This window comes from Acomys russatus, chromosome 32 (assembly GCF_903995435.1).
Source record: "Acomys russatus chromosome 32, mAcoRus1.1, whole genome shotgun sequence".
NCBI classification, from domain to species: domain Eukaryota; kingdom Metazoa; phylum Chordata; class Mammalia; order Rodentia; family Muridae; genus Acomys; species Acomys russatus.
In genome coordinates this window covers 44,383,988-44,512,429 of record NC_067168.1, presented here as the reverse complement: position 1 = coordinate 44,512,429, position 128,442 = coordinate 44,383,988, and the positions used below count along the sequence as shown (strand labels likewise).

The 128,442-nt window shown below is 49.2% G+C and overlaps 1 protein-coding gene across 2 annotated transcripts; it reads right to left on the bottom strand.

Annotated features, from left to right (window-relative positions):
• Positions 1–6,997: 6,997 nt before the first annotated feature.
• Ctdspl (CTD small phosphatase like) lies at positions 6,998–117,094 on the bottom strand. Of its 2 annotated transcripts, XM_051140817.1 has the most exons (8): positions 116,959–117,094; positions 35,903–36,057; positions 27,398–27,430; positions 20,909–21,010; positions 17,875–17,931; positions 14,365–14,457; positions 10,276–10,461; positions 6,998–7,389 (listed from the first exon to the last, which is right to left on the bottom strand). In XM_051140817.1, the coding sequence occupies exons 1-8, from the start codon at positions 117,035–117,037 to the stop codon at positions 7,264–7,266; spliced, it is 831 nt and encodes a 276-aa protein (XP_050996774.1). In that variant the 5' UTR covers positions 117,038–117,094; the 3' UTR covers positions 6,998–7,263. The 2 variants fall into 2 exon arrangements, with proteins under 2 accessions (XP_050996774.1, XP_050996775.1); XM_051140818.1 differs by lacking the exon at positions 27,398–27,430 and having other exon boundaries at positions 116,959–117,058.
• Positions 117,095–128,442: the final 11,348 nt, after the last annotated feature.

The following is a 128,442-nucleotide window of genomic DNA, read 5'->3' as shown; positions in this document are numbered from 1 at the left end:
AGAGAGAGAGAGAGAGAGAGAGTAGAGGCATGTGCTCTGTATAGAGGCAGCCATGGAATTTTCTCCACAGTTGGTCTCTGCCTCTACTCTGGCGCCCCCTGGTGAACGATCTTAGGGACATTTCTCAGGCTCTCTTTAAAAAGGAGCTGACATTTCTTTCCCAGGGGGTGATACTCCTCCAGCCCCCCCAGTTTGGGAAGTACACTCTACCTAATACAACCCAGTCCCAACATCTTGTTGTTGTTGGTTTTTTTTTTTTTTTTTTTTGAGACAGGTTTCTCTGTGTAGCCTTGGCTGTCCTAGACTCACTTTGTGGGCCAGGCTGGCCTCAAACTCACAGCGATCCGCCTGCCTCTGCCCCCTGAGTGCTGGGATTAAAGGCGTGGGCCACCTCACCTGGCTTCAGCCCCAACATCTTAATAGTAGCCACAAGGCTCCTCCAAAAGGCCTTTCCTCAAAATGCTGTGTCCCTAGGACCCAGATGACATGGCTTTGGCAAAACCATCCTACCCCAGACCTCCCACCTCATTCCAACCTGTGGTTACAGAGCCTGCAGAGATGGCAGGGCAGGCTAGGGACTGACTCTTATACGTCTGGCTTGGAGCATCCTTGTTGTAGCAGAGGCAGGAAACTGAGACCCAGAGTAGGCTCACAGATACTTCAGTATTGTGAATACAGGGTGCCCACTTTCTCTCTCCTTCCCTTGAGCAAGAAAGGGGTTCCAGTCCATGCCCTCTGCTTGGCTACCTTCCCCTGTGGGCATACTCACCCTAGTCCTTGGTCCTTAGTTTGGACTGAGCTGGGCTTGCCTGGTTGGCACTGTCTGGTGAGTTCCTTGTCCCATTACTTTTTGCAGCCCAGGCAGCCCTATAATCCTAACCTGTAGGCTCCCAAGGATTTGGGGCTGCTATGTTGTTGCCAGCTTATCTCCCAGGACCCTACTTTTCCATGTCAATATTGACCTGGGGACAGGGAGTAGCTCCAAGTAGGCCCCACCCCTCCAGGCTCTGCCCCCAGGTGAGCTCAGCCTCTCTTTGTGTCTGCCTTTTCCCTCTCTCTGCCTGGCATTTCCCAGGCTGATGTGTCCCTGGGAGTCCCTCCTGTTGCAAAGGGAGGATGGAGGCACGGGGCCATCTGACTCTGGTCCTGCTGACAACTTGGATCCCGTCCCTTCCACTCTGATCCCTGGCTCTGCTGTGGGCCAGCTGTAGGATGCTGGGTCCCCACATCTAGGCACAGGACAAGGAAGTGAAAGTGGCTCGGTCCCCAAGAGGGGTAGTACCTGGGAGTGATGTCCTGTGGGTTTTAGGGAATTGCCCCTTGAATGAAGGCTCTTCCTCGCCACTACTCTGCTCACAGTGGTGAGGGGAGTAGGTCCATTAGGACAAAGCTAGGGGAAAACCACTGTCCCACCCTTGACGTGGGAGAGTGGACAGCTGAGTTCTGCTCTGGCAGGTGACCTGGGTTCCCACTCACTTGGCCCAGCCAAGGTTTACAAAAAAAGCACTTATTTTTATTTTGTCTGTATGTGCGGATATATGTCTGTGCATCGTGGATGTGCTTAGGCCCAGTGTGTATGTGCCAGAAGAGGGCACTGGATTCCCCTGGAGCTGGTTGTAAGTCACCTGATAAGGGGCTTGGAATTCAGTCACACCTCTGCAAGAGCAACAATACTCTCAACTGCTGAGCCATAGGATTCCCACCCGCACTCCCATTGCTCTGGTCTTGGAGAGGCCATGCCTAGGAAGGGCCCATCCTGTACTCTTCTAGGCCCCCTTTCCAGCAACGAGCACACATGAAACATTGTCCAAAGAAAGCTATACCTCAGCTCTCAAAGCCTTGCTCATGGCAGCCGTGCTGTGTGCGCACAGGCCTGATACGGTTCAGGGGCAAATCACCCAGTTCCCTTCAGCTAGCCAGCAGCTCCAGCCCTGGCAGGTGACTGGAGTCAGTCACCTGCAGCGTTTGAAGGAAGGCTCTCATCCTTAGAGGTTTGAGTCGAAGTAGCCAGGGTGGACGTGGGCTTTATCCTTCTGTGCATGTGTTGGTGTGTATGTGCACATTTGTGTTTTGTGTGTGTGTGTGTACACACACATGTTGGATGCCTGAGTGTCATCCTCAGGAGGCTGGCCACATTCCTTTGGACAAGCTCTCTCGTTCGCCTAGAGTTTACCAACTAGATAGGTTAGGATGGATGGCCAGTGAGGCCCAGGAACCCAGCAGGCTCTGCTGCCCTAGATCTAGACTGCAAGGGCATGCCACCATGCCTGATACTTGTCATGTACTCTAGGAATCAACCCCAGGCCCTTGTGGGTGCTGGAGGTTCAAACCGAGGCCCTTGTGATTCAGCAAGTGCTCTCATCCACTGAGTTGTCACCCATCAGGATGTGGTACCTTTAAGAGCCCCCAGGTGTAGCTCACCTTTAAACCCAGCACTTGGGAGGCAGAGGTGGCCAGATCTCTGTGAGTTCGAGGCCAGCCTGGTCTACAAAGGGAGAAGGACAGCCAAGGCTACACAGAGAAACCCCGTCTTGAAACACACACACACACACCACACATACCACACACGAGAGAGAGAGAGAGAGAGAGAGAAGAAAAGAGAAGAGGAGAGAGAGGAGGAGGAAGAGAGGGGGGGAGAGAGAGAGAGAGAGAGAAGAGAGAGAGAGAGAGAGAGAGAGAGAGAGAGAGAGAGAGAGAGAGAATGGCAGTGCTGAGGAACACACTGACCCTCAAGTGATACTCAGTGTAGCCACAGCTAGAGCTATGATGGGGTTTTGGTTGGAAAACTTGGGAGGCCTGCTTGCCTTTCTCACAGCTTGAGGGTCCAGCCTGTTCTGGGATTAGCCTGGTGCCTCACTAGTTAGAGGGTCTGGGCTTAGAGCATCCTGTTGATGTGTAGCTATCTCCAGTAAAGAGAAAGGAACACACAAGGATGCCTGGATACCCCAGAAACCCTGCCAAACAGCCCACAGGCACTCCATGTTCCTAAGATCACCCAACTGCTATAGCCTGTGGTTGTTCCCAGGCTATCCCTTCCTACCTTCCCATTCTTTGGTCATGTGACAGACAGATTCACATCAGTGAGCCCAAATCCCAGTTAAGTGTCCTCTTGATGACTGTCTCCTTCCCACCTTGCTAGACACTCACAAGGCTACCTCAACCCCAGGACCGCCACAAGCCTGTGTGTGTGGGGAAGGTGCATGGTGTCAGAAGGCTGGAGCTGATAGCAGAGGCGAGGGAAGGACTAGGTAGTAAGCGGAAGCAAAGGCAGGGCAGGGGACGTCTGGAAGCCAGAACCAGGTTACCTCAGTGATTTCTCTGTCCGGGTAGCAGCTCAGCTGTGAGGGGCAGGTGCCCAGGACACACCACAGACCAGTGATGGAGTGTTTAGGGCTTATCTCTGAGGAAATTCTAGGAATATATATATATGGTGTGTGTTTGTCTCCTGGCCTAGTGGTCTTGAATGTGTAGTATCTGCTAGTATCCGAAGGAGACTGGTCCTGGGACAAAGCCCACGTGGTAGCCGTTGGTAGGACTGGAGTCCTTATGGGTGGATGGAGTCGCACTGCTCATCTGGGGGAAGGGGCCAGAGGGCCTAGCTGCCACTTTTCAAGTTACAAGCAATTTGGGTTGGATGGTTTTCTAGCTTTTCCCCGGGGGCAAAGACTGTGGCCACGAATGCTGAGCCCTTGTTCCCAACCCCATTCTGTAGAAGTGGGACCATCATCAGGGCCCAAGGTGTCAACAAGAGGGTATTCTGGGAGGTGGGGGCGGGGCGAGGAGAATCGGGAGGAGGGGCCAAACCTCCGCAGAAGCAGGTCAACCACGAGACAGTGCAGTTTGCTGAGTTTATTTTTGGCAGGAGGGAAATCACTGACAATACTCGCTCCTAGAATCGTGCACATTACACACGTAGTGTTTCCCAAGCAACACTGGACTGTCGCATTCAAACGTCCAGCAGAAAACTGTAACTCTCCAGGCACCAGCATCACCGCCGCTGGGGGCGTCCATCCTGAGGCCGCTCCAGGGACAGACAGGGTTTACAGTAAGGTAGGAACAGAGGCAGCCAGCAGGTTTGCACCGGGAATGGCGGGCATAGAAGACCATCTGCTCTTCTCAACCCCTGGCATGCCAGCTGTCCAGCACAGCACCACTAGAAGCAGAGGCACAAACGTCACGAGTGTTTGACCAACAGGGCTGTGTGTTTCTGGATTTTATTAGGAAGCCATCTTTTAAGATACAGGGTTGTAAAACACTGCCAGGCTATACACACTTACAGGGCTCACTTTTGTACCCCAACTCCAAATACTGTAACCACCGACAAGCTGGTGTCCTGTGGACATCCTCATGTCCCCATTGCACCGTGTCAGAGGGATCCCTGCCACCTGTGACAGGTGGTGTGTGACTAGGATGCAAATGCATTGTTTACAGACAGCTAGAGTGCATGGAGCCACAGACCAACACGGAGGATTCCGGAACAAATGGAAGACAGAGCGCTAACATCAGGGGTCAGAGGTGCTCAGGAAGCCCCCAGTTGAGGTCAAGCAAAAGGTGTGGGCTGGAGTCCACGAACCCCAGCCACCCTGTCCCAGACCTTCACGTCAAAAGCACTTGTCTGGGGGAGCGGTCCTAACCTGGAGCTGAGAGGACCAGGGAACTCGGACATCAGGCATTTCTCCTGCCTAAGGGGACGGAGTGTTTTGGTAATGTGGGAAGGATATGGCACAGAGAAGTGGCTGATAAGTCTTCAAGCCCACATCTTAATAAACTAACAATTACAAGCAATACCCGTATTTACCTTAAGAAAATAAACCTCACACATTCATCTCCTTTCTTGGCCTTGTTAGAATTCTATTGCTTCATTTACATGTAACTGATTAAAAATATATACTTTTTTCAATTATGTACATAAAGAGGATTTTTTTTTAAAGAAAGAAAAATTGGCATTTTGGAGCTTGGTCAAATAAGGTGCAGATTTCAGAACCCTCAGAGGCTCTGCCGCCCACCCAAGACTTCCATGTTTGGGGTGGCAAGAAGAGGCTCCCCACTCGGAAGCTCTGCCGGGAGTGCACGTGCATGCGCAGCTCCAGAACTTTAAGGCCAAGGGTCGGCCCCGAACCTGTCGGAAGTAGAGTACCATGTCTAGGCTTGCTTCCCCTGAAATAGCCTGCAATTTCAGTCCATTCTGCGCCCTTTTCCAAATAAGGCCCCGTGACACCAACACACATAGAGGCATACGTGAAGATCTGGGGTCCCACCCAGTCCTCGTTCTGCGTGGGAACACACGGCAGACACCGAAACACCCAACACACTTAAGGCAGCGGGATCGGTAAATGACTGGTTTTCCATGAGGGTTTATGGCGTGTGTGGATCTGCCGCGTGACGGCTGTGACCTGTGGTAACACTTAGAAAAGGGACAGGTTCTATTTTAATTGGCACAGGAATTACTGGGTTCAGAATCCGCGCTGAGGAGACCTGATGGCCCCCTACACATTTTTATTTTGAATGCACAGTGGTTCTCCAGACCAAGCACTGTGGGAAGACAGGCCTAGTATCTGGCTTCATTATTTTGTGAGTCAAAGGAAAAAAAAAATTTTTTTTGACCCCTGATTTTGAGTCTTGTTAGTGCCAGCAACTCCCAGCAGAACTCTGGCTGAGGCCCAACCCACAGAGGACTAAGGCAACGGTGCCAACACAAAAGGGCTCTTTTCCTTCTTCAGAAGAGCGATGTAACACAGCACTGTTAAACATCAGACTAGGGAACGGCTGGGAAGAGACACTCCCCCCCCCCCCCCCCCCCCCCCCACCCCCTGGCTCCAGGGGAAAGCCCTTCTCCCTGGTTCGGAGCGATGAGTGTCCCATCCAGACAGGCTTCTCCAACCCTTGGCTCAAAGAGGCTGAGAGATGGATTTGAGCCACATGAGCGTGGCAGCTGGCTGAGGCCACAGGCTCTCCAGCGAGATTGGCAAGCTCCAGCTTAGGCTCTGATGTTGACTGCAGTGTAGAGCGAATGCCACACCTGAGCGGTGCATGGCCCTTCGGGGTTTGAAAACCTTTGTGCCCTTGAGCACTCTTGGTGGCCAGGACCAAGGAAGGGAGCCTGCCGTGTGGCGCTTGACGGGGCAGGATACCTGCTTCTGACCCTGGTTGAACCTGCAGCTTAGCCGTGAGCATATTCGGAGCATAGGCACAGTGGCAAGAACAGTGTAACAGCCGCTGGTCAGTTCCATTTGGTGGCAGCGCAGTAGCAGCAAAGTCCCAAGCAGCCCCACGTGTACCCAGCTTTTGAAAGGAAAGACTTAAAGGATCCCGGGGTTTTAGGGTTTTCTGTAACTATTCCCCTCAACCAGTAACAACAGAACAAGGGACAGAAGACGTGTGACAGTTGTGGGAAAGCAGACATGATGACATAATGTCACTTTTCAAGGGTAAAAATGCAACCTCAAGACACATTTTTCTCAACATCAGAAATTGCAATAAAAGGAGTTGGCTGTCTCACTAAAGCATCGCGCCCTTGGCAGGTACATTCCAGGCTGGTAAGAAACGAGTGGGACAGTCACAGTCGTGGGGGAAACGTCTGTCAGAGGAAGCCAGCCCCTGCTCATCCCACAGGCTGACAGTCGTACCTGTTGGGAGGCAGGCTCCTGTGACCCACTGTCTCTCTGGTCACGCCCTCACCCCACCACACACAGGCTACCAGCTTCCATAAAATTGTCCCATTTGTCTTCTTAGAGTATTTAAGACAGTAAAAGACTAGAAGGTGTTTGGAAATAGGGCTGTATATAAAAATTAACTTTCAGCTTAAAACAACATTCAAAAAGGCACTTCATCCTGTAGGAAAGAGATTCTGAGTTGGGCCAGCTGCTCCAAACTGGGACAAAAAGGGGACAGGTTGTCTGCATGGAAGGGGAGGTCAGGTGAAAGGAAGTCAGTTGAAAGATATCAAGGTTTTTTTTTTTTTCCTTTTCCTTTTTTTTTTCTTTTTCTTTTTTTTTTTTTTTCTTTTTTCTTTTTGGTATGTTTTAAGAAAATCGAATCTGGTAAAATGCAAGTCCCTTTATGAAATCTATTAAAAGAGTTTTTTTTTTTCCTTTAAAATAGTTGTTTCTGTTCTTTAAAAAAGAAAACAGGTAGGCATGGCGACATTCACCCTGTGGCCCAGAGCACGGAGTCTTCTCAGGCTCCACTGAGGGAGCTGAGGCCAGGCGGGGTCCCCTGAGCCAGGGGTTCTAGAGTGCACAGGAGGGATGGGCTGAGCCAGGGCTACCTACTGCAGAGTCTATGCAGCATGTTGTACACGTCGTCCTCCCGGCTCAGGCCCTCGAAGAAGGGGATGAGGTCCAGCAGCTCTGTGTCCGTCATGTCATCGAACCAGGACTGCACAGGCACCTGAAAGACAGCGCGTGAGGAGGCAGCAGGATGGAGCGCGAGGTGACACTGGTAAACCCACTATCTTTTGGCTTGCAACCACAGTTAGTCCACAGTTAGTGCTAACGCTGAAGCAGGCTGACCCTCAGTGAGGCAAAGGGTCCCCAGTGTGTGCGCATTTGCCCCTGTTAGCTCTCCCGCTGCACACACACACACACACACACACACACACACACACACACACACACACACACAAAACAAACAACAAAAACAAAAACAAAACAAAGCAAAAAGCCAGCCACTCCCCACCCTTTCCCAAAGCTCTTTTTACTGCAATGGATTGACACACTGTCTGTCAGAACCCTGGACATCGCTCAGAGGTTGCCTGCCAACCACAGGCACACCGGGCCTCTACTTGAGGCCACTGCTCTAAGCTGTGTGTAGAAAGAAGCAGCAACCAGGCAAACGTGGAAATGTTGAATTTCGGGGCATTCAGAAGCTAGGGCAAAGAGAGGTTTCCCTTTAACTTTAGGTAGAGGAAGGAGGGGTGGTAGTGGAGAGCACCTAGGAGTCCAAAGAAGAGAGGCAAAAAGAAACTCAAGGAAACCAAAAGGAAGGCCTCACTCGTACCAGGCAATGCTCTATCAATTGACCCACATCAACAGCCCTACCTATGACATATTCTCGTTAGAAAAGAAAAAAGAAGGGTCTGGAGAGACAGCTCAACCGTTAAGACATTTTGTGCTTCCAAAGGACCCAAGTTTGGTTCCCAGCACCTACATTAGATGACTCCAGCCCCAGGGGATCCATTGCCCTCTTCTGGCCTCTCTGGGTACTGCATGTGTGTGGCACACTCAAGTATATGCATAATGAAAAGAAAATACAGGATCTAGAGAGATGGCCTGGTGGCTAAGAGCACATGTGCTGCTCTTGTAGGGGACCTGCGTTCAGTTCCCAGCACCCCCAGCAGGAAGCTCACATCCACCTGTGACTCCAGCTCCAGGGGAATTCAACGCCCTCTTCTGGCCTCCTCAAGTACTGCACCCATGTGCGGATTCTCTTTTATATGCCCTAACAGGTAATTAAAAAAAAAAAAAAAAAACCACAACAAAGAAAAATTTAAGAAGCCTGAGTCTAATCAAATAGTAGAGAGGAAGTCTAGCTGGTTGCCTGAAGGAGGAAGTGTGGCTGGAAAACATCAACCACTACAACAACTAGACAAATAAATCTAGAATGTAGAAAACTCCCATAGGGCAAGTTAGTAAACTTTCAACAAATAAGCCAGGTGGTAGTGGCACACACCTTTAATCCCAGTACTCAGGAGGCAGAGGCAGGCGGATCGCTGTGAGTTCAAGGCTAGCCTGGTCTACAAAGCGAGTCCAGGACGGCCAAGGCTACAGAGAAACCCTGTCTCAAAACAAAAACAAAAACAAAAACAACCCAAAACTTTCAACAAATAAATGATAGAGAAGAAAAAATTGTCAAGATCAAAGAAAAACATATGTTAATTGAAGTAATGCATGGACTTTTCCAGATCCTGACTTAAGCAATTCAAATGCAAGAAAACATGTCAAGACGGCGGGACTATACGAACACAGTGTGCACAGCAGGCAACAGAAGAAATGGTTGTGAGGTGTGTGGGAAGGGAGCTACAACTGTGGTGAACATATGCTGTATCTAGTAGAGACAACTGCCAGGCCCATTAGGTGGGCTTCCATTGACTTGTTAACATGAACCTATTTACTTATTTCAAGGGTCTCACTGTGTAGCCCAGGCTGGCCTTGAACTCATGGAGATCACTTGCTGGGTTTAAAGTCGTGCACCACACCACACCTGACAATGCAGACATATTTAGCTTTAATGCAGTTAGGCTATTTTTACCTTTTAACTGAATATAGTCCCTCCTCCCCTTATTTTAAGGGGAGCTATAGGATTCTAGACTTTAAAAAGGGATGTTTGCATTGCAGGCTTGGGATGAGCCTGAGAAACACGTGTCTTTCCCAGAGAATGATCTGGACCTAGGGCTTGGTGAGGTGACCATGCAGCAGTCACCAGTGGGCCTGGCCGATCTCTTCTTCCTGGAAGTCCCTGGCAAGTAGCAGAGGTCACCACCCTCCTGCTCTGTGAGCCATGCTGTCCTGGTTAGCAGGTACCAAGGGTGGCTTATGCTCCATGGAGCTGTACAAGGGGAGGCTTCCTGTGTGGGCCTCCACAACAGCACTCTGAGGTGGCAGAGCCGACAGTCTGATGGGAAGGCATTTCTGAAGTGCTATAGAGGGTATACTTCTGTTGAGGGGTTACCCCTGAGCCTGAGAGGTCATTCAGCCCTTGGCAGCACCAGCTCCATGAGGTTAAGGCCAGAAAGAGCCCACTCCATAACAGTATTCAAATGCTAAGGAGAGGCATTGTACCGAGCATTCTGCCAGGTCCCAGCACTGTTCACCCACCACACACTGAGTCCTCCAACAATCCCAGGAGAGCACCGTCCCTGTCCTCTCACCAATGTCATGACATGACTAAGTAGCTGAGTCAAGAGCTGGTTTAAAAAAAAAAAAGGCCAGGGCCTGGTGGTTCATGCCTTTAATCCCAGCACTCGAGAGAGGCAGAGGCAGGTGGATCACTATGAGTTCGAGGCCAGCAGGGTCTATGAAGCAAGTCCAGGACAGCCAAGGCTACACAGAAAAACCCTATCTCAAAACAAAAAACCAACCAAACAAACAACTCCCCCAAAAGAACCCCAAAACAAAAACAACCCCCCCAAAATAAAACAACAACAACAACAACAAAAAACCCCGAAAGGACAAAAAACAACCCAGAGCCCCCTCAAGCAGTTGTTTCAGAAGTGGTGGTGCCAGCCAGGCCGGAGTTCAGTCAGAGCTTCTAGCTCACCCCCCGGGGACTACTTACTGCGTTCTCAGGATGGAAGATGTAGGAGGCAGGAGAATTGTCCACAATGATCACTTTGCTCAGCTCCCGTCCCAGGCGACTCAGGTCCTTCACGTAGTTCCCACGGTGGAAAACACAGGATTCTCTGAAGAGTCGGGCCCGGAACACACCCCATCGGTCCAGGAGGTCAGCTACAGGGTCTGCATACTGGGAAGACAATGTCTCCGTGAAGGCTAGCCAACTGGAGGAGCCAGAAACTGTGACCTCTGACACCAAGACACACATTTCTTTTTTGGGGGGTGGTGGTGCTTAGGATATGGTCTCATGTAGCAGTCCAGGATGGAGCCTGCCGGTGCCGGTGCTGTGGTCTCCTGCGTGCTGAGACTACAAGCTCGAGTGCCACATCAGGCTTATACTTTTTTGTTTTGGTGCATTTCATTAGATTTGAAAGAAAAACCAGAGGTCGGGCAAGCTATAAATTCTGGTAGCTTCCCAGGAGACTGGAGAAAAGAAGGCAAAAAACAAAACAAAACAAAACAAAAACAACAAAAAACCCCCACCAGAACAAAAAACAACAACAAAAAAACAAAGCCACATGTCAAGCAGGGGAGCTTCAGAGAAAAGGCAGGCAGAATGATGTGTTAGGGAAAGCACAAGAAAAGGAAGGAAGGAAGACATGCTCTTCTGAGCGACTCAGAAAGGTAGAGAGTTACAAAGCTGCACAACTGTGGGCCTGTAAGGAACTGCCTAGGATCCCTCCTTGTTCTGCAGGGACATGTGTGTGGAGGTCAGAGGTCACAGTCAGATGTCTTTCTCCACCTTGTATTTTGAGACAGAGTCTCTTCCTGCTCCTGCAGCTCAGGAGTCAGCTAGGCTGGCTGGCCAGCAAGCTCCAGGGCCCCCTGATGGCTCTCTCTCCCGTGCTGGATCTACAGGGGTGCAGGCTGCCACACCTGGCTCTCTGCGTGGGTGCTGGTGATGCTTGGGTGACATGTTACCCAGATTTGCTTTCCTTTTTTTTTTTTTTTTTTTAACTTAAAAATCATTGTTATTGTGTATGCACACATGAGCCATGATATGCACTGGTCACAGGAGAACTTTACGGAATTGTTTTCAGCCCCTGCCTCCCCCACCTTTATGTGGGTCCCCAGGGGTTGACCTCAGACTGCCAGGCTTGCATGGCAGGTGCCTTGAGCAACTGAGCCATCTCACCAACCTCCTGGACCACATTTTAGAAAGGCGCAGCAGTGACTGGAAGCGCTTTAGGACTGTGGTGTTTTCTTCTCCGTGTACGTTAGAGAGCACTCCATTGTTAGTTCTCTCCCACTGAATCCATCAGAAGTTCCTGCGTGTCTCATCTCAAAAACATCCTGACTCCCACATTTATTTCTTTAGTTCTAACGCGTCTTCCTGGACCAGGCCTCCCAGCTTAGGAGGCTCCTGTTTCCTGCTGAGTCTCCCCTCCCAGCTCACTGATCTCGCAGCTGTCAGACAGGCCACTGGAGGACATCCAGCGCCCCATCCCATCGCTGGCCCGCTCCAAACTCCCCAGTGTTCACTTGCTGTCTGAGGAGAAAGCAGACAGCACAGCCAATCACTGCCTTGTTCTGCAAGCTTCACTCGAGGCTTGGACTCAGCAGCAAGGCTAACACGAGGCTCACAGCCAGGAATGCGCAGGGTTGGCAACCCCTTCATGAGGGGAGAGAACACCTGAGGCTGAGTCATGAAGGTCACAGTAGGCTGCACTGCAGCTGGGTCCGTGGGAAAGTCCTTTCCACTCTAAGGACATCCTGAGGAAGGCAGAGCCCAGGAACAGCTGCATCTCCTAGTGACCCAGCGGCTTAGAGCACTATTTGAGGGAGGCTGCTAAGGGGCACGAAAGCGGTCTATGAAGGGTTGACCTGGATGGAAACAGATGGTTCATCTTCTCTTTGCTACCACCAGTAGAGGCAACCATCCTTTTATTTTTATAATTTTATTTATTTATTTATTTAATATACTCACTTTACATATTTTATTTTTATAATTTTAAATGATTGATTTGTTTTTATTTATGGGTATGAGTGTTTTGCTTTATATCTATCTATATCTCACGTGTGTGCAATATATATATATATATATGTCTGTATCATGTGTGTGCAGTGTCTACAGAGGCCAGGAGAGGCCACTGGACTCCCTGGAACTGGAGTTATAGACAGTTGTGAGCTGCCATGTGGGTGCAGGGAACTGACTCTGGGTCCTCTGCAAGAGCAGCCAGTGCCAGGCCATCTCTGCAGTCCTGGCAATTCATCTTTTAAGGAAGTGTCTGGAGTTCCTGGGCCTGCAAGATCAGGGTGAAGACCACAGGCACCTGAGGTAGGGGCTCGTCTCTTCTGCTGGGAGTCCTACCATGCAGGAAGGGCGAAATGAATGAAAGGGTATATGACAAAGCAGCACATACCACAGGAGTCTGGGAGTCCGTGGGCTGTCCCTGCAGGCCCGACCAGGAGGCAGGGAGGCCCAGTGTACACATGCTGCTAGCTGAGTGCTGAGCTCATCCTCCAGAGCCATCGCGGTTGAAAAGGCTATGAGGCTGCACGGGGGAACTAGGCCTGGCTCTGCAGGGCAAGAGTAACGCTGAAGTAGGGCCAGAGAAACAGATGGCGTGGCAGGTGGGAACAGCCCAGGAAGAGCCTCCCGAACAAGGATGTTTAAGCGAACATTGGGGACACTGCCAAGGAAGAGTGTTTTCAGTCTTGCCAAGGTAAAAAAACAAAACAAAACAAAACAAGCCTCAGCCCGGCGCTCTGGTGCAATCCGCCTGCCTGCTATTGGGCTGGTTATTACTTCAGGTTCCTTAGTGTCCCAGAGCAGCGTCACAAGCACCATTGAAGCTGCACACGCAATTAGTCTTGGCACCACTGGGGCAGACTATGTTTTCCTCGAGGCCATGCTCCGTTTATCTCTCCTTAGCAGCTCCCACTGAGGCCAGCTGAGCAGGCAAATGGACTGCTATGTAGGCGGCTCTTGCCTTGGTCAGCAGAGAGAACGGGCCCAGCCAGGAATGCCCCAGCTGGCAGAGCAGTGTTGAGGACTTGAAGTCCATAGGTCTACCATGTAGAGGAATGTGGGTGCTTTCCCAGGCAAGCCCCGGAGGAGGAAGCTGCTGGTGGCTCCCGAGTTCTGCATAGATAGAGGGTGAGGCTGCACACCACAGAACTCATGCTTGAGGCCACTCAGAGGTGCCCACGGACACGCTGGTGGTGCTACCATGTGGATGGCATGACTCTGTGAGAGTCACAGTGGGCAGACGGACAGAGTAATGGCCTGGGAGGATAAGCTACGGCTTGCTTTGCCTTCCACACAGCAGGGCACCTATGAACACGGTCTGGGTGGTACCAGGGCTGATGACACTACACACTGAACATCGGGAGTGTTTACCCTCTGGCACTGTCCAGAAGAGTGCACAGCCGACAGTGAAGGCGCAATGAACGTCTGCCCACTAAGAGTCGGGGGCTGTGCTGAGCCGCTCAAATGGGCCACTTCATCTAATCTACTTCATCTGGTAGATGGAGGTATCCCTAATTACACAAGTGAAAACCAAGGCGCCAGAAGTAAAGAGACTTACAGAAATCACACGGCCCCCTAAGCCAGTCAGAACTTCCGCCAGTCCATGCCTGCCAGTGACACCTGACACCGGCCTATTACTTTTTCCTCCCAGGAACCTGTTACCACTAAACCCAAGGGCACAGAGACCTTCAGCATCTGGGTGCCAGTCGGTGGTGACGGAGGCTCCACCATGCCCGTGTCCGTGTTATGCAGCCATCTTCCTACGGTCACAACAGACAGGTCTTGTGATCTCGCCTGTGGGTAACTGGTTTCAGGTGGCTGCGTACAGCAACTTCATGGAGCATTTGTTCCAAATGCTCCCTGTCACTATGGTAACCAGAAGCCTTTCAGCCTGGCAGTGTGCGCATGGCCTGCATCCATCCCATCTGGGGTGGGAACCTGTCACCATAAAAATAGCTTCCTCCACCTTAACAAAGGGCTCTTGGCAGCTTGGGGGGTGGTGGTGGAGGGTGGAGGGGTTGGGATGACGGCTGGGAGTCTGCAGCAGGGAGCAGGACGCACCTTGGCCAAGCTGGCAGTGAAGAGGACACACTCAAAGAGCTGCCCCATCCTCTGGAGGAACTCGTCCACATGCGGCCGCTTTAGCACGTACACCTGCAACGGTAGGAGACAACAGCTGTCAGTCACAACAACCAGAGACAGCCTGGGCCTCGGAGAAGATGCCAAGGGGGCCCTCCTCCTGTTGCCAGGCCTATGCTTGATCTGCTGAGCTCAGACCAGGTTCCATGTGTCACAGACAACCCTCACGAAGACAAGGGGAAGCTGACCATGTAGTCAAGGGCTGGGGAATCTTGAGAGCCAGGAAGTGGGGCATAGCTGTGTCATGTTCAGGTGAAGCCATGCATGCATGCATCCCCCATGTGATTTGGCACCTGCTGTGATTCGGCTCCTATGAGGACACAGGGCACAGCCCAGGTGCTGTCCTTTTGGAGGTCTAGGACTGGCTGCTGCCTTCAGGCCTGAATGTCCCCACCCCTACACATCTGGTAAGAAGGCCTGGGGTTAAAGTGCTTGAAAACTTTCCACTTGGACACCATGGTGGCCACACTGTGTGAGAGTGCGAAAGCGCTTCAGAGCGGCCTGGGGTTTCTCTGTCCCGCAGTGGGGCTCTGTGCATCCTTTTGGTCAGGCTAGGCAGGGCTACAAGGCTTTACCTAACACATAGGCTTCGGCCCCTGGAAGCCACATTAATCTGAGGGAACAGAGAGATGAGAGAGAAAGCAAAGCCAGGGAGGAGAAATGGGAAGAGAGAGGAAACAATTAAAACTTGGGCTGGAGAGATGGCTCAGAGGCTAAGAGCACTGGCTGCTCTTCCAGAGGTCCTGAGTTCAATTCCCAGCAACCACATGGTGGCTCACAACCATCTATAATGAGATCTGGCACCCTTTTCCAATATGCAGGTGTACATGCAGGCAGAACGTTATATACCTAATAAATAAATCTTAAAAAACAACAACAACAACAACAACAAAAAAAACAAAACCAAACTTGAATAAACCCACTCGGCGTTTATAGCCACCTCTTTAGAAACACAATTACTAGGCCCCAGCGCTGTGCTCAGTGCAGCTACCAGGCTGAATTGGCTGCAGGTGTACGTTGCTGAGCTCTCCGTCTTGAGCACACGTTTACAGAAATTAATGAACAGGACAAAACCCACTGTAGGGGGGCGGGGAGTACACATTAAAGGCAACTCTCCTTCCAGAGGAGGGAGACACAGAAAGCAACATCTAGCCTTGACCTTGAAGGGTGACTAGGAGTTCACACGCTAAGCAAGAGAATTAACCTTCCTGGTTGAGCAAACTAACGATCTGAGACCTGGAGGTTTGACAACACGGGTGGTACTGGGCCAACGCCTGTGTGCCCAGCCAATCATAGGTGTGAGAGAACACTGGGAGGCTTTGCAAGTGGAGCAAGCGGTTGAAGGTGAAGGGCTAGGTGGTGGTAAGCACACAAGACTTCTAATGGCAGACAGAGCAGGGGTGGGGGCGGAGGCTGCAGAAGGGGAGACCAAAGATAAGACTGGACCACACGCAAGGAAAACAAACTGCAGGTGACAAAAGTCCCACGTGGAAACGACTGCTTTGCAGCATGCCAGAAAAAAGGTGCTTCATAGGGCGAAGACTTGGTGGGAAACCGCCCGGCTAGCTGAAAAGAGCGGATCTGAAGGCCTAGCTCTGCGGGACCCTGCTGAGCAGGGATGCTGGGCTACACTGAGGGCTCTGCTTTCCTCACAACACACCTTGGTGCCAGTGACCGGGTGTGGCCTCCGGTCCTGTGTCCATGGGAGGATTGCTTGGACAGCAAACCTGGCTACATGCAAAGGGCTGGAGGCTGACAGGGAACTCTGACGTTGGCGCCTTTGGCAGAAAGGAGGGTCCTGAGCCCGGATGCCGGCGTCCAGGCCCGCGTCCCCGTGCAAGTAACCAAGAATAGGCCCCTTGGGACCTGCACAGCCTATCCTGGATTACTTGAACGAGGCCACGGCCTTCGCCAGGGCCTTTGGTCCTCCTGCTTTTGCGCCTTCCTTTCCTCAGGAAGTTCTGGTCTCTACCCGGGTGCCCTGAGGGTGTCTACTGCTAAAGAGAAGGGGCTGGGGGAGGAGGTGGTTCTGCACATGCTCGCGGTCACGTGGCGTGGAGGACTCTTTTTCTCTCCACATCACTGGGCAACCCTCCTGTGCCTCATCTCAAGAACTCTCCAACTCTAGCCACAGTGATCAGTGCAGAGGTCCTAACTGCTTGTCAGAGGTTGAGTTAATTCAGCCGATGCGCTGTGAATGTTAAATGCCTGGGTGCCTGCGGTTTTGACTTTACCGTGGCTTTTAACAATGCGAAGTATGAAGCCGCCACCTTCCCAGGTCCTGCTTCCTGCAGAAACAGGCCAGAAAGCTGGGGGTGGGGGTGGGGGACCAACTGTAAGGAATAGAGCCCTGGTTTAGGAGCTGGGGATTCTTGTTTGGATACTTTTCATGTATAATCTTGAGCCAACCCATTCCTTAAGTCTCAGTTTCTCCGTCAGGACAACGAGGTAGCTACAACAGCTGATTTCACAACCTGGATTGTCCTAACATTGCACTCAAGAGTCAAGGTGCCTTATCATTAATCAATGACATCCTGTGTAGCCCAGGAACCAAGAAATGCTCCTTCCTAGGATATGAGGCCAGATACTCTCCCCCTAAGGCCTTGAATTTGACAGGGGTCCCATCACTCCTAAGGAAAATCTGACACCGTTACCACGGTGAGTTTTTCTACCACGCTTCTAACGTATTCATAAATTAAGTCATTTCCAGAAGAGTTTGCAAATGACAAAACAAAACAAACTCGGAAGAAGGTTCATGCCATCTGACTCTGACATCTTCATGCATAGCAGCTGGCTGATCGTAACACACCCTCCCCCTTTGCTTTAGAGTTGACCACTTGCTAGAGAGCCACTGGTGAAAGCCACAGGGGACAGGAAGATCAAACTGGAGCAGCTGGCATCAAAGTGGACATCTTTCCCCAAGAACCGGTAAGTGGGTGACTGGTGGCACTTTTCTGTTGCATGCTGGGAGAGAAGCCCAAAGCAGCCATAGGAGGAAGTTAGCCAGGCGTCAAGCCTGGCCAGAGGAGGGGCGGTATGGAAACTCTTGGAAATCTAAATCAAACCAGAGAACAACCACACCTCATCTTTATGAACAGAAAAGGCTCCTCATAAACCTGGCAAAAAACAAAAACAAACAAAAAACCCCAAATATGTGTGTGAGGCAGAAAATCATTCCCTGTGTTTGTTTGTTTGTTTATTTATGGTTGTTGAGACAGGGTTTCCCTGTGGAGCCCTGGCTGGCTTCAAACTCGAAAGATCCGCCTGCCTCTGCCTCCATGCCCGGCTTACTGTATTTATTATACCATGTTTGTTTCCTGTGGCTGGAATAAAATTACCACTGAAATGAGGATTTAGCAATGACATTCACAGGGGATGTGGTGATGAGAGGAGAGCGCTCGCTGGACCGCGGGGTTGGCTCTGATCTCTTACCTGATGTACAGTTCCATCGATTTCAACAGGAACAATGAAATCGGCATTACTAATGGGCTAGAGAGAAAAGAAACCGTGATTACTACATATGAAAGGAAAAGAGAAAACTGGGTATTTTAGCAAGAAAAAGGCTTGCCTGGACCAATGTTTTGATAATTGGGGAAAACAGTTCAGGAGGAGCGCTGGTGCATGCTTTGAAATAAACAAGCAGGAAGGCGCATTTCTCTCTGTTTTGAGTGTCTTGGCGTCTCAGCAGCCGGTCCAGTCTCTTGGTCCACCTGCCTGCTTCAACCACAGAAGGTGGCATAGCCTGGCAGGAGTATGGGTGTCCTCAGGGACTCCGGCTCTTGCCCTGGAACCCAGACAGAAGGAGGGGAGCCATTGATGGCCACCAGGGGGCAGAGACGAAAGCCTGCCAGCCAGTTGTCACTGCCACTGGAAAAGCAATTTGTCCTTGGACTCACAGTGTGGGCAGCTTGGCAAGGGATGCTGAGCAGGGACCCACAGCAGGCGTAAAGCCAGCCATGGCAGGCCAGGACCCTGGGCAGACTTTCCCCTCTGGACTTGAGCATGTGCTTTCTTCAATTGCTATGGTGGTAGGTCTGATGGTCCCAGTGGCTCCATCAGCGGCCTCAGGCCTTGCTTGGTGGTCTGGCCTGGTGGCCTGGCCTGGTGGTTTCCTGCTCTGGGACTGGAGGACAGCCAGCCCTTTCCGCTGCCCTGTTCTAGGAAACACAAAACTCAGCTTTCCCACAACTCCACAGGCATCTAACGTAACGCTTGGGTGGCATTAAACACATGTGAAAAAATAAAAGTACAACTCCAACAGTCACCATAACTCAATGGCAGGCTCGCAGGCAGTTCTAAATGGAATTCCACAAGTTAGAAAGATTAACAGAGGTCCCAGCCTTCAGACCCTAGGGGCAAGAGAGACTCAGAGGAAGAGAGAGGCCACCGTGGAGAAGGCGTGTAGAACCTCTGGTCAGACTGTCAGCGGGGTCCACCTTTTAGGCCACCAGTATACCATCTTCCTGACACATGAACTGAAAAATGTGGAATGCGCTAGACTATGACCCCATGACTAAGCCCTCAGATGTGGGAGCGCTGCTTAAGACCCATAGTTTATTTGTTCCCAGCACAGGAAGGCAACTTGAAATTTCATAATTTTACCACTGAAATATGGAACTATGAAGAGCAGAGAGAATGATGGGAGAAGAAACTGTCACAAGGCTTTTGGGTTATGAAACCACACTCCGCAGGGTGAAGAAAGAGAGGAAAACCAGTCCCAGCTTCCAAGTGTGGTTCGTGAGCTCTCATGCGCTGGGGTGACGGGAGGCCAGCCTGGAGCAGGGCTTTTCGCATGAGCCCACGAACTCGTGTGTTAACACAGAAGAAAGGTTCATAGCATTCACATTCCCAAAAGACCTTGAAACGCCAAGAACTTTAAAAACCATAAGGAATAATCAATTTGCAAAGGTAGCCTGGCCCTTCAGATGGCTCCGCGAGGAGACATAGCTCAGCACTGTGTAGGCCCAAGGATGAACTTTTGATCCCTGGAACCCACAGAGCAAGGAGGGACCAATCCCAACAGTTGTCCTCTGACCTTGCACAGACACCGTGGCACCCATGCACCCATACTCGACACAGAAACAGAGGAACAAAACAAAGTGAAAAACCATTTTAAAAAGTAGTCAGGCCAGGGAAGAAATGAGGAAATTTTGTTTACAGCTTGTGACCCACCATGCCCTCTGAGCAGGCCCCAGAGACACTGGGGCTGCCAAGGCCCTGCCTTGGAGCCGGGAACTCTTGGTAATCTTCGGCAGTTTGCCCCGAGCTGCTTGGGAAGATGCACTCTATGCCGACAGCAACTGACCCCTGCTCTGAAGGGCTTTAAGCTCCCAGCTGCTTGCTTCACAGAAGAGGAAATGTTGCAATGCCATTCGAATGCCACTTTGGATGCAGGACCAATCCGGAAAGAGCTGAGCCCTTGGAATGCTGGGTGAGGTGGTTCCACAAGCCCCAACAGCTAGAGGGGTGCTCCCTTCTCACTGCGGGGCTACCCACTTTCCAAAGCCTTCTGAGATAGCCTCCTGGCCTTGTCCTGTCCCTTCAGGGAGAAGGCACAAAATAGGATGGTTTTTCCTTTAGGAAGGTAAATCTAGCCAGGAATGACAAGGGCTCAGGTGGGACTCTGGCCATTGGTGGAGCCAGTCACATCTCTCTGTGAAGCAAGAGATGTGCAAGGTGGGGAGGGTGGGGGGGGGTGATGAGGAGGAATGTAGTGACACTGGCCAGGGTTTCATTGACAAGAGTAGTCCACCCAGATGTGACCAGGCTCTTACAAACACCTACCATGTGTCTGCAAGACACCAACCACTTATCCCAAATGTGTCAGCATTTGCCTCTTGCAAACACCAACTACTTTGAGGAGTAAATGAACTCATCATCTTAAGAATGCAGCCTTGCTGTCCCGGTGTGGAGGTCCTCTCCGTTGCTCTAGCTGTTTCTTGCCGTGAGAAGGAGCAGGGAAAGTGATCAGAAAGCCTCCGACATTCACTTTGACTTAGTTTAGCCGCAGCTCAGCACCCACTGAGAGGGGCTGTGAAGACAGGCACTGAGCTGTGGTGGTACAAGAAACCCCCAGCGCGAAAACAATCGGGATGAATGGCCCCGCCCATTCGTAGGCTTAACTCTGAGAGACTGTTCAAAAATTGACCTGGGAACATCCCAGGACAGCAGGGATGCATGACAGTTCTCAGTATTTCCCACCCCACCCCAATAAAAGCACAGCATTCCAGTCACATCCTTGGGGGCACTGACTGGCTGTACCGCCCCTAAAAAGCATTTCTACAAGGTCTCAGAGTGGGGAAGGCCAGACCTCAAGGAAGGGATGAGATCTCAGAGACACTGACAGCCCAGCGATTTCTTCCTCAAACCAAAGTGTTAATAAGCAACCATCACAGCTCATGTCCTCATGTCCACCTGGGTTAAAGGGGATAAGGTCTAACGGCAACCCAAGTGATGTGGGATTTACCTTAAATGAACTGTGCACCAGGGTTTCATCTAGGTCAATGACCACACATTTCTTTCCATAGTCGAGCACCGTCACCTCTGGAAGGAGGTATTTAGCAGGTGGCTAAAGGAAGAGGAAAATAAAATCAATATTATAAACTCAATGCAAGAGTGGGATCTCCCCCTGCCCCGCCCCCAACCTCTGCTACAGCAGAGACTGCATTAATGAGGGTGTGAATGAAAGCAAACATTTAAAGGCCTGGCCAAGCTTACTATGCTCCTTTACCAAAAGCAGTAACCACCAGGATTCTGCAGCGGAAGGTGGAAGTGCCACCCCACTAACTGCCTTTCTGTGACTGGCTGCCGTGAGGGTCTGTTGTGGCATCAAGCCTGGCCTTCGATGTTATCACCTAAGATACTTATTTCTTTGCTATTAGTTGAGATGGTCAAGCCCTCATGTAAGGTAGATGTTTACCACTCATATCAGCAGTAAACCGCCCAGCATTTCCCCTGGCACGCCCAGGGTGGCCATTACTATTAAAATGGACTACATTCTTATGAATGTTTGCTTGTAATAAGTTCTGGCTTCACGGGCCTATTTCCTGGGGTCATAGTTTCACCAAAAATTCACTGTAACATGTCAGGAGACTTTGGAGCTATGCTGGACCTGCATACAGTATTTTTTCTTTTCCCTTCACAGACTGACATTTTATTTACACATATGTATGCTTGCTCGCTTGTGTGTATGTGCATTTGTGCATGCAGGTGCCGGTAAAGTCCAGAAGAGGGCGTCGGGTCCCTTGAAACTGCAGTTACAGGGGGTGATTGTGGGCTACAATGTGGGTGCTGGAAGCTGAACCTGGGTCCTCAGCAAGGGCAGCACAAACATTTAAGTGCTGAGCTGCGGCTTTAGCCGCCATGACGGGTGCCCTTCAAGCTCAGCACCTACACTGCTGTGTCGTGAAACCGAATGGGCAGGGCATCTGTACCTCTTATATCAAGTTAGATTTTATTCCGTGTGCTGTGTTAACCAAAGTATCTGTTGTCACAGCAGCTGATTCCTGTCTTGTGATGGGTCACAAAGAGCTAATACATTGCTTTGCAATTTCAGCCAGCCTCTTGTTTTGAGTATTTATTTCTTTGGGCTCGCCTCACTCCAGAGATAATGTGAAGTATTTTAATTGACTGTGGTATGTTCAATGTCCAGTGTTAACTAGCTAATTTCTTTTCTGCAAACTGTTTAATATTTGATGCAAAACAAAACCTAATTAAATATCTAGACCCAGCCATGGAAGAACGAATAGTGGTGTTTTTAAAGTAAGCTTGAAATCAGGAGTATTTCCTTTAAAGTGGCTTGCTCCTTTTTCCCTTTGAACATCAGCTAAGGAAAAGAATAAATTTTGAAGCTGGGCTAGGTGGTGCAGGCCTGTGATCCCAGCTACTCAGGGGGCCAAAGCAGAAGGACCAACAGCTCAAGGCTTGTCCGGGCTACAGAGTGGGCTTAGGGACTCCCTTGGCCAACTTCATGCGACCCTATCTCAAAAAGTAGGGCTGGGGACCAGGCTGGTAGAAGGATGGCATGCATGAGGCATTAGGCTTAGTCCCTGCACTGAAAAAACAAACAAACAAACAAAAGCCCTAAAAACCTGAGCTAGTCCACGGCGAATGCACAGCAGTCGGCAGGCTAGCTAAAGAGGCAGGTGCCACGATCACCTGGCCAAGAGGTTGATCGAGAAGAGCTGGCATGTGCATCCACAAGCTGCCCTAGCTCTAGGGTGCTCCCTGCATTGATGCCTTCTTCCAAGTCACAGAGAAGAAAAGGCCCAGAAGGCTCCATGTCTCATGAGCTCTAACTAAAGCTGGCTCCTAGTCTTCCATGGCCTCCCAGCACCAGCAAGGGAGGTGGGCCTGTGGGAAGTGGGTTGTGCCCTGATGGCTGGTGGGGCATTCAGGGACTGAGAAGGAACAGTTTCCAGCATTATAAACGACTGCGCCAGCAGGTTATTAAAAACAAAAACAAAAAAACTAAACTTGCAAGATGTTTTGTACAAAAACAGGTTTTTAAAAAAAAGCAAGGATAGTTGGGTATATTGGTGCACGCACACCTTTAATCCCAGCACTCAGTAGGCAGAGGCAGGCGGATCACTGTGAGTTCGAGGCCAGCCTAGTCTACAAAGTGAGTCCAGGATAGCCAGGACTGTTACACAGAAAAACCTTGTCTCGAAAAACCTAAAGAAGAAGAAGAAGAAGAAGAAGAAGAAGGAGAAGGAGAAGGAGAAGGAGAAGGAGAAGGAGAAGGAGAAGGAGAAGGAGAAGGAGGAGAAGGAGAAGGAGAAGAAGAAGAAGAAAAAGAAGCAGAAGCAGAAGCAGCAGCAGCAAGGTTGCAATTTGGTGGGGGTGGGGGTGGGGGTGGGGGCCAATTCCAAGAGTGAACATAACCAAGAGATGGTGAATTCTTTCTTTGGGCCATAGCAGACAGTATGCATGTGACCAGGATAAAAATTTGCTTTGATTTTATCGCACACTTATGTAAGACCATGGACAGGTGAGAGCCTTTCCCCTCCCCCAGGTTAAGCCTGTGTCTCCAGTTCTTCCTTTTGTTTTACACACCACTAGAGCAAAGCTTATAACTTAAGTCACTTAAATTGCTAAGCCTGGAAAACAAGGCTCCAGCAACTCAACCCTCACAGATCTGAAAACATCAAAGATCTGCCAGAAGCGGCTCAGTGATTTTCCAAGCCCAAGACTAAAAATTACCTTCTTAGCCTACGTAACCCACACTTTATTCTCTGAGTTAAAGTAATTGGAAAAGTAGATGTCCCTGAGCGAATGGTGCAAGAAAGACTCCTGCTAAGCAAGCCACTGACTTTACAGCAGAGCAAGGCCAGGTGGGAGGAGGGTCGGGGGTGGGGGTGGGGAGTGGGGGTGAGGACAAGGAGAGAGGGCTCCACTGATCTCCAGCCCTTTTCCTAAATGCACACAGCTCCCCTGGGACCCTCCTCTGGAGGAACACCAATTCCTCAGTCCACCTCGAGGACCGCTGGACAGCTGTGCTCTTGCCGACACACAGACACTGCAAAACCACCACAGAGCTTGTTACTTAGCTGGTCTTGAATCGGCTGAAGCTTTAACCAAATCTTTGAGACAAAACATCCGTTCATCATGAAGGGCTCTCCTTATTTACGGTACAACAGTAAGCTGAACCTGGGGCGTCTGTCCCCCAGGCTAGCTAAGCACTCTGTCACCGAGCCACCCTCATCCTCTTTTTACTTTTTAAAGTGTAAGGCAAGGTCTCACACTAAGGTACCCAGGCTGGCCTTGAACTCACTCTCCCTCAGCCTCCTGAATAGCTGGAATTAGAAGCCTGTGCTATCAGGCCAATCATTTAAAAGAATATCATCATCATCATTATTACTTGTGAGGGTTATGTGTAGGCACCTGTAAGCCATGCATGTGTGTGTGAAGGTTCAGAGGACAAGTCTATGGGGTCTGTTGTGTTCTCCCACGTTTGTGTGGGTTCCAGGAGCTGGATCACTGATTATGATGGGAATGGCCTTGTTTATACAAAGTCACTCACACACATGCGCTTATGGGCCTTGCCGGGTGGGGCAGGAGCACAGAAGCTGGGGAGGGGGAAGGCGTCACGGCTTGCCATGTCAAGTCTGGGGACAACACTCCAGTTTTATTAGTTGTCGGTCCACGACAGAGGCTACTTGTTAAGTCGCTCCCTTCCTCCCCTTCCGATGCGTTAACATTTCTGCCATATCGCCAGGCCTCCGTGTGTGCATGTGTGTGCGCACGCGCGCATCAGCGAGACATGTGACTTCAGCCAGAGTGTGGGGCAGCAGGACTTGGGGCGCAGACCCTCCCTGTGGCATCTTTCACTGAGGATGCCATCCTCACAAGCTTGTCTCAAGCCACCACCCGTGTGAAGGTCCGGTCCCGGCATTTCTTCCCTACCCTTCAACGTCAGACTGTAACTAAAAGCCCGGGAGGCTTCCCGATGAGGAAGGCCCTAATGGCCAGCCCGGGGCTGGGAGACAAAAGCTGCGGACTGATACTGTCAGCAGTCCCTGTACAGGTGTCATTCCGATAAAGGGTCAAGGAGGCGGAGTGGCCACTGGAGCACCGTGCCATGCCTTCTAGATGGACGAAGAACATCAGAGATTCAGAAGAGAACATGGGTACCGGGTCATGGTTGCAGACTGGGTAAATCTTATTGGATCAATACATTTACCTATAGAAGATCAAAGTTTCTTCGTGGCCAAAATGATTGTAAGCTTTGGTAACTAACACTATGGGAATGCTGTTGGACCTAGTGTTTCCAGTTAGGACTGGATCACAGAGGTCTACATACACGGATATTCCTATGACCAAAGCTTGTGAACATACACAAACGGCAGCCAAGTGAACGCCATCAGTGCTGGGACAAGTGCACACACTGGTGCATGGAGGGATGCTCACGGACCGACAAGCTGCTGGCAGAGCATCTGTCTGGAGACATTACCGGAGCCGCCGGAGAGGTTTCCCCTCTTACGTTAAGTTTTCAGCATTTAAAGTTTAACTACTGGCTTGAGTTGCTGAATAAAAAGTTCAAAGTCTGAAACTTTTGCGCAGGAGAACAGGCCAGCGTGTGAATGGGAGAAGCAGCGGGGAGGCCAGAAGCAGAGATGGGGGTGGGAGGGCGGGAGGGGGGGGACGCGACACACAGGATGGGGGGGAGCGGGGAGGACAGGACAATGGACTCTGCAGGCTGAGTACCCACTTAGGTATCCTCTGATGCAGTGTGCCTAGTTTCAACCACTCTTAGTACTGCCAAGCACCCCGTCTGCTCCAGGAAGAACAGGGTCACTACCTAACAGACCCAGGGCCTTGGGAAGTCTCTACAGATTTTTACCAGGGATGCCACGACTTAAATCTCAGCACCGAATGGAGCCCAGATGACCTTGTTCTCAGTGATGCAGGCTGAATAGGCGGTGGAGGTGACAGTGAGCCATTGCTGGGACTATTTTCCTTCATATCATTTTAAGATGCAAGTTGGGGCTGGGGATGTAGCCTCGTGGTACAGTGCTTGCTTAACCTGCACAAGGGAATTCCCAGTGCTGAGGGGGGAAAAAAAACGGCAGCAACACAAAGACACAAAGTACTTCAGCCTTTGTGGCAGCCAGCCCCGTGAGTCATGTGGCCTGACCCGCTGCTGCAGGTGTAGGACACAGGCTGCAGTTTATTGATCTGAGGCTGAGATAAATTACCCGAGGAACCTTCCTGGCCCTGTTTACTTTATGCTGGACCGCTGCACATGGATGAGCCTGGATCTGGGGGAGAAGGGCCAGTGTCCTCAGCAGTGTTTGCACAGGCTCAGACGCTTTCATTTGGCACCTAGATTTACAGATGGCCATTAATTACTTTGGGGGGGGTGTGGCACTGGAGGGGAGGGGGCAATAGATGCTGCCACCTATTTAACACAGACACTTGTGCAAGAAAAATGTATGGAGGTTAGAGGAAGGCCCTTGCTATCGAGCCTGCTGAATGTCACCATCAACCATTGGCTAGTGTGCTGAATTGCCTGGCCAGTCTTTGCCCTCAATGAAGCCCAACCCCGTAGGCATGGCCAATGGAGAATCAAAGGTCTTTAGGAAAAATAAAGTGGTTGACCTTTTGGGGCCAGCTGCAAATCACACGTGTTACCAAAGCCTTCTTGGGTATCCCAAACTCACCAAACCCACTCTATTCAATGGAGGACAGCTGTATTTTTCTGGAGGTTCCAAGAAATATGTCAAAGATACACAAACAGATTGGACTCGCATAATCGAAATCAGATACTCTGCCCAGACTGGAAGACCAATTCACAAGCTGACCCCCTGGCTGAGGACACGGGGCTATGCCCAGCGGTAAAGCTCCTCAGGGGAATCGCTTGTTTCATGGTCTGAAGACAGGGGTGCAGTAGGCTGAGCTAGGGGTGGCTGTGAGGGCAAATGGTAGCCAGGCTGGAGCAGAGCTGCAGAGCGGCTGGCCTGAGGGGCGGGTCGGCTGAGTCCTGCAAGTTCAAGGAGTCTAGGCAGGATGGTTCCTCTCAGCCCAGAGAAGCAGCCAAGCAGCCTGGGACAGCTCAACCAGCCAGAATCTGCTGTGAAGAAGCAAGTCTGGGCAACGTCTGTTATGGCCTGTTCAGCGGGCTGGGCCAATGCAGCATGGTTGATGGGGCTGGGTTTAGGCCACCTCCATTTACTGAAACAGGGAGGTCCTTCCTGGGAGGAAGGGAGTGAGGCTCCCAGGGGGAAAGACAGGAGAAGTGGGCGAACACTGCTGTCTGTTCTCCTACGTACAGCAGACCTTTCACAGCTCAACCTAGCTTCGTTTCTGTTTGTTTGTTTTTAAAGCAGATTACAGTTGTTTATACCACATGATAAAACTCAACAGAAGCAAGAACATTGGAAAACCTTTCCCCCTGAGTAGACCCAAAGGCACAGATTTTACGCATGTTTTAACAAAACTAGATAAAGATACCTACACTTGGTACGGGAATGACCTGCCTCTGGTCACCCTGAGGAAAAAGAAAAGAAAATCACTGTCAGGTTGGAAGAGAAAAGGATTACATTCCCAACAGAAACACCGGAGCTCTCTCTGCACACACAGAGCGATGGCCATCCCACCGCTGTACCCTGGTGGCAGTCAGCAAGCTGAGGGAGGGAGCAGGCCCTGGCTTCCTCCAGACTCCGCCCGGGCTGGAAGGCTTCTGAGGCCTACAAACTCTCTGTTTATTTAAACAGTGTCTGCCCTGCTCCCAGGAATCTGACTATAACAAAACCAAAACCGAACACTCATATTTTGATTGCCACCCTTCTGGTGGCCAGCTTGTTTCTTGTTTTTAAGCACCCCCCCCCCTGAAAGTTTAACATGCAGGGAAAAAGAAGTCAGGGTTATCAGATTACAAGGACCACCTGACCCCTCCATGTCCTCTGTGGGGAGTACAGGAAAGAGGGGACAGGGCAAGGTACAAGAAGTCCCCTTTCAGGCCACAGATAGATACAACTCTCCCCTTTATGAGAAAAACAGAACCTGTATTCACTGAGGGTGTTAAGAATATTCATGCCCCAAGGACAGGCCTCAACCAGCCTCAGTGCAGAATGCCAGCCATTTCCAACCCAGCTGGCAGAAACAGTTCATCCTACCACTGATAATTGTTGATACAAGGAAACACTGTTTTATTTATTTTCTTGTGTTTTTTTCTTTTTCATATGGCCCAATAGGGAGATGTATTGCTTCATGTCTCCAATCGGAGGATTTACGAAAAGAGGTGTCCATGGTTACCAAGGTGCGAGGTCACCAGTGCCATGGTCTCCTGTGAAGGCCAAACCTGACAGGTAGGTGGCTGGCACCTTCCTGTAGCTCTGCCGAGACCCACGTGGCGACTCCTGAGTAGATCTGGCCCCAGACATCACCTCTGTGGTATAACTGCAATTCCTCTTTTCTCTGAAGCTGACCTCTTGGGGCCTCTCTCTAGGACTCCAACAGGCACTGTCAGAAGAGAGCTTTGTGGTTCTTCCTCACAATAGCACATGCTAATCAAATCCTAGCATTCAACAACCTGTGCAGGGAACTTCATTCCAGAAGCCTCTAAATAATATCATTCCTAACATTAGGACTCAGGAACAGACCGCTGCCATCTGTCGGGGAGATATAACCAGATGCCCTTATGTGCCAGCCAGATGACTGGGTGAGGGTGTCCTCCAACTGCCCATGGACCAACTGCATCTCTGGGCTATCATCATTTTACCAGGACATCTCCCAGAGCAGGGGCAAGTGTCTCTGAAATTGCTCCTGAAGGCTAAGCCATGTAGGAAGTGTAGGAAGCCCTGATCCAGCCAGAGAACACAGACCCTCCCACTGCCCCCAGTCAGTCAGCCTCAGAAACACCTGTCAAGAGGTGAGCATGTGTGTGGTGAGACCACGGGAGCACAGCTGAGGGATATCAAACATGGATGATGAACATACCAAAGTGCCAAGTCACAGGTATGTGGGAATGAGGACTGCGTGTATGTGTACATGTACATGCGTGAGTGGTGTGTGCGTGTGCGTATGGACATGTGGGGTGTGTGTGTGTGTGTGTGTGTGTGTGTAGGGGGTGGGGATAGGTGTAGGAATGGGATATATGCACTTATGTATATAGGGTTTGTGTGTATATGGTATTGTGTATGGAGGGTATGTATATATGGGCATGTGAGTTTCTGGCAATCCTTTTATGAGGTTCTTACTTCTGGGGGTTCTCCATGGTCACTACCATAGGGGTCTTCCAAGCACTGGCCGCGCCCAGTCCCTCGATGCTGTTGGCCTGAAGTCCAGGGTATATAGCTGAGATGACCCCAGTGACTGTCAGTTTAAACCACTGCTGCAGAAGCAGCTTGAAACAGGTTCCAAACCTTCCTTTTTCCAGGGTGGATGGTGGTGGCTCAGCAGTTGCCTGCCCCACTCACTGTGTCTGAGGTCTTCTATCTTCTCTGCTGGGCAGGGAGCTCTAGAGACTCCAGGAGAGTCAGGCATGAAAACTACAGGGCTTGGCCTTGTGTTTTGTGGTACTGGTGGAATTCAGTGCAGGGGGCAGAGTCCCACTGGGAGTCAGTTTCCCCCATCACCATGGACCCACAGACCATGCACTTGTCATGCAGACAATACTCCCCTCCTTAGATTTAACTAAGTTAAAGTAACTAAATTCTTTTTTCTTTCTTTTTTTTTGACAGGCTTTCTCTGTGTTATCTTGGCTGTCCTTGACTCGCTTTGTAGACCAGGCTGGCCTTGAACTCAACAGCGATCCGCCTGCCTCTGCCTCCCCGAGTGCTGGGATCAAAGGTGTGCGCCACCACACCAGGCGGTAACTGAATTCTTTTAAACAGAACTCTGTCCTCTGGAACAGCAGGCACAGACTCTCCACAAACGAAATCGTTCAAAAAGTCACTTTGGTGAGTGAAAAGAGAAGGAACAGGAGTTCTGGGTGAGCCTCACACTAGCTCCCAAGGGATGCCTTTGAAAGGTGTTCATCTCCGCAGACAGCCCAGGACTCTGTGTCCCTTCACTAAGGGCACGTCTCCACAGTGACAATGTTTTATTTTATTTTTAATTTTTAAAAAAAATTTTTAATTTTTAATTTTTTTTTTGTTTTGTTTTGTTTTTCGAGACAGGGTTTCTCTGGGTAGCCTTGACTGTCCTGGACTCACTTTGTAGACCAGGCTGGCCTCAAACTCACAGAGACCCGCCTGCCTCTGCCTCCTCAGTGCTTGGGATTAAAGGCGTGTGCCACCACTGCCTGGCCTAAGTCTATCTTATTTTTTAAAATGTTTTTATTTCATTCATTCATTCATTCATTCACTCACTCACTCATGAATGTTTATTCATTCATTTATTCACTCACTCACTCATTCATTCATTCATGCAGTGTGTGCTTGTAGTAGTGTGTGCGACCCTGCTTGTGTGGAGGTTGAAAGACAACTAGCAGAAGTTGGTACTCTCCCTTCAGCAAGTGGGTCCAGGGATGGAATTCAGGCTGTCAGGCTTGGCAGCCAAAGCTTTTTCCTGTGGTGTCCCCTCACTGGCCACCACCCACAGCAATAGCTTTTGAGCAGGGAGAGCGGGAGGTGCATGGAGAGAGCTGCTTGGAATTGGGGCCAGGATAGGAAACACAGTGGACTCTCATTTTACATATGTTACTGATAGTTCTGCACACACAGAGGGCAAACACCTGCTAGGGTGGGCTGGCTTTCAGTGTGCTCTTCCTTAAGCTTTTTGGCTGCTCTTTATATTTTTTCCTTCACATGAATGGCAAACAGAAGCACACAGGAGCTAGCATACAAGAATCTTTCAACCATTCGAGGCAGCTTTATACTCTTTTGGGTATCTATGTAAACAGTGACGTCATCTACAAGCAAGGCTAATTTTACAGCTTTTCCATATTTATAACAACTGCCTCATTTTCCTGTTTTATCCCACCAGCCAGAACCTACTGATGATTCCCCAGTGATGTCTGCTGTTCATTTTCAGAAGATAACACAGCTTTATGTTTTTATTTTATCATAGTTTTCTTTTTTGTATTTGGCTACATTTTTGGTCATATGGAAGGATGGCTGGGCTATTACATACCTTATATATTAGATCTTTTATCACTGTAAATGTCTTTACTGTGTTTAATGCTTTTAAAACAGAGGCCAGACGAGTGTATCAGACCCCCTAGATGGGCAGTTACCGTGGTTGGGAAACCAAACCCAGGTCCTCTGCAAAGCCAGCAAGTGCTCCTACCCGCTGTGCCTCTCCAGTGCCTGACCCGACTGCCTGCTGACACTGCTGTTGCCTTAACAGTCTTTGTTCTTTCAGTTTGGTCTGTCGTTGTACACTGCACTGCTCTCTCTACTTTAACCTCCTTTACCTTGGAGGGTTCACAGTTATTTGGAAAAGACCACCTGCTGGCTGCTGTAGGCACTAGCCAATCTTTATCCAGCCATCCTGGTTCTCTCCCGGGAACATGGCAGTTAGTTAGGGATAGGCCTTGGCTGGCTCTGGTCACTAGAGTCAAACCCTACAGGGACCCTGACGGTCAAGGAAGCCAAGATGCCGGCCATTGTCACTGTAGGCCCATGAATGAGATAAGGTAAGCTGTCACCCATAGCAGCTCACAGGCAACTACGGAGCTGTGGAGATGTGGCACGCCCAAACTAAGATGTGAGCTAAGTATACAATACATACATTAGCTCTTGAACTGGTAAGATAAAAAAGAAATTATCTCAGTAAAGTCATTCTACTGGTCCTATGTTCAAATACTTTGGATATGTTGGGTTAAGTAAAATATTATTAAAATTATTTTCATTTGTTTAAAAATATTTTTTGAAATGTGACTAGAATGATTTAAATTAGATTTGTGACTCACTGTATTTCCACAGACGACTAAGCCAACCTATGACAAATAATGGGTGAAGGGAAAATAAATTGAATAACATTCCGAACTATTTTTTTAAAATTAACTTTAAAATTAAAAAATATTTTATTTTTTTTCATGTGTATGAGTTATTCTGTCTGCATGTACGCATGCAGAATCTGCAGAGGCCCGGAACTGGATGTAATTACAGATGGCTGTAAGGCAACACATGGGTGGTAGGGACTGAACCTGGGTCCTCTGCGTAAACTCTTAACCACTGATCCATCTCTCTAGCCTGATTAAGTTAGCTTTCGTTTATTTTGTTTGGGGGTAAATGCGTGCCATTGCTTGTACATGTGTGATAGTCAGAGGGCAACTTGCAGGAGCCAGTTCTCCCCTTCTGCCCTAGGAGGCAGACCTTAGGCCCTCAAGCTGAGTAGCAGGCACCTTTAACCCGCTGAGCCATCCTTCTGGCCCAGCTTGTATTGCTGTCAGCCTATCGGTTTTGAGGTTGTCACTGGGCTCATGATGAATAGCCGGCCTACCCACTGGTCGTTCCTCATTTTGGCTAAGCATACAAACACACCCAGCTGAATTTCTCTATGTATGTCCTCCTTGCTGCAGCTGGGCAGCCCTGGGACAAAGTTCTGGATTTCCCATAAAAGCAAAGATGTAAGAAAAAGGTGGCTAGTGCCACCCATCTCCCTCTTCCTCCCATGAATGTAGACCTTGTGTCTGAGGCGTGGAACTTAAAATGCATAACAGGGGGGCACAGAGACGGGGGACAGCCAAGAAGAAAGATGTCCAAGTGGAAGACCACACAGTCTGGGGGTCCCATGTCACCACCAACCTACCAGCTGGCTGACTCAGCCTTTACACACTAGAAAAATGATCAGTTTAAGCTACTGGTTGTCAGTTTTCTTTTTCCCATCTGGTGGCAGGTATGTCCTTGGTAATGGTGTGCAGCTGAATCTGCCAAACCATCTAATGTCACCTTTGTCACCTGTCAGCAGAGTCTGGTTCACTCTGGTTTTATGTTCTCTCTCTATCCAACGCTTCTGTTTTTCCTCAGCAGCCATGGAAAGTCAGGATCTAAACTCAGACATTCGTGCTTAAAAAGCATCTCCCCGGGCCATGGGGGCTCACAGACTGAACCACCAACCAAAGAGCATGCATGGGCTGGATCTAATAAATTAATGGAAAAAAAAAAAAAAAAAAAAAAAAAAAAGAAAGAAAGAAAGAAAAGAAAAGTATCTCCAAGCCTAGGGCTAGTTTTCTGACATACACAATTTCTGCTCTGTAATCGTCTTTACCCTTTGAGTAATCTGTACACGTGTATCACATAGTCTTCTGTCCTTTATTGTCACTGATGAGAATTCTGCAATTAGTATAATTGCTTTCTCTGGAAACAACATGTTCTGGTAGCCCATAGGACATGCTACCTTAAGGCAGAGAGCTTCATCAGCACATACATGGGGACGTGCTCTCCTGCCTCCCAATCCTGTGGGGGACCAATGAGCTTTTCAGTGGTGACCACAATCTATCTTTTTCAGCTCAAGATTAAAAAAAAAAAAAAAGAAATCTGCCTCTACGTTTGCTTCTGGAACATCTGTTGGCCAGCCGTTCTCCTAAATGGCTTCTTTTCCTCCAGTGGTTTCTGTCTCTAAGTTTCTGGTCCGAGTTCTACGATATTTTTCCCATTTTCTTTTTCAGAATTCGTTTTCAGCTCTCGGAAGTGGCTGTTTCTCCCATTTTCTTGAGTTTTATGTTTAGTGCCGTGAGCATTTGAGTCCCACAAGCCTCTTCTGATCCAGAATGGCTTTCCTGCGTCATCTGTAGAGGCAGGCAGTCCTGAGTGGCCATAGAGGCTGTGTCTATCTCTTCTACTGTTCCCGGCAAGGGGTCTCAAGTGCTAGTTTTTCAACATGGACCTCTCAGCTGAGGCTTCCTTTTTCTTTGGTTATGTAAGGCCGTGTGTTCTGACTGTGGCTGGCCGCTCTGTCCATTAGGATCTGTGGGGGATGAGGAAGCACCAGGAGGCCCAGAGGAGCCCTGTTTCCATGGACCAGCAGAGGCAAAGAAGATCCACATGATCAGATGCCAGGGTACAGGAAACCAAGCCTCTCAATTTACCACACAGGGTCCCCACACAGCAGTCCTTCCCCAGCACGTCCATGGGCCTCCTAGTGGCTGACATTTCATGTCTGTCTTAGGATTCTACAGAAAACAAATGTTTGCCTTGTCTCTCTCCAGCCCTGCTTGCTGTCCCTGTGGCCCATGCCAGGCTGGCTGGCCCACAAGCTTCTGTGCACTGGCCCCCCTCCCAACGATGCATCTCCCAGGACTGCATTAAGGTGGGCTCTGGATCTCTGAACCCAGGCCATCAGCTTGTGCATAGGCGTTTTACTTTCTGTGAATTCTACAGTGAATATTTCTTTATGTTAATAATCATGACATATGGTTCTTTGGGACATGTCACCTTTAACCAAGCTACTATATAGCTAGGTTGTAGCTCTTTTAACCAACTACTTCTTTTTTAAACCCCTTCTTGGAATCATTACGTGTCTGAAAATATACCTCCCTTGCCTCCGGAAGGCTAGCTTTGTGTGTGTGTGTGTGTGTGTGTGTGTGTGTGTGTGTGTGTGTGTGTGTGTGTGTACACGTATGTGTGAATATGCGTATATGGAGGTCAGAGGTTTGCATCAGGTACCTTCCTGGGCCATTATGAGCTATGCCGGATAGCATCTTATAGTTCAGTCTTTGTACATTCCACAATGACATTTTTTTGTGTGTGAAATACTCTAAGATGCTACTTCCTTCTACATTGGCAAGTGTCTCCTCAGAAATATAAACGTGTCAGCACCCTCTTAATACCACTCAGTGCTATGTTGCGGCCTCCATTTCCCACACCAAACTCAAGCATCACCTGTAAAACCTCCATAGACAGGAAAAGGATTGCTGCACATTTGGCAACATCAAATATTATTCGTGTTTTTAGCTACATGTCAAAACAATCAGATGTTTGGGTATATCCCACATTTGGCTAGTTGTTTCTCACTTAAATATATTTTTCTCACTTAAATATGTAGAGTGTGTGTGTGTGTGTGTGTGTGTGTGTGTGTGTGTAAAAATATGAAAGCCAGAAGAGGGCACCACACCCTCTGGACATCTCACAATCTTAACATGGGTGCTGGGGACCAGACTCCAGTCCTATAGGAGGGCAGCAAGTGCTCTGAACCACCGCTGAGGCACTGAGCCATCTCTCCAGCCCAAAGGTCTACTTCTTACTGTCCGTTTATATTCTTTGGAGCATAATGTTTTGTGACTTGTGCGTCTGCAAGCTCTAACCACGTTTCCCGTCGGCAATCTCCTTTGTCTTTTTCGACGCCTGTTTTGTTTTCCCTAACCTGGAATCTGATGTTGACAGAGCTCATTGGAATCTGGTCTCTTTGCTTGTTCCTGGATGCTGTCTCTTTGTTCATCCTCATATTCTTATCTGTTCTGAGACATTTTGTTTCAGATGTGTCTGTCAGACAGGCCGTGGGTGGTTTTGGGTTTTGACCTATTAGGAGGATCTAACACACACACCCCAGCAAACACTCTACACTGAGCTGTGTCCCCAGCCCTTCCGCTCGGCTAAACACACACGTGTTAAACACATGTTGTTATTACACAAAGTAGCAAAACTCAGTCACACTCACTGCTCGTCTGCTCTGTATCTTATTTTGCCTATTCTTATGTCTGCTAATGGCTCCTTTTAAAACAATTATAGTGTGCATGTATGTGTGTGTGTGTGTGTGTGTGCGCGTGTGTGCGCGTGTGTTTGTGCATGTGTGTGCCCATGTCTCAGTGTACATGAAGAGGCCAGGGACACCTTGTGGGAATCATTTCTATCATGTGGGTTTTGGGGCTTGAACTCGAGTCATCAAGCTTGACAGCAAGCCCCTTTACCAGCTGAGCCACCTCCCTGGCCTCAAATTTCCATCCTACGTGCTTGTTGCCTAAAAAGATTGAGCCCGAGTCTCAAGTGGCTGCGTGCACAATTTACGTCTTCTCGTGAGGGAGTCTGTCAAGGGTGTGGCACACACGTGACTGCGGTTTCCCACACACACTGACCTTCTGAAGGCTGCCGTTCTCCTCCACCAGTGGTGGAAGCACACTGGGGCTGCTGGGTGGAGGGGCTTCCACATTGTAGTCTCGGAAGCAGCAGAAGAAGGAGCTGAGGATGCTACGGCCTCTCTGCTTCTTCAGGCTGACGCTGCGCTGGGAAGCTGGGGAGAGAGAGAGAGAGGGCACGCGTGAGTGACTGAGGCAACTGTGCTGTGCAGTACTGCAGTGTGCAGCCGCCTCCTCGACCCTTCAGCTCGGTGGGCGTTGCTTTACTCCTTCACTGCACAGTCCTCAGTGTCATTGTCACCTGCGTTCTGGAGCACTTAGCAGCATTCCTACCCTGCACGGAGCACTACCTCAAAAACAATTCCTTTTCACGAACACACCGGACCTGACCCTCTCAGAAGTACCCTCCTACGGGGCAGCAGGCAAGAGCCTCTTTGAACCTCAGTTCTCGGATACTTCCTGTGCATTGTGGAGATGGTTGGTTGGCTTTATGGGTTAAAAGACAAAACATTTAGATGTACAAAGGAACCCCTCTTATTAAAGTAAGTTGTTTGTCAAAGGTTAATGGGTGGATCTGCTCCCCCCCCTCAAGAACAAAGCTGAGGCGTCAACTACAGGAGCTGTGATTTGGAGAGGATGTGTGCTTTGGAGCTTCAGGAACCGGCCTGGAGGTCCAGGGTGACACAGTGCGCTAGCCTGTCCTGGATGGAGGATGGAGGCGTGAGAGGGAGGGATGGGTCCTTCTGTTTATCCAGGCTCAGGACAAGCTGCCACAAGTCAGAAAGAAGAGGTAAAACTTGGCATGATGAAAACACACCTCAGGGCAGAAGGCTGACAACTGGATGGATCGAGAATGTGGCTGGGGCAGTCCTACCACATACCAGGGCTGGGCGGGTCTGCTCTGAGCAGGAGCCACAGGGAAGGGACCCTGCTGAGGCTTGGTGGCAAATGGTTTAAATGGGAAGCAACTGTGAAGACACGTCTCTCCACGCAGGCCACCTGGCACTGCTCACTGTGTGAAGTTAGGAGTCTTCAATGCCTTCCCTCCCAAATGCGTTCAGGAGGCTCCGAGAATGTGATTTCTGAGCAACTGCTCAAAAGCGGTTGGCCTGTGGGGAAGTGGCTCAGTGGCTAGGATCTTCTGTTACACAGTAATGAAGGCCAGGGTCCTCTAACACCCATGCAACAGGCCAGGTGTTCTACACACACCTGTAATCCTGGCTCTGAGGGGAAGCAGCAGGAAGACACAAGATAGCTGAGACTAGCCCGGCATGGTGGTGCACGCCTTTAATCCCAGCACAGAGGCAGGCAGGTCGCCGCTGTGAGTTCGAGGCCAGCCTGGTCTACAAAGGGAGTCCAGGACAGCCAAGGCTACACAGAGAAACCCTGTCTTGAAAAACAAAAATAAAAACAAAAATAAAGCAAAACAACCCCCGCCCCCAAAATCCAAAAATCAAAATAAAACAAAAGATATTTGGGACTCACTGTCTTCCAGCCTAACTGGGAAAACTCAAGCCCCTGATTCAGAGATTCCATGCCTCAAAGCAATAAAGAGAGGCTGATACAGGAAGAAATATGATGCACACTTTTAGCCTCTATGTATGTGTACAAACACATACATGCTCGCACACGTGCTCACACGCACATGTATTTACACATGCTCACACACTCGCACAAGCACACATGCACACACACGTATAGGCACACCTTAAGAAAAAGATGAACTTTAGAATCCCAAGTCCTGGGCAAGCTGGCTGCTTCCATTTTCTTCATGTATATCACAGAGCCCTAGTGTTCTCATTTCAGGATTCAAACGGCTGGGTTAGAGCATTTGGCCAGGAGGCAGGTGGCCCTCCAACCATCTGGACAATAGCTGCTGTCAAGTTCAGGGCCAACGCCACACAGACCATGACATCACAAACCTCATCTCATGGACTCCTCACAGCTCCCAGGAGCTGGGTATAGGGTGTGTGTGTGTGTGTGTGTGTGTGTGTGTGTCACTGCTTCCATCTTTGCTTAGAGGGAACAGCTAGTACTTGCTGGTGCCAGGAGTGGAGCCCAAGTGGGCCTGTTTCCAAATGTGTGATTTTTCTAGTGCCCCAGTGAAGGTAAATCTTGAAACAATTGAGGTCTGATTAAGGAGCAGGGAGCAATCCCAGCACTTGGGAGGCAGAGGCAGGTGGATCGCTGTGAGTTTGAGGCCAGCCTGGTCTACAAAGTGAGTCTAGAACAGCCAAGGCTACACAAAGAAACCCTGTCTTGAAAAACCAAAAATAAATAAATAAATAAATAAATAAATAAGAAAAGAAAGGAGCAGGGAGCCTGCCAAACGGTCAGGAAGGCACTGTAATAAACTTGCCTTACTGTTACTTTGGGCGTTTAAATTTTTATGTTACACTCAAATAATTTAACTATGGGCCGGGAGACAACCAACCAAGTAACCCAACAACATGGGGGTTTCCAGGCTGAGGACACATCTCTGAGTCCATCACTTGCTTGCCTCTTAGAGACAGTGAGCAGCCTGGGAGAAAGTCCCTCCCAGTGGGCTGTTTCCATCTTTGGCTCATACAACTCTTGCTCGCCACTATTAAGAAACTACTTATATAATAAATCAACAAACCTAGCTTGGAACCAGAAAGCCACTTGTGATTTTGTACCATTGGATCACTCGCAGTCTAGACAGTCAGCACAATTAATGCAAGCAGCATGGGGTGCCGATGGCAGTGGGTCGGCTTCCTCACCTCCCTTCGGCTTTGGTGGGCTCCCTTTCTGTCAAGTAAGGGAAGCTGTGGGTCCTTCTAAGTTCCCAAGCCCTCTGGGGCTGAGAGTGGGCCACTCTCAGCGTCAGGCTAGGTGGGAAACAGAAATGTTTCCTCAGTATGGGTATATGACTAAGAGGCTGAAGCCTTGGATGCAGACCTCTCTCCAACATTTCGGCTTGTTTATCCAACCTATGTGATGGACATCTCTGTCTCAAGACAAACAAACAAACAAAGAAACAAGAAAGCAACAAAATTGCAAGGAGGGCTGGAGAGAAGGCTCAGTGGATTGTGTGCTTGCTGGGCGAGAACAGGGCTTCAAGCTGGGATCCCTGGAGCCCACATATGCACGGAGCTGGCACAGTGGTCTGCCTGCAGTTCCAGCTTCAGAAGGATCAGGCAGCTGATGCTCTGGGCTTGAGAGACTCTGCTTCAGGGAGTAAATAAGATGGAAGAGTGATGGCAGATAATTCCCAACATCAACTTCAGGCCTCCACACATCCAAACATGCATGTACACATACGCACACCACACACACGCAAACATGGAGAAGAGGAAGGAAAAAGGAGTAGAATATGGGCAGTGGCCGTGCATGTCTTTTACTCACAACATTCTGAGGGCAGAAGCAGGCAGATCTCTGTAAGTTCAAGGCCAGGCTGGTCTACAGAGTGAGCTCAAGGACAGCCAGGAATACACAGAGAAACCCTTTCTTGAAAAACAAAACAAAACAAACAGACAAATGGAAGTGGCACAGAGTGTGAGATGGGCATGAGGGCAGCGAGGGTCTGGACCAGCCTGATGAGCTGATGAGTCTGATCCAAGCGGTCAGCAATGACAGGGGCACATCCTTCCTGCATGCCTTTGTTTTGTCTCTGTAATTGGAGTGACGAAGGTTACATTTTAAGTTGTTATCAATTTGCAGCCAAGAACCAAGATATTTGTAAACCAGATCCATGGGCTACTTAAGAGCCTAGAGCGAAATTTACTCCTTAGAAGGTGACTTTAAAAGTGTGGGTAAGGGATGGTGAGATGGCTCAGCAGGTAAAAAGCACTTTCTGTACAAGCAGGCCAACCTGCGCTCAGTCCCTGAAACCCGAACGCTCTGTACCTCTGTAATCCTAGCACGCCTACTGAGAGATGGGAGGTGGGGATGGGAGAACTGTTGGCTAGCTTGGAGAAGTCCCCTGCCTCAACTCCCTGAGCTATTCTCTAACTTTTACAAGTGCTGCATGGCACACACCCATCCTATCCCCAGAAGTTTAAAGAAGTATTTGTGGGCTGAGGAGATGGCTAAGTTGGTAGCATGGTTGCTTCGAAGCAACGGGTTTGTGACTGTGGATCCCCAGTACCTATGTAAAATGCCAGGTGTGGTGGTGCATGCGGCGCATGCGTGGACTCCCAAGAAGGCAGTAGCAAGAGGAGCTGTGGATCCAGGCAAACTGGTGAGTTCTAGATTCAGTGAGAGACTCTTTGAAAAACGAAATAGGATGGAATATTGATTGAGGAGGCCATTTGATGTTGACCTCTGACCTGTACACACAGACATACCCGTGACTGTATAAATCCACATATGCACAATAAACCTCCTGCACACAGAAGGCACTTATACTTGGAGGGAGGGCTCTGAAGGTGCATGCCTCTGAACTCAAGCCTCAGAGTCCTCACTTGTTAGCTGGGTGGCTTCATCTACCTAAACAGCAACACCATGCAAAGAACAACAGCTCCCAACAGCACAGTGCCTGCAGCAAAGATATGTATGTTTGTGTAAGAGAAAAAAAAAAAACAAAAAAAACACCCCACTGGTAGCTTAAAACAGAATAAAAATGACATCTGACTTGGGCTCTGTGCAGCGTCTCGCTGTGCACAGTGAGAATTTAGCCTGTACCCAGACAACCGCGCTCACACAGACAGCCTGGCTTTATGAGACAACATGTAGGCAGACCCATTTTGGTGTTGGTGATGTGAATGCCAAACTTAGAACGTTAAGTGGCCCCTTCGAGCTTTACCTCCAATGCAGAGAACATTTCTGTATACACAGACACCAGTATAACAAAGGCGACGGGCAAAGCCCACCTCCCTGCAAGGCTTAGTGTCAGATCTTGGCCTGAGGCCCTTTCTAGGAAGGTGCATACGAAATGTGGTTAGAAAGTGCTATGATCAAAGACACTGAAGAGTGCAGGAGGCCGACCATGGGCTTTGGTTCTCTCCAGTGGCCCAAGGAGAACAGTCTAAAGAGCATGTGGCTAGAGTCCTGGCTGTGTTTATGCCAACAGGGGAGGCTATGGTAGAGTGACATCTATGCAGGGAGAGGGCATTTTGGTCCTCATTTTGTTCCCTGATGCTCTGGCTTCCTTGTAATTTCTAGAAATGTTGAAATGTCCCCAGACCAGCCACATGCCACATAATCACTGACCTTTCTTTTTCTGTTGACTGGGTCTGGTTTAGAGTACTGATGTGAGAAGTTTTGGGGCCACCCACCGTGTTGGCTTCAGGACCTAAGCCTCTGGGGTCTGTACAGATGCAGGCTTTGCATGCTCAGGGTCCTAGGCATAGCCCCACATACGCTTTGTCCCCTCCCCTCCGCTCTGAGTCACACTCCTTAGGCTGCCACACCTCTGCAACACTAAGGAATAGTTCCAGGGGCACAGCTGGTGGCTAACAGATCCGGGGGGGAAAAGGACCCACTGTCTTCAGTTGTGCTGCAAGCCAGGGCCATACCAAGGACACTGGCCTGTCTCCCTGGATCACACAACCAGATGAACAGGCATGAACATGAGAGAGACTTGTGGGGTGAACACGGGGTGGGTAGGGATGGTGGGGAGACAGGAGCAAAAGAGTCCAAGAACAAATATAATGAAACCTAGGGCGTTCAAGATAAACAGCAGCGGTCGACTTTGCTAAAACTCCAACACCCCCCGCCGCAGTAAAGACATCTTAGCATCAGTGAACACGAAGGTCTGCCTTTAGTTCCCATGACGTGAGGCTTGCCTCTCCCTGGCACAGGGGCCATGTCACCCTTGACGCAGAGTCAGAAGAAAACTAGTGCATCAGTGACAAGGCACCTTTGCTCAACCCAACAGCAGAGTTTCCCAAGTCCATCGTGCACTTCTCTGTAAAGCCCGAATTTAGCAAGGAGCTGCAAGGTGACCTCAACAAGAGTCCCTGCGCCTTCACAGAGGAGCACTTCCAATATCCACCTTTCCTCACACGATGACTCGGAGCTGTGGCCTGTCTTCGTCAAGAACCCTGATAGGGTGGGCCTCGGGATGGATCAGCCGGTAATGGTGACCTGAGTTCATTCCCCAGACACTACAGAAGGAGAGAGCTGACTCCTACAAGCTGTCCTCTGACCTCCACACCTGTGCTATGGCACCACCCCACCCACACATACAAAGACAGTTAGTTAGGGCAGAACCCCCTAACTCCTGATGACTTCTCATTGACCTCCACTCTGCTTGGCCATAACCACTGCTTGTCCATGTTGCATCCAAACCCTACCGAGGGTCTGGACTGAGGGCTCTTCCCCCCATTGCAATAGTTGGGAATACAATCCCGTTGCTATCACCCAGTTCCGGTTTCCTACAACAAGGTACAGATTCAGCTGGTGACGTGACACAGCACCCAAAACTGCCCCACGAGATGCTTTTTCTTATCAAACTCAAGTAATCCAGGGGCCCAGAGGGGCTGGCATGGTGAGTAAGGGAACCCACTGGGCAAGCATTAAGGCGTGAGTTTATATGCCTGACACCTGTTCCAAAAGGGACCATAACCCCGCACTATGAGGGATGGAGACAGGGTGCTTGTTGGCTGCTAGCTCAGCTCCGGGTTCAGAGGCTACCTCAAGCGGATGAGCAGGAGCACCAATGTTCTCCTCAGGGAGGTGTCTATACCTGTATGCCCCCACCACGCCCACGAGAGCGCTGCACAGCAGACATATGTCAGCAAGCCCTGTGTCCTGCTGGATGGTTCTTGCTGCTGAAACGTCAATGCCACTCACAGGCGTGTGAGAGCACCGCACACGAGTTACTCTCCTAAAGAGACCATACTACTGAATTCACAGCTACGTCATGCGCCCTCTAAAAAGGAGGGTGAGGGCGAGGGCCTTCGCGGAGGCCAACACAGAATGAATGCTTCTTTCTTCCTTCCTAGAACGGGCTCCTATCTCTGGCTGCCTCCCAGGCCGTGGTCTGGAATGGGTGTCTAACAGGAAATTCTGGGCAGCAAACGCATACATTGCATTCCTTTCCTGGCCCCCCGACAGAGCCACCCACAAACACAGCTTCCCCTCTGTTGGAATAAAGTGGGAGTGTCCAGAGTGGAGAGAGAGAGGCAGGGCCGCAGCCCACACAGAGTTCAAAAGATTTGTCAAGAGAAGAGTCACCTTCTGAGATATCCAACCAGCCTCTGTTTTATCAGTGGATTTTAGGGGGGGGGGGCTGAAAGGGTGCTTCTGGGAACTCAAAGCTGGCAGTGAGCTGACCGCTTCCTTCTGAGGTAACATTTGTTGACTGTATTTGTGTGAGGTCCTTTATATAAGCCCCCTCTGCTCTTCATAGTGTATAGTACAGTTATAACCGGCCCATTTCCCTGGTGAGAAACACACTGAGATTCCCAGCACCAACCTTTGTCTAGTGCTCTTTCCCCCAGCCCCTCGCCCCAGCCCCGTATGTTGGGGGTCATTTCCAGGGACGTCTGCCGTATCTGAGCCCTCAGTTCCTTATCTTCACCTCAGAGGCAGCACATGTGAACTACAAGGGGAGCCAGGTCTCGCTAGGAAACCACATGGTGGGCAGAACCGTGCCCTCACTGTATCCAGGGCAAGCCTCTCAGCGATGATGCTTGGGAGCCCCCACTCTACCTGGAACACCCTTCCTTGCCTCAGCACTTTTCTGGGTCCCCATGAGCAGGGACACTCATGGAGCTCCTAAGCAGCAGGGCTGGTTAAACGAGCCAGGTTTATGTGAGCCACCACTGCAGGCAGCGTTGTTTTACACCGAGAGCCATGGTAACTAACAGCACAAAGGATTTAAGCAGCTGAATAGAAACACAGGTTAAAATTTAACAGTAATCAAATAAACGGCGTTCCTTATTAACTGAACAAAAATGAGCAATCCAGCAAACAGACATGAAGCGTGGGATGCACTGCCCCTTCTATGGCTGGCCACAACTTGTTTGAAACGCAGGAGGAGGAACATGTCGCAGGAAGTGTTTGTGACAATTAACTGTCAGCTTGACACAGTTGGGTGGGAAGAGGCACGGAAGGGCTCTCTAGGTCAGGCTGGCCTGTGGGCATGTGTGTCTGGGTGGGGCGTGTGCTGGGTTGTCTTGATTGGGTGGGGGAAGACCCAGCGAGTGGCACGGCTCTCTGTGGAGCAAGCTGGCTGAGCAGCAAGCGTGTGTGCACCATTCTCTCTGCCCACGACGGTGGATGTGACCAGTTTGTTCTAATTCCCTGCACTTTGACCTCTCTGCTATGACGGAATAGGGCCTGGCACAAAAATAAGCCCTTTCTCCCATAAGTTGCTTTCTGTTGTGGTATTTTTTACCATGGCAACAGAGATGAAGGTAGAGGAGTGAAAATGCAGGAGAGGCAGATGCAGTGGCTACACACATCAAGCCCTGTGTGTACAGGAGTGAGCCTTCTCCATGGGATGTGTATAGTCAGCCCAGACCACCTCAGGCCTGGGTCCAGCTTGTATCGGCAGTACAGGCTGGATAAACTCTTGAAGGTGGGCTATGGGTGTTTTGGGGACCTTGCAGTCTTGTTCACAGTCCTGTGCTTAAATATGCTAGTGTACCACAGGCCTGCCAGACTAGACGCTGAATTAATTACTTTCATCACTGGATAAAACACCCTGACCAAGGCAACTTGATTTGGGCTCCAGTTTTCAGTGGGAAAAAGAGTTCATGAAGGTGGAGTAACGACATGGCAGCCGGAGCAGGAAGTGGACAGTTCACATCTCCTAACCATAAACACGAAGCACAGAGAGTGAGCGTCAAGTGTCATGAGGATTTTAGCTGTGAACCCTCCCCTCCGCCCTCATACACACCCAGTTCCCTGACAGTGATATTACCCCAGCAAGGCTACACCTTCTAATACCCCCCCGCCACCCCCACCCCCTGCCAAACAGCGTCATCAACAGGGGACCAAGTGTTCAAATACCCGAGACTATGGGGGACTGAATGTTAATGACTGGATCAATGAACCAAGGTGCAGAACGATGGAAGCAACCAGAACACTGAACAGGAGGAACTGCATCCTGCCATGGGAGAGCTGGGTCCAACAGTGCCACTCTGTTGAAGTCCTTCTGGCCCACGGTAAGCCACTCCTCTAAGCGGTTGCCATCCATGCCACCCACACTGGATCAGTTCTCCATTCCGGGCACCCAACTCATAGTTCCCTGCTACTTTTTTTGACATGTGCATTTGTGGTGTGTGTGTACGTGTGCGTGTGTATTGAGCATGCGTGTGGAGGCTAAAGGTTGACAATGGGTGTTTTTCTTGGTCTTTCTCCACTTTATTCGTTGAGGCAGATTCTCTCACCGACCCCTGGAGCTTGCTCTAGGGCATCACTGTCTTCACCTCTTGAGCACTAGGAGCCACCATGCCCTCTTGGCTCTGCATGGGTTCTAGAGGTCCTAAGCGAGCCTCGTAACTGAATGACAAGTGCTTGGCCTGCCAAGCTATCTCCCTCCCCACACTACACACACACACACACACACACACACACACACACACACACACACACACACAATCTTTCTCTCTCTCTCCCTCTTCTTCCCTCTCTCTCTCTCTCTCTCTCCTACCCTCCCCCCCCCCCCCACCCCTGGCCCTGTCTGTCTTCCTCTTTTGGTCCTCCTCTCTTGCTCTCCATGCCCCTCTCCTCCCAAAGCCTGGTCTCATCTACTGGCCATGTTTACTTCCTCTTCCTGATCCGGACCCTTCTTCCAGATGCCCCTGCTTGCGCTCTTCCTCATAGCCACAATAAAAACCTTCCCATCAACCACAACAAAAAACAATGAATCCAAGCTTAGGTAAAGTGCACCAACGTGCTATGGGTGACTATTTCTGGCTCACAGGACTGGAGTGAGTATTACTTTTTTGGGGGGAGCGGGGGGAGGGGCAGTACTCTGCTATGATTAATGACCACAATCTATATAATACTTCCTATGGAAAATGTGGTAAATATTACCTAAAATGTTAGTTTCTAGCTCATGAAACGGATCCTTTCACACCCTCATTTTGATGGGCTGGCTGCTGTATCCTAAAGAAGTTCAGGAATTTTACCCAAGACGATGACAAAGGTGGTAAAGAGCACTTTGTTCATACCCCAGTGGTCTGTGTTCACAACCTTGTCCTATATTGCCTGCCAATGACGCGCGTGGAGGTGCCTCAAATGAGAAAGGCAGTCTGCATATGTTGCATGTGACACACTACCGGAAGCTTTAAAAAATGACATCATTACATTTGCGCGCATGCGCGCGCACGTGTGTGTGTGTGTGTGTGTGTGTGTGTGTGTGTGTGTGTGTGTGTGTTCCTGTGGAGGCCTGAGGACAACCTCTGGGAGCCGATTCTCCTGTTCCACCATGTCGGTCCCCTACATTATATTCTGGTTGCTATGCATGGCAGCAAATGCTTTACCCACTGAGCCATCTCTCCATCCTACGCTCATAAACTTCAAAGCTCAAAAGTAAAATAAAATGCACATACATGCTCATGTTCTATGTGCTGAGAGCATCCCTGGAAGGTATGACAAAGGACCAAATGTTCCTGAAAGAGAAATCAGGAGAATGAAGGACAGTGGGAGGGAGGGTTTTCACTGTTCCTGGCATTGTAGGGTTTTGTATTGTGTATTAAAATAACAGTTGCATATTGTATATTCATGAAAGCAATAATGCAAAAATAGTGCTGTGGAGACAATGCAGCACTCAGTGTTTTTTGTGTTGCGTATTATACCTTTAAGATAATTTGGGCTGGAAAAATGGCCAGTCGGTTAGAGCCTTTGCCCAATGAGCCCAAAGACCTGAGTTCAATTCCCAGAGTCCCACCATGGAAGGAGAGAACTGACTAGAAAATTGTCCTTGATGCTTGTGGATAATCTGCTAGTGGGGCAGTCAGAGTGATGTGCATTTTCATGCACAGGAGGTCCACTCTGGTGTGCCAGCAGGAGCCCTGGTGCTGGTGTGGCCTGCACACTGCCTCTGCCTGCCTGAAAGGCGACAGGTGCAACTTGCTGTGAGTCTAATTTGTACCCCTCTGACTGTCCTCTAAGCTTTCAGCCTCCTGGATGCTTTTTGGGCATTTTTATTTCTTTTGAGAATCATCGGGGTAAAGCTACTCTTTGAGGGATCCTGTTTTTCTATGTAATTTCCCTTTGTCATGCTGACAGTGCTGTGTGTAGGAAATAGCATCTGTCTGAGGCCAGCTAAAATATCCGAGAGTAGCTATGGATAGGCAGAAATGTGAAGTTTCCAGAGAGTCAACTCTAACAAATTTTCCTCTCTTTGTTTTTTGAGGTGCTAGGGACCAAACCCAGGGCCCCACATGTGAGTGTGTTACCACTGTCGCACTGAACTGCATGCCTAGCCCTACGTCTAGCAATCTTTCAGAGACAGTTCTTTTCCACCTCGTATGGCACACTAATTATTTATATATTTCTGCTAGTATTATTTTAAGTGAACATTTCTTTGCCTGGGGTTTCCTCTGGTTTTCAGAATACACTAATGTCCATTTTCCCCAAACACTAACCCAATATCCTATTATTTATTGAGCAGGCCATCCTGCGAACCTATTCAGCCTGCTGCTCTGTTCTATATGTTAGTCTGATCCGCTCCCCTTTGTGTGCCAGGAAACCGCACCTTTTGAGTATAGATTTATTGTCCTATATTTAATAGCAGTAGCCCCTCTTTACATTTGTACTTGAAAATGTCATGGCTGGCCTAACCTTTTATGCTTCTAGACAAATATCACAGTTAGTTACTTACCAAATTCTAAAACAAAATAGCACTGGGAATGAGTTTCCTTAGATTCATAAAATATATATCCACCACGTCTAGTTAATTCTATTTGAAGTTATAAATGAAGGCTGAAGTGAAAGGGTTTTAAAAACCAATTTTGTTGTATTATGCCTAAAGCCGATGCCAAGGTTGAGTGGCCTCGTCTACTGGCCTAAAATAGACTGAGTGAGTACTGAATATGTTTTGTGTAATCTCCATGGCAACTACAAAGACAATACTTATAGGAGAGAAACTAAAGAAACAGAAAGGAATGGAATCATCTCACCACACAAAAAGACCAATGAGACACACAGACAGACGGAAACGAACTTATGTAAAATAGAAAACAGCAATATGACAATAATTCTCTTTCTACCAATGGTTACTTTCAGTGTAAATAGATTAAGCTCCAATCACAATACGTAAAGCGACTGAACGAAATGTCAAGATCCAACTGCACGAGGCTCGCTCAGAGCCCTAGGAGAGTAAGCACAGGCTAAGGACAAACGGATGGGAGAAGGTGTTCCGTGCAAACAGGATGAGACCAGAGTGGAGCTGACAATGCAGACTTAAGTCAGGAGCTGCCACAAGAGACAGAAGGCGTCACATGATAGAGCTGGGAAGGTGGCTCAGTTCTAAGAATGTTTACTGTGCAAGCATAAGACCTGAGTTTGCTGTCCCAGCACCCATGTAAAAAGCTGGGCATGGCTGGGCCTACCAGAGACTCCAGCACTTAGGGGTTAGAGACGGGAGGAAGCTGGAGCCTATTGGCCAGCTAGCCTGGCCCTAAGGATCAGTGAGAGATTCTGTTACAAGGCAATGGGGGAGGGAGGGAGGGAGAGGAGCCAATGCCTTCCCAAATTTGGTCTCTGCATGCATTTGTACGGGTGTGCCCCCCTACACACACACACTCGATACATTCAGTGGGAAGATTTATAACAGTTACATAAGTTCCCAACATCAGAGGGCTGGAGACAGCTAAGGCTGACAAGACTGAGAAGCAGACAACATCACAATGATATTTCAAAATCCCGTTCTGAATAATAGAACACCAATAAAGAAAACAAAGGACTGAGCAACGAGACCAAATGGACCTAGGAGATGCGGACAGAACATTCCAGACACCGCCGGACACACATTCGAGGACGTCCTTCGGAGCAGATCAGGTGTTGTCACAGAACAAGTCGTAAGAATGTGAGGAAGGAGGGACTCACTCCTGGATCTTCCCTGGATCCAGGGATCCTTCCCACAGCCGAATGAACCTAAGTCTGTGCAGCAGGAGAAAAGCTGGAGACCCACAGGGGGTGGAAATCAAGCACTGCACCCGTAAACACCCGCCAAAGAAACAACCAGCGGAATTGGATCTTGAAATAAACAAAACCACAACATGCCAAGACACAGGGAGTGGTAGTGGACTGAGAGGAGCAGATAGCTATGGCTACCACATGAAAATGGGAGGGAGACAGATGGGCCGGGGAGGTGGGGAGGTGGCTCAGCTGTTCTCCAGAGGACCCGGGGTCGATTCCCAGTATCCGTGTGGCAGCTCACAGCTCACAATTACTTGTAACTCCAGTTTCAGGGGACCTGAAGCACTCTCCTGGCTTTTGCAGGTATCAGGCATACACATGGTACACAGACTGACAAGCAAGGAAAACACCCATACACATAAAATAAATTTTACAGAAAGAGGGCAAGCAAACAACCTATCTTTATGTGTCAAGGAAATAGAAAAAAAGAACAAACAGCCTGTAATCCCAGCACTGGGGGAGGCCACTGAGCCTGCTGGCAGGGCCTGCCTTTCCCAGGTCAAGGACAACTTTGGGAGTGGGAAACAGAAACAACATCTGCAACTTCCTTTGTGCTAGGTATGGAGAGAGAGAGAGAGAGAGAGAGAGAGAGAGAGAGAGAGAGAGAGAGAGAGAGAGAGAGAGGAGAGAGGAGAGAGGAGAGAGGAGAGAGGAGAGAGGAGAGAGGAGAGAGAGAAGAGGAGAGAGAGGAGAGAGGAGAGAGGAGCGAGAGAGGAGAGAGGAGAGAGGAGAGAGGAGAGAGAAGAGAGAAGAGAGAAGAGAGAGAAGAGATGGCACTGCTAATTCTTAGGAGTGGTCAGCCAAGGCTTCCCCTGGGCTCAGTGGCCCGCCCATGGAAGTGGAGTGCAGCAGAGCCGGAAGAGTGGAGAGGGGAGGATAAGAAGGGACATTTATATGGGAGAGACGAAAAGTTACAATTTATTTAGGAGAAAGTGAAGACCCTAAATTGTCAAGTTGCCAAGTGCATACCACCAGGAGAAGCAGTGGGGCAGTGGCCAATGAATGCTTTCCGGAGGGACAGGAGGAAGGCTGTGCTCTTAGAAGGCCAGTGTCTGAGGGAAGGACAGACAGCAAGGGGCTCAACTCCACATCAGTTGGGGGAAGCCTACTAAAACTAGCTAGTTAGAGCCTTCCTGCCATCAGCCTTGGGTCTACACAGAAGGGCAGCCTCAGGGAACGTTCAGATGCATTTTTGTTTTTTGTTTTTTCAAGCTAGCAACAATAAGGAAGAGAACCAAACAGCTCTGAGACAACTTCTCCGGCAGGATGCCCCAAACCACATGCATCCCACAGATCCCCTAATTTTAGAAATCACACTGGAATCTGTCTGACCAAAATAGGCCTGGTCCCAAATATTTACTTTTGGAGTTATTTTCAAGTTGTGCAGATAGGAAGGTCAACATTAGCTGGGGACATTTTACATGCTGCCCATCGAGGTCATTTCTTTTTTGGGGGGGGTCTTTCTTGGACATCCTCTGCACAAAAGCTGGCAACGGCAAAACAAAGCTGAGGCAAAGGCTGCTGGCACCCATCTTCAGTCTCTCAGAGATCCACTACTTCTGGAGCTCACAATCCTGTTTCCTTTCCTTTTTTTAAAAAAACATGGGTAAACAATTCCAATCACCGGGCAGAGACCAAAATGGACAAAGGAGCACATGGTGGGCCTAAGAGGAATTTATTTTTATCATACGAACAGGACACATGTACTCTCCTCTCCACAGGCCAAATAATAAAACAGTCCTATTTTGTTTGTATTTTATCAAATTCTTACCTCAAGACTTTAAAACAAACAACAACAAAATCAAAACCAACCAACCAAATAAAAACAGTTTGACTGTCAAAAGGAACTTTCTCTGAGGGCAAGGTGCCTGCTGTACAAGCACCAAGCTCTGAGCTAAGAGACCCAGGACCCATTAAGGGCAGGGTACACTGGCTGGCGGGTATTGGGTATCTGTAACACCCCGCCCCGTCCCGCCCCCCCCAACCCCCCCCCACCCCCGCCCTCTCCTCCGCTGACCAGCTCTGTGGCCTGGCAGTCTACTTAAAATGCTGAGCTCCAGATCCAGTGAGAGACCCTGCCTCAACAGATGAGCCTCGGAGGACTCCATTGGACACTGACCTCTGGCCTCCACCCCCATGCCAGTCAGCTGTCTGTTTTCCTAGTTTTGAAACATGATAAAAACAAAAACAAAAACAAAAACAAAACCCTCTCCCCTTTTTAGTTTTAGAGAAAATTGGAACAGGAGAATTTCTTTATTACCTATTAACATTTATTTATTTATTGTGCACAAATGCATGTGTGTGTGTGTGTGTGCGCGCGTGCGCGCATGTGTGTGTGTGGGCACATGTGCGTGTGTCTGCATATGCCACAGCATGAGTGAAGAGGTCAGAGAACACCCTATGATAGCCGCAGGAGCAGCTTTTCTCCTATAGCCATGGAGCCCTGGGGATAGAACTCAGGTTAGCAGTCTTGCCTGGAAGTGCCTTTACTTTCTCAGGGGCCTCTCTGTCCCTGGAACAGAGGAGTTGCTGCTTGTAACCTTTTGTTCCATGCGGGATGTCACCCTTCCGTTTTCAGACTGGCTCTGCAGATGCCATCATATGGGGGTGCCTGTGTTTTCCCTTCCTGACACCAGAGTTTTCGGATAGCCTGATCTAATGCTGTTGGTTGGATACTGTATTGGCTAACAAGTGTGTGGTGTTTTATTTTCACCTCGCTGACAGTTTATGTCAGAATGTCACCTTTGATGGCTTACAGTTTTCAATTATCCAGTTTGAGTTTCCAGGACTTTTAAAGAAATAATTTAAAGAACTTTTATAAAGGTATTTTTTTCCTTAATGTAGATTTTCTATAAGACACAGTACTTTCATAAATGGGGAAAAAAAAATAACAAATGACCCTGCGGAACCTCTCTAGATGAAATCACATAAAGCTCATATTTCAAAATAGATTACACATTGGGGACTGAACACAGAGTAAGAAATAGCTCGCAGTTGCTCCTCCACAGAGCTCCACTCTGCCAGGGAGATCAGGTACGTTCAGAACACACTTGAACTATTGGTTGGGATGGCAGCTCTCAGGGACTTCTCGAGAAGAACTCAAAGCTCTGCTAGCTGACAACTTCCATGTCGCTCCCAAGACACTAGAAACGTGAGCAGCCATGATTTCTATTTTTGTGCGCACCCCCCCCCCCCGGCCGCTCCCCCACCCCACCCCCACGCCCCGCCGTCAGCTGCCAGCTCCCAGCCTGCACCAGGGTTCCTGCATCCCTGAGACTTCTGCATGAGTCTGATGATACTTTTCTGAATTCCGGGTATGGTTGGGCCCCTTCCTTGGGGCGGCTTTCCACGGCCCTGAGCTGTTGTAATGTTGTGTAAAATAAGGCAACAGAGGTTTGGAAGGATGCTGGAGACATCACCCAATTGCTGCCTGGCCTGCCAGCTGAGTGTGGTACCAGAAGGAGAGCCTCACCATGCTCACTTCAAGCCCGAGCGGGCAGGTCTCTGCTGCTGCACACACCTCTCCTTTGGAACCTGGAATGCTCTTTTCCATCAACATCATGTGATAAAGAGTGACAGCTGCTCACGTTGGACCCTAAGGCCGAGTAGCATCTAACTCATCAAAGCCATGTGCAAGGAGGAGGAGCAGCCATCTATTTAAAGGTTCGTCTGGCAAGGCTATGAGGAGGCCAGCTAGTTCCTTTAATGAAATCACATCATCTTCCTACCCAAGAGGGGAGGAAGGAGCAGCCAGAGCTCTCAGCCAATTACCTTCCCTTAGGGAATCTCAGCCGCCGCCGCTGCTGCTGCTGCTGCTGCTGCTGCTGCTTCAGCTTCCGGAGCCCCAGGGAACTGCTTCCCTGACCAGCAGAGTTCCGCTTGGAGGCCCAGCCCACCTTTACATCCTATTCCACGGGGCTTCGTCTGGAGTACGGCACTTGGGAATCAAAACTAGAGAGCAGCTTCCAGGGCTGTTAGATACGCTGGCCTCCGCTAGTGCCTCTCTCAAGCTGAGGTCCTCATCCCCAGGTCCTGGCATGGAATCTTCAGTTACACGGGACCCTTCAGAAGCTAGGACTAACACAACAGGGCCAGAGAGGATCTTGTTGCGGGGTGTGGGAAGGTGTAAGGACCACTCTCCAATAGGTCAGCTGCTCCCTTACCAGAGGGGTGAGAACATCAAGACCTCAAATAAAGAAACGTCCTCATCCTCAGGAGGGTACCACAACAGGTGGAGGACAGTTGCCTTGTAATTTCTTCTGGCTCTCTTCTCCACCATGTCCCAAAGGCACTGGCTTGGTGAGGCTTACAGGGCCTCATAGCAGGCGCACAGGCCTCAGGGTAGGCTAGACTCTGGCCCTTAAGACAGAGCGAGTGCAGCGCAAGGCAGGTTTGAAGGTGGTTCAAGGGAGGGAGCAGGACCAGAAAGGGGTGGAGCTACTAGATCCTTGTAATATCCCAGAGTGCTCACCAGACCAGAGCATCTGCCCCACTCTGTAATTCTGTGTGGAATGCACCACACCAACTCTCCCACAGCTGTGAAGAGCTCGCAGTTAAGGGATGACAGTGAAGGAGTGAAGGGGTGACAGAGAGGGGGAAATCATGACGGGGTGATGGTGAGGGGGTGAAGGGGTGACTGGAGGATGGTATGGAGATGCTGTGGAGCACCATCTAGAACCAGGTGCTTTTCTTCCTTAATAAAAGGTCTTCTTCCTCTTCCTCCTGCTCCTCTGCTTTTTGAGGCAGGGTTTCACAGTGTAGCAACAGGCTAGCCTGGCCTCACAAACTTGAACCATTATATCTGGATTTTCCCTTCTTTCTCCCTCCTCCTTATCTCTTCCTTTGCCTCTTCTTCCTCTGTCTTCTCTCTGTCTCTTTTTTTCCTGCTCTTACTTGCTCATTCTTCTTTCTTTTGCTCCCTCCCTCCCTCCCAAGACAGGCTGGCCTCAAACTCTCCTGTTTCAGTTTACTCTGTGCCTCTGTGTGTACCACCATGCCCGGCTCCAAGTCCTACCCTTGAAGAGGATGCGTCCAGACTGAAAAGTCCTCAGTGCCTGGCTGCCCACCTTCCACAGGCCCGGCGGGAGAGGGCCAGAGGCTCTCTCATGCTTTCTACGTGGCACCAGGGACAGGAGCCAGTCCGGCAGGTGCTGTGCAGCCTGGGTCAGAAAGGAAGCTGCAGCAGGAAGCGACTGACAGAAGAAATCAATATGCCAATTAGCTGAGGGTGGGGGCCAGGGAGGGTCTGCTTCCATCGTGACTGGCCACAGCAGTCATGTACAGCCCTTTCCAGAGAGATAAGAACGAGAACACAACTCACACAGGTTCTTATAGGAGGAAGTAAAGGTCAAAGGAGAGAGAAAGTAGAATGAAGGGGGAAGACCAGAAGCCAAAGCCTGCTGCAGGCCTCGGAAACCAAGACAGGTGGCACAGGCGCTGCCCTGGAGGTTTGCAGAGAGAATCAAGCAGCCCATAAGTAGCCCCATGTCCTTAACCAGTGATATTATTTGAATTTTGACCTCCAAAACCGGAGCAGAATGCATCTGTGTTGCCTTGAGCACTGAGTGTGTGTGGGGTTTTTTTGTTTTTGTTTTGCAGTAGCCAGGGGAAATATAAGCTCCCATCAAGACAGGAGGAGTTTGTGTATCTGTAACTTCCACCCTCAAATTAGCGTGAGCACGCTCTCTCTCTGGGACCTGACTGCTCTCCCACTGTGCCGTGGGCACTTGGCTCGCAGAAGCCAGGCCTCCGTCTTTGTCTTCCACTGGGCCCTGCAAAACATCACTCTTAAGCCAAGAGAGCTCCAGAAACACACTGCACCATCCTGCAACCAGGAATCCTCTTCCTGTCCCATCCCTGCAAAGTCCCCCTCAGCTGCAGGCTCCCCCTGGGTAACCTACCCCTCAGCTTTCCAAAGCTCAGCCTCCCAACCAACCCCTCTGCGCCTGGGTCAGAAAACATGCTGTCCTGAAATACCCCCTCCTGGAAGTGGCCCTCAGCACTTGCCTCGCCGACTTCCTGATCTACTCTCTAACTTCACACGTCACCTTTAAAATAAAGATGGAGGTGAGAATATATTCAGAGACTCTGTCCTGTCATGTGCTATCAACCTGAGGCAAAACCTCAATGCTGTTTTCCCAGAGAGGGAAAGCATTTGTTTCTCTGTTGGAGGAAGTACTCTGTAGACACTTGAAGACTGGGTACCCAAAGTCCCTAAATACTTCCAGTATGATGTGTCTGCTATGGAGAAGACCAGATTTCAGATGTTTAAAATACCACCGGGTAATCTTTTAAAAAGAGTAACCTACAAGGACACTTGAAGTCAAACACTAACTGCTGAGAAGGCTGCTGTACGTGTTGTTGGGGGAGGGCAGTGGGGACCGACCCAGTTAAGCCGTGAGGGCTTTTCAGAGCTGTGTGAGTCTATTGCTACAGTACAAATCATTATTTTAATGATGAATAACACACCACCACCACCACCACCACCCCAAGTTCTATTACAGTTTGTTTGTTTGTTTTTTCCAAGACAGGGTTGGCTGTCCTGGACTTTGTAGACCAGGCCGGTCTCAAATGCACAGTGCACAGCCATCCTCCTGCCTCTGCCTCCCCAGTGCTGGGATTAAAGGCGTGCACCACCATGCCTGGCTGGGTGGGTCCCTTACAGGAAAACAGGGTGGCCTATGTGGCATCAGACTTGGTTAGCGCCAGACAGAAGACGATGAATTAAACCCAGGGGCAAGCATGAATGCCGAGGCGGCCTGCTAGCGAGCTCCCCCCGGAGCACCATACTGTGTGTTTCTGTCTTCCCTGGTTCCGCACTCCTCCCTTCAGCAGCTCCCCTGCATCAGCACCTCCCGAGCCCTTCTATTCTCTACTCCTTCTTAGAGTGTTTGAGTCAGTGCTACAAAACCTGGAGCCCTTTCCCTAAAACCCTCAGCCAATAAACATTGTTGTCAGTTCCTGATCGCCCTGTGCTCCCCTAGCTCTTTTCTGGGTATCTACTGTCAAGCATTTCCCTCAGTCATGCATTATTCAACACCACACCCCCCCATCCCACCCCACCCCTGGCCACTTCAATTAAGGCTGAATGGGTTAGAGAAAGGAGGCTTTGTAGCTTACAGTTGCCTCTGACTGAGGGTGAGAGCTGCCTTTAGACCCCTCTGAAGGCTCTAAACAAGAATCTGATGACTCAGCACACTGGGTACTAAATGGATTTATTAGGAAAGCTGCTTAAGGTGGGGCTACGTTTCAATTTAGATGGCATCAACTTCCTAAGGCCTAAATTTATTCATCTACGTTGGGATATAATTTAGGACAACTGATCAGTAGTTAATTCTCTAAATAATTACAGTGAAAGTGTCTGGCACTTTAGGGAAAATGATGTACCATAATTATTAAACAGTACATACCAGTGCTTTCTTACTTTTACAGACCCAGGGGAAAATTCACTCTGAATTAATGACATTACTTGTATCTTGCTAAGCTCTACTTTTAAAGGTTAAAGAAACTTGGAGCTGGGCTGGAGAGGTGCCTTATGGTGCACAGGAGTGTGGACTGGGGTGTTGGTCCCCAGCACCCACATGAGTGTTGGGCTGGCATGGCAGCTTGTGATTCCATCCTTTGGGAAGAAGAGAGTTGGGATCCTGGAGCAAGCTGGCTGGCTAGTCTTGCTGTGGCAGGAGCTCCTGGCTCAAGTGAGAGACCCTGCCTCAGCATGCAAGGTGGTGAGCCACTGAGGTCAGTCTATGGTCTCTACACATACGCATGCACATCTGCACACAGGACACACAGGCATGCACACACACACAGTGCAGCTACACACGTGTGCCCCCCCCCCACGGTTTGAGTATGAAGACACCTCGGTGTCACCCAAATTGAGGCAGGGCACACAGTCCTGAGGCTTCCTCTCAGGGACCAGGTCTCTAACACGGATTCTCTCTGGCCCAGCCTGCCCCTCCCACCTTCCCATGACGAGATCTGTGCCTAATGAGGCGGTTTGCCAGATGTGCTCAGTACCCTGGCAGGTCTGTGTTCATTTTCTTTTTTTTTTTTTTTTTTTGGTTTTTCGAGACAGGGTCTCTCTGTGTAGCCTTGGCCGTCCTGTACTCACTTTGTAGACCAGGCTGGCCTCGAACTCACAGCGATTCGCCTGCCTCTGCCTCCCGAGTGCTGGGATTAAAGGCGTGCGCCACCACGCCCGTGTTCATTTTCTAGGGTGGACATGTCGAAGCACCACTCTCCAGTGACTAGAATTTACTACCTCAGTTTGGAGGGCCTGGCGTCTGCTGCCCGGCTGCTGGCGTTTGACCTGTGGTTCTCAGTGTCCTCTGGCTGACCGGTATAACTGTCCAATCTCAGCTTCCATCTTCTCCCTGTGGCTCTGTCTCTGCTTCCTTCATCTTCTCTTCCTCTAAGGACAAGCGTCACAGTAGATAAAGGGTCTGACACTCCCATTTGACCTTTCCTTCACCACTTAAATTCACAGTGACCCTATTTTCAAATGAGGTCACCTTGAGACATGCTGGCAGCTAGGATATTAGCACAGTTTTCCGAATGGCCTTAGTTCAGCCCACAAACACCGTGAGTAACTGGGTCACTTGAAACCCTAGGAGAAAAATATCAGCTTAGGTAACTGGGACTAACTCGCCTGTGAAAACGAGAGAAACTGGGAAAGTATTTTAAAAACTTTCCTTGGGGACTGGCGAGACGGCTAAGTGGGTGAAGGTGCCTGCCAGCAGGCCCAATGGCCTGAGTTCAATCCCCAGTACATACACGGTAGAAGGAGAGAACTGACTGTCGTGTGCTGTCCCGTGCCCTCAAGAATGCTATGACACATGTACACCCTTCCCCTCCCCTAAACAACAAATGTAAAAACCCTTCCTCTAAGATATGGCAAGTTAGCAGTTTAATAAAGAATCATAAAACGACAACTCAAGAGAAACCCAGAGGTGTGTGTGGTGCTGGGTGGAACCGTTTCCCTAGGAATGCCTGCCGCTCTGGAAGAGGAGGCCAAGAGTGGCACCTTGACTTCCTGTGGAACTAGGCAGACTACAATCAGTCATCTTTTCTCCATCATTGTAGCCCCTGAACCCCTGAATCCAGACTGCAATGACATCCTGCCAGGGTCCAGTGCTGAGCAAGAATAAAGATTCCCTAAGGAAAGGCAGCCTCGACCAAGGGTTATTTCTATAAATTATCACCTATGTTGTCTGACATTTAATCAAAACTAACCAAGTCTACAAGACAACATAAACACACCCCGTGTATAGCCACGGGCAATAGACGTAGCATTTAAGGAAGACAGATGTGAGTATTGACAGTCGGGGAAAAAAATTTTTTTTTTTCGAGACACGGTTTCTTTGTGTAGCCCCAGCTGTCCTGGAATTCACTCTGTAGACCAGGCTAGCCTCAAACTCACAGAGCTCTGCCTGCCTCTGCCTCCCATAGTGCTGGGGTTAAAGGTGTGCACCATCACTGTCCGGCAGTCGGTATTTTTAAGAATTCATCTTGAGGCTGGGGAATTGGCTCCATGGGTAAAATGCTGGCTATGTAAGACAGAGGTTCTGGGAGAGGAGCCAGGGTGGTGGCATATGCCCATGACACTGCTGCTGGGGGACGGGAGGAGGCAGGAGGGTCCTGGGGGTTCACTGGGCACCCAGGCTGCCTGGAATGGTAAGCTACAGGCTTACTGAGGGGCCCTGTCTCCAATACCAAGCGACCAAACATGGAGAAACAGAGGAGGAAGGCAGTACCAGTCAATCCCCGGCTTCTCCATTCCAGGTGAACCAGCACATATGCATATGAATTCACACACGTAAATGAAAAATTTAAAAGAAATTACACTTAGAAGAGTTCAAAGAGGTAAAAGACAGTTTCCAGGGAAACCAGAGACAGAACAAAGCTAGAAGAACAGGTAGGAACTGTAGAAGGTTAAAAAAGAAAAGAAAAAACAAACAAACAAACAAACAAACAAAAACCCTAAAACCAAGGATTCAGCACTTGGAATTCAGTGAAAAGGCCATATTGGGGAACTCAATGAGAGGTCAGAATCTGTTTCAAACTCAGCACCGGGAGGAGGGGATATGGGAGACCCATCTGCAGGGGAACGGCCGGGAATCATACAGATCCATGATCGATCTGAGTAGCCTAGACGACATGGGACCCTGTCAGAAACAGACAGACAGACAGAGGGTATGTGGTAAAAAGACTAACAGGCCTGTGACTCAAGTCCAAGGACAGAGAGGGAAAGGGAACCGGTCAGAAGAAATGGAAGGCAGCGAGGCCATTGTGATGGCTCAGGAGGCCAAAGTGCCCACTGCCTGCCAAGCCAGGCAAGGTGAGCTTCACCCTCAGGACCCTTACAGCGGTAGGGAAGACCTGACCACAGTTTGTCTTCGCACGCACACACGCACACTGCAATAACTAAAAAAAAAAAAAAAAAAGCAGCAACTAAGAACTTTTCAAAAGTGAAGAATGTCACTAACCACGCTTTAGACCCTACATGCACAAACCCTGTGAAAGAAATGAAAATAAGGGAGTGCCCAGGCAAATAGGAAAATACTCAAAAACAAAGAGAAAAGCCTTAAAAGCAGCCAAACGGAGTGGCTTGGGTTATTTCCAGTGGACTATCAGTAAGACCGACTATTTTTTTCTGTTTTCTCTTATTTGAAGCAAGGCATCACTACACAGCCCTGGTTCCCTTAGAATTCCCCATGAAGACCAGGCTGGTCTATGAACTCATAGAGACCCTCCTGTCTCTGTCTCTCAAGTGCTGGGATTAAAGGTGTGAGCTGCCATGCCTGGCCCAACAATTGATTTCTTAGTGAAAAGACAAAATGCTAGTAGACGGGACCCAAATGTTTAAAGGACCAAACAGCAACGATGTTACATAAACTTTTCCCAAGGAAACAGCAACCATCTTGTACACGCCCTTCCAGAAATCAGGAACAAATTCATTTTCTGAGTCCAACTAAGCTAGGAACCCAAACCCATGAATTTATGGTGTCACACTCAAATAAAGGAGGAAAAATCAAATGACCAAATCCACAGATTCAGAGGGGGGTGGACGCGGTAAATGCCGACAGCCATCTATGACAGACTCCTTGCAAAGGAGGGCGGAGGTAGGATCTTCCCGGATCTGCTAAGTGACATTTATAAATAGCTGTGGTGCTTGTCATACTCCTGCTGAAATTCTGACGGCTTCCTGCTGAGATCAAGGACTAGACAGGAGAGCTGCCGCTGCCTGGACAGAGCATCACGTCGGTGGGAGCGCTGAAGGACGTGTGTGTGTGTGTGTGTGTGTGTGTGCGCGCGCGCGCGCGCGCGCGCGTGCAGGGCTTGCTCAGATGCTCTCATGTTGCATATCGATGACCTATGAGAAACTTGACATTCATTTAGTGCGTTGCAGAATGTTGTTTTGTTTTGTTTTGTTTAATAAGCATGTAGGGCTGAGGAGATGGCTCAGTGGTCAGAACACTTGCTGTGCAAGCATGAGGACCTGAGTTCAAATCCCCAGCTTGCATGTAAAAAAAGATGGGTATGGCCACATATTTATAACACCAGCACTGGGGTGGGGAAGGCGGGTAAAAGGCATCAGGATCACAGGGGCTTGATGGCTGCTAGCCAGGGTACTCATGTCCTCCTCATGTGACACACATGGGCACACACACCTAAACACACATGTGCATATACCACAAGCATATGCGTGCCACATGCACACTTCGTCCCCATACACAAGGCAATGGAAAACATTTAGAAAAGGGAAGAAATTCAAAGTTGTGACGTATGCTAACATCAAAAATATAAAATATACAAAAGCAAATCAAAGCTATGTTGGAGTTCTCCATAGAAAAATCTCCAAATGTTATTTACAGAAATTGTAAGTCTATAAAAACATAAAGGAACCGGGCGTGGTGGTGCACGTCTTTAATCCCTGCACTTGGGAGGCAGAGACAGGTGGATCACTGTGAGTTGGAGGCCAGCCTGGTCTACAAAGTGAGTCCAGGACAGCCAAGGCTACACAGAGCAACTCTCTCTCGAAAAACCAAAAAATAAAAAATAAAATAAAATAAAAACATGAAGGATGACATATACATTGTCCTGCCTGCATGTGTGCCTGCACACCAGAAGAGGGCACCAGATCCCATCACAGATGGTCGTGAGCCATCATATGGTGGCTGGGAACTGAATTCAGGACCCCTGGAAGAGCAGCCAGCGCGCTTAACCTCCGAGCCATCTCTCCAGCCCCTTACATAACTACTTAATAAGAAGACCCGAGCAAGGACAACATGGTAGAGCCACATGCTGGGCTATGATGCCACTGAAGACAGGATGGAAGCAACGAACTAGATCTGTCAGTCACAGTGACTAATGGGTGACTGACGGTAGGTGAGCATCTGTGGCATGGTGATGATGCTAATTCCTCTCAGACGAGGCCCCCTGACTTCCTGGCAGGTTCCCTTCCAAATGTAACCAGCACATTTGTGCTCTGCACTATCACTAGGGTGTGACGCATGCATGCCCCCAAATCTCTGCCTCTGCTTGCCTGCCTGTCTCTCCGTCTCTTCTCTCTCTCTCAGACACGCGCGACGCGCGCGCAAACACACACACACACACACACACACACACACACACACACACACACTGTCCAACATCCTTTCCACTAATGCACTGCAACCCTTCATCTTTGGCTGGGGTAGTCTACAACCTGGCTCCTCCTCAGTTGGTTTCCTGGGCCTGTTTCTTGCATAAAGACTCCTCAGTTCACAGCTGCCTATAAAGAAATGTTCTCAGAGCTGACCAAAGCCGAGGTTCTGTTCCAAGCCCTATCTGCAATTTAGGCCTCACAGTGCCTCATGGAAGGTAGGGAGACAAGCTGATGGCTGCAGGGAGGGACCTGGACTCCCTCTGGGTATACCTGTCACTCAGACATTCAAGGCTTGATCCCTCCAGACCCTCCAAAGACACCAATCAAGGTACTTTTGAAGACATAGATGAATATAATAAAGAGCTTTGCTTTAGGACAGAGCTTTGTTCTTTGTTTGACAGTGGCGCAGGTGAATGTGCATGCATGTGTGCACGTGTGTGTGTGTGCGCGCGCACGAGTGCGGGTTCCATGCCTTCTGTTGCATGTGACCCAGTGAGTTTAACCAGACTTTCACCCTCAGCACACCAGCATCTGCTTAGCCCCCTCTCTGTGGAGAAGCCTGTGGAGCTGCTGCCTGGGGATTTGAACTGTCTTCTGATGCTTGCAACGCTCCCTCCTTCTCTCTCTCCCTCCCTCCCTCCCTCCCTCCCTCCCTCTGTCTCCCTCCTTCCCTCTCTCTCTCTCCCTCCCTCCTTCTCTCTCTCCTTCCCTCCCTCCCTCCCTCCCTCCCTCTGTCTCCCTCCTTCCCTCTCTCTCTCTCCCTCCCTCCTTCTCTCCCTCCCTCCCTCCCTCCTCCCTCCCTCTCTCTCTCCCTCTCTCTCTCTCTCTCTCTCTCTCTCTCTCTCTTCTCCCAGTGAGACTTGCCTTGGAAACCCTACACCACGTTAGACAAAGCCAACCAGAATAAACGTTTTTCTTCAGCAAACCTGTTACTTCTTGCAGTGTTCTCCTGGCAGTGGCTAGTGGCTACAGTGGAGACTCAGACCTCAGTCAAAGTGTTCATTTAAATAGCTGCGTGCTCAGCTGTGGATGAGGTGACCACAGTCACCTCCTTCCACCCAAAGCTGGGGACATGGTGGAAAAGTGGGAGGAAAGGATGTAAGAGCTGGTGGCCGGGAAAGAACGCTGTGAAATGCTGACTTCCTGACGTGGTGTAGCCGCTGCACACATCAACTCACAGCACATGTGACAAGGCAGCACAAGGTCAACACAAGGAGGAGCCCGGGGAGGCCTCGCCCTTGGTCGAAGACCTATGTACAGTTGTAGGCAACTGAGGGAGGGAAACTCACTTTCCTCTGGGGATGTGGCCTCTGGTAAGCTGTCTATACTCCAGCACATGGTCCCATACCCATGTACATATGGGACATACTAACTACATGTACATACGGGACATAGAACTTACATATACATATGGGGCATATTAATAACATGTACACGTGGGGAGTACTAATTACATGTACATATGGGACATACTAATACATGTATGGACGGGAGGTACTAATAACACGTATGTATGGGACATACTAAATGAAGTCTGGCTTTACTAATAACAACAACAAAAAAAGAGGAGGCAGACATGGTGGAGCACATGTTTAATCCCAGCATTCAGCAGGCACAGGTGGGCGGATCGCTGTGAGGCCAGCTACATAGTGAGACTAGGAGGCATAAAGCTGGGAGGAGATGGGATGGGGGCACTAGAGGGAGTTAGTGGTGGTGGACGGATATGATCAAGAATACATGGTTTAAACGTGTGCCATTTTCAAAGAAGAAACTAAAATATCATCAAACAAAAGGGCTCCTCTGCAGCCCTGACTTGGCCCTGCAGTTTCAAATACGCCGTGAACGGCAGCTATGTTATTACCCCCATCCGTTTGTAAACCCAGGAACGCTGCGCTCCCCCCTGCTCTTAGTGACCCGAGCGAAGCAGGTGCAGGAGTGAAGGCGACTGAGGACAGCAGCAGGCAGTGTACCCGGTGTACAAGCATCCATCGCTCATGGCCACTCGTCCGCGCAAATGTGCTTTGAAGACTGGCACGGGTGTTCTGTGATTTAAATGGCCGTAATGCGTCCAATCCACTCTGTTCTCCAGAGAACAATCCTTGAGTAGCACGGGCCAATGTTGTATCTATCAAACTCACGCCCAGCTGCAAATCTATCCCGTCATTCTGTTTTCCCGGAGTCCCCAACCTTGGAACCAGCTAGTGACTGTCTACCCACCAGACAGCAGGGAACAAGTTCACAAATGGTGAGCTGACACCCCACACCCCAGCTCTGTGGAAGGGAGCAGGGCAGCCTGTCTGTGTCTTCCCTGAAACCAAGGTGGCATCAAGCCAAACACCCCACCCCCAACCCTGAATTTTATAAGCCAAAGCAGATAGGAAGAGCGTATTTTTATTTTATAACAAACATTTAGAGACACACTGGATAGACTCCTTGTGGAAAAATTTTTTAAAATGTACTAATCCATTTCTAGTGAGCTGAGAAACTGCCTCAGGTTGTGTTTAAAAGGAACTGCCAGGTCTCTGACGAAAAGTTAAGCCTGTGAACCATGGGGTTTGGTGTTTAGCAAGTAAAATTTGTAGGCTGCGTGTTAAGCACTGCGTGGCTAGGGTGGGACCGAAAGCTATTAAGACCTGAATTACAGGTCACAATACCCCAGTGACGCAGTTACTGTTAACTTTCCTATTCTGTAGATGCTAAAAACCTGAACTAAAGAGAGACCAAGTCATCTGCCGAGAGTCCCTTCTGTGGCTGCTGAGTGGACTCAGGAGTCTGGCTTGTCCAAAAATGTGAAGAGAGCAGGAATGTGTGATGCACACACTCTGGGGAAACGAAAACTTAATGTTTAATCAGCCTTATATTTTAAATGCACCAGGGTCAGAGCACACACAGGCACATCGGATCCTGAGTTACAAGCAGTGCTGTCCCTGTGTTCCCTCCCCTTGGTAAACCTGGCGTCAGGGCCCTGTTCAAGGTCACAGAGCTCTGAGACTCTGTGACCCATGGAGTCCCTGGAGGAGAGGGCCAGACTTTCTCACTGCAGGGCTGTGGGACACAGGCTACCCACCCAGCACTGCCTCTTCCCTCCTGCTGCTGATTAAGACAACAGCACGACACCAGGAAAAACAGGAAGCTGGTTTCCAGATATGCCAGAACAAGAGCTCCAGTGTTCCCAGCTCCTGGCAGGACACAGCCGCAGCCTGCACACAGGGGTCCCTGCCTGGAAGCAAACAGGCAGCCTCAGGGCTGGGTCTGGCAGGCTACAGGCAGTCTTAGGGCAGGATGGTAGCCACTCAGTTCCCCTGCTTAGCCCCAGGCCACAGAAAGCAAGAAACAGCGAGGTCACTGTCCATTTGTGGTCTTAAGTCTCGCACCCGGAAGGTGGGTGTCACAGTCCCCACAGCTTGAATGTAGAAAACACAGTGCTCAAGAGATGTGTTTGCCTTCATCACAGTGGCAGGACCCTGAACCTGGCTTGCCTATTCTCAAAGTCCTGGGTTTGATATGGTTTTCATTATGGAATGCTGTGAAATTTCTTGAATTTGGCCAAAAAAGGGAATCTTGATTTTTATTTGGCTAACAAAATAAACAGACCAATGAGTTGGCATCCGTTTCTTTATAAAGAAAAATCCATTTAGCTGGATATGGTGGCTTGGAATTCCAGCATCGAGGGGTTGAGGATGGAAGAAAACATAAATCGGGGGCTAGCTCAAGCTACAAAATAAGCTTCAGGTTAGCCTGGGCTATAGAGTGCCTATGTTTTTTTTTTTAACAAACTAGGTAGCTAGCTAGTCTAAGTAGCAGCTCACCAATGACAAAAGGCAGCAACAAAATATAAAACTCCAGGGAAAAGGCTACTATTCTGGTTTGTTGTTGTTGTTTGTTTTATTTATTTATTTATTTTTATTATTTTTCCAGACAGGGTTTTTCTGTGTAACAGCCCTGGCTGCCTTAGAACTCACTCTATAGACCAGGCTGGCCTTGAACTCAGAGAGATCTCCCTGCATCTTGAGTGCTGAGATTACAGGTGCACGTCAACATGTCTGGCTGCTACTATTCTTTTGAAAAACAATTTGGGAGTCTTCCAAGAGTTGCAGATCTGTCTCTCTGTCTCTCTGGGTTTTGGAGACAGGGATTCTCTGTGTAGCCCTGGCTGTCTTGCTACTTGCTCTGTAGACCACGCTGGTCTCAAACTTACAGTAATCCACCTGCCTCTGGTCTCAAACTCACAGTGATCCACCTGCCTCTGCCTCCCTGAGTGCTGGGATTAAAGGCATGCACCACTATGCCCAACTTTTCTTTTTTCTTTCTTTCTTAAAAAACAAGCAAGCAAACAAACAAACAAACAGCAAACAGTGTCTCCCTTTGTGGCCCTAGCTGGCCTTGAACTCACTATGTTGACCAAGCTGGTCTCAAGTTGAGACCCACCTGCCCCTGCTTCTGAGTGTTGAGATCAAAGGTGTCAGCCCAGTGATGCTAATGTACGTGCTTTTACTCCATGGTCCCAGGTCCTAAGAGTACTGAGAGTTTATGCTAAAACACGAAGAAGCCATATGCAGCATGGGTCCCTTCTATGAGCTATTACAAGTGAGACAAGTGGGAACCACCTAAATGTGACAGGAAGGGGACACTGAGTAGTGAGTTCAGTATATTTATTCATTAAAATATTACCCTGTCAGCCACGTGGTGGAGGCGGCGCACACCTTTAACCCCAACACTTGGGAGGCAGAGGCAGGTGGATCTCTGTGAGTTTGAGGTGAGCCTGGTCTACAGAGTGAGTGCCAGGACGAAACAAAACAGAACAAAAACTTACCTGGCGTCTAAAACTGACTCCTACTTTTCTAGAGTTTTTTTTTTTTTGCCTCTTCATGTGTATGGGTTTATGTGTAGCAGGCACATGCAATGCTTGAAGAGGCCAAAGGGGGTTGGAGTTAAAGACAGTTGTGAGCTGCCACGTGGTTGCTGGGAACTGAACCAGGGTCCTCTGGAAGAGCAGCCAGTGAGTGCCCTTAACTACTGAACTATCTTTCCAGCCCTTGCTGATGCTATTTTTATAGCAAAATGAAAACACAGTTCCCTGAAACATTGGGAAAGAGTAACTGGGGTTCTGGGACCATGGCAGAGTGGGCGAAGTGCCAAGCACGAGGCCCTGACTCCCCTAGTCCCATATGAGACTGAGTGGGAGGAGGGGGTGGGGCGTGGAGACACGTGGACTCCCTGAAGCAGGCCAACCAGCCAGTGTAGCCATACGGCGAGCGCTGGGCTCAGTGAACGAGCCCACTTCCGAAGATAAGGTGGGGACCAACAGGGGAAGTCACTCAAGCGCTGACTCCCTCGCCTCCACACGCACGTGCACACGCCTGCGTGTATGTCCACCTATGCACACACACACATGCACACCACACAAACACACACACCAAGAAACAAAGATAAGGCACACAGAGATGTGGCTTAGGTAAGATGTGGTTATACAGACACAGAGTGCCATTTACTCAGTTGGTGGGGGCGCGGGTGGAGAGTGCGTTGTTTTGAGCAGCCTGTTTACGGTTTTGCACGCGTCGATCGGGCAGTTTTTAACAGGGAGCCACGGTCTGGAGTGCTCCCGCATGCCGTGATGGACGCTCACCCTCTTGGCAGGTGCTCCCCGGTGGTGATGCTTTCAGGAGCAAGCCTGGAGGGTGGCTCACAGCATCTCTCCTTTCATGCGGTTTCTAGGCAGGGCTTGTGCTGTGTTCTGTGCTCTGATCCTACAAAGGGGACTTTTGTTCCATTAACCACTTGTGGTTTGCCACTACACAGTCAGGGGGGAAGACGTGCGGGCTTCCAGGCTTCTTGAGGAGCACGCTGAGGACCTTGTTTTCTACCTTACGAACAGAGGTTCCATTTAGCACGTGCTGCACGGCTGACACCATGCCAAGGCCCTCGGTGCACGCAAGCTTCCGTTTCAGCCCTACAGACTAACTTCCATCTCCCCTCAGCCCACAGGAAAACTTTATGATGTGATCAGAGTGGCACTAGTGTTTGTGTCCTTGCAATCGAAATGTGCACTGCACTTTTATGAGCACCCATGCTTAGCTTGTGGAAAAGCCGGTTTGTGTGCTTCGTCCCTCCTTCCCCCGCGATAAATTGCTCTTAAGATCTACTCATAACGCTAATGGGCATCAGTGCCAGCCTCTGCCCCTTGGCGGTGTGTGGCAGTGAGTCTTAACCGTCAACATGGCGCGGTCTCGATACACCTGGGGAGGGCATCTCAATGAGGAATTGTGTAAATCAGGTTGGTTTGTAGGCGGCATGTCTGTGAGGAGTTACAGTAATGGAGGTAGGAAGATCTGCCCACTGAGGGTAGCGTCATTCCCTGGGGCTTGGGTGGGTCCCAGACTGTATAAAGAGGGGAAAGTGAGCTGAGCAGCAAACACGCACACATTCCTCGATCTCTGTCCCCGGTTATGAATGTGATGTGACCAGCCCTCTCAAGCTCCTGTCCCTGTGGCTTCTCTGCTCTGAAGACTGTTCCGTGGAACCGTGAGCCGAACAATCCCTTCCTTCTTGTACTGCTTCTGTCAGGGGATTTTTATCACAGCATCAAGAAAGTGAAACTAGGACAGCGTGTGCCTCTCATGGCATTTAATGGTGTGTCTCTTCCAGGCCTGGCTGCCACCCTTTATTTTCTCCCTTAGGTTCTCCAGGCATGTCACATGCACACCGTACATGCACATGTGCATGTGGTCTGGCATACTATTAATGGGGTCAAGAGGGTAGGATAAATGGTCCTTAAATCTCTATTTTTTTTTAAGAGAAAACTATACTTGGCATAACTTTCAGAAATGTAGTTGTCTTTACTGAAAAACTGCTAACTTTAATAATTGAGAATGAATGAATTTTTATTCATTTATTTTATTTTATTTTGGTTTTTTTGAGACAGAAGTTTCTCTTTGTAGTCCTGGCTGTCCTGGACTTGCTTTGTAGATCCGCCTGCCTCTGCTTCCCAAGTGCTGGGATCAAAAGCTTGCGCTACCACGCCTGGCTCTAAAATTCTTAATTTTTACCCTACTCTCTTGGACCTACTTAGAAGCAGCTGTTCTTGGAAGGGTTGTGTGTGAGTGGTCCCGGGACTCTGAAGGGTGCAACACAAATCCCTGAGATCGTGTTTCACACGTGGATGAGCGAGCGGTGCACATCCCAGGAAAGAGCAAAGGAATTTCCAACAGGGACAGGGCAGAGGTGACGGCCCACGTGGCCACAGGCTCCACCAATGACCTGGTCACATTGAGGGCAGCTTATGATTATGACCCTCCTATGCTACCTACACCAAACGGCACATCCACATGGCAGGCACGTGCACCATCATAGACACCTCACAGCGGCTGTGCACGGTCAGGGTAAGAGCAGTCTAGGGTTGGAAATAAAAGGAAAGCTCAGTGGGTAAGTTTAAGGTCCATGGGTAAGGGGGAGGAGAGGGTGTCCAGTCACCTCAGTAAGGTGGTCTTCCTTGCTCTCTCCCCAGCTGTAGGCAGCATCCCTTCTACGCACTCTTTGGGAATCAAGTTCCGACAGCCTGTGTCTCTCAGAGTTCCAGTGACCCCACGCTGAGAACTTTTGCTCTAGAGGTCTGTTTTGACCAGGCTTTGTCTCCCAGGATTATGGCGAACCATCAGGTGGCGCTGATGAAAACACAGGAGCCCCAGAGGGCTGGCTGTTCCCTCCGTGCATTCACATCTCTTCAAATCAGATCTTGGGAATCTTATCCACCAGGGTTCTGGCAGGAAGCAGATGGCACTCTCAAAATGGGTAATGTGAGGAGTTCAATAAGGGGCCCATTTACAGCCAGGGCCGGGGTGCATAGCTCTGGGGCCGGTCTCAGGGGCACACTTACTCCTTTAGGCGGGAGGGTCGATGAAAGAGAGGTCCCTGGAACTAGACACACTGCCAATAGCCCAGATCTTTGGTGACATCACAGGGTGGAGCAGGAGAGTCAATACTTCCTTCTATCTCTCCCTGGTGCCCATTGAGCAGAGAACACAAGAGGAAGTCAGGAAGCTAGGGAGCCCATTCATACAGTCCAGGCTGGGGAGCAGCCAGGGCACAGACAGGGCGGGGAAGAATTGGGGAAAGGGACAGAAGCCATCCGGCCCAACTCACTCACTCTGACCCTCTGACCTTCAGGCCCCATGCCTGCAAAAGGGGACATGGTGGAAGGCGACAGGTGGCGATGGAGCTGGGCTGTGAACTCAGTCCCCAGCTGCCTGCCCAGACTGTTTCCTGTTTTGATTCATGGACACCTCCTTACAGGAGCCCTACTCCAGGACTCAAGCCTTGAAAACCGGGAGGCTTCCGGTGTTAGCCGGAACTGTGGGGTATCTGTTTTCTAGATGGTTGCATTCCAAAGCTGTTCCTCCCTGGTGCACTCCCCTGAGCTACTCCCAGATGCCTAGTGGGTCATACCTGTCTGCTACACAGTGGATATGGGGAAGTCCAGGCTTTCACAACTAAAGGGAGCAGCACTCAGAATAAACCCCATGCCACGGGTACAGGCAAGTAGACACAAGTGGGTCTGGAAGGCAAATCTGCAGTTCTCCAGGGGATACAAGGGACAGGAGGAGGAGAGAAAGGGAGAAGGAACAAGGCATGTAGCCACCAGCTCAGCCAGCCAGCCCCGGCCCACCGCGAACTGACCTGACGGTGCTCTCCCACCCTGCCCACATACGGAAATAGCTGTGCATTGACCCACGAGCTGCCCAGGCCTGGAAAAATACTCCAGGATATTAAAAAAAAAAAAAAAAAAAAAAAAAAAAAAAAAAAAATCACATGTTCTCCCCAGCCTTTCAAAACTTGACTAGAGAACAGGATGGCTAAAAAAAGAACGGATCACTGAGATCTTTTATGCAGGAGTTATCTGCACCACAAGTTCAAAGAGAATGACCAAAGTGTCATTCGAGTCTCGGTTTCAGTCCTGTCCCTTTGGGAAGCAAGTCCCCTAGTTCCCTGAGTAGCAACAGGCTTTGTATCAGTAAGAGCAGCAATGGCCACTGATGACTCCTGTCATCAGAGTTGTCACAGCTCTACCGACAAACGGAAGGCGCTACAGAGCTCTCACTGGCTTCTTGGTTTTTAATTTTCATTCACCTCACCTCTGTTTCTAGAACAAAGTCATGAGACTCAGAGACAGGTGGGGCAAACAGCAGAGGAAGATTCTCCCAGCTCTTCCTGTTTTTATTTTTTATTTTTTGCAGGCATTGAGAGGCACTGGAGCCCTGGGAGGAGAGACTGACTAGACTGCATTGTTTGGTAAGTCACAGCAGATGAAGACGGTGAGGAGGAGGCGGCGGCGGAGGAGGAGGCAGCAACAATCCAGTCAGGAAGCTGAGAGAAGAGGCTGTCTCGATGCTGTACTCTGGATACAGGGGCAGATAGAGAAGCTCCCGAGGCTACAGACAGCCCACGTGGTAAAGTACGCGTGCTCCAAGCATGAGAACACGGGTGTAACCCCAGAACACATGTAAGAAGTTGGGCATGGTGGCGCATTCTTGTAGTTTGGGCCCTGGAGAAGCAGAGACAGGCAGGCCCTTGCAACTGGCTTCTGGTCAGTTGGCATTGCCTAATCACAAGCCTAGATGCCAGTAAGGAGGACGGTAACCGGAGAATAAAACAGCCCCTCCCCTGAGTTGGTCTCTGGTTTCCACACACAACATGTGCCCACATCTGCATGTGTACACGCATGGATGTTCATACATGTCAGCACATACATGCACAAAACAAAACCAGAATCCGTCTTGAGATCCCTGTTTCTGATGCACTGGTGAGCCATTCATTTCTCTGTCCTCACAGCTCTCCACACTGAGGTTCCTTCTCAGATCTGGGGGGCCCGGGGCGGGGGGCAGGGTCAGGGCTCTGGGCTTTGTGCTTTCCTCCGAAGCTTGAATGAGTGCTCTGCTCCTCCTGAAGGCCCACAGGGGCCAAGCACAGATGCTCCTCTACAGGGAATTTGTGTTTGAAATCTAAAATGGGGCTGGCGAGGAGGCTCAGTTGTAAGGACTCAGGATCACATCCCAACCACCATGAGAAAAGCTGTACGTGGTGGCACCCGCTACAGTCGGAAAGGTAGACTGAGGTTCGCTTACTAGCTGGTCTAGTCCCTCAGTGAGCTCTGATTCAGTAAGAAAAAAAAAAATGGCGACCTTACAGAGGCAGACACCTGATGTGGACCTTAGGCTTCTTGACACACACACAAGGACCCACAGCGTGGGAGGAGCCTAGTAGGGCTGTGTCAGGATGTGACACATCATTTGCTAAGTGAGGTGCTTAGACAGGCTCGTGATAAGAACAGTCTTGCTTGCCTCTAGCACTTGACCCCAAGGGTCCGGAAAGACTTACCCAATAACCTGAAGCCACAACTGAAGGACCAGAGGAGCCGCACACCGGTCTTCCTCGTGACCTCTCTTCCCCAGTGTCTGAGTGCGAGCTCTCACGTCCTGCACAGTCCCTGACTTCCCCCCACCCCCACCCCCCATCCCTGCCCAGACGGCCCAAGTCACTCTCACACCTCAGGGGTCAGGGCTGTTTTGCTGTAGGGCAGCTATAATAACAGCAGAGAAGAAGCCCTTCGGTGAGTCACCATTTCAAAGTTTGCACACACAAGTGCCCTCATCAGTCCCAACAGCTGCCCGCCACTGCTCAGCAGCTGGAGGAGTGCCAACAGCAGGTTCCTGCTCCCACGGAAAGGTCGGCCTCAGGAGGGCCAGCAGGTTCCCTGGCTGCTCTGCCCCAATTCCTTGCCTCTTACTGTCCAGGAGACGACCTGACTTCCTCCGCCATCGCCACCATCAGAGTTACACAGGTCTATTTTCACAAGCATACAGTGTTATTGGAGCACATCCCTCCTGTACCCCGCTTACTCCTTCCCCTCCTCACCCTTTTGTACCCCAGCATCTTAGTTTCTTTTCCTGTTGCTGTGATAAGATACCCAGACAGAAGCAACTTAAGGGAGAGTCCCTCCCCACCCCCCGGTTCAGTCAAAGGTACAGTCCATCATGACCGGAAGTCAAAGTAGCAAGACCCTGGTCACACTGCTTCTACATGCAGGGAACAAAACGCCGTCTCCCTTTTTTCATTGCATACACCCCAGGAACCTACCCGCCACCCCGAAGAGGGGCTATGCCTCCCATAGAGTCAAGATGGGTCTCCCGACCTCAATGCCATCCAGATACTCCCCCACAGGCACGGTTGGGTGAAAACACTGACCAGCAAGTCTCGGGTTTACCATCTCTACTTTCACGTCAAATGATTCTGTGTACTTTTAAAACCCAGGACCCACAAATGAGAGGAAATGTGATATCTGCCTTTCTGAATTTGATTTAATTTACTTGATACGGGGATCTCCAGTTACATCCACTTTCCAGAAAATGATCTAAATTCCTTCTTTATGGCCGAAGAAAAACAAAACAAAACCATTGTACATAGACCCATTTTCTTTATGCAGTTCCCTGTTGATTGGACACTCAGGCTGGTTCCGTAACTCACCTATTGAGAGTGGTGCTGCAGGAAATGCCGAGTCAGGAGTCTTGTGGGTGGACACTGAGAAGCGCGGAAGCTGGGCCCTACAGAAGGTGTGTTTCTAGTCTTTTGTTTTGTTTTCTCTCTACTGATTTCCAAAGTGGTAGTGCCAGTTTACATTCTCACTAACAGTGCATCAGTGTACCCTTTGTCCCCATTCTCATGGGTACATTGCTTTTGGCCTGTCATTCTGACAGTGATGAGATGGAGTCCCAGTGTAAATTTTATAATCACTGACGGTTAGTGGTGCTGAACGCAATGTGTTTGCACAAACCCGGCACTCTCTACTAGGCCCTGTGGTTGGCTGACCAGTTAGTTGGTTCAGGCTTGTGCTTGGCTCTTGATAGACAATAGTACAATTTGCCCATCATCTTCTCAAACTGCCCCAAACACACAAGGCCCATTGTAGACCAGTACTATGTTGCTTAACTTCAGGGGCCTGACTGAAGCTCAACCCACACAGGCTTTATGGTGGATGGTCTTCCCTAGAGTTGTACAATGCTGTGGCATCTAAGACCAAGATGCCCCACTGGGGTGGCTGCCACAGGCCACTAGGTAGGAAAGCATCCCTGATATGCCCTGCAGCCACGGGAGGGACTGGTTAAGACTCCGCTCAACTGTAACATTCCTTCTTGGGACCTCTGGCATCTCTTCTGAAAGGGATGTGCAGTAGAGATAGCAGACAAGTAGATCCAAGAGGAGATGGGTAAGGAGGCATAGTGGGCAAGAGCATCATCTGGGGGGAATCCCAAGGGTGGGGAGCTATGGGTACCAAACTCTAAAATGATAATATCTTAGTCAGGCCTCACAATTCCCTTACTCTGAGCAGTGGGGTGCCCAAGAGGCCAATGGAGCTGCTGAGACCAGTGATGGATTTGCTGCTGTAGTGTATACTGAGTTCTCCCACATCTCCCTTGAGATCTTCACAAAGAGTTCTCATTCTAGAGGCAAATGGGGCATCCGTCTGATAGGCTGAAAGAGATGGGCTAGAATACGGAGGTACTGTGTGAAACTGAGCTTCAAAGGATGAAACGGCCTGCTGATACAGACGCTGATGGCGGCTTGCTCATAAAATACCTTCCTCCTCTTCTTCCTTGTAACAGAATTCATCGTATCTTTAGGGATGGCAATGTGCCCAGCTTAAAGTCAGGTGACCGTGGGACCGTATTGGCCACATAAGCTTGAAAAAAGCTTTGCTGTCATGACATAGGGATCTCTCTTTTCTCCTCCTCCTCCCTACTCAGCTCACTCAGGCCAAAGGCAGAGCTGTGTTTTACTCACGAGCACAGACAAGCACAGCCCAGGTAGGAAGACGGCAGATTGGGCTGCTGATTGTATCACGGGAACCAGGACAGGCTCTCTTCCAGGTTTCTCATTGTGTCAGAAAAATACTTGTTTAGGCTAATTGCTACGTTTCAGATATATCTGTGCCCTTCTGCGTTCATGTGTTGCTCTTAGTGTGGCAGTATGAGAGGTGGTGGGCGCGTTAGGAGGTAGAGCGTAACGGAAGGTCCTGAGGTCACTGGAGGGAAGTGCCTTCAGAAAGGATTGTTGGGCCCACTGCCTCAGATTTTCTGTCTTTGCGCCTGCTCCTACTACCAGCTGTGGGACCAGTAGGGGGTGAGCTCACTAGGCGTGGGTCTTTGACGTTTCTAGCCTGGCCACTGGTCCCAAACCCATGCTCTGCCTCACAGTCTCCTATGATATGAGCAGACTCCCACACACTCCGTGCACCCTGACTCTGCTGCCACAGCAGATGAGAGTCCTCTGAAACTGTGAGTCAAAAAAAAATCTCCTTCTTCTCATTGTACTGGAGTCACAGAAATGCAAATGTAACTGACACAGGGGCTAGGGAGATGGCTCAGCAGCTGGGAACACCTGTTGCTCTTGCAGAGGCCCTGAGTGTGATTCCCACCCCCACCCCCCCAGATTGAGCAGTGCACAAGCCATCACTTCAGCTCCCGGGGCCCCATGTTGCCTTCTGACCTCCACTTGTGCTGCACATACAGACATGCAGGCAAAATATTCACCCCGACCTAGGAGACCCTGACAACATTCTCTAAAAACCGTAAAATCATTTGTGTTTCAAAAACAGTGTCACCACTCCTGTCGCTGCCTTGCTTTCCTCTTTCTCCCTTCAAGTCTTTCAGCGACAGAAGCTAAACATTTCTTTCACTGCCAAAAGTGACCCTCACTGACCCCAGTTAGTATACCCAAAACTTGACATGGGTTTAGAGGCCACACGCCCCCTTGGCTTCACGTTGGCACCTTCTGGTCCTTCTCATGCTAACCCCAAGACAACTTCCACCAAGTGGGGCTGGCGTGATACTCCCTGTCACGTGGCCTCCAGCTCCAGCCTCTGTCTCCAGAATGCTGTGCTTTGCCACTTCGAACGCAGGCCACAGTTTTGTGACATGACTCCTAGGCAACACGCTCTCATCTTCCCAGCAGGTGAGACGTGTCTCTGTAGTGAAAGTCCCAGCCATACTGAGGTCTCTCTCTGAGTCTGTCTGTTTTCTCGCTGACAGAAGGTAAAGGACACGGCCCTCCTCGGTCTCAGAACTAACTATAGGGCAGAGAGAGTCCTCACGTTCTTTTGTAAAATGATCCATTTTTCACTGTGAAATTATTTACTCACGTGTGTGCCTGTGTATAGATTTGCGCGCACATTGGTGCTGGGACCTGAACCCTGGTCCTCTGCAAGAGCAGTACACACTGTTTCCCTCTGAACCATTTCTCCAGGCCAAAGATTCCATAAATTCCTTAAGAAACTCTGAACATTTACTGCATGTTAGCTATGACTGACATTCTACACATGGCGACATCTCTTCATGATTACTTCAGTTCTACGGATTAGTAAACTGAGGCCCAGAGGTATTAAGTAAGCCACCCAAGGCCACGTAGAGCCAAAGTAGAGAAGCTAAGAAAAGGCATTTAAAGTATGAACCCAGGGCTACACTACACTGCAGTTTGCAATGCTTTACTATAATTGTCTATGGCCCCTGTGTGACCAGGAGTGGGCCGTCTTTGGAATTCAAGGCCTTCTAAGGCCTCTGTAATCATCTCTGGCCCTGTGCCTCTGGCTCACTTGTCCTTTTGAATTTTTCTTGACTTAGAGTCCTCTCAGGGTCCACTTGCTGTTGCAGTGGACACCTACTGCCAGACACCAGAGGAAACAGCTGACGGGCTCCTTTTGTGCCTCAGACCACAGGACAGCACCAGTTGAGGGTACCGGTGGGAGTGGTTCTGGGATAAAGGTGTCAACGCGGCCCACAGGGGCGAAGGTGCAGGGCCTCTGTCACTGACGGCTTGAAGTCACTTTGCGATTTCAACAAGACTGCGCATTGTTGCCCTTAGCTCAGCTCCTATATTCTTGAGAATTAAACAGCACTTGCATTGGTGGGTGTCAGATGTACATCTCTAACCACACCTCTTTTTTCTGGGTTCCGGCCTGGGACTTTACTGCTTCCTAGGCAACTCTCTCTGTAAGTTTCCCTGACATTTCACCTCCCAAGCGTCTGAACCAGAAGACCTGCAGTGTCTTGTCATCTAACCACTTGTCCTCCCGTCCTCCTCACCACTTAACTCCCTGGGACTTCAGTGGCTACTGGATTGCGTCAAGCATTTGCTTATGGCAAGAGTCTAACATCCGCCACGCCCTTTGCCATCCAATGCCCCTTTATGAGACTTCTTCAACCACTGACAAAAGTGGGCTCACACCGGCACTTTTTACCACAGTTAACAAATGCGATGTTTAATTGTCAGCTTGATACAGCCTAGAATTAGCTGGGAAGGAAGCCTCAATGAAGGGCTATCTACAGTGGGTTGGCCTGTGGGCACGTCTGTGCGGAACTGTACTAATCATGGGAGACAATTCAGCCCACAGCGGGCATCACCATACCCTAGGTAGATGGTCCTGAACCGTGGCAGAGTGGAGAAATCACTGAGCAGAAGCAAGCAGGCAGCATGCATGCATCCATGTCGCTCTCTGTTTCTGACTGTGGATGTAATGTGTTCCTGTGATGGGGCTGTAATCTAGAATTAAACCCTTTCTCCTCTAAGTTACTTTTTGTCTGGGTATTTTTATCACAGCAACAAAGATTAAAAAAAAAAAAATCAATTTACTGCTTTGCTATGCCCACTGTACTCTGCAATTATTGAATTAACCAACCCTCTAAAATTTATTTTTTACTGCTGCATACGTGTGAAAGAAGGCACACATCTGTACCTTGGTGTGCGTTGTCAGAAGATGACTTCCGGAAGTGAGTTCTCTCCTTCTGCCGTAGGCTCTGGTGACCAGTTTAGGTTTGTGTGGCAAGTAGTTTCCCCTGCTGGGCCATGTCACCAGCTCTTCTTCAATCTTTAGCTCATCCGTTACCCTCTGCCCTCCCTGTGGCCTCCTGAGTGCACGATGGCAAGAGCTCAGTCCTGCTCATCAACGTGTATTATTTGGCACACGGCAGATCCTTGGTAAATGCTGCTTAGTGACCAAATGGAATGTGAGTCAAGCTGGCAGCGAGTGACGTTTAATAGAAGCGGGGTAAGTGAAAGCATTTGTGTGAGGTTCCTGGCACGGGGTGCGGGTGAGCAGACAGCGGTGGTGGCAGCAGCAGCATGATTGCTATTCTCGCCGTTAAGACTTTGCTATATGAAAATGTCAGCATCTGAACTTGCCCACAGAACAGCAGTTTTATATGGGCTAACTCAACATTACTATCATTGTTTAGACAGGATACGTGGCTTGAAACCACACTGTCTGCTCGCAGTCTGGAAGCATCACATCGGAGCACTGTTTTGAGGTCCTCTCATCGGGGCTAACAGTGCACTCTCCTTTCTTCCCTGGGGCCTAGTGCTAGAAACACATTATCCTCTCTTTTGAACCCCCCGCTCCCCCTGGGGTCCCCTGAGAGAAGACCCTCTCTGTTAAAAGGTTTTGATGGACTCATTGCACTACCAAACGCAAATTCGGACCATTTCCGTCGCTTCTTAGGAAACAGACACGTGAGAGACTTAGAGAGCTGTGGCTTTGTGTTTGAGTGGCTCCTGTGTGGTCAGGCTGAGGTGAATCAAAGCCAAGAAACACATCTCCAGAACAAAACTTGCTTCTAACCACCATTCCATCCCTAAACTTGAGTCGCTGCATAAGCTAGGCCTCAAACGGTATAGCAATAGAAAGCGTACACACAGGAGCACACGAAGGTCACCGCCGCTGCACGCTCTCTGTCCGCACTCCCACACTGCACAATGCTTTCAGCCTATCAATGCCACTTTTACACTGGATACCTGTCTCAGGTACTTTCCTATCATTGTGACAAAACACCACGGTCAAGGCAACTTATAAAACAAAGTATGCAGTGTGGGGCTCAGGGTCACAGAGGGCTAGAGTCTGCGACCACCGTGGTGGGCAGCATGGCAACAGGCTGGTGGGGCGCTAGAGGGGAAGCCGAGAGCTCACATCTGGTCCACAAGCAGGAGGCAGAGAAAGCTTTCAAGGAATGGCAAGCGCTTTTTAAACCTCACAGCCCGCTCCTGTTGACTCACCTTCTCTAACAAGGCCACACCTCAGAATCCTTCCCAAACAGTGCCACCAGCTGGGGATCCAGCATTCCAATCTATGAACGCAGAAGAGGCATTTTCTCATTCAAACCACCACCACACCTGACCCAACAGCCTAAAAGCCACCAGTGTTTTCAAAGCCTGGCATTCACTCTTGACATAATGGGATAGCCATTTAGAGACAGATGCCTAGAGACGAAATAAATCTGCTATTACTCGATGTCTCAATATAGTGCCTCGGTCTTTTATTTCTAGGGTAAAAAAATCAAAATACTTATTTTACCAGAGATAATAGAGCAACCACCAAAAAAATGTACACAATACTACTTTTAAAAAATTGTGCGTATGGGTGTTTTGCCTACATGTACCCACCATGTGTATGCTGGTGCACAAGAGGGCCAGATGAAGGCACTGGGTTCCTGAGACTGGAGTTACAGCCCACTGTGAGCCACTATGTTGGTGCTGGAAATGGAATTCGGATCCTCTTGAAGGGCAGCCAATGCTCTTAACCATTGAGCTAACAAACACTCTCCTTTCTCTCTCTCTCTGTCTTTCTCTCTGTCTCTCTCTCCTTTTTTTCTGAGACAGGGTTTCTCTGTGTAACACTCTTAGCTGTCCTGGACTCACTTTGTAGACCAGGCTGGCCCGGAACTCATTGAGATCTCCCTACCTCTGCCTCCCAGAGTGCTGGGATTACAGGCATGCGTGTGCCAAGCCAAGTCTCTTTTTGAGAATGGAAATTGTTGCTGTTTGATGTAGCTTTAAGATTCCACCTCCTTTCATTGGAAAATTACCAAGGTGCATATCTAAGCCCTCTTTGGTGAGTATCGCTTTATGATGGGGTTTCTCAGATGCACCTGTGACGCGTGGGTCCCGGGAGTCTATGAGAGAAAGCCTGAAAGCTCCCCTTCTAATCTCTTCCATTTTAACAACACAGCAAAGGTCATCTCACTGCGCAAAGCAAGGGGTCAGAAGCCGGGCATGGTGCAAGCTCTGAAAAGTGACATTTGGGAACTGCAATGGCTCCTGAACTCTGAATGTGGAATCATAATCACCTAATAGTACCATCTAGACTTCAGGGGATGGAGTTGGCTGACAGCAAAGCATCACCACAGAACGTTTATCTGCTTCCAGAGCAGCTGTCCAATCACAGAGCGCCACAGGCTGGAAGGACTGTGGCACCCACAGGTCTCACTCTTAACTCATGGGTGGCCCAGGCACTCCACCCAACGAGCGGAAGGGAATGAAGTGGCACAGAGAGGGCAGGGGCTGGCTGCACCCAGGTGCCCTGAACATCTGGGTACCAGACAAACAGCTGCATGCTAGGGTGTTCAGCTCCCACCTTGCTGGAAGACCCACAGTCTCTTCTGCTCAGAAGAAAACCCAAGCTAGCCTTGGAGGCTCTGCTTCTCCTAGCTCTGTTTCTAATCAAACAACGACATGAGCTCCTCTCTGCGGCTGGGCTCCCCTCATCCTGTTGATCCTTAGTGCCTCTCACCCGTCCCACGCAGCCCCCATGGCTCCTCTGAGAACCTCCACGCCCTGACTCTCCTGAACACCTAGACTGCCTGGACCTCATGGAGAGGAGGCGTTACACCCTGCCTTCAACAACCGGCTTTCTACCCTTCCACTGACTTTGCATTTCCAGGGGAAGGAGGAGGACACGTCTGGTTTGTTATCAACTCCTTATCCCAACAGTCCGTTGTTACGCTCTCCAGCGACTGAGACAAAGTGTGTCTGCGCCACATTTTTCAGGTCTGTTTATAAAAGCAGATCCTCACAAAGGACTGAGCCATTGTGTTTCAGTGAGTCTGTGAGCACTTTAAACAGCCCCCTCCCGCCCCGTTCTCTCACATCTCAGCACCTTTAATGAAAAAAAAAAAAATTCAAGCAGGTAGCAAAGTTCCAAAGGCTACACGGATCTGACCACCAGCACTTTACTGCAGTTGCTTTAATCCTCACCCTCATGCATACCCACTCTTCAATCGCTCCTCAATCTAATCTCCAACACATTTCAAAAGAATTAGATACTATTTTATTTCCCTCGAATAATTCAGTACACCTGATTAAGTTACCTATTTTTGTGCCCAAATCTATGTGTGTCTGTGTGTAGTGCATGCACAAAAGTGTGTATGTGTGTGCATGTGCGTGTGTGCCAATGTACACACGTGTGGAAGTCAGAGCAAGACACTGGGTATCTTTCTCTATTGTTCACCATTTTATTGCATTGAAAGCCAGTCTCTCACTGAACCAGAAGCTCGCCATTTTACATAAACTGACTGACCAGCGAGCACTCTGGATGGGCCTGTCTCCGGGGCTCGAGGCATGCACAGCCGTGTCCAGGTTTCACGTGGGTTCTAGCTTTGACCCACTGAACCATGGCCCCAGTCTCAAGCCCAAATCTTATGCGTACACCCAGTGGGTTTTGCCTATTATATACATTTAAGTAGCCCTTACTCCTCCATAGGGGATGGCTGTTTTGATCCCCACTCACCACTGCTGGATCGATTTCCTGGGCAGATCAACAAAGAGCTTGCATCAATAACTTTACAAAAACTCAAGGCAAAATAGGAGACAGGGAGCAAGTATATTCTGGGGAGCTGACACCCCAGGAGATGGAGACGATGCCTGCCTATGTGTTTTTCAGTCTTACGTCTTTGAGTGGCGAAGAAGCTGCAGGTGTCATAGTGTTAAAGCCCAGCATGGCTCTCTGGACACTTCCTGCTGGCCTTGGCCACTGGAAGCTGCAGCGGCAAGCAGACAGCACAGGGCTGGGCACGGAGAGCATTCAGCGTGAGAACTGCCCACACCGCTGGCTGATCCTGAGTCATACATGCACGCAGCACACTCCAAACAACCAGGATAAAATACTTGAGAAATGATGAGCTGCCCTAGAGCCAGAGCTCCTGATTTTAGTTTAACCAAGTTAATTGCTGGTACCTAGAGCAAACAAACAACCTCTCACTCCTCAGAATAGCTCCTCAGAAGGACAGCAGGGAACCCAGGCTCCTTACCACAAAATATATGATTAGATTCTACACAAAATAAGGCGCAAAGTCGTTTAATATGGAAATAGGAACTATTTCCATATCTCTATCTCTAATGAGAGACTGCCAAGAGAGAGCTCAACATAGCCCCGTGGTACAGTTAAGGAGTGAGAGTCTTTAAGGTAACTCTCACGGTTATGCTCCATGGCAAAAAGGAAACTATACAAGAGATGAGATATGTGGGAAAATTTGGTGTAAACAATAGGAACTATGTAATAGCTCCAACTGGGAATTCTAGACTTAAAATCTATAATATATAGACAGGCATGATAATGCACACCTTTAATCCAAGCTCAGGGAGGCAGAGGCAGGCCAATCTGTGACTTTTGAGGCCGGCCAGAGATACACAGTGCTCTCAAAAAACTCAAACAACAACAAAAATCTCCTATTATATGTGGGGGAAAAAAGATCTCCAGCTGAAATTCTATACCCAGTGAAAGTATCTTCAAAGACGAAGATAAATAATTATGCACCACTTTTGCCACACATTTCACTTTTAATGTTTTATGTCTTAGCCCAGGCCGGTCTTGAACTCACTATATGGCTGAGGCTGTCCTTGAACTCCCAATCCTCCTCCATCTATATCTTCCAAGTGCTGCGATTATAGGCATGCACCACCTTTGTGTGTCTGTGAGGTATATGTGAGTGCACGTATTCAAGTGTGTGTGTGTGATTATCTTCCTCAGTCACTCTCCACTTTTTTTTTTGGACAGATTCTCTCGCTGACATGGAGCTAATTTGAGCTAGGCTGGCTGCAGGCACCTCCAGAAAGCTCCCAATGCTGGGATTATAGGTGCAGTAGTTTTTTCCTTGGGGTGCTGCGGGATCTGAGCCCAAGTTGGACCACTTACGTGGCAAGCACTTTACAGACTGAACCGTCTCCCCACCCTAGTACCCTTTGATTTAAAATGAAATGTTGATTAGGCATGGAGTACTTTGCATAACAATTCATACAAACCTTAAGATACATGTTTTAGGGCTGGAGAGATGGCTCAGAGGTTAAGGGCACTCACTGACTGCTCTTCCAGAGGTCCTGGGTTCAATTCCCAGCAACCCCATGGTGGCTCACAACTATCTATAATGTGATCTGATGGCCTCTTCCGGCCTGCAGGTGTACATGCAGGCAGAGCGCTGTATACAGAATAAATAAATAAATCTTTTTTTTTTTTTTAAAAGATACATGTTTTAAAATTAATTACAAAGCAACTAAAATATGTGCAAAAAAATCGATCAACGTAATCATCTACCCTTAGTTTTTCCTCTAATATTGAAAAGTGGGCAAGAAGTTATTTTGATGTGATCTGGCAGCCATTTCCCCCACCACCACGCACTAAGAAAATGAAGGTGCTATGTCATTCCTCTCAACAGAGAGAAGGCAGAGCATGCGTTACAAGACCCACCTGCTGAGAGTTCAGAAGGAAGGGCGGGGTTGGTAAATGACTAGGCATGAAGAAAGAAAACAAGCTGGGTATCCTGGAGGGTTATTTCCAAGTTGGAGTATTAACTCAAAGGCTTGGGATGGAGTCACTATTTGCCTTAGAAACCTTAGCTTGAGTTAGCATGCTTGTTGGACTAGTTGATCCAGGAACAGCCCACGCCCCTGGCTAGGGGTCAGGAAGGTGACCTCTGCACACCTGCCCTGACCTTCTGCATTCTCCAAATTCTTTCTAAAACCGGCGGCGGGTGGACGTGTTAATTTTTCTGTAAAGAAGGATAACAGAGCAAGTTGTTAGAGCACAGAGATCCCCTTCATAGTGGCCTGGCCCTCTGTAAACCTACAGGCGGACTGTTTTCCAAACTTAACATCCTGAGCCGATTGCCAAACTCAGTTATTAACTGGCCTCTGACATCCAAACAACAGCTGGGTTCTGTCCTGAGAAAGGGCAGCCTCACCCGGACACTGACTCTCCGGAGGTCAGCTGTGCCCTGCAGCAGCAAGCCCGCTCCACGGCCGGTGGTACATGCCGGCACAACAGAACAGACTGTCCCCCAGCTCCCTTTCCTCCCTCTTGGCTGATCTTCACTGGCCTTCGATATTCAGCTGGCCCCGCACAGGAAGCGGAGGCCTTACCGTGCATTTTGCATGCTCACTGCTGCTCTTGTTTTCAGGCGAACTTTGTCACCGGAGATCTCTGAGAGCTGCCACTGGAAATGGTGGGACGGCAAAGGACCAGGGAACAAAGTTAAAATACACCTCGTGGGCAAGCGGACGACCCTTTCCATATAGGCAGGGGAGCTGTAGCTGATTGGTTTTAATGAGCTGTTTCTGGTCACTCTTTGATACCACAAGACAGACTCAGGTTTGAGGGCCTTTCTACTGGCGGAGGGAGCTCCGCCAGCAAAGTGCTTGCCATGAAAGCTCAAGGACCTGAGTTTGGCCCCCAAAGCCTGGCATGGTGGTCTTGCCTGTAAACGCCAGCACTACACAGATGGAGACAGGAGATTCCCAGGGCTGGCTGGCCAGCCACTCAGCCTGCACTAGTGAAGCCAAGCCAAAAGGGAAACCCTGTCTCAAAGACTAACACTCGAGGTTGACTTCTGGCCCCAATCTTCCTGCCTCAGCCTCCCACAGTTGGAACCAAAGGCATGAGTGAGTCACCATGCCTGGTATGCACTACTTCTGTAATAAACAGGTAAGGTTTGTGTGTGTGTGTGTGTGTGTGTGTGTGTGTGTGTGTGTGTTTTAAGTCACTTACTATCTAAGAGCTAGAAAGAAATATGCTCTTTGCAAAAGAAAACACTTCCATAACATATTAAACGACTACTTAAAGGTACAGGGGATCTCCCACCACCAGGAGCTCAATACGAGTTTCTGATATAAGCTACCACTCCAAGCACAGACAGAAGAGGACTGTCTGGGCTTTAAGACAGATGCCTTGGCAAACAGCTGTGCGGAAGCCTAGCTTCCACCTGGGCTGCTGCTCAACACAGCTGAAGTAGACAGGCCCTTCAGACAGCAAGAGTAGAGAGAAACAAACAACGGACGTCTTCCATGGTCTGCAGGCCAGTGAGAAGTGGACTCAGTGAGCCCGGGCATGGATTAGTCTTGTCTGGGTTATGAAAAGGCGCTGAGCATCAGCAAAACTGATGGACTGGACAGAGAGAAAGCCACTTCTGGGGTCGGGGGTAGGATAGAAAGGACACCAATCCCTGGGCTGGGTCAGAGCCCTCAGAAACACATCTGTCCACTACGCAGCAGGGGCAGGAATGGAGAGTGGCCGTGGCCATCAGTTAGCTCTGTATCTAGGGCTGGCCTTGGGGACACACTGTTGTGTCAAACCAAGCAAGCCTCAGAGAGTGAAGGCTGCAATGGCCATGTGACACCATGGTCACAGGCTGTTTCAGATAGAGTTTCTCTGGAGTAGTCTCAACAGCAAAGTGACAAATGGCTTTCTAAATCCACCTATGAAAGGGATCGTCTCTTTCCTTCCTGCTTCCTCCTCCTTCGCTTGCTTCCTGTTGTGAAGTATGCGATCCAGCTCAGCCTTGTAACCTCCTGTGAAATTCGGTATGACTCTGGCAGGTGACAGCCTGGCCACCTGCCAAAGAAAATCCTATAACGGAGAACCTCAAGACGGAAAGCTTAGACCTGAGGAAGACTCTGGTGAGTTCCAGGCATGCCTGCAGCGGCAAATGTCACTGCAAGACACAGGCTTGAGTTCTGAGTCTCCTATTGGCAAAACTTCAGCCTTTTATAATTTTTTTTTTAAATGAGAGAAAACTGTTCAAAAATAAAAACGCCAATGCTGTTTGAACACTCTTTCGATTTTACTTAAACCAAATAACGTGCTGATATTGTCAATTCTTTTTCTGCCTGTTTTTACTCTGAGTGCTTTGCCTGTATGTATGGCTGTTCCCCACATGCATGCCGGTACCTAAGGAAGTAGAGAGCCTCCATGTGAGTGCTGGGAATCGAACCTGGGTCTTTCACAAGAACAAATCCTCTTAACCAAGGTGGGCCAAGTCTCCAGCCCACTTTTTCTGTTTTGTTTTGTTGTTTGTTGTTGTTTGTTTGTTTGTTTTGAGACAGGGTTTCTCTGTGTAGCCTTGGCTTTCCTGAACTCGCTTTGTAGACCAGGCTGGCCTCGAACTCACAGCGACCTGCGGCCTCTGCCTTCCGAGTGCTGGGATTAGAGGCGTGTGCCACCATGCCCAGCCCTTTTCTGCTTTTTATACTTGTTCATTGTGTGTGTGCAGGTATGTCTGTGTGTGGATACACATATGCCACGATGCGTGTGGAGCTCAGAGGACAACTTATGGGGTCCATTTTTCCTTCTGCCATGTAGGTCCTGAGACTCAAATGTAGGTCATCAGGTGTGGCAGGAGCACTTTTACCTACCAAGCCATCTTGCCAGCCCCACCCAGCTATCCATATTTTTATCATGTTCCCCTGCCCCCATATCAAAAGGGAAAAAGTCTACAAGAAAACCCCATGGCATCCTTTGTGTTGGTCATTACTCCCTGGCATGTGTGCTGATGGACTCACTGAGACTCCTCAGGAGAAAACCGGTTCCCCTTTCCCAGCGGGTACCAACTGCAGATTACTTTTTGGTTAGGGGGGACTGTGGGTGCTGGGATTTTGTCTGGTTTGATGTGCTAGTCTCAGTGGCTCATACAATCAGTCCTGCTGTGCATCTGGAAGAGTCCCCTGGAGCCCCCGGCTACCTCTAGCTCTTACGATCTTTCCATCCCCTCTTCTGCGCAGCTCCCCAGGCCTGAGGGGAGAGGTCTGAGAGCACATCTCACTGAGGACTGAGAGCTCTGAAGTATCTCACATCCGCTGCAAGAGACCGGAGTCTCTCCAGAGGGTAAAGTGAGGCTCGGCTCTGAGCCCTAGCCAGGGTCCCCCATCCATTTCCTGATTTACCTATTTTATCCATTCTCTATTAAAATCTTATCATGATCGTTTGCATTTTATCTCTTTTAAACCATCGGCATCCCTCGTCCCTTACATTATCATAATTAATAATTATTCACTAAAAACCAAAAAATTTTTATTTTTCCAGTTAACCTTTCCTCTTTTCATTTTACTTGCTTAATTTTCCATGCACCTATATCCACATTTTCCAAATACCCTGATATTCTTATTATTTCTCAAATACCAAGCATGTCCAATACCTGTGCATTTCAAAGTAGTTGAGCCTATTTTACAAAACCCGGGGTGGGGGGGCTCCTCCTGCCTGCTCTCCTATTGATGGCTCTATGCCTTGTCGGTTCTGTGTCTATTTGGTTTTATTTATTTCCTTATTTTGCTGAATTTCTTGTTCCATTTGTTTCCTGGAAAGGGATTAAGAAAACATCTTTTCGGGGCCAGGTGTGGTGGTGCACGTCTTTAATCCCAGCACCTGGGAGGCAGAGACAGGCGGATCGCTGTGAGTTTGAGTCCAGCTAGGTCTACAAAGTGAGTCCAGGACAGCCAAGGCTACACAGAGAAACCCTGTCTCAAAACACACACACACACACACACACACACACACACACACACACACCAAAAAACACACACACCCTATCTTCATGCTTGATTAAGGCTTGATTTGAGTGTAGGATTCTAGATGCCGATTCTGCCCTAGAGCTCTGCTGAATTTATCTTCTCGTTTCTGGTACTGACGGTTAGAAACCCGACAGCATTCTGGTTTTCATTCATGTTTGCCTGCGACACGTTGCCCGTTTCCAAAGTGTGTGTGAGGTTCACGTGTTGACCGCCTGGCTCCACTGATGGTGCTGCTGCTGTGGGATTCTACAGAGCTTTTAGGAGGCAGAGGCGAGCTAGCAGAAGAGGGTCACCAGGGGTGGGCCTTGGCTCCAGCCTCTTTCTCTGCCTGCTCTGCCTTCCGGCTCATGCTGTGAGCCCCACCGCAAGGCATGCCTTCCATCTGGCCTTTCTCACCACCGCGGCGGTGGCAGTGGCGTGGTGGTGGCGGCGGCGGCAGACCGGTAGACCGGAAACCCCCTGAAGCCAGGAGCCAAAACAAAATCTTCCTCTTTGTAAGTACTCTGTCAGGACTTTTGTCACAGTGACACAAGATCATTACTTTTAAAAAAAAGTCTTCTCTAACTCGTCATTTCTAGCCTTTATTTATTTATTTATTTATTTATTTATTGATATTTTATTTATTTTTGTTTTATGTGTATGTATATTTGGCCTGCATGTATGTCTGTGTAGCACATGTGTGCAGTGCCCGAGGAGGCCATAAGAAGGCACAGGGTGTCCTGGATTTGGAGTCACAGATGGTTTTGAATGAGTGCTGGGAACTGAACTCGGGTCCTCTGGAAACGCAGCCAGAGCTCTTACGCACTGAGCCATCTCTCCAGCCCCTATTTCAGGTTTTTAATGTTGCCCATAATGTCCTAGGTATAAGAAACTTTCCCTCCATTTTATGGAGCTTTACATTGAAAGTCCTTTTAAGGCTTAGTGTAACAGTGTGGGTCTGTAATTCTAGCATGCTGAAGGTTGAGAAAGGAGGGTCAAGGGTTCAAAGCCAGCTTGGCCTATATGGTAAGATTGGATGGGTGAGGGCTTTCAAAATAGAATGTCTTGACCTTCAGTTCTCAAAATTTCCATATTTTCGTTCATTTCCTTTTTAAAAAAAAAAAAGTGATTACATAAATAAATACCTTATTTTTTAATTTTATGTGTATAAGCATTTTGCCTGCATACCACATGTATGTCTGCTGCTCACAGAAGCCAGAAGAGGGTGTCAGATGAGCTGGAGTGACAGATGGCTGTGAGGGTCCAAACCCAGACCCTCTGCAGCAAAGGGCTTTTACCACTGAGCTGTCTCTTCAGTGCCTCTTTCCTTTTCCTTTCCAAGACAGGGTTTCTCTGTAGCCCTGACTGTCCTGGAACTCACTATGTAGCCCAGGCTGGCCCCGAACTCAGGGATCCACTGTCTCTGCCTCCCGAATACTGAGATTAAAGGCGTGGCTTGACCGCCCAGCTCAGCCCCTTTTCTTACTTTCAGGGTTCTTTTACCTTAGGACTCTTCTCACTAGTCAGGTACTAAACCTGCACATCCTGCTTAAATTTACTTCTGTAATTAACATTCTGTCTAATTTTCTATTTGTGTGCACGTGCACATGCGTATGTGTGTGCCTCTGTGTGTGTGTTTGCACGCCCATGTCTGTGTGTGTTCCTGTACGTGTGTTGGTGCAGGTGCCTGTGTGTATGCCTGTGGAGGCTCCATGTGAGCATCAGGTGCTTCTGATTGCTACACCAGTAGTTGGGCTGGCCAGTGGAGCCCCGCCCACCCCCTCCACCTCCCAGCACGTCAAGGTTAGAAGCACAGCTGGCTGTTCTCTCCAGTTCTGGAAACTCCCTGATTTCATATCCAGCCTTTACATTACATTTCAAAAGCGGTTAGTTATATTTTTATCTTCCAAAAATGTCCTTCTTGTCCTCAAGTGTGCTGTCACTTTAAAAAACTTCATTATGAAAACTTTCAAAGAGTGGGACTGTTTCACCCACTGTCCTTACAGCAAGCAGAGCGACCATTCCCTGCACTGTAATTAAAGACTGCTGCTAGCTAAGGCTTTGGCCTTGTTGCCTCCTCATCTCCCACATGCCTCCATCAGATGGCAACGAAAAAGAAGACATTCCAAATTTTGCTCTCATTTACAAATATTAAAAATTGTTTCTCTGGGGCTGATGAGATGGCTCGGCGGGTAAGAGAGAGTTATAAGCCTACTGACCCCCAAGTTAATCCCTGGAGACCATGGAAACAAGAACAGACCCCTAAAGTAGTTCAGACACGTGACCCACCTCGTCATACAGACACAAACACACAATAACAAGTAAAATAAAAGGTAAAAAATATTTTTAAAGTGTCAGAGGAACCGGGTGGTGGTGGCGGCCTTTAATCCCAGCATTTGGGAGGCAGAGGCAGGTGGATCTCTGTGAGTTCGAGGCCAGCCTGGTCTACAGAGTGAGTTCCAGGACAGACAGGGATGTAACACAGAGAAACCCCGTTTCTTTAAAAAACAACAACAACAACAACAAAATGAAAAAAGAGTCAGAGGAAGATTATGGTTTCCCCTCCCTCCTTCAGATATAGGGCATCTCTCCCCAGCTCAGGGGGCCATGTGACCCATACTCCTGCCTCAGCCCCAGGTGCTGGGATTTACAGGCACGCATCCCCACACCCAATTTAAACTTATGGATTCAACCCAAGAAAGGTTTTGTGGGCCTCCTCGCTCCCAGGGACTAATTAATTCTTCAGCAGCTTCTTGCTAAGTGAGGTGGTAGGTTATAGTGCGCTGTGGCACAGCAGAGCTTCCAGCACGCCTGGGTAGGCTGTAGCCCCTTTACTCACTCTACCTGAAGTCCAGAACCCACCCATCCCCACCTCAGTATCACCCAAAAGTCTAGCAATAGCTGACGGCTCTGGCAACTCCTTGGGTATGAGCTCGATGCTTACCCTACAGATGGTTCTGGAAATAAAACTGGCTCACTGGTTTCTGAAATCTTGAGCTTTATGGTATGACTAATTGCAAACATTTTATCTAAACCAGCCCGTCCCTTCTCAGAAGGTACTGGGTGACTCACACAGCGAGGTCTAAGTATTTTGTGATTAACACATGAGACCACTTGGTAAGTGCTCACGGACTCACAGCTTCTGAACTCAAATAGAAATAAGCTACTGGGCTCTCCCCTGCTTGCCATCAGGAGATTAGCGTCCCTGTGTCCCAGGCACCAAAGGAGGCCAGCTTAGCAGGTGACACAGGAAGGCTGCACTTTGATATCAATCCTGAGTCGTGGCTTTACAGGAACGTCATGAATGTTGTTTGTATTTGTAAGTGTGTGCGTACTGTAGGTATGTGTGCGTATTCATGTGAGTGTGGGCATGCGTGTGCCATGCTGTTGAGTGTAGGTCAGACAGAGGGCAACCTCTGAGCGTTCATCTTCTTTCCACCATGTGTGAGACAGGGCCTCACTACTGCTGTGTACACCAGGCTAGCTGTCCTGTGACCTTCTATGGGTTCTCATGGCCATCTTTTATCACCACAGGAGCGCTGGGATTACAAGGATTCTTGGGATCCAGTTTTACCCATTGAGCCATCTCCTCAGCCTTTAACATTTTTGTTGTTGTTGTTTCTACTGCTGTGACAAAACACCATAACCAAAAGTGACTTGGGGAGGAAAGGCTTTATTTCAGCTTACAACCTATAGTCCATTATGAAGGGAAGTCAGGGCAGGAACCTGGAGGCAGGAACTGAGGCAGAGGACGCGGAGGGACACCACTACGTGGCTTGCTTCTCATGGCTTACTCCATTTGCCTTCCTATGAATCCCAAGACCGCCTGCCTCCCAGTGTCATGATCGTCAACTCCTCCCAGTCCTATGCTCCCCAGCTAGCTGCCTTGGTGTCCCCAGGGACTCCATGATCATCAGATGCTGAGGCCTCACTCACTATGCACCTTTGGCTTCCTGGATACATATTCCAAATTCCACACAAGGAAGCTTTCCACAAGATAACGCACCACCAACCTGCCTACGGGCCTTATGACAGAGGCGACTCCTCATGCGAGATGCCCTGTTTCTAGAGATGCCTCAGCTTATATTAATTGACCGAGACCAAGCTACACAGCATCACTCTGATATGCTGATGCTTCTTACATTAGCTTATGAATGTTACCAAGGAGGAAGACAGCACTGGTAATCCGTCACATTTAAGACCAAGGCCCATGTTGGCAATAGCCTGTTTATCCTGCCGCCACGCAACACCTACCACAGCATGGGAAGCACACAGAGCTCCTTAGACCCACACTGTATGAAACCTAGCCGCAGCCTCTGCCCCAGCACTGCTCTTCAAAGCACCTAGACCCTCACCCTCAGCTCTGCTCTTCTGCATTGCTGCAGCCCCGTTACATAACTGCCACCTTATCGACGACCCAGAGCGCAGAACGGCTGTGTGTTTCTTAAATTATGCAAGGCTTGACCTTCTCCTTGGCAAATACCTAGCATGTTTGTCTTCAGCGGTCTGCAGTGCTGCGAAGAGCTGTTACCACACTGCGAGTCATTCCTCTGATGTGTGCTCATGCAAGGAGGCAGGGACAGGATAACTTCCCGGCCAGTACTCGGAGTAGCAGAGTGCTCTCCGGAGCCTCCTCGATTCTCACAGTTTTCATGAAATAATCCTAGTAGCAAACCCCCACGGAGGGCTCGCTTATGTACCGAGTGCCATTTGAAGTGTCTCGTGTGTGTGGATCTGATGTTCCATCCCGGGCAGAAGGGAAATGTTTTTATTTTTATAATAAGTGTGATGATTTCTAATGAGTTTTATTCTCGTTTTATAGATGAGGAAAAAGAGACAGAAGGAGGTCAAATGGGGTTTTTGGGATATAAACTCAAGACAGTTTACCAGTGCCCTATTCCAGTCACAGCCCAGATACCATCTCCTGGCCAAGAGTGCTGGACCAGGCCTGGTTGACTTGGAGTTCCTACACACACACACACACACACACACACACACACACACACACACACACACCTGGACAAATGGAACCAACAAGAACTCTGTATTTCCTAGATTTTCCTTTGACAAACAATTTGGCTCCCGGGTACAGTGGAAAGTGGGTAAGATAAGAGCTGGGAACCAGGACAGTGTGAGCTGAGCCTGAGAAGGTTCGCAAGTGCTGTCCTGGGTTGTGGCTGTCACAGGTGGGACAGGAATCTAGCTGTGGGCTGGGCAGGGCTGTTTCTGCCATGAAAATGCCTCTGACAGTCAGTCTGCAAGAGCAATAGTAAGGATCTAGAAAAAGAGATGAAACCAAAGACAGTGGCTAGCTCTCCCAGGGGCACCTAGGGGAATCAATTAGGGCCTGAGAAATCAGCACGGTGGCTAAACCGCTGTTCCGCTGTTGTACAGGCTCAAGAGTGTGAGCTCAGAGCCCCAGAGTGCATGCGGAAGCCTGATGGGGCAGAGCAAACATCTGCAATCTCAGATTACTCCTACAGACAGCTGGACAGAGGCGAAGGCAGATTCCCTGCATAGCCACAGGCCAGCTAGACCCCGCTAGGTATAGAGGTATACTTGGAGGCACAGGTCTAGGTTGACGAAATTGTTCCTAGTCACTCTGATGAACAGCACTGCTTTGGGCCTCTAGGACATCCTGGGGTATCAAGAAGGGAGAGAGAGAGAGAGAGAGAGAGAGAGAGAGAGAGAGAGAGAGAGAGAGAGAGAGAGAGAGAGAGAGAGAGGAGAAAGAGCGCGAATATGAATTACAAAGGTAACTTCAATTCAGGTCTGAAAATGGAACCTAAGTCTTAGCTTGCTGGTTGACCTTGGGGATGTTCCTTGACTTCTTGGCCTCCCAGTCAGCAGGATCAGGGAATTCGATCCCCCCCAGTTCTAAAGCCTGTGCTTCCTACCCCAGTGGCTAATGGGTACTAGTTCCCAGAAGAGGGATCTGCTGAGGACTTGGAAGATCGAAGGTCACAACGAGCTGGAGGAAGTTGTGGGGTCTTGACTCTGGGTGGGGCTAGTTACTCTGCTAAGGCAGGCATCCTACTAACGGTATGGAGAGCCCAGTGTGAGGCTGTGGGAAGTGGGGGGAAATGGACAGGCCTGGAAACAAGGCAGGAGGGAAGGCAAGGGGGCTCCTGGCTACAATATGACGCTGGGATCCAGAGAGGGGCCCACGTGACAGAACCGAGGCAGAGAAGTGACCAAAGAAGGTGGGGCCTTGGGAAGATGACTGTGGCCGCCCACACAGGACAGAGAGGGTGGAAGTGCGCCTCTTTTAGCCGAGGCGCCCAGACTCAGCTACACAGAGGCTGGGCTGATTCTGAGACCCACAGCTGTGGCGGTGGACACTTATCAGGAAAAGCTCCTACACTGCTCTTCTCTACTTCTTTGGCTTTTGCCGGCGGGCAGTTTCTCCTGAAGTGTGCAGACAGCGCTCTGTGGTAACAAACAGAAAATGCCCAGCTCGGCACTTCCTTTGGAAAACCTGCATTCGGACCACTGTTCAGTCCTCTCCCTATCCTGCTTCTTTTCACAATCCCCTTTCTCGCTTTGGGGAGTGCGCTCACCCAGCTTCACCCCACTTTCCTCCCTTTGCTAACAGGCTTCTGTATAGCATCCATCTGGTTTCCTCTATGAGACCACTCTTCTGTCAGCGGCCTGACAGGAGCCTTCTCTGAGGAGGCGGTTCCCTTTCATCCTTGAGCTGATATCTTAGTTCCTGCTTTGCAGTTTTCTTCTCTAAAAGGCCAAAGCACAGCTGGAAATGTCCCATCTTTGACTAAGACCACTGAGGCTCCCAGTGTCATGGCAGTGACCTTCCACCCCTCCCAGTCCTACACTCCCTAGCGGCCACGTAAGTGTTTCTTCAGTTTGCCTTTCTCTTAGTGTCCCGAATCAGAAGGGCGCTCATCTCAATTTCTCTCACGAGTCTTAGGAATTCTGTCCCCTTACGGGTTCTGCTAAGCATGCCTCTTCACCCCACCGACCCAAGCAGTCTTCCTCTAAAGACTTCCCAGCCGTACTACCTGTCTTCCTGGCTAATGCAGTGTTTATAGCTCTGCGCGAGGCCCCACCAGCCCGGCTCGCCTCCCCACCTACCATGTGTCAGATCTACTGGAGATCGTCCCCCGCCCCCCACCATGTCTCCATTTCTCTTCTGTTCCCATTCTCAGCAAATGGTTTTTCTCCCATTTCACTGAGACACTGGAAGGCGTGGATCACTGACACTCTCTTTCCCCCACAGTTCTGGAGTTTTCCAGTTATCGTCAGCTCATCTCTTCTCGTGAACAGGGCGTCCTGTCCCTTTAAGGCTGACGTCTATGCTGGAGCCCATGGCCCTAAGACACAACAAGAATGCATGCATGCACGCTCCTTGCCTACCACCCTCTCATCTTGTTCCTGCCAAGCTCCTTAGAAAGTTTTGCTATTTCTGTAGGAATGATGCGTGCTTATGCAAACATTTTAAATAATACAGAAGCTCGGGAAGAAAATAACTGTCCTCCAGCATCTCGGCACCGAGATGATGAGGCTCAGACTCTCCCGCACTGTGCTGTTGGCTTGTCAACTTGACATGAGCTGGAGGCACCAGGGAGAAGATGCCCCCATGGGACTGGCCTGTGGGATTGATGTGGGAGGGGCCCAGCCCACCGTGGGCAGTGACACCGCAGCTTAGCTGGTCCTGAGTGTGTAAGAAGGTAGGACTGAGTGAGCCACGGAGCTCAAGCCAGAAAGCAGCATTCCTTCATGGCCTCTGAGTCAACTCCTGCCTTGGCTTCCCTTAATGATGGAAGTGACCAAGACATGGACGCTGGATAAATCCTTTCCTCCCTAAGCTGCTTTTGGCCATGGTGTCTTATCACAGCAATAAAAGCAATACATACATGTTACATACATGCATGCATACACGTCACATGCAGCAGGATGTATGAGGTTTGACTCAGCAGACACTGCAGGGTACCTCATCTTGTACGACTGGTATTTTGTGGGTCCAGTCCTCTCTAGCACTCTTCCAAGTCCAGGCCTTGCGTGTCCTGTAACTGCGAGGAATTCTGGGAGGAAAGGCCGGGACTGCTTCCCTGCCCCCTGCTGATAAACTTATCACGCCGTGCCCATTATTGTGCGTCAGGGATTATTTCTGGTAAATGTATTTTTAAAAATTACTTCTGGGACATTTTTAGTGTGTGTGTGCGTGTGTGTATGCTGGAGTGCCATGCTGTGTGTGCGCATATGTGTGTGTGTGTGTATGTGTGTGTATGCTGAAGTACCATGGTGTGTGTGTGTACGCTGGAGTGCCATGGTGTGTGTGTGTGTGTACACACATCAGAGGACAAATTGGGAGAGTTGGTTTTCTCCTTCCACCATGTGAATCCCAAAGACCAAACTGAAGTCCAGGCTTGGTGACAAAAGCCTTTACTCACTACCGTCTCCCTGACCCCCTCTGGCAAATTTTTAAAAAGAAGTTATTAGGTTAAATCTACTTATAGCCCATGCTTGCTACACACTGTAAAGCGGTCGCCCAGTGGGCTGTCTTATACCCCCATCAGGGTGACCACGTCCTAACCCTCACAAACCCTAAAGTTCACTGCTTCATTTTTATTAGTAATATCGAGAATGAAAAATAATCCTGTAGGCTTTAAAGATAAAGTAACACAAACAACTTATACTCATCATTAAAAAAAAAAAACAAAAAACCAACAACTTAATTTTATGCATACAGGTGTTATGCTGACACGTACATGTGTGTGCCACATGTGTGCCTGGTGCCTGAAGAGGCCAGAAGAGGGTGTCAGATCACTGAAGATGGAATTATAGACAATTGTGAACTGCCATGTGGGTGCTGGGAACCAAGTCTCAGGCCTCTGCAAGAGCGGACAGTGCTATTGTGCCAGAACCATCTCTCCAACTCCAAATGACTGGGTAGGTAACTGGCTAAATGGTCTGTTTGCTCCTTTGTCTCAGGCTGGTCCAGAACTCCACAGATCTGCCTGCCCCTGGGGTTAAAGTTGTGAGCCATCGTGCCCAGTGCTTCTACCCAGCACTTTGAAAATGTAGCCCAAATGGACAAATTCCTGGGAAGAAGAAACTTGCCAAAACTGATACAAGAAGAAACAGACCACTTAAGTTCCATCTACACTGAAAACCTCGCTTGCAGAAACTCCAGGACCCAAGGACTTTACAAATGACACTGCTCGGATCTCCAGAAACCCACACTAACATGCCTGTGTGGCAACACGTGACTGCAGTTGCAGCACTCGGGGAGGCAGAGACAGGAGGATTGCTGTGAGTTCGAGGCCACTCTGGTCTACAAAGTGAGTCCAGGACAGCCAAAGCTACACAGAGAAACCCTGTCTCGAAAAACTAAAAAAAAAAAAGGACAAAAGCAGTGGGGGATTCACACAAGCTTTTTCCGAAGAATAAAATCCCCCAAACGTGTTTTCTGAGGCCCAGCATGGCCTTGATATCAAAAAGCGCTTTCAACAAAAGGAAAGCCCCACGCTTATCTCTTCTGAACAAGACGGAAGTCACTGGCCTTGTCAAACACATAGCAGGCTGTCACCCACCTTCTACTCACGCTCACAGACTCCCTGAACTCTTGGTTATTGAGGGAATCTGTGCACTCAGGATAGCCAGGGCTACACAGCTCCGTCTCAAAAAAGAAAAAATAAAATAAAAAAAGGAAGAAAGAAAGAAAGGAAAATCCCGCAGGTGAGAGCCATAACAGGCATCCGTGTGCTATTGCTACTAAGGGTCTTCAAGCAGGTTTTTGTTTTTTTGGGGAGATGGAGGGGCTGGTTCTCAACCTGTGGGTCTTGATCCTTTTAGGGGTTGTGTAACAGTCCTGCATATCAGATATTCACATTATGATTCACAGTATTAGCAACATTACAGTTAACAAAGTAGCAATGAATTAATCTTAGGGTTGGGGTCACCACACATGAGGAACTGTATTAAAGGGTCATAGCGTTAGGAAGGTTGAGAAGCACTGTTTTAAGAGGACTCGTCTTTTTGGTTTTTCGAGACAGGGTCTCTCTGTGTAGCCTTGTCTGTCCTGGACTCGCTTTGTAGACCAGGCTGGCCTTGAACTCACAGCGATCCGCCTGCCTCTGCCTCCTGAGTGCTGGGATTAAAGGCGTGCGCCACCACACCCGGCCTCATCTTAACTTTTTATCTCATGCATTTCTTTGTTCTCGAATATAATTTTTGCTTTCCTTACTTACTATAAAGAACTTGGCTGAACATTTCAAGTCCTTTACTCCTAAAATAAACCCCCAGGACAACACTGTAGAACCAGCCGAATAGGCCATCCATCCTTTGATGACAGAGTCACCACTGCACACTTGTGAACAGGACATTCAAGGCGGTTTTTGTAGCTGGTGCTACAGACCAAACCCTTTGAAAGGTCACCTGAAGGATGACTGAGTGAGGGTTGATGTGGTCCAGCATGTAGCCCTGAGGCAGCTGAGTTAGCACAGAACTTAACTTCCTTATGGAAAGAACATCCTGAGTTCCCGACACTCTCCTTTTGGGAGAAGAACCAACTAAAGAACCTTCCTCCCTTTATGGAATTCATTTCCATGTAAAAATGGATGCTAATCTTCAACTAGAGTCCAGGATTAATCTTTTTTTTATTATTATGAAAAATTTAAACCTATGAGAAATACAGGGAGTAAATTTAGCAAGTGCGTTCTGGGAGCCACCCGGCTACCCATCCCTAGAGAATTTTAATGTTTCGTTATATTTGTCTTAACAACAACAAAACCCTCATTTAGGAAACATTACGGAGGCCTGGAGAGATGGCTAGTGGGTGAAGTGATCACTGTGTTAGCATGAGGATTTGGGGTTCAGGTCCTCAAACACACAAAGGTTGGGGGAACAGCCCAGGCTTGTAATCCTGGTACTCCCAGAGTGAGATGGGAGGTGAGGACCAGCACCCATGGTCTTCTGGTGTCTGCACATGCTCTGTGATATACCCTCGTGTACACACACACACACACACACACACACACACACACACACACACAGGCATGCACTGATAATAAAATACTGAGAGTCTAATACAATCCTTTTTTGTTTCACTGGGTATGCCTCAATTTATTTATTTAGACTTTTATTTTTCCATTATTTCTTCCAACCAGATCTTAACCCTGATTCTCCAAAAAGAAGCCAGTGGGCTTTTGAGAAATGCTTATTTTATTTTATCGTTACTATTTTTTTAATTTTTAATTTTTATTTTTTGCTTTTTCAAGACAGGGTTTCTCTGTGTAGCCCTGGCTGTCCAAGACTCGCTTTGTAGACCAGCCTGACCTCGAACTCAGAGATTTGCCTCCCTCTGCCTCCCCGAGTGCTGGGATTATAGGTACATGCCACCGCTGCTGGGTACCTTCTTTTATTTTTAATAATGAAATTATTTCACTTTGGACAACAGCTGCACTCCGATGGAGATGCCCTAAGTTGAGTCATGAGCAGGTCCACGTAGAGCTGAGCATTTCCTGGCCATCCCAAAAAGTGTGTACAGGGCACTGAAATCTTCTTCTAATAGAGTGGATTCCGTGGTCTACAGAGAACCCTGACCACTACAATAGAGCTTGGCAGTCTTTAAGAGCTTCCTTGGCATGTTGTTTCCCTATTGAAAATGTTCCACCTGGGTGTAGTCGCCCATAATTTTAATCCCAGCACTTGGAAAGCAGGTGCAGGCAGATCTCTGTGAGTTCAAGGCCAGGCTGGTTTATATAGTGATTTCAAGGACAGCTAGAGCTACATAGTGAGACTCTATCTTGAAAGAAAAAGGAAGAGAAAGAGAAAGAAAGAAAGAAAGAAAGAAAGAAAGAAAGAAAGAAAGCGACTCCACAGCTCTTATTTAATTATATACCTAGAAATCATGTAATTGGGACAAATGAGGGCTACGGAATCACTTCTCTCAAGGGTTTAGAAATAAATGGTATTGGACTCTTGTGTGTGTATGTGTGTGTGCTTGCCCATGTATATGTGTGCCTATTTGTACATGCATGTGGAAGCCAGAAGTTGACCTCAGATATCTTCCTTAATTGCTTTCTACCTTGTTTTATGAGATGGGTTCTCTCACTGCCCCTAGTGCTGGCCGATTTGGCCATACCAACTGGGGGAAGAAAGCCCAAGGCTTTCCCTGGGTCTGCCTCACCGCGCCAGGTGTGCACTGCTATGCTTGGCTTTTTACATGGTTCTGGGGGATGAAGCAACTTTTACCGACGAAGCCGTTTCCCCAGCCCCACGATTCTTGCCTTTCATGATAAATTTTAGTGTCTCTCCTCACTTCCAGCATTTATTGTTCATAAGCTAACTTGAAGAGTGTCAAGAGATAACAGCAAGAATCAAGGAAACAATTCATTATATAGATAGCAGACAGAAGAAACCGCATCCTAAGAGAATGTGGTCTGTCATCTTGTGTGAGCTGAAGAATGAATCCCATTTAAAATGCCTCCGGTGATGTGAGCAAGAAGAAGCATCTTCCAGAGAAATGTGGTTGCTGTCTCTCAAGACAGAAATCGAAAGGGTTTGCAATAGTCAAGTTTCCTTTTAACATCAAAGCCAGACAAACTAGTCTTAACTCCTGGCTTTCCAACCGGGTAGGTTCACACCACGGTTGAGTTACGTAACGTCTCTGTGACTCTGACACACAGTGGACACGCATGTGTCTTATTATTGACACATTATTGTCATGTCTTATATAACACATGGCAGCCATGAAGGTGAGGGTCCGTAGTCCCTTGCATGTTCTGTTCCCGGAGCACCATGCTTAAGCATCTCAAGAAAATAGGCAGAACCAGTGAGATGGCTCTGTGGGTGATGGCATTTGCCAGTAAGCCTGACGGCCTGAGTTGATACTTGGGGCCCTCATGGAAGAGAGACCAATTGCTGCAAGTGGTCCTCTGACCTCCACACATACACCCTTACACACACACATACACACACACACACATACACCCTTACACACACACACATACACCCTTACACACACACACATACACCCTTACACACACACACCCTCTCACACACACACACCCTCACACACACATACACCCTTACACACACACACACACACACCCTTACACACACACACATACACCCTTACACACACACATACACCCTTACACACACACATACACCCTTACACACACACACACCCTTACACACACACATACACCCTTACACACACACATACACCCTTACACACACACATACACCCTTACACACACACATACACCCTTACACACACACATACACCTTTACACACACACCCTTACACACACACATACACCCTTACACACACACACACACCCTTACACACACACACAGACACACACACTATCAATGTAATAAAAAAATGTTCAAATACAATGGCTGATCTGTTCACATGCACATGCTGGAACCTGTCGGGGCTGAAGGGGACAGAGTGTTGCTCCACAACTGTCTGCTGAGTTAGCAGTCAGAGATAGCGGTAACCATTAATCTAGGATGTGTTTGCTAAACATTTATATATTTGGCAATTGCCTTTTGTGTATCACTTAATTCTCATAATAACTCTATAAGGTATTTACTACTGTGAAATGAAGGCTCAAAGATAAGGAGTTAGCTCAGTTGATAAAATGACTTGAATTTGACTTCCAGAAACCATGACTTAAAAAAAAAAAGTCGCCTCAGCCGGGTGTTGTGATGCATGCCTTTAATCCCAGCACTCAGGAGGCAGAAGCAGGCAGATCGCTGTGAGTTTGAGGCCAGCCTGGTCTACAAAGTGAGTCCAGGACATCCAAGGCTAACATGGAGAAACCTTGTCTCAAAAAACAAAAACAAAAAACAAACAAACAAAAAAGCTGCCTCACCAGGCGTGGTGGCGCACACCTTTAATCCCAGCAGAGGCAGGAAAATCTCTGTGAGTGAGACAGCCAAGACTACACAGAGAAACCCTGTCTCAAGAAAACAAAACAAAACAAGCCAAAAACAAAAAAAGCTGCCCAGTTTGGAGGTGCACACTTGAAATCCCAGTTTGGGGAGGTGGGGACAGGCGGGTCCCTGGGGTTGCTGGCCAGCAGTCTAGCCTATTAAAGAGGTCCGTGAGAGATACTATCTCAACAAACCAAGGTGGATGGCTTTCCCTTGGGGAGCCTGAACCCTTACTTAGACATACCCGATTTTCTTTCGAGTGGCTCTTTCTCTCCTAATCCTTGTGCTTAAAAGCCTATATTAAAATATCTTTACAAGCTGGGGGATGCTGGCACACACCTTTAATCCTAGCACTTAGGAGGTAGAGGCAGAGGCAAGAGGATACCTACCGTACCCTGAAAAGCCAGGGCTGGTGGCTCATGCTGTAAACCTCAGGACTCTGGGAGGTTGAGGCAGGAGTTCTGAGAGGAGTTCAAGGCTGGGCTATACAGGAGTCTCAATCCTCCCTGAGGCCAAGGAAGCAAGCAGGCAAACAAAACCTAGAAAAATATCAATTGTGCTCAGGATATTAGGAAAGCCTTGAAAAGCACCACTTCCGAAAGCATGCCAAGGAGACCTGCCATATGTCCAGCAAAACTACATTACTGTAAGGATAAACTCAAACCTCAAAGCAAGAACTCAAAATGTTTGTACCCGACTCACAAAAGCAAAACCACAGAGGCAATGGAAGTGTCCGTCAACAGACGAGTGGGTGGGTAAGCAAAGGAGGCAGACAAAGAGATGTCATGAAACGTCAAAATTAAAGATGAACAATATTCACCATTTCCTTCTGAAATAACAGTCTGTCAGGAGGAAATTCCGACATACACTAGGCACGGATGAGGCCTGAAGGTATTCTGTTAAAGAGACATAAACCAGTTCCCAAGGATGAAGTATGGAGCATCAAATCACAGAGACAGAAGGCACAATGGTGGTTGCTAGGGGACGTGTGGAGAGGGAAAATGCCCACTTACCACTGAAAGGAGACTTCCAATTCTGCAATATGAAAGAATTATGGGATGGATGGAGTAATGGCTGCACAACAACGTGAATGTGTTTGGTATCCGTGATCTGTACACTTCAAAAGGGTAGATTTTACATTATGTGCTTTTTTAATATATAAAAGACTTATTTATGTTATCTTTGTGTGTATGGGTATTTTGCGTGCATGTGCGTCTATGCCATCAGGTGTATGCAGTGCCTCGGGAGGTCAGAAGAGGGTGTCTGACCCACTGGAACCCAGCCCAGGTCCTTTGGAGACTGGGTTTCTCTGTGTAGCCATGGCCATCCTAGAATTCACTCTGTAGACTAGACTGGCCTCCAACTCAGAGATCCACCTGCCTCTGCCTCCTGTGTTTTTCTTAACCACAAGTTGCCCCCCTGGGAAGACAAAAGACATGTGCAAGGCCCTGGGTTACTACTCCCTAGCATACTGCATACTCTGGGTGAAAATATTTGCAAAACACATAGGAAGCAAAGTACTTGAATCTCATTTTATATTTAAATGACATCAATAATAAGAAGTCAAACAAACCTAGATAGGAATGTTTAAATGAACAGCAGAACACTCACGTGGGGACTGTCAGCATCACAGGAGGCTGGGATTAGGGCTTAGTGAGCACAAGGCCTTGGGTTCCATCTCCACTGCCAATACAAACAAACCGAAAAGAAAAGCCCAGCGCGAGAAGATCCTTAGTCACGCAACAAGAGATGACAATATCAAAGACAGATAAGCCGAGTATCAGCAGGACTGTCACATGGCTGCTTGGGGTCAGAATGGAACTGCCAGAGAGAGTATCTTGGGGCCAGTGGAAACACTTTCTCTTAATGGTGGTTTCACGACATTTGTCAAACTCACAAAGCTTTGTGCACTCCTATTTCACCAAAAGGTGTGATTTTTCTTTTCTGTAAACTTACCTTGACCCATATGTTAAATGTAAAAATCAACCAAGGAGATCAGGTGTAACACACAGGGCACGCCTATGGCTCAGTAGGCTAAAGCAAGACTCCAAGCTCCAGGCTGGCCTGGGCTAGACAGAGAGACTCATTTCAAAGACTATGGAGGAGGAGGATGAAGAGGAGAAAAAAGTGGAGGAGGAGGAGGGGGAGAGGGAGGAGGGGGGAGGGTCTCCTATGGTGGAGACAGCACAGTTAGTAAGTAAAGTGCTTGGAAGTGCAGGGACCTGAGTGAGACCCACCCCCCCCCCCACCCCACCCCACCCCCCCCCCTCCCACAGCCTACACACACACACACACACACACACACACACACACACACACACACACACACACACACACACAGCTCAGCAGCTCATAGCAGGGGAGATGAAGACAGGGCTCACAGCCTGGCTGGTCCAGCTTAACTAATGACAGCCAGGCTAAGCAGGAAACCCTGACTCAAGGAGGAAGGTGGTTAGGGGGCTAGAGGAAGTGCACCTAAGGGTGACCTCTGACCTCCACATGCATGCCCACACACACACACACACACCTGCATCAACACCTGGACACACGCGCGTGTGAGCACATACCCAGCTGGTGCTTCATATGTTAGACAGAGTTAACAACAATATAGATTTCAGAACTGCTTGATGACTGTCATTAACTGCACTACTGTAGTCAAGACAAGAGTGGCTATGCTCTGTTTCCCGAAGGAGAATGGAAAGACTGGGGTCTTTGGACGCGAAGTCAACGGCTTCCTAAGCAAATGCAACGCTCAGAACTATCGTAGGCCAGGCCAGGCGTGAAAGCTGACTCTTGGTCCGACTCGTGCAGGACAGTCTGAAGCACGATGCTGTCTTACTGGTCCTGCGAGGCTGCACGTATCAAGCCATGCTGACAAAGTAAAGCATCTTGTTCCTCAGGATGCTGGAACGTCACCCTGTGGTCTTCGGTTACGTACTAATTTGGAGGAGTAAGAATAGCGCCAGTCGTCAAATGTTCAGCTACTTCTCCTCAACTTTTAAAGTGTTCTACAGTCCAGGGATTTGGGAACATTCTGGCAAGAAGCCTTAATACAAATCATAATTACAAAGAAACCTTCCGGCTTTTGACTCGACAGAGCTACTCAGAAGCAACACGCACTGTTAGGGGATTGCATAATCCTCGGAACTGCTAAAGACGGCTTTCTGTCAGGCCCTGGTTCTGGAGGACTAAACCACCAGTGTCTGCAGTTGTGATTCCCAACACAAATGTCCGAGTCCCAACCCAGAGCTTCAAGCAGCTTTGGAGTCTTTGCTCTACGTTAGCACTGAGCTAGAAAGACAGATAATCGCCGGACTCCATGTTGAATCACTATGTACTCCCATTAAAAACCAAGCAAGCAAGCAAGCAACCAACCAACCAACCAAACAAAAACCCATATATTTTAAAGAAGAAAAAAAAAACCCAACATGCATGTATGTGTGGGAGGGTGCACATCCGTTCATGTGTGCATGCTGTGGAGGCCTGAGGGTGACACTGGTGGTGTCCTAGCTCCTTACTCATGGTGTCCCTCCGCCTTACTCATGGAGGCAGCATCTGTCAGGTGGTCAGGCAAGGAAGTGTGCCCTTGGGATCCCATCTCCACCTTCAGACTGCGGGAGTTAGAGGCAAGCCACCACCCCGCCTGGCACTGATGTGGGCTCTGACTTTGGCCCTCAACTTTGTGCAACAAGCGCTTTTTCCATGGAGCCATCTTCCCAGCCCAAAAAAGAGTTTTAAAAGACTCTCCCCCTCTCCTCCCCGCTCCCCCCTTCATCTCCCCCTCTCCCCACCTGCCACCCCCCCACCCCACCTCCCTCTCTCCCCACCTTCTTTCCCCGCCCCTGCCACCATCCCCCACCACACCATCTCCTCCTCTCGCCCCCTGCCACCCCCCACTCCATCTCCCGTTCTCCTCCCTCCCCCCATTTCCCTCTCTCCCCCCACCCCATGCCCATTCCCCACTCTGAACTTTAATTACCGGATGGGTAAGATTTTAAGACACAAGAAGTAACTTCTAAGGTATACATTATAATTTCAATATTACCCAGGAGAATTCCTCATTGCCCTTTCCAGTAGCTAGAAACCACAGGCCTCAGCACCATCTCTCTCCCAAACAGTGATGGAGGGACTTTTACATATGCACGTGTGTGCACAGACTCGCTTGTGGCCAGTTCTTTCCTGTCTTCTACCACTTTCTGGTCAAAAGGTCCAGTGACCCATCAGCACTTTCACATGACCCTCTTCCTCAGCAGTAGAGAAAGGGAAAAGCACACAGACCCGCTTCCAAGGCAGAGCCAGACTTCCGCAGCCCCTGGCCATGTGCACTAAATCCAGACACACTATTGCATGTTTACCCCAAGAAGGCATTTCTGTTTACTTAAATGGAAGAGTTTCTTAACTGAGAAATAAAATTGAAGATATGAGGCTGAACAGTCTCACTAACCAAACAAAATATCAGCTTAAAAAAAAAAAAAAAAAAAAAAAAAAGACACACATATTAGGATACTGCAGAATTTGGAGCTTAATTTTTATGTGAAGGCCAAAGCTTAGGAATTAACCCTTTCCAGGCTGATCAAATAGCTGGTGCCACAGAAGTCCTACTGATCTGGATTGGATTTTATACTTAGTTCATTCTTATCTTTTTGTTCTTATTTTGTTTTTTATAGGGAATTGATAGGCTACCGACCAAGAACTCTACTCTCATTAGGTAGAATGATCTACACCATAAGCTCTGGTGGGGACAAAGAAGACCAAGCAGGGATGGCAATGAGCCCAGCAACGTCAGTAGCGAGCGACCACAGGGCCACCGAGGACCCTGGCCCAGCAGTAAGATTGAGATGGTATCACAGGAGGCGTGGGAAGAGGCAGGGAGACAATGAGGCCACTCCTCGGTAGCTTATTAAAGACCACGTGGACACTGAACTCCCTCCGCCATGTCCAGCAGACGTCAGAAGAGGCCAAAAGAGAGAGAACAGGAACAAGGCAGGCCAACCTCCAGGATTCTACTGTAATTCCCTTGTTGTACTGGAACCCAGGATGTCTCAAACACCACAATAATAGAGATGATAGGCTCACCTGACTAAGAGTTCAAAGTAGCCACGATTTAAAAAAAAAAAAAAAAATGCCTCAACAGAGCAACCGAATCACACTGGAAACAAACAGGGCGCCAAATAGAAAGCCATCGCATGAAGAAATTATACAGAATAAACAGAAACTTAGAATTAAAAGGCACAACCACCGGGGGCCTGGGAGACAGCTAACTGGATAAAGCCCTTGCCACACAAGTGTGAGGGCCAGAGCTGAGATTCCCTAGCAGCCATTGCACAGGAGGTGAAGGCAGGGCCTCCCCAGGGCAAGATGTCTGCTAGATTAGAAAAATTAGTGAGCTGTGGAGTGAGAGACTCTGCTGTAAGACGTAGAGTGTTGTAGTTGAGGAACCACCTGATGTCAGCCTCATGTGGCCACGTGCGTCCCACACTGCACATACATCGCACGCACATTGCACATAAAGCTTGTGCGATAAAATATCCCAGTGGGTAGGCGCTACAGCAAAGCGCAGGCAATAAAATCAATGAGCGAAGAGAGAATAATGAAATTACCCAATTTGGACAACAAGAGACTGAAGGAAAAAAAACAAAACAAAACTCACCCAAACGGTACAGTACTGAGTAACCTTCAGGACGGCAATCACAATGTAACAGTGGTGGCTGAACAGACAGCTCAGAAGTTAGGAACGTGCTATTCCTGCAGAGGACCCAGGTTCCATTTCCAGGTGGCGGCTCACGTACTCTATACGTCCAGTTCCAGAGGGTCCTATGTACTCTTCTGGCATCCACAGGCACCAGGCACACTTGTAATACACACACATACATGTAGGCAAAACACCCATACATATGAAATAAGGAGAACTAAATCTCAATAATAATAATAATAATCATGATGATGATGATAGTATCTTGGTGCCACTGGTATCTCAGCAGAGAGTATGGGTAGGGTGCTAAAGGACCCAAGGAAATAACGGTGCTGAAAACTCCCCAGATTTGGCAAGAGACATAAACCCAAGAAGCAAAATGAACTGGAAATAAGCTAATCCAAGGAAATCCATGCCAAGATGCGTCACAATTAAACTAATGAAAACTAAGGATTGTAAAGCCACTTTGGAAAACAGTTCATCAGTTTGGTTTAAAACTAAGCTCGATCTCTTACCATAACAATCTCGTTTGGGTACTTGCACAGATGAATCGAAAACTTGCCTCTACCAGAGACTCTGACACAGCTGTTCATGGCAATTTTTGTTCATTTTGTTAAGCTCAAAAGCAACCTTGCAGTCCTTCGGTGAGTGAACACCGATAATTGAGCTGTTGTACGTCTACAGAGCGCAGTATTACTCAATAATAAAGTCAAATGGATTTGAAGGGACGGGGAAGGTAGCCCCGTTGTAAAGTGTCCACATTACAAGCATGAAGACCCGAGCTCCGTTACCAGAACACAGACTACAAGCAGAACATGGTGCCGTGCACTTGTGATCCCAGCGCTGGATGTGCAGAGGCAGATTCCTAGGAATTGGGGGTGGGGGGCGGGGGGTAGGGTGTGGAAACCACAGCCTCGCGTAATTGGTGAGCTCCAGGCCAATAAATGCCTCAAAAACAAAGTGAACAGCTCCTGAAGAAAGACACGTGAGACTGACCTCTGGTTCTCACATCCACCTGCACACACAAGCACGTACGCCTGTACACATGCACAGGGAGAGAAATGAATTCTTTTATTTAAAGATTTATTTTATTTGTAGACACACATACATACACAAACACCACACACACACACATATGAGCTCTCACATACACACACGCACAGGGAGAGAAATGAATTCTTTTATTTAAAGATTTATTTTATTTGTAGACACACACACATGTACACACACACCACAGAGACCAGAGAAGTCAGAACCCTTCGACCTGAAGGTACAGGAATTTGCAGGCCACCAGAAATGGATATACTAGGATCTGAACTCTGGTCTTCTGATAACAGCAGTAAGAACTCTTAACAAACAGAAAAATTTTTTTAAACCACGAGAAGACACGAAGGAAGTCTAAATGCATGTAGAGCGAAGAAAGCCAGTTTGCAAAGGCTACGCGCCCTGTGACTCCAGCCAGGGAGTCGTGTAGAAAAGGCAAGCCTATGGAGGCAGTGAAAAAGGCCAGAGGTTGCCGGAGGGTGGGGACCGGGAAGGATGTGTGAATGCAGAGACTCCTAAGGCTGTAAATTCATTCTGTTAGACGCTATAACAGTGGGTACATATCACCGCACCTCTATGTAAACTAATAAACCCACAATGGTGGCCGTGAGGCCTAATGTGCACTGCTTGTGCTGGGTGATAATGACAAGTCAACACAGGTCATAAAACGGCAATCAGTGCACGGACGCTAGTATTGACAGTGGGGGAGGATAAGCACACTTGGCCCTGGCTGTACCGAGCTTTCGGCTCAATTTCGCCACGACCCCAATGTTGTTCTAAACACTGAAGTTTATTTAACAACCCCATAGAATTACGTGGGAAATGAAAATATAGAAATTTGTGGGAATTGCTGTAGCAGTGCTCAGAAGTGTGTGACACTGAACACATTTATTAGGGGGGAAAAAAACCAAACCAAGCAGAAATTAATACAATGAAACACAGGAGAGAGAAAGAGAGAGAGAGAGAGAGAGAGAGAGAGAGAGAGAGAGAGAGAACAAAATCCAAGGAAACTGAGATGTCCTTAGCACAACTGACAAAAAAATAACAATACGGGAACACAGATGACCGCTGGCCTCGTTGCTACTGCTCTGTACACATCAGAAAGACACGGGGGAATAAATACCAGAGGTAGCTCCATGCTCTGACATCTGTCACCTTCAATGAGGTATATCAAACCTCAAGAACCCCACTCTATCACAAGTCTTCCCATATGGAAGAGATTATTTAAACAGTTCTACAACTACTGAAAAAAATTAATTTGGAGATTTAAAAACTGTTCCCAAAAATGTCCAGGCCAGGATGGTTTCAGTGGAGAATTAACACACTGATTCCACATAACTGGTTCCAGAACCCTGGACAGAGGGCTCCCTGACACAGCTCATGAGGGAGCTACCAAACAAGGGGAAAACAACATACGTGACCATAAATACGTAAATAAATCTATGGATAGTGTCACTCACAGACGGAGTTTATCAACACAGGAAAGAGCCATGCAACACAGGGAAAGTTTATTCAAGGATGTCAAGCTGGTTCCATATTCAAAAGTCAGTATGTACTGTCATATTAACTAGCGTGACTATACTCATTCCAGCAGAAAAAGCCTAAGGAACGTGTCAATATCCCTAAAACTCAGAGAAGCCAGGGTGGAAGGGAGCTTCACCAACCCAAGGAATCAAAACTCTGGCAGCTGATATTTCACTACTGGTGAACAGTGATGGTTTCACGCTCACGCTGGAGGCTGCTGTGGTGTGAATGAGAAAGTCCCTACAGTCTCAGGCATCTGAACTCTTGGTCCCAGGTGGTGAAAGTGTTTGGGGAGGCTTAGATGGAGGGGCTTTGACGCCTGCTTCCAACTGTTGTCTACCTCCTTAGTGTGGCTGAAGATGTGAGCTCTCAGCTTCCGGTTCCTGCTGCCATGCCTCCCCACAGTGAGAGGCTCCTATCCCTCTGGAACCACTAAGCACAAAGAAACCCCTTCTTCTGTAGGTGGCCTTGGCTATGGCTTTATCATAGGAACAGAAAAGTAAGACAGGAGCCAGCAGACATCCATCCGCGTCAGACACGTGATATACTACTGGTCCAAGTTCTAGTCAGTGTGATAAAGCAAGAAAAAACATTTCTTAAAAGGCATGCAGACCTGAAGAAGAAAAAGAATGTTCTTACTTGACATGGCTACCTCCTACATTCAGACTTGTAGGAACCCACAGAAAAGCTCAGGGCAGAGCAGTGGGCTCATCTTCAGAGGATTAGCTCAAAGAGGACAAGATACAAGGTAAGTACGCAACACCCACCACATGTCTGTAGGCTGACGTGGGCATCCACGTCAGAGCAGAGTACAGCATTGATAGGATTTGTTTACTGAAAATTTTAAACCCCTGATGAGAGTCAAGCTGTGCCTGGCCTGTTACAAGGGCGTGGGGACTGGAACTCATGCCCTCGTGCTTGCGGAGTGGGCACCTTCACCCCTGTTCTCCATCTGAACTTCTGTGCGTCCTTGCCTAATTAAAATCTGCTGGGCATATTGGTGTGGGTCTGTTTTTTACTTCTGTGGCTTACTCTACACTATTTCTCTGCCTGCGCCATTTAACCTTAAACTATGATGAGCTGTCACTCCCTATCTATGATGAGCGGGGGCTGGGGAGATGACGGCTTGGTAGGTTAGCGTGCTTGCCAAGTTCTAATCCCCAGCACCCACATAAAAAGACACATGTGGCTGCGCAGGTCTATAAGGCAAGCACTGTGTGCAGCGGAGCCATGAGGGTGGCGAGGACTTGGTCACTAGCCTGGCTCAGTGAGAGACCCTGTCCCAGGGAAATAAGGCAGAGAGTGACAAAAGCAGGATGTACCAGACATGTACGCAAATAAATAATTTTTTTAAATGACAACACTAAATACTTGAGAGGCTTTAGAGAAATAGATGCCTTATACTTGCTATTAAGAGAGAGAAAGGGAGGCTGGGTGGTGGTGGTGCATGCCTTTAATCCCAGCTGTTTAAAGCAGCTTTATTCAAAATACCCCAAATCTCGAAATAACCCCGATTATCTTCAGAGGATGAGCAATCAAACTATGGTAATGTTCGCACCACTGAACACTACACAGCAATGAAGAAGGACAAATATTAACACGGCAGCAACCGAATGACCCTCTGGAGACATATGGGGTTGGAGGGCGGGTGGGAGGATTGAAAAGATCGCATTCTGTCTGCTCCCACCCAGCTAACACTTCTTCTGAACTGACACAATTTTGGCAACAGGAAATAGATTATGGGTTGCCAGCCTGCTAAGAAGGGGCAGTGGAGGAAGGGCGATGGGTGTGGCTAGAATGAGCAAGTGCTTCCAGGTCATGCACCATCTGCCCTGATAAGGTCACTCTCAGCATCCTGGCTGTGAAACCATTCAAAATAGTCACACTGAGAGGATCCTGGCGAAGGAGACAGGCTCTATGGGCCTCCCCTGCCTCCTGTTTCTTTCTTTCCTCTTTGAAGGGTCCTGCCCCAGGTTAGCCTGGAGTCTGTGATCTTGGTCTCCAGAGCTTGGGGTACAGAGGTAACAAGCCACCACACCCGGTTCTGTTATTTCTTAGAAGAAGACACGAATTCCAAATAAAAGTTTAAGTCAGGATCGGAGCACACACCTTTAATCCCAGCATGGGATGCAGAGGCAGGGGTCTCTGGGCATGCGGCCATCCTGGTCTACACAGGTAGTTCCAGGCCAGACAAGGCTACAGGGGAGACTTCGTCTCAACAATAACCACAATCACCACAAAAAGGTTAGTTTTAAAAACTGAACTAGCCTGGTGTGGCGGCTCACTCCTTTAACCCCAGCACTCAGGAGGCAGAGGCAGGCGGATCTCTGTGAGTTCGAGGCCAGCCTGGTCTACAAACTGAGTCTGGGACAACCAGTACTGTTATACAAAGAAACTCCCTGTCTCAAAAAACAAAGCAAAACAAAACTTAATTAACTGGGCACACTGGCAATCCCAGCACGTAGGGGGTAAAGGCAGCACAGAATTTCTGGGCAGCCAGAACTTCCTGAGAGCCTGTCTCACATGGCCTCAACAAAATGTTAATCCGAACCTTCCTGCAATCTATCCTGCCATCCAAAATGAGTGTCGCTGGTAGGAAAGTTCTCACAGCTGTAATTTTGTCAGCGCCTCCAAGGTTAGAGGTTCTGAGTTATAACTAAAAGCCAGAGATTTGGGTTTAAGTCCTAGCACCCCGACAAAGCAACGAACAGCTGTTTGTAACCCCAGTCTCAGTTTGATTCCTTCTTCTGGCCTCAGCATGCGCCCCATGCACACAGTACACATACATACATGTAGGTAAAACACCCATACGCATGAAACAAAATTTTAGAGATTTAAGGCTATATTTTGTAAATGACCAAGGGCTGCAAACATTTATGAGAAGCGGGCTAAGCGCTGTGGGCTGCGTTCTCTGCACAGACACTGACCGACTGCCGACCTGCCTGCAGTAAGCCTCAGCAAACCCATTAGCCTACGAAAGAGTAAGCTGTTCAAGCGAGCATTGAAACCGTCTGGGTATTTTTGCATAGTAATTGAGGTTTCTTGGAGTTTGTTCTGTTAGTGTACAATTCCTTCAAATTATTTCTCTCCAAAGAGCTAGGGGAAATGTCCTTTCTTAGTAAAAAAAAAATCAGCTGATGGGCGTGGTGGCACACACCTTTAATCCCAGCACTCAGGAGGCAGAGGCAGGTGGTTGCTGTGGGTTCAGCCTAGTCTACAAAGGGAGTCCAGGACAGCCAGGGCTGTTACACAGAAAAGCCCTGTCTCAGGGGGAAAAAAAACCAAAACCAAACACACACACACACACACACACACACACACACACACACACACACACACTTTTATCAATGTTTAAACAAAGCAGCAAAATTCCCTCACTTGCCAGTAGGCCTTCACCCCAGAGGGAACCACCCCTGTGCACATACGTCCTCCCAGATTCTTTTTTTGTGTATTTCTAGGCATTTGTTCAGTTCTCTGTATTTGATTTTTTTTTTTTAAACCAAGATAGGATCACACTGTTATGTCATTCTTGAAATTTCTCGCTTTGAAATGTCTCAGAAAGTCATGTGTCTGCATATTCAGCTGTAATTTAGCTCATCTGTTCCAACGATCTGGTAGCATTCCTTCTGCAGGACTGATGTCCCCCAGTCCAACCTTACCGACCCGCCTGTTGACACGGGACGGCTGGAAATGCTACTGTTGAGAGCCAGGCAGCCAGCCAGCAGCGACATCCTTGTGCACACTGGGTGCAAATGAGGTGATTCCTCTGTGACAGAAGCACAGGAGTGTAGCTGGTGCTGAGGACACAGCTAACACTGGGTCTCTCTATTTCTGTCTTCTCTCCCTCCTACAAGGGCTAGACAGGCTGGAAAGCCTTGATTTTGCTTGAGGCTAAGGGAGGTCATGTGACCCAGTCTGGCCAATTAAACATGAACAAAAGTTTTCTGAGCAATCTCTGGGGATGGCTTGCTTTGCAGGTAAGAGGGGTAAACATGACTGACTCTCTCTTTTCCTACCTTTAGGATGACTGGAGTGACCGGAGGGGTTGCCAACAGGATGCAACATGGGGGTTGGGTGCTGGCACCGAAGTCAGGGCTGTTCAGTGAGAGCCATAGCAGCCAACCTCCAGTTGCTGGAAAAGGAGGAGCTGGCTTGGGCTGCAGGAAGCCTGGTTTTCTGTTACTTGCAGCCAAAAGTATTCCTCACACTTTTCTAAATGACTCTTTAAAATGCCTGTACCCCTGGGGATGGAGAGATGGCTAAATGGTTAAGAGCACTGGCTGTTCCCACAGAAGACCTGGGGTTCAGTTCCAGCACCCACGTGGTGGCTCACAACCAGCTTTAACTCCAGTCCCTGGGAATCAAACACCCTCTTCTGGCCTCTACAGGTACCAGGCACATACATGGTGCACAGACATGCATGCAGGCAAAACACCCAAACGCATGAAATAAAAGTAAATCTTAACAACAAGAAAAATATGTACCCTTTTTTTAAACTTTCTCCCAAGTCTACTGAGAGGACCCACTTTCCAAACATCTAACAGTTTTGAACATAGGAAGTCACTTAAATGTTTAACACAAATGACGTGGGAATGGTAGCTCGCAGATTCCCTAGTCAGTTTTCTTCTTCCTCGACTTTCTTGTTCCTATCTCATGTCTGTTTTCCTAAGTGCTATGTGACAGCAAAGTAGGAACAGTTAACCGATGGGGGAAACTGTTCCTTGTAGCCTTACACTATCAATCCAATCAAGCACAAGGGAAAGGAATAAGCCCCGTGTGGCAGCCTAAGCTGACAGCGACACCCATCTCCGAGGCACACGAGCACATGTACTGTGTTGAGAGCTAATTCAACTCCCTTTGCAAACCTACGCCGAAACAGAGGTGTGCGGAGTAGCGGCCCACTGGAACACTGGGTGGAGTCCTCAGTGTTCGTCACCTTTTATCCCTCCAACGGTGATTCGGGCGGTCACCGCCATTTCTATTTTACAGAATAAATAATGAAAGCAAACATTTTTAAACCACCAATCTCTTTCTTACCACAGGCACTGCCAAACATGGCAGACCAAATATTTAATAACAAGAGGATTGTTTGTCATCATTTAAATTATGCAGAATATGTTCTGCCTATGTGAAGGGTACTAACCTGGAAGCACGGCTGAACCTGTTTGGGGCTTTAGTATTCTGAAGAAGCTGTTTCAAAAGTTGATTCTCAGAAATAGACATGAAGGTGGAAGGAACGCAAGTTGGAGGGGGACGGGGGGAGTTGGGGGTGCATGTACAGCCGGGGATGGAGAGGAGAGATGGCTAAAGGGTTACGGGCACTGGCTGTTCCTATAGAAGACCTGGGGTTCAGTTCCAGCACCCACGTGCTGAAGAATCAATTCTTGAGTATTTTGTTATGCTACAACTGATCAAAATTATATTAACTTTTAAGAGTTAAAAAACAAAACAAACAAACAAAAAACCCTCATGTTGGTGGGATTGTAATGCTTTTACAAGCCAGGTACCTCACCCCGGGACAGCAGGCAAGGAATTCCCCTAATCAGTTAACGGGTAACCAATCTGACACTGAAAACAAACGAAATAGGCTGTTGACGATATGAAAAGCCTTGTCAAGAGAAGCAATGTCAAGAAGCTGAAAAGAGCGAGCACCTTCAGCAGCACTGCAAGGGCTGGCTTTCCCACCGTCCCACTCAGCTTCAGGAACCTGAACAAAGGACAGGGGGAGCTTGCAAAATTGCCTGCTCCTTGAGCCGAATGGAGTGAGCCCAGGTGCCCACAAGTACTCCCTAGCTTCCTGCCACACCTCTTGGTACGAGAGCTAAGGACTGCTCTTGGGCCACAGTAGAGAGGAACACTGGCTTCATTAAACTCTCTTGATGTTTCCTTCCAAGACTCTTCCTGAGGGCATGCCCAGCCAGGGCCCCAAGAACTCAGGCCCTCACGGTGGGAAGGCTAGACCAGAGAGTTGCTATCCACTTAGGCCTCAGGTAGGGATGGGACTCATTCCATATCTTCTTGTGTACTTTTAAAAGCTCATTTATAGGGCATAGAAGATTTCTGGGTGGAGGAGTTTGAATTCTTTATTTTATGTTTAGGAAAAAAAAAAAAACCAAAACACTCTGTAGACACAGGTGTTTACAGTCTACAGAGTGGAACGGGATGGCAAATCCCACCCTGAGGAGACCTCTGGAGGCTCTCTGTGTTGAGCATGCCCAGGGGTCCTAGCTAGCGTGTGTGTGTGTGTGTGTGTGTGTGTGTGTGTGTGTGTGTGTGTGTGTGTGTGAATTGCTCCATCCAACTTCCCAGGACGGCTCCAGACCTTGCACAGGCACAGAGGGTGGAGGCTCTTGGAAGGAAAGCTTAACTCTTTCCAAGGCCTGTTGTGGCCAGCCCAGGAGGGGGCAAGCAGGTCCTTCGGGAGTGGAGGGGGAGCCAGGTATTTGTACTACACATGGCAGGACGGTGAAGCAGGAGTCAGTTGCCAGATTGGTTGACTCTTCAAAACAGTCTGTCCAGGCAGCAGGACACTTGTGAGGCAACCTCAGTTCTGAGGGGTCAACACACCAAGTAAAAGAGCAAACAGTAAACAGAAAAAGGGACTGGGGCCAGAATATGTCCCCAAACAAATCAGGTACAGTACTGCATTGCCCATTGAGCCCCTGACCAGCTTCCCCAAAGAGATAGCTCTAATATCCTAAGTTTCCCAAGTGCCACTTAGAGCTCGCTCCACCCACAAGAGGTCTGAGGTGCCAGGCTGTGGAGTTCCTGACAGGCCATTTGGTGGCTCCGAGACAAGAGCTAAAAAGGAAGTGTGCACATGTGCCTGTGTGTAGTGTTGTGGGGTCGGCACTGCTCCTCACCTCGCTCTTCCACTTGCACAACCAACTACTCTCAAGACACAGCCTCACTGTGCTATGCACAAGCAGGCACAAGCATGTGTGCATTTCTGTACACACAGGTTCTTGGTCTGAGGCAAATTCGCACATACCCTTACAGTAGAGAGACACAATGCATCCAATGTGCCAGTTGGGTAACGTAGGCGCACGATCACACACACATGCACGCACGCGCGCACACACACACCAACTCCATCAGGAGTGAACACCCATATCCAATGTCTGCAGGCTCCGGCTCTGCACACACTTCACCACCTCTCAGTCAGATGCATACAAACCTCCACATAAGTCCACAAACTCAGCCTGTCAGGAACACAATCTGTTAGAAACGCACACGCCCTTACAATCTCTCAGTTGGCCTGCGCATACAAGTAGGTGTATACACAACCTGTCACATGCACTGCATGCACATTTAAAACAGCTCTGTGCAGTGCACACACCCGATCCCAACTTCTCGGCCGCTCATGCACACTCACACGAGCTCAGCTGGCACACGCACCCTCGCAGCCTCCCTCTGCTCCAGGCGCACCCCACACCCACGCACCCCCCTGGCCCGGTACACCCCTCCCCCACGCCCGCGCGTTGCACACCGAGAACTCAGGCGACGCGGGATGCACTCACGCCCCCTGCGGCAGCTGACTGTACCCCTCCTCACCTTTTTCGCCCCCGCAGGGCGACCGGGCCTCGTCCTCCTTGGGGTTGGTCACCTGGGTGATGATGGCCGGACCGTCCATGGGTGCGCGCCGCGCCGGCCGCCCGCAGGCCCGGCCCCCCGCAAGCTAGGCGCGGGGGGCGCGCGGGGGCGCGGCGCAGGGGGCGCGCAGGGGCGCGGCGCGGTGGGGCGCTCGCCGTCGCCGCCCGGGCGCGCCCGCCGCCCGGCCCCGCGCTCCGAGAGAGGCGGCCGGGGCCCGCGCCCCAGCTCCCGCCGCCGCCGCCGCCGCTGGGCTGTTGCGGCCGCCGCTTCGTCAGCATGAACCCCGGAGCCGCGCCCGGGAGAGCTGCGCTCGGGGAGGCGGAGCGGGAGGCCCGGCGCCGCGGGAAACGCGAGCGGGCGACGGAGGGAAGGAGCGAGCGCGGAGCTAGGGCGGGAGGGCGGGAGAGAGGGAACGCGGGAGGGGAGGGAGGGAAGGAGGGAGGGAGGGAGGAAAGCTAGGAGGGCGGGCGGGTGGGTGTGTCCCAGCCCGAGGACTGGCCTCCACCGCTGCCGGCGCTGCTGGCCCGCCCGCCACCCGCCAGGGAGAGGGGTGCGGGGCCGAGTCGGGGGCACAGCGCGCGGGGTGTGGTCTGGGGCCGAGGGCTGTGGCGCGCGCGCGCGCGCGGGGAACAGGGGCCCTCGGAGTCGGTGGGGGTGGAGGGGGGGTGCATTGGAGCCTGGGAGAAGCAGCCGGCTCAGCGATCCGGGTGTGGGCCGCGGAGCGCGGAATGGATGAGCGGGGAATGTTGGTGCAACTGGATCGCGGGCTGAGGCCGGAGGAGGTTTATTCACCCCGAGGCCCGACACCGTAGGAGACATTTGCAGTCGGTAGTGGGTTCCGGGTGAGGGACATCCCTGACGCTCGACTTGGGAATGGAGGGTTCCGCAAGGGGGACTGGGAGCGACGCTGCAGAAGTGTTCGGGCTCGAAGTTGGAGGCTGCAGAGCGTCTCCAGCGCGGAGTTGGGGGTGATTAGAGCTAGGGTGTGCGGTGAGGCGTAGGGGAAGACTGGGCCCGGGAGTGAGAAGGCGATGTGAGGTGCGGGGAGAGTCTGCAGACCCGGCTCGAACCGCGCAGTCCGCATAAGCAATCGGGATGAGAGCCGGTGTGCAAAACAGTGCGTCCTCGAGGCTCGACCTCTTGGCACGTGGAGCTGTGGGCACCTCGGCGAGGGGTTCTGCCGCTTAGAGTGTGGAAAGGGGCCTGTAGGAGTAGAGTTGGGCCAGGACTCAAGTACATGGGACATGGGGCTGCAGTCAGGTTTGGGGTGACATCCAAAGCATGGGCGTGAGCAAGTGCCCACCAGCTTCGGAGGGTCTGAGCCTTACGGTGCCTGCATCTTCTTGTTCCAACTTGCAGGCCCGACTTGCATCCCTGTCAACCGGTGGGCGGGACAGTGCTAGGGCGGGGGGTGCTCGTGCGCGCTCCTAACCAATCACCACTGCCCGGGCGGAGCTGAAACCAGTGACGTATGAGCGGTCTGGAGATGAAAATCTGGCTCCGCCCAGTCGCCAGCTTGCGCGCGCACTTGCCTCCCACCCCGACCCCTAGTGGCTTTCAAGAGGGGAGGCCTGCCGAGACTCCCTTACTTTTCCTCGGGACTGCGATCCCGGAACTGGCAGCATTCAAGCCATGTGTTCATTGGTGAGCGGCTGCAAAGTTGGAAAGAAACTTCCAGAAGCGCCTCTGGTAGAGGTGAGCCGGCAGACCGAAGGAGTCGGGAGAGCCCCACTGTGGGAGACTGCCCTGGGTCAGGGATCCTCGCCTGAAACACGAGCAAGGCATGTCTGCTGAGGAGCTGCTGTTAAAGATGAGTTGGACAAGAAGTAAGCATTTTGTTCCCAAACCCCAAGACCTCAATTGGCATCCTGGTACTGTGCGTGGAGAAGGTGTTCCAGCTGCCCTTGGCATGCGCTCACCCAAGAGTATCTGCTCTTATCAAAGCGCCTTAGGGACCCCAGAATATCCTGGGGCAGTCAAGCTGTGAAGCTCCAAGTGTCCGTTTGCTGAGGAAGGCAAGCTGTACCGAGTAGCCCACCCTCCAGGGCATGACTGCTCTAACCTGCCGTCCAGACTCATTAGAGCACAGTGGCATCCCGGACTTGCTTTGTCTCTATGGCTAATTAGCCCGTCACGTGTTCTGAGGTTATGCCCGAGTGGCTAGACTCACCTGGTGTTTAAGCTCTACCTTCCTTCGGCTAAGGAAGAGGATGGGAGTACTTCCAAGGATAAAGGGGCCTAGGAAGCTTGGCTTTTTCTGTGGCCGAGATTTCTTGGGACCCTCCGGTAACAATTCCTGCCTTACAGGCATCCTCTACCGTTCTCAGCTTCCTGAAATCTCCTTCAAGTCCTTCAGCTCCAACCCCTCCGCCTTCACCCATTTACCCTTTCTCTCTTTTTAATTTTAAATTTATCGTTTGAAATGTTCACTTCTGTATTCACTATATCTTGACCAATTTTTTAAAAAAAAACCATTTGTATATTTGACCTACTGGCTGCAGTTGGCCTGAGCACATGAATGAGGAGGAGTCATTCACTGAGGCATGGGGAACTCAGGAGAAGCGACTTCCTGCCGCAGTAGCCATCAGCCTTGGGCGGGGGCCCTGCAGCCCCCACCCCACTCATTGTTGGACAGTTCACCTGGTCTGATCTTGTACAGGTGACCGCAGCCGTCTTCCTCCATCCTCCTGCCTTTACGCTTTCTGCCTCCTTTCCCACAGGCTCCCTGAGCCTTGGTTCAGGTTGGGAGGTTGATAGAGCCATCCCGTGTATGGCTGAGAACTCCCGGTAGCTTCTTCACGGCACTCTGGTAATTCATCTCTGTTGAGCACTACCTACTGCGGTGAGCAGCGTGTCTGATCAGGGCTGGGAGCTGCGCCCGTCCTGCACAGGTGTTCTGCCCTTCGAGGCCCTTTCTCTCCCATTGTCAGTTCATCTAAGACTTTTAATGTATTAATAGAAGTCAAAGAAAAGTATTACCCAAAGTCCCAGCGCACCCTTAAAGTCAGTCTTTATTTTCCTTCATTTCTCCTTGTCATCGCTGACAAGATATTTACGTAGTTATAAAATACAAAGCAAACCACATGTTCAAAATGATGAGTCCAAGGATGGAGAGGTGGTCCAATGGTTAGAGCACTGGGTATGCTTCCAGAGGTTCTGTGTTCAGTTCTCAGTGCCCATGGTGGCTCACAACCGTGACTCCTGCCCCAGGGTGGGTGGGTGGAGGATAGGACACCCTCTTCTGGCTTCTGAGGGCACTGTGCACACAGGAGGCACATACATATATATGCAGGCAAAGTACACATATTTAAATACATTTTTACATTGCTTTCTTCCAATGCCCCCTTTCAAATTCACAACCTCTTTTTCTTTAAATAGTATTGCCACACACTCTGTATAGATGAGTGTGCACTCAATTATAAATAGAACCAACTGAATCCGCTTTTGTTGTTTCTGTGCGTGTGTCTGAGAGCTGAGCACTTGGTACTGAGTAGCCACACAGGGGCGCATCCCCCTACCCCACCAAGGCAGTATTAGTTGTCTATAGTTCTTTGTCCAGGGGTGGAGCCTATGCAGTTTTCCCTTTTCTATGTTAACATGTCTATTGATACTGTCCATGTTTTGATGTTGTTTTTGCAGCTATTTCTAGGAGTAAATTTAAAATGTGTTTTTCCATGTCCTAACGTAACCATTATAACTATAACATAGTTGCACAGTGTCACAGAAAGGGTCTGAGGAGACTACACAGTACTTTGGTTTGCAGGTAGAAGTTAAGACAGGTGCCCACAGATTAACCATTAGGAGAATATACATCTATACCTTAGTTGTTACACCATGTATACAAAAGGAATCAACTAATTAAATATTAAACAGTAGCAAATACATCAAAACTAATATGGGCAAATGCTTTTGATCTTGAAAGGGGAAGACCTAAGAATGACAAAAACGAGAAATAATGGCTGTCACTGTCTGATCAGAAGCATTTATTGAGTGCCTTCTGTTTGCTGGGCTTTCAACTAGGCCTTGGGGATTATGGTGCTGGGCCTCTCTGCTCTCCCGCAGGTTAGGCATGACTGTGGCAGTTCTTAGGGAGGCCTCCAGGTATTTTGTGGCTCTTTGGGAATTTGAGGAAAGCATCCCCAGGGTCCAGAGGACAGATGGCAGCTACTGAAGTTCAACCATATCAAGGCTCAGAGAGGTTTAAAAATAGTCAAAAGGATCGGTAGAAGTCCCAGACATACTGCCTTTATATAACACCCTTGTGTCACTGATAGAAAAACAGCTTTAGATCCCAGCCTGGTGGTGCACGCCTTTAATCCCAGCACTAGGGAGGTAGACAGTTACAGGCAGATCTCTCTGAGTTCTAGGCCAGCCTGGTCTTTTTCAATCTTTCCCACTACTTTGTTGTTGTTGTTGTGATTGGTCTCTCCCCCCCAAGACAGGGTTTCTCTATGTAACAGCCCTGACTGTCTTGGAAGTGTCTTTGTAGACCAGGCTGGCCTTGAACTCACAGAGACCCACCTTCCTCTGCCTCCCAAATGCTGGGATTAAAGGTATGCACCACCACGTCCGGCCATCTTTCCCACTAGTTTCCAGTGTAAGGAATTGTATTTAAATAAGCCTGGCATAGAGTATGTCTTTAATCTCAGCACTTGGGAGACAGAGGCAGGAGAATCTCTGTAAGGGCCAGGCCAGCCTCATCTGTATAGATTAGCCAGAGCTAAGCTTGAGGCCTTGTCTTAAAAAAAAAAAAAAAAAGAAGAAGGGCCCTCTAGTTCAGGTGGACTGCTCCTCAGTGAGTGTGGCGGTGAGCTCTTTGTGTGTGTGAGAGGAGCAGTGAGTGTGGAGTACAGGAAGAAACGGGGCTTTGAGACCAGATCTGGTGATGGACAGGGTTCGGGTCAAGCAAAGCCTTATAAAGCAGGAGCCGCTGGGTGTTGTTTAGAAGGAGGAGGTGTGGAAACGATCTGGCATAGGTTTTTGTTTTTTTTTTTTTTTTTTTTTAACAAGATTCCTGCCAGCTAACAGGAGCAACGCAATAGTCAGAGGAAGCCAGTTCAGAAAGGAGCTGGTGGCAGTGGGGACCCGAGAGGACCGAACAGATTCCAGATACGTTGTGGAAGGGGCTTGGACAAGTCCTGCCTGTTACTGGTTGGGCTTGAGTGGCCTCCCAACCTGTGACTTGCGTGCCCAAGCCTGTCGGAGGTGATCTGGCACTCCCAGCCTCCTCTCCATCCTCGAAGCTCTGCACCTCGCCGTTTCTCGGTCCTATGTCCCCTCAGTGTTGTGTGTCCTTTACGCTGCCTCTGGGTCCGTGCCTTCTTCTGCGTCTGCCTTCAAGGACTATGGTGCCTTCCTCTCACTCTCCCACTCAAGGACAGAGCCTAAAGGTGGCAATTGTGTTGGGAAAAGAGGGAAGTCGTGTCTGGACAGACAAAGACTCCTGGTGGCTGGCCAGGTGGGTGCACAGTGGAACCTGCCCTCAGGTCTTCGTCTCTCTGGGACGCCTTGGGACTCGGCTGAGGTTTCTCTAGCAAACATTCCTTCTCTCACAGTGGGTGCCAGGCCACGGTTCTACAGAAAGTTCCAAAGTGTCCCGCTCTTGCCTAGGCAGGCCACATCATGCCTCGCCCACATCACATCTCTGTGTTTCAGTGTTGGAGTCTTAGGCCTGATGAAGTGGGCACAACACCCGAAGGAGGCCCACACCTAGAAATAATCGCAGGGAAGAGCTGGTTTGTTTCTGTAGGGCGTCATCACAGAAATGTTACTCAATCACTTTTAGGGGATTTAGTCTTCTGAGTGGATTTCTGCATCCAGTATGTACAAAGAAGGCTGCTAGTGATGGAGGAAGAGGCTGGGGTCCAGAAAGCTAGGCCGTACTTGAAATTCAACCTGGGGATAAAGTGGAGCCACTGATGACTTCTTTTTAAGATTTATTTTTAATTTATGTGCATGGCTGCTTTGTCTGTCTGTCTGTCTGCCTGTCTGTGTTCCATGTGTGTGCCTGGTATCTGAGGAAGCCAGAAGAGGGTGTCATAGCCTCTGGAACTGGAGATGGTTGTGAGTTGCCATGTGGGTTCTGGGATTGGAACCCGGGTCCTCTGGGAGAGTAGCCAGTGCTCTTAGCCAGCTCGGGCTCACAGATAACTTTTTGTGAAAGGGTACCATGTAGCTAGAACATGCCTGTGGACTGACGGGAGAACTCAAGCCAGCTTTAGCAACGTTAGGGAGCCTGTAAGCTTTTATAACCAAAGCATGGGTGCATGCTTGAGATCAGGGCACGACATTACCCTTAAGGGGTCAACAGCTCAACCTCAACATGATCTGTCCAGTTGCCAAGACTTGTTGTCCTCAGCACACTGTGTCCAGCATCTTTCTAGCAGTCTCCCCCCTCCCCCTCCAACGGATGCCTTCTACCCGACCCCGGGTGGGACTTAACGCATCACATTCTTCATAAGTATAAAGATACTCATGGCCAAGAACAAGGTCCCAGAAATGGGTCAGTGGTCCAGCAGGTGCAGCCTGCCCTCTGGTGGCTGAGTGGTGTGAGTTCCTTCCTCTGTCAAGCTGGGTGTGGCTCCTCTACCTGCCTTTGGCAGAGAGGGTTCCAGTCTTGTCTCTATTCCATCCAGCTGCCGTGATTGATTGACACATCTGTTTAGCTTTCCTGAGAGTGTTAACAGATGAGTCCCTGGGAATGGGAGGGTCTGGAGACTACAGAACAGGAACTGGAGTGATGTGTTCAGTTGACGTCTACTCTCAGAGGATGAAAAGGTAGAGTGGATGGTGGCCAGGTGGATGAGCACAGGGGCTTGGGGGGATTTGGTATAAAGTCCTTCAGGACTTGTTTGGAAAACTCTGGGGATATTCTCAACGTACCTAGAAACCCAAGAAGAGGGTACACCTTTTCCCCCTGACTACCTTCAACATTCCAGATCTTCTCTACTTACCCCGAGTCTGGAGAGGACATAGCCCTACCCTGACCCCTATATGATGGAATAGCATCTGAGCAAAGTGAACAGCCCTCATGTGCCCTCAGCCCAGCAGTGGCTCTGAGTCCTGAAAGAGCAGAGACGCCTAACTGATTTAACGACTGCAGCCCCTTGAGGTGGGACCCCCCCCCTGCTTTGTGCCCCTACCACACATGCACACTAGTTTGTCCCAGGCTTCTGATGAGAAGCAACCATGCATACATAGCTTCATGCGTGTGGTTTGGGGCATCTCTGTGCATGTGTGGCCTTAGCTGGAAAGGCTGCTGCCTTCTCCAGTCATTCATGACATCAGCTTTGCCAGGAGGCTGCCCCGTGCTAACACCACCTGCTGGCATCATTCCATGGGCAGGGCCCTGGCCAGGCAGGTCTGGTAACAAACAGGCAGGCACCTTGGCACATGCAGCCACATGCGCTACTGTACACAAGCTCATATACATGCCAGGGCACAAGGCACACGTGGTGACATCTGCCCAGCTGGTGTTTCTGCCGTGGCACTGCCTGTCGCTCAGCGCCTTCCCTACCTGGGCCCCCATGTGTCAGCCCTGCCAGCACTCCCAGCTAACTCCTCCAGCTGCCTGTGAACCCAGCCTTCTAGGTCACAGCTTCCATGTGCAGATGAGAGCGAGGAAGTCCCTGCAGGAATTTCATTTCTGCTTTGCACACCGGTGTCCTTGGAGGCCTAGGAGGTAAGAGGCTCAGCCTACCAAGTTCCTCTCACACACATGTGAGTTTATGCCTCATTAACTACGCAGCACACATGCTCAAAAACTGCTGTGCACACTGTCAACTTCCCCACATACATAGCTAACCTTGCACACTGTCAACCTCCCGGCATACATTGCTAGCTAATCTTGCACACTGTCAACCTCCCGGCATACTTGCTAACCTTGATTTTTAGGCTAGGCTCCCAAACCCAGTAAATGGTCATTGTCAGCCCTATTTGGCTCTGACACTCCTTTGCCTTCGGAGGCCCTCCCTGTAATCCATGTCTGAGGGCTGGCTGGCCAGGGTGGATAGAGAGGAGATGGGTAGGGACTGGAAGAGGAGACAGGTTAGTGGTTTCCTGCCTCTCAGTCTTGCTTCTCTGAGCAGGAACATCCAGACAATGGTCTGTCGCCCAGAAGCTTCTGGAAGCAGTATAATATAGAAGAACATTCCTGTCCTGGTCTGAGCTTTGAGAAGAGTCCAAAGAAGTAAAATTTATGGAAGTTCTGGAACCATTAAAATGTATTTGCAAAATACGAAATTAAAATATTTTGGACAAATGAAAATCCTAACCAGCTGGATTTGGCTAGACCTTGGAAATGCCCCAAACACACACACACACACACACACACTTCTCTCTCTCTCTCTCTCTCTCTCTCTCTCTCTCTCTCTCTCTCTCTCTCTCTCTTTTAATTCAAAGGGTTTCCTGGTGTAGCCCTGGCTATCCTGGAATTCTCTCTGTAGACCAAACTCACAGGGATCCACCTGTCTCTGCCTCCCAAGTGCTGTGATTGAAGGTGTGCACAACCCCACCCAGCCCCCAAACTCAAAATATTTTAATGTTTGCTGTGTCTATGCATCCTTGATGGGGATGGAGGACTGACATTCACCCTGCCTGCTTATGTACACAGAGCTCTGCCTGGGCAGTCTGTGTCTCCCATGGGAAAGGTCCAGCATTGAGGGTCCTCAGGCAGAGCAGGTCTTTGTCCAAATTAGGGCTTCACTGAAACCCAGCCCAGTCACCATGTGAGGGAAATCCACCACCAAACTAACACTGGTGAGTCTCAGCCAAGCTCTAGAAATTGAGTCACAGGGCTGTGACCTCTCTAGACCAGAACTGTTTGTTTGTTTTTCCAATAAGTCATTGTCACAAATGTGCTACCTCTGTACTTTCTGTTTCTGATTTTCTCTGGGTGTGCCCCCACCCGACCACACTCCAGTCCTCCTACAAGCAAGTACACAATTCTAGTTTAAATTCTGAAGAAAGAGAATCAATTGATCAATCAATTTGGCTTAGTTCATTACATTTACCAAGTTATAATTGTACCAATCATTACTCCAAATCTTAGTGCCTTTAAAAAAGAAAAACTCGTGGATTGCTGCTCTTCCAGAGGAGGACCCAAGTTCAATTCCCAGCACCCATATAGCAGCTCAGAACCGTCTACAAATCCAGCTGCAGGGGAGCTGACAGCCTCTTCTGATCTTCACTGGCATCAGGCATGCACATGGTGCATGGAAAAACATGCAGACACTCACACATACACACAAAATAAAATAGTAATAACAGCTAGATACAGGAATCTGTGCATGGTGGGGGTAGCTTTGCGCTGCACTGTGCAGTGTTATCTGGTCAGCTGGACATGGAAATTATCCTACACATGCCAGTCAGTACTGACAGGTGAAGAGAAAACTACAAATGTGTCTACCAGCCATCTCCTATTTTCTGTATTCTGATTTATATATATATATATAAATATATATATGCAGTGCTCTGCCTGCATGTACACGTGCAAGCCAGAAGAGAGCATCAGATCACATTATAGATGGTTGTGAGCCATCGTGTGGTTGCTGGGGATTGAACTCAAGACCTCTGGAAGAGCAGGTGGCAGTCCTAACCACTGAACCATCTCTCCAGCCCCATATTCTGATGTTTTAACCTCTTGGGATCTTTCTGACCTTGTAAACAGTTCTACTTCCAGGGCTGTGTCCTAGATGGCAGACAGGTCACCTTTAAGAGCCTCTCCCATATGTGAAGCACCAGTTGGGAATACATCCCAGGAGCCACCTTCTTTGTCAGTCTCCTCGCATAGTCATCCCAGTGCCAAGTTGTTCACAACCCCCACATTGGGGTCATGCGCCACAATTGAAGCAACTGGATGTTAGAGAGCCTCCTTCAGCCTGTTTGGCTGTTCCCTGCTCTGCGGGAAGGGAAATTTGCAGAACACAAGGATATCTCTGGAAGTGTGTGTGATAGGTGTTCTCCCGTGACGAAATGAGCCAGTTCTAGCCAAATTAAAGTATAAAGGCAGGTTTATTGGGGGCAGCTCTCAGGCGGGGTCTCCCACTTCCCAAGGAATGGGGGTGCAGACTAGGAAACAGAAGTGGAGAGGAAGACATATGTGAACACAAAGACCAAAATGTCTGATTATATAGGGAAGACCTGGGGGTGGGGTGAGGGAGTTGGGGGTAGGGGCTGGAAAATTTAGGACAGAAGGAGGGAGGGGGTATGCCAGCCACACCTTGTAACAGGTAGGGACTTAGAGATGCTGGGAGAACCTGGAGGCCAGGTCTGCTTTGATATGTTAAACATGCACCACAGCTGCTTGCCCTGAGTCTGAACCCCAACAGTAGGCACCCATCTGCCTTGTGACAGAAACACTGGGCACCTAGAACCCTGGAAGCTTCTATCCAAAGAGCTCTGAAGCCACTTCTAAGACTGGCATGAATCTTCATAGATCACGCTATTGGCAAGGAGTGGTCAAAGGATAGTCAGTTTCAGAGGCTGGGTTGAAAGCGTGCGAGGCACCCCAAGGAATCATGTTGTTTAAAATTTGAGCCTGGAGTTCTGGCACCATCAAATTGGATTGGACAAAGAAAAAGTGAACAAAGGAAACCCCACAGGACACAAAATTGGCTTTGCTTTGTTCTCTTGTCTTACTAGTGGCAGGGGTGATAAGATGTAGGAAAGTGGTGTTTCTGAGACAGAAAACAGCCTACGGCACCTGTGAAAAGCCCTGCCACAGGCCTCTGTGGCATCTCCTATGTGAGCCAGGAGTGAACAGTGGCAGTTTTAAAATTATGTATGCTAATGTGTATATGTATGTATGATGTGAAGGCTGGATACCGACACCAGGTGCCCCCCTCTGTAGCCCTCTATGGATCTTTTTGAGTCAGGGTCTTTTCTTGAGCTTTGAGCTCAGCATCTTTTGCTTGTTTGTTTTTTGTTTTTCAAAGACAGGGTTTCTCTGTGTAGCCCTGCTGACCTTGGACTTGCTTTGTAGGCCAGGCTGGCCTCGAACTCACAGAGATCTGCCTGCCTCTGCTTCCCGAGTGCTGGGGTTAAAGGCATGCACCACTGCCGCTCACCCATCCTGGGCTCAGCATTTTGCTCAGATCAACTGTACTGCAAGCCCCAGGAGTCTCCTGCCTCTAACCCTCCAGCTTTTGGATTATAGGTACATGCTGCCAACCTGCAGTTCTTCACAGGAGGGCTCTGGGAGGGAGGGTTTGAACTCAGGTCCTCATGGTTGTACCGTTAGCCTCCTGCCTTCTTTGAGATGTCAGGTAGCCCAGGCTGGTCTCAAACACAAAATGTAGCCAAGAAGGACCTTGACTTCTGACTCTTCTCTTTCTACTTCACCAAGCCCAGTTTACCCAGTGCCGGGGAAGGAACCCAGGGCTTTGGGCATGCTAGGTAAGTGCTCTACCACCTGGGACAGATCCCGGCTCAACCCTGGGTTGAGGA

What these genes read in the sequence shown, in the direction of transcription:
- Ctdspl (XM_051140817.1), bottom strand. Translation starts at nt 117,037, where the DNA reads ATGGACGGTCCGGCCATCATCACCCAGGTGACCAACCCCAAGGAGGAC. An exon ending in AGAACGGCAGCCTTCAGAAG is followed by an intron (nt 27,431 to 35,902) that starts GTCAGTGTGTGT and finishes CTTTTTCCTCAG; the next exon opens with GGTGACCAGAGGCAGGTCAT. An exon ending in TCACTGCCAGCTTGGCCAAG is followed by an intron (nt 10,462 to 14,364) that starts GTGCGTCCTGCT and finishes TTGTCTTCCCAG; the next exon opens with TATGCAGACCCTGTAGCTGA.